General features: G+C 41.3%; 1 protein-coding gene and 3 long non-coding RNA genes across 4 annotated transcripts; 1 reads left to right on the top strand and 3 right to left on the bottom strand.

Moving 5' to 3' along the window:
• The first annotated feature begins 31,596 nt into the window (after positions 1 to 31,596).
• On the top strand, positions 31,597 to 115,773 carry RERG (RAS like estrogen regulated growth inhibitor). Its single transcript, XM_056482483.1, has 5 exons — positions 31,597 to 32,007; positions 33,354 to 33,526; positions 100,320 to 100,376; positions 112,930 to 113,003; positions 113,580 to 115,773. The coding sequence occupies exons 2-5, from the start codon at positions 33,466 to 33,468 to the stop codon at positions 113,985 to 113,987; spliced, it is 600 nt and encodes a 199-aa protein (XP_056338458.1). The 5' UTR covers positions 31,597 to 32,007; positions 33,354 to 33,465; the 3' UTR covers positions 113,988 to 115,773.
• LOC130248605 (uncharacterized) lies at positions 33,625 to 43,958 on the bottom strand. Its single transcript, XR_008839662.1, has 4 exons — positions 43,886 to 43,958; positions 40,321 to 40,578; positions 39,465 to 39,595; positions 33,625 to 33,702 (listed from the first exon to the last, which is right to left on the bottom strand). It is a non-coding gene; the product is annotated as an uncharacterized LOC130248605 (long non-coding RNA).
• Positions 61,195 to 64,232, bottom strand: LOC130248606 (uncharacterized). Its single transcript, XR_008839663.1, has 3 exons — positions 64,146 to 64,232; positions 63,408 to 63,477; positions 61,195 to 61,321 (listed from the first exon to the last, which is right to left on the bottom strand). It is a non-coding gene; the product is annotated as an uncharacterized LOC130248606 (long non-coding RNA).
• Positions 96,595 to 102,373, bottom strand: LOC130248603 (uncharacterized). The gene is made up of 4 exons (XR_008839661.1): positions 102,250 to 102,373; positions 99,117 to 99,359; positions 98,643 to 98,736; positions 96,595 to 97,060 (listed from the first exon to the last, which is right to left on the bottom strand). It is a non-coding gene; the product is annotated as an uncharacterized LOC130248603 (long non-coding RNA).
• Positions 115,774 to 144,179: the final 28,406 nt, after the last annotated feature.

Here is a 144,179-nt window from a genome sequence, read left to right as displayed (position 1 = left end):
AAAAAAAAATTTAAACGGTGTTTTGTTTTCTGCTTAAGATTTTTCTGGGGGTTTTCTGTACTTTACATTGCAGAACCATCCAGGCTTTTTATTATTAAAAAAAAAAAAAAAAAGAAAAAAAGAAAAAAAAATATCCAGAAGAAAAACAGGGCTCCAGTCAGTCACAGCCTTTTAGCACCTTTCACCTCTGAAATGTACTGACTTCCTCTGACCCTCAGAAGATCTATTGATTCCCAGGAATCTGAGTCATAGTTCCAGGAAGCATTTCTCTCCCCAGAAATTCACAGCAGGAGCTGAAATTTTGCACAGATAATATGCTTTTCTTCCCTGGCATCTGGGCTGATATTCTTTCTCTCTCTCCATGGTTTGGGGGTACCATATCCCAATATAAATATCATGCCTTAAACCAGAACCTTTCCACTCTCATTTCCCAAATGGCATCACTAAGCATGATTTTTACTCTGGATATATTTTTATAGTATCAGGAAATCCCAGCTGATCAATCAGGCAATGAGACCTGACCAAAGCAATTGGTCACACAGTTTGATTAATTGTGACAATTACTGGGCACTCAGAGTAAACAAATTTAAAAGCAACTCTGTGTGGAAAGTGGGCCTGCAGCTATGTGAGAATGGGGAAAATGGCTTGAAATCATAAATGTATTCATAAAAAATCCCATTTCATTCACTAACAATTTACTTCCTAGGGGGTGAATTTTATTCAAAGGAGAGAGAGAAAAGTGAAGATTCAGCAAATACATTATTGGCACAGTCAGGTATTCTAATCACCAAGGAAAGTGGGTTGCAGGATTTAAGAGAATTTTACCTATTATATGGAAATAGCAAGAAAATCTGTAGATTTACCAGCTAAGGCAAAAATGTTTGTTATTTAACTTCAATCTTTAGCATTTCAAAATCTCAGGGGTCAAAAAGACAGTTAAACACAAAGAACAGAATGATGCATGCCTTTGGTTTTTTGTTTTTTTCATTTCTGCCTTCCTGTACATTATATGTGGGCTCATTCCAGAGTACTTGAAAGATAGCCAAGAGCAGGAAGGGAAAAAAAAAATATTTTTGAAACTTAAGTGTTAGAACACCTCTATAAAATTCCCCCTCCATTTTTAGGCCCACTACACACCTATTTGCAAGATGTTAATTAAAAATAGCCTGCTCTCCTTTTTCATGATCATCTTCCACAGTTGACCCAGTTTACATAAATTAGCACATTAATATGTCAAATACATCAATTATGAGCTAACACATTCTCACACTAATAGGATTTGTATTTTTTTTTTTACTTCAGCAGACACAGGATGCCTTATTTTTGGAAAGAAGAGAACTCAAAGTTAGAGCTGATAAATACTAACTAACATATTGTCTTCTTCCCTGGCCCACATGGTCCTTACAGAGTGGCATTGAAGTCTGCTGAAAGAGTGTGGGGAAATATTGTATTTCAGATCCACAGTGTCCAAGGTGGGGATGGCAAAAAAAAAAAAAAAAAATCCATCACTTCTAGTAGTGTGCAAAAGGGTGACTACATTTGCTTAGCCAAGGTTATCAAACCCATGGCAAATATGGGGTTCACCTTCTTATGCTTCCAGACAACCCACAAATCTCTAAAGTGCCAAATGAACTAAATTTCCATGAAATTGGAGTCACACAAAACCACAGGCAACAATGAAACCCAGAACAAGCTTCATTTCCATGGCGTTTTCGCCATAATTAAAAATACTCACAGAGCTTTACAAAGCATGAAATTACCTTGGCATTTCCATATCATAGAGCAGAACCTTGGCATTAGCTCGGGGTGAAACTCTGGAGCTGCACATCTCACATCAAACAGCATCAAACACATGCCCAGCACCTGGTAAAGCTTCTGGAAAAGACAGCTCTGACATTCTCTGCCAGCTCAGGAGGAGGATCAATAGCACAGGAAACATCAAAATGACATTATGGGGACTTGGAGAGAGGTGTTCCCAAGCATGATAGCTTCTGCTGAAATAATTAAATGGGGAGATTTCTCAGGCTGCACATGGCAACAGCCCCTCTCTGAAGCTGGCTGGTGTGACCCAAATTCAGCTAAAAAACACCAGAGGAACAGGTACATGAACTCCCAAACTGTGGGTGTAACCAGAAGCAGCTAACCCAGGGTGATACCCATTGATGTACTTTATATTTCTATCTGGAGAAGGAAGAGGAAATGGAGTTCACTGTTGGAAATGTGGGAAGTGCTGTGGCTGCTCCCTGATATTTGTTTGCTCCATCAGAGCATCCCATTCCTGGGACAAATATCTGCTCAAGCCAGTGGATATAGGAGAAAACACCCTTAATTCAGCATAAAAGGCTTCAGAACTCACTCTGTGGAATTCACAGGGTGACACTGAAAATAATTCACATGCATCTCAAGAAATTCAGCTTTGGGATTCACACCCATTTCCAACCCATCCAACACACCCCCACTGTCCCAGTCTCCTCAGACACTTGCTCCCAGGAATTTCACTTAGGTCTGCTTCTAGCTTGAGGAGATTTCTGAAGTTTCTTAAAATTAGGATGGCTCCATAATTCCAGCAGCACACACAAGCAGCAGAAAGGCACAGGGTGCACACTGGGGCTCAGATTACCAAGATTGAAGCAGCTTTGTTGCAGGTGTCTGACCATGAAAGTTAAAAAAAGAAACAAGTCTTCTGTTTCTGTCCCATCACTGAGTGAAAGAGCTACAATTGCAATATCAAGGTGGATTTGAATGCATCAAATTAATTCCATTTGACAGAGATGAGAAATGGGATCCTGTTATATATGGCAACACACTTCATTACAAAAATCAGACTGTGCTAGGGAAAAAACCAACACAGCATATTGAGGTCAACTGAAATTACTGTGGAAAAGAGGATGAAACTAAAATGACAGACAACACCCAGATGAAAACACAGATTTTCAGGATAATTTTCAGTGCATTCTAAGTCTCAGAGACTTATCTGCAAGATTTCTGCCAATCATCCTCAAAGCACTGATCAATCCAACCTGAATCAAGGTATTTTATCATTTTAAGGTGCAATATTGATTCAAGTAGTCACCATGACAGTAATCAGCAAGGTAAAGCTGGTTTCTCTGCTAGGAATAAGCTCATTATTGCAATTACAGGAATAAACATTGCTGGACAAAGGATGAAAATACCTGTTTTCTTCCAAAAGTCTCACCAGCAGAGTAGACATCAAAGAGACACAAGGTAGCCATGTTCTTATCATTGAGATGGAATTAATAAAGTTGGAAAATATATTTTAAGAAAGGAGAGTAATGGAAGTGGAACTCAATTGAAAACTTCCTGCTAAGATCATCATCCATGCAGAACACATACAGGTGGATATGAGCAAGCCCTCATCCAAAAAATCCAGCACACAAATCTCAAATACCCTCTTTTGCATCAAAACTGTTTTGCATCAAAAACATCTCTTTTGTCACTACCTGGGCACACCTCTACAAATATTGTCTTCAATTGATTTAATGCTTTCTATCCATTTATGCTTCTGTTTTCACCTTATTTTTATTCCCTATTCTTTAAGTAAGCTGACCTACTTAATCACTTTTTTTTTTTGGCTCCACTGAGTACCACTTATTAGTGTCTGCTAATGTCAAAACATACTGCAGTTTTTTTAATTTTCTGGCACGTTCTCTGCACTTGTAAAGCAAAATGAAACCATCAAATGAGGACAGGATCAGTAACCAGTTATTCTTAGCCCTTTACATGCAAATCTGTAAACTATTATTGCACTTATTTTTAGTACAAGGTCTCCAGTAACTCTGAAGCATTTGGATGTTAGCATTAATATAATCAAGTTAGTATAATTTTCAGTAAAAATGCATAAAATTAAAGCACTATCAGATTACACTTTGTTTCCATACAATTTAACCTACAGCAAGCAATATTTTGACTTTCATTTTAGTGCAAAGAGCTCCACAATATTAATTAATTAAGCCTTAAAATCCCTCTCCCTAACAGGAAAGTCTCATTATCTCCATTAAACAGATAGGTAAGCTGGACTCAAACTGTGTCTAATGCCTTGCTTGACTCAATGACAAATGCAGGAATAGAGCCAAGAAGTTCACTTTCCCAATTTCTCCTGCTTTATCACTGAAAACCATTCCCTGGCTCTGGGTGAGCTGCCTCAATATGTGTAGTTAGTTAGGCACATAAATAAACTTCTCTGTATTTGTCTTTTGGTCTTCTACAAGGAAAGGCTCCATCAAGTCTTGTTCTAATTAATACAGGAAGATGGTCAATATAATATGTTGACATCAAAGCTCACAATTTGCTGATAGTATAAGCCATCTCATTAAATGGAAAGAATTAATTATAACAGTTTATCAGTGTCAAGCTCTGTACTAGAGGCTCCCAGAGCAGTGAATGCACCATTGCACCTTGTTTGAACTAATTTTTCCTTTGCTGACAAAGTCAAATATGTGAATGTGCCCGTGTTTATGAGCTATAAAGCTTTTCCAAATCCATGCATTATTGTCTGACTCGATTTTGCCATGGTAAAAACCAAATCAAGGGCAGCACACTGAATTAGGCTGGCTATGAGTGTGTAATATCCATGGTAGCCTTCTGAATACATCAGTGCCTGGCAGCAGAATTAATTAAATTGGTATCAAAGATAACTCTATTGCTTCATATCTTCCAGTGAGTAAGGAAAACCCTTCAATGAGTTTAAGATCCCCTCAGGAGCACAAACATCACTGGGAACTCACAGCTGTTAAAGTGGGGCTGTGCAGAGCCCAGTGAGATTTAAAAGGAGCATTGGTGGGACACAGCTATTAATTCCTGGTGCTCAGGTTGTTCCATGTGCTGAGAGGGACATTCAGAGATGCTCCTGAGAAATGAGAGGGATGGGGCAGGGAGATAGATTAGGGATACTGGATAGGGAAGGAACACACACACACAAACCAGGGCATTGATGTGCAACACATCCACGCAAATTGACACCGACAGCAAAACTCCCCTGCAGCAGCAGCAGCCAAAATGTCCCCCAGGACCCTGTTTGTGGGTGAAAATAAAGCTAAACATTGAGCAAAACTCCCACAGCACAGAAAAACAAGTGTGAATGGTTTTACCTGATGGAGTCTGCACAGAGCTGGTGCATTTGCAGAGCTCCAGCTCAAGATTAGGCAAAAGAAGAAGGAAAAGTGAAAAGCTACCTTTGATTTTACACAATTCAAGGGCATAATCTCAAGACATGATTCCAGGGATTATCCAAAACCCAACAAATTAATTTTTCCCTGTCTGAATATTTAAATGTGAATAATTCTCTGAGGAAATATGGACACTGAAAAAATAGAGAGAGAGCTGCCTCAGCTACAAGATTCTGACTAAGCTTGAAGCTAGCTGGATCCAGGGTTTGGGCACTGTCCTATCTCTGGTCCTTGAAAAATATGGCTAATTTGAGAAATTAAATTGACATTCACTCCTTCACAGGCATTTATTGGGATAAATAGGCACAAGTGTTAGTGCATAGAGAGGTTAAAAGAGTATCTGAGTGAACAGGGGTTACTTCACTTGATGGAAAGAACAATAATGTGGAAGATGGTAAACAACCTTATTGCAAGTCAGAACCTTAATGATATGTTGTTTTCACATTGCAGAATATTTGGATACAAGTATGTAGGAAACAGGGAAATATGCCACTCTGCCCATTGTTTAGTTAAAAAAAAAAAAAAAAACACTATTTTGATTTTTCCTACAGAAAAATAAATTAATTGGGTAGGACACAGAGGGGGGGGGAATATCAGGGAGAGAACATGAAGAGCTCAGAGTCCAGCAAAGCCAGTCTCTCCCACCCAAATTAAAAATATGATGAGAAATAAAAAAACATAATTAAATCCCTGTACCTTATCCTCCCCCCAACCACTACAATTCTCTTCCACAGCATCTCAGTCCATTCTTCCTCCCTCTTTCACCCTGGAACTTGTCACTGCCACACAGAATTCTGCAGAGCACAGGGAGGGAAATTCTCCATCCCCAGCCCAGTGCTGGGGCTCACCAACACTGTCAGCAGCCTTGGACAAAATTCTCTGAAACATTGCCACTCTGTGGCAATTCAAAGTATAAGATTTTCAATTCTCTGTTGAGCAGGTAAGTAGTTTTCTATTGCTGTTAAATCTGCTTTTAAGCTTTATGGAAGATAATGTTAAAAAGAGGAAGATTTGTGGCAAAGAAATAGCTCTAGTTATTATATAGGGGGAAAAACCCCAAAAAACCACTGAGAAGCAGCATTACAGCAGTGCACACAACATTAACTTCAGTGATTCCTGGTTGCAGCCTGCATCACCACTCAGTCTTAATATTATTTCAACCTTATTTTCATTTGTCATGTTAAAGATCAGTTTGGAAGCAAGCCTCAATCAGAAGCAGTAAGCAATCCAACAAATACTAGCACCAAGCAAAAACATTTTTATTCCTTTCCCACCTTTTGGGGATTTTTTTCTTAGGAAATTGATAGTTTTATTTGCTTGTGGCTCTAGGTCTCACAAGAAGCTAGTTACATAAATTAAAAATAAAAGGAACTCAGCTGCTCTGAACCTCCTTCATACACAGACTTTTACAAAATTAAGTCCCTGTTGCCACACAGGGCTCTCTCTCCCTGGCACTCCTGACCACACAGCTATTTTCCTGACAGCCTTGGCATTTAGGATTCTCAAAAAATTTCAAGAGGGAATAGAAAAGCTATTTAAGACTTTGGGAATGGGAAAATATATTTTAAAACATACACCACAGCTTTCCTATCTGATGCTTTACAAAAGTACATTCTAAGAAGAAAAAGTCAAAGTCTTCTAACACTTCTGAGTAGAGCATGACTTATTTATGGGTATCCAATATTTATTTCATACAGAGATTGCAATAGTTGGCCTCCATATTATTCTGAAAGTAGCAATTTTCCATTCTCAGTATCTCATTTTCAAAACTAGTGAGTGCTGCTGTTATTAGAAAATTCAATTGGTCCAGTGTCACCCTTCAGAAAACCTATTACAGTTGTGGTTTATTTATTGATCTGTCCCCATGTGTATCTGTAGGACCACAGCCCAGGACTCTCCTGAGGCAGGGTTATTAACCTGAGCACCAAAACTCACAGGAAAGGGCTGGGTGCTGGAAAAACTGATTGTTGTGCTGGAAATTCCTGCTAGTTTGGATATCTCTGTTCCATGCCTGGGCTTTCTGAGCCTTTCCTCTATTCCTGGAATAATTAATGTCTGTCTGCAGCACAGTATTTCATTACATGGCACAAAAACTCTCCTTTGACACAAACCAGTCCATTCCCTGCATTTTGCATTTGTGCAAAGCACTGCTCTGCACAAGGAAAACACAGTGTGACCTTCACCTCACTAGCTGCAACTTTGGATTTCAAACAACTTCTTTAAGACATTGAGGACACAAAGAATTGCTGCTGGGGAAAGTCTGCAGATATAATGCATTTCTCTGAAGCAAAAGGGAGATCCTAGAAAGTTTTATAATCCTGTTTTGATTCCACTGGCTCTTGTACACAATTTCCTGTATACTTGACACTTGTCATTAAAGGATCCCCATTCTTCCTGAGTTTGCATTACAATTAATCCACTTTTAAGCAAATCACCAGAGGCCAGATGTCCTCAGCAAAGCTTAAAAACATCAAAATGCATCCCATCCTTCCTTTCCTTTTTATGAGCTGCATTCATTCTGACAAGGCTGGGGATTTCTGGCCAGCAGAGGTTTACACATCACAAGTCACAGGATGCAGAAGTAGCAAAACTCCAAAGCAGGGGCTGAAGCAACAGCCTGGCCCCATTTGCTTCATCCTTGGGATGGTGTAAAGAGGCTGTGAACACAACCAGGGCCTTCCAAGGGGAAAACAGAGAGAAAATCAAGAGAGAGGAGAAGTTTCAGCCCAAGTCTAAAAAACCCTAAAATCTGATAGGAACATAGGAACACACACTTTCAATAATACAGCCTATGTAGATCTGATGTTTTTGCCCTGAATCTAGACAAGAAATATATCAAGTCCCAGAGAGAATACAAATGTCATGATTGTAAAACAAGCCAGAGAGAATAGAAAGAGGAACACCAAATAATTCTGAGGGTCTCAATTATTTTAGGACTGTTTCAGTAATAATACGTAATATAATAAAATATTAAAAAGTAATGTCATAAAATAATTAAGTAATAATTCGGAGGGTCTCAGTTATTTACAGTTCATTCTTATTTTGCTCCACACAGTTATATTGCAGAACAATTATTTGAAACACATGTTTTCCACAACACACTGCAATGGGTAGTTTAAACAGCAGTAATTTCATTTAGCATAACCTACAAACTCTGTTCTGTGTTACAAAACCCCAACACTCAAGCTGCTGAAGGTGGAGAAACCCACATTAAAACATTAAATTTCTGCTTTCATTTTCCCCAGAAGAGCAATGTGTGTGTGATGCTCCAAGGCCCTTTTGGGGTTGTTTTTGTCGTGCTCCCTGGCAAGGATGGCATCAATTACCTTTCCACCTCACCTCTCCTGCTGCAGCTGACCACTTGTCACCCTCTGCAAGCTTTCCATCTGCTTCATCTGCTCCTTCCAGAAGAAAAACCTGGTCAGGAGAACACTTACTTGCCAAGCAACATGGATTTCTATGCCAGATTCCAGACCTTCAGTTGAAAGTTGTACAATCATAGACTGGCTGGGGATGGAAGGAACCTTAAAGGTCCTGTTGTTCCAACCACTCTTCCCAGGTTGCTCAGGGTCCATCAGACCTTGCCTTGAGCACTTCCAGGGATGGAGAGTCCACAACATCTCAGGGCAACTTGTGCCAGTGCCTCACAGAAAAGAATTTCTTCTCTATATCTAATTTAACACTGCCCCCTCTCACAATTCAAAGCCATTCCTTCTCACCCAGTCCCTGCATGCCCTCTCCTGTATATTTATAAATATATAAATTCCTTATTTCCAATAGGAAGGTGCTGTAAGCTCTCCCCAGAGCCTTCTCTTCTCAGGGCTGAACAGCTCCAGCTCTCAGCCCACCTCCATAGAATGCACAGATCCAGTGAAATCAGCACAATTTTGATTTCTCTGCACTCCCTATGGAGGGAAGGGAACCTTCTGGAAAGTAGCAGGATACTACAGATGGCATCAGCTAGTGCCTCTCTGAATGAACACAGCACCTGCATAAACAGAACCCTGAATAAGCTAATTCAATTATCCCAGTCCTTGGTGAATTTAATGCATCATTATCCTCTTACTTTGGCCTCTTTGTAGGCATGAACACATACACAGCAAGTCTTTTATCTATATATATATATAAATAAATTGTATATACCACTAAAGCACTTTCTTTTGGTTTATAACAATTTTATTTTGCTGTTTGCTGTTGTGTTTCAATTTTAAGAATGAAGGTGTAAAACTAATGTATGTACTACAACCAGAATGTATGATTAGTGAATGAAACTATGAAGAAATGGAAATATTTATTTAAAATTTTCATTAAATGCAATACTACTGAATAAATAAACATATGTAAGCTAAATTCACCCTTTGCTGAACTAAAGGTGCCCCTTGAATACAATTTTTAACAATGGTCAGTGACTGCACTCAACCAGAGACCTGACAGTAATTGATAAATTATTTTCTGGTGTAGCTCACCCGAAGCCAAAATTCCCTGCAAGTATAACCCAGGGAAGCTGATGGAGCTACTGAGAAACTTACATTGCAAAAGAGAGCTATGTGTGACTGCAAATACCCAGTTAAACACATAAAGAAGTTCATCTGGATGGCCAGTGCTGTTATCTGACATAAGGAGAGAAATGAAGAGAAAAGGAGGCTCTGGGAAGATTTTAGTGCTTTCCAAACCACCCTAAAGGATGTTGTAGCCAGGTGAGGGGTCTAGCTCTCTCCCAGTAGCAAGAGGAAACAGCCTGGAGTTGTGCCAGGGGAGATTTAGATTGGGTATGAGGAAAAATTCCTTTATGGAGAAGGTTGTCAAGGCTGGAACAGGCTGCCCAGGGAGGAGGGATTTAAAAGGCACATAGATGTGGCACTTGGGGACATGGTTTGGTGGTGAGCTTGATAGTGCTGGCTATCAAAGAGTCTTTTCCAGTTTAACTGGTGCAGTGATTCCACTCTATGTGGACTCTATGACTAGTGTTTCCCACCTCTTAAATCAGTTTTACAGCAGGAGTGTTCCATTACCAGTGTCACATTCTGCATTTGAAGAAAGAATCGCTCCCCTGTGCTGGCCCACGCCCTTCCCAAAGGCTCATCCCTCCATTCCCACATTCCTCCAGCTCCTGGCCAAAGCCACCCGCAGGTGGCAATGTTGGATCTGTTTTTAAGGGCTGTGTTACACAGAGAGACCCGAGGATGTGGCACAGTTGTCCTCTCCTTGCTCACATTTCCCATTTTACACATCACTTGTTATTTCCATCCTGCACTGTAAGATGCATTCCAGTGCTGAATTCACTTGATGCTTGTGCCTAATCTTCCATCATTTACAGATTTCCTAGAGGAGCAGGTTTCCTTCCTGTGGAGCAATAGAATTTTGGGAGTATGGAAGAATTAGACTTGACTTCTCTACTTGGTGCTTTCTGTAGCCAATACTGGGCTGACCTTGACAAGGCTCAAAGGAGGTGCAAATCTCCACTCCATGCTCAATACATTTAAGACTCCTTTGGGCCAAGGATTTATTCCAGGAGCCTCAGTACTTTAATTACTGCTACAAGGAAGTGAGAGCATAATTTCTCTTCCTTTTATTTTTTCTCCACAGACATGAAGTTGGCAGATGCTAAGTTCCCCCTAGACCTCATTGCCAAGGACTCTGAGGACAGCAGCAAGGGAAGATGACAACAGCAGGAATTCCAGAATGAATTTTGGCAATCTATTGTAATGAGGAATACACAGCCAGGAGGTGAAAAGGAGCTTTTGCTCAGCTGCAGCATCTCTTCTGGAAGCCACAAGGATCATACACATCTCAGATCCCAGCTCTCTTAACTCAGCTAGATGAGAGACAGACATTCTCACCTTCCTCAGTAGAAGCACTAGAGAAAAACCAGTGCTTACATCAACAACTACAGGGAGCAAAAGATTATTTTAAAATCTTAGTCCCTTTTATAGCCCCCTTTAAATCTAATATTACATGTGTGGTGAAGATCATCAGTTTATATTGCTCAATTATCCTGAATGTGTTGTGGGGCTGGTAAAAGGCTGCAACTCCTGCATTTCGGTTATTTTGAATCTATTTTAAACTGTCTGAAGTGTATTCTTTCTTGATAGTGTCCCAGTGTACCACAGTAAGGCCTATATCAGTTCCAAACAGGGTGAGAAAGAAAAAGAAGTAGTTTTATTTCTATCACAGATTTCAAAGCTCTGAGGAACAGAAGCAAGCCCCAGAAGGTGCCAGCAGTTGCAAGGGGAATAATTAAACCCATGCAAATTTAAGTATTGAATTTAAGAACCTAGGCACAGGAGGATTCTCTTTTTGTCATTGGAGAAAATTAGCATTTTTTTGGGGAAATTCAGCTGTTAAACTTTCTACAAAGACTGTATCAGAGCTGAAAAATGACTATGCTTATAATTCAGGTATCTAAGGGAGCAGGAATTCCTGATTTCTTGATTCTTGATACTCTATTTTTATAGAAAAACAATCACATATCTTCTATGATTTTTTCTCTTTTTACATTAATTTGCATGAGCATGGGAAAAGTAGTACAGAAGCATTAATAACTAGACTAGAAATCACTGAATATGCTTCAGCTGGGTGCAGCAGCTAAAAAAAGAAATCATTGGGTAGTTTATTTCAGATATGGAAATTTTCTACTGTATTGCTATCCCACAGGAGAATATGCCAACATTTTAACTTTTGTTTCACACACTACTAGCAGCAGGACTGTGATCAAGAAAGAAAAAAGCCTTAACAATAATCCCACCCTCAGAAACTCTCTGCTGAGAAACCATGTCCAGAAGCTCTAATCAGCTCAGATATCAAAGCTGGAGTGCAGCCTGTCTGCTCCCCTGGTCCCAGCAAGAGTTAAAATAATTCTCATGGGTCAAGCTACAATTCTAAGAATAAGCAAGAAAATATGCATTACTACACTCTGCAAGATTGTGAATGGATGATGGTGATCAAGGCAATGCTTTGATGCTGCATCCAATACATTCCTACATATATTCCAAATCCTGCTTTTCTGTGGATTTAGTGAGCCAGGGGTGAACAGAGGCATGTGGTTTACTTCCATGCTTTATGCCAGGCAGGCACGCTCACATTTTTTTTGCCTCTGCTGGCATTCAAACAGGGTAAACTGTCACTTCAACAAAGCAGTTAATTTATCATGGGCTGAAAGGGTGAACTAGGCTTCTACAGTGGGAGGCATTCCTTCCCTTTTCCACTTCAAGCCTTTAAAAGGTCACACAGTCCCAAGGAGTCAACACCAGCACCAGGCTCCAGGAGCACATGTGACTGTGGCTGTGCAGCTCCTTCCCACTGCTTTCACACAGTTTCTCACATGTGGGGATGGATTAAACTCCTGATTGCACTTTCATCTTCATAAGCCCGTCCGAGCTGACTTTCTCAAAATATGAAGCCCATTCAGCTAACAGCAAAAAGAAACAAAAAAACCCCCAACCAACCAGCAAACTGGACTGGCCCCTGAGATAGCACCTTTATTTTTTGTGGCTTGTGCAGAGTGAGCAGCAGTTTCTAACCTAGACACCCAAGAGGCCACCACAATTCTACTGACAGAGTATGTGATTAATCCCAGCAGTGTATCCCAGTGTTTGCTCAAGGATCTTCCCCATCCTGAACAACAGGTAAAAGTTGTAGGATGATCTATGTGAATCCTTGAGTCTTCTTAAGCCCTATAAAAATCCTCAGATTTTCAGATAAGCATAAATTTGCTTTTTTTAAGGAATGCTGTTGATGATATGGGCTCAAATGGGGGTTTTTGATTATTTTATTTTTTACCAGCTGTAGAATTTCCCTGGCAAGTGTCTTGATCAAGGAAGCAGCATTATCAGAAGTTCAGCTTTGGTACTTTCACACAGTAAACTTGACTTTGCTAAACAAGTAGCCAGCCCTACAAGTTTCACTGGGGCTACTTTTAGAAAATATTATTCCTCAATTGAGATAAATCAACCCTGAAATATCCTGTGTGAGGAAGTGGGACTAGAGGTCAGTAACCTTGGATGTATTTTATTCAACAGATCAAATAGCTGTAAATTATCCCTGAGGTGGGCAAGATTAAGTCAGATAAGAGCTAAACTCTTGTGGTCATGCAGAGTTTCAAGACTCTGTTCCAAGACTAGGCTTTTAGGAAGCCAGTGATTAAATGCTGGGAAGGAAAAAAAAAAAAAGAGAGAAATGTTTCAGATAATTAGAACCATTTACTCAGTGGGAAAGGGCATGAACTGCATTTTTGTGAGGACAAGCAAATGCAGAAGGACCACTACCAGCTTGGTTGAGCTCCAAAAGCACATCTTCCATATAAAGGTTAGATAATTCCCATGTGGGTGGTAGAAAAAGGACTCTTGCTGGCTTTTTGCTATCTAGGGCTTATTTACCACATATAATGAAGTGTGGCATAAAGGAAAATGAGGCAGGATGCTGTAGAAATTTCCTTTGCAGGCATTTGGGTGGTCAAAGCCTTGGTGGGGGGCTTGCAGTAAAAGTTAATTCTGGGGCAACCCTTGCTTTGCATAATGAGAACTTGAACAGCTGGAGGCCTCTGGGAAATCTGGATGTGGCACTCCAGCAGCTTGGGGACCATCTGCAGTCACTTTCATTCCTGTCTTCCTCTTAACCATCCAAATGATTAGCCAGTAAATCATCCAGTGGGAATGGCAAAACACCATAAGCCATAGATTCTGAATCAGGAACTCATGCATCACATCAGTAATTTATAATTGGTTTGTAGCTGCACTTTTTAAAAATATCTGTTTAGAAATAGGTCCAGTTTAGATCAAGATATAAGGAGATGGTCTGTTTAAATAATTTGGAAATTATTTCAAATCTCTGTCTGTGAGAAACGCCGCTCACTTTTAGAATTTCAAGGGTTTATTAAACCTTAACAAAACTACAACAAAAGACTGAATAAGGAGAAAGAGCAGCGCTGGGAGTCCCCATCTCTGGCAACCAGGTGCTCATTTACAAAATGGATGTGCTGCTTTTAATACCTCTATCTCCTCTCAAAGTCTTGTCAGTCAACTCTTTCTCTGCTTGGGGAATATTACCTTTTTATATCTTTATTGGAGGTCAGGTGTCATTATGCTGCACTTCTTAGTGACAAACCAGCCCTCCCCAAATGCCCCAGTTACCAAGGCTATTACAAGGGGAAGGGGAAAGAAGACTATGGGAACACATATTATAATAACATAACTATATATCTACAAGACTTCTCTTAACACACTGCCTTGGTTTGAAAGATAACTGTCTGCTAAGGAAGGCAAGCCTGTCCTGAAATGAAAAATGTAAAGGTCCAGTGATGGTGTACAAGGGTCTGGTTTTCCTCTGGAATCCAGTGGAAAAAGGTTGTCCTGATGTTCCAAATCTCAGTTTTATCTAGGTAGGAAATGTTTGGTTCCTCCCCCTGGGAGGAGCATCTCCCAATGGGATGATGAAATTGTTTCAGTCATACAGTGGAACTCAAGGCCCATTAACAGAAAATATCTTTCTGGAGGAAGGATGAGTTGTGGAAAAGATAAACATCACTACCCCACCTGGTTTTAACATGGTGATAGAATACATCCTTTTGGTTACGTCCTGCATTGCAGCCCAAGACAAATACACATATTATTCATCTCTTACTTGTGAGGGCTAACCACCACATCACACATCTATAACACTGTCCAAACACAAGTGAAACTGAACATGAACACAGAAATTTAGTCATTTTCTTTACTCTCCATTTCTCTTCCTCTACGTGTGTTCATGACTAGAGACAGCTCAGATTAAATCTACATTTAAACTCTATGTCTGGATCTCAGTATCCTCTCTCAAATGGTACAAACCACAGTCCAAAATGAAAATAGCCAAGGAAAAAAAAACAAAAACAACAAACAAACATTGGATGCTAATGCAAATCTAAGTTCTAAACCAGCTTGCCAGCAAGTGTGAGCTCAAAATTGGAGCTGAACTCTCACCCACATATGAGCTGTGGACTCCTGGGTTATTTGCACCAATCACTCCTTATAAAGTAATTTTTTATCGCATTTAGTTTGAAAAGGAACACGCAGAACCCAAAACACAGCAGCCCCACAGCGAGTTCCAGACATAACTGGCCCTGCAGCTGAAAGCACTGAGCCCAGCCCAGGGTCACTCTCCAGCACAGGAGCCTCTGCCAGCACCTCTGTCCCTGGCTGGGGACACAGAGCCTGTCCCCGGGCTGGAACACAGCCTGGCCTCACAGGGGGACAGCCCAGGCAGGGCTGGCCACCCACCTGCAGTGTCCCCAGTGTCACCCTGGCTCAGGCTGCCCTCCCACCTCACTCAGCTCAGGCTCTCACCTCACTGTGTGCCAAGCAGTTATCTGCAATCTATTTCCATCCCCACTGATGTAGCCACAGGCACGCTTGCCTAATGAAAAGAAATTCACCATTTAGGAGCTGCTTTTTTATCCCCCACCACAGCCAAAATGCTGCTCTTTTGTCTGCCTGAAAAAGGTGGGAACCATGGAACAAACACTATTTTAAATGGTTCAGTAAAGATTTTGGCTTAAGGAGCAGCAATTCTGCAAAAATGGGTAATGGTACAGGCTGCATCAGTATGCTGATAGCAAATAATAGAAATATGTTAGCTATACCATTTTTACATGTGTACCACTGGATTATGCAAAAACAAGAGTGGCATCAAATAACCAGATGAAGAGCAGAGGTATTTATTGGAGAAGAAATCCAAGCAACAACCTCTACATCCAGAGAGCAAAGGTGGAGGCATTCTAACATGCATGAATTCTGATTCTCAGTTGTGACCTAACAACTTTGTATAGCAGGTTTGAGGACAAAAAGAAAAAATAATTTTGCCACAACAACAAGAACAAAAAAAAAAAAAAAAAAAAAAAAAAAAAAAAAAAAAGAAACCAGTTCTCAAAAACAGTTGCATTGCTTTAAAACCTACTTAGAAATTATTTTCCTGGGAAAAAGGTTGAAAATATTTAAATATTAGTAAAGCTATTTTTTTCAGTAGGTTTTGCTCCAACTTCCCTACAAATCCTCACTCAGGTTTACAACCCATTGATATGCCTACAGCCAGCTCCTTCCATCTCTCACAAGTTCAGCTCATTACCAGTCCTTATCACTTGACCAAGATCATTTCTTTGAGGGCTTAGCCTTGCAAATTACTGATATTCTGCCCCCAGCCTGCAAAGCCCTTGGACAGACATCAGGCTTCAGTGGAACTGCTGATGGAGTTAGAGTTAAGACTTGAGTACTATTTTGGACCAGGGCCAGAGCAGGATTTTTTTTCAGAGGATTAAATCCTAAATCTCCCTGCAGAAATGGTACTGTTCCATTTTTTTTTAACTCATTGGTTTTTTCTCTGAATTTCTTCATTTGCTTTCATCTTTTAGAGGAAAATCAATGCCTGAGGCCTGGCTCACTCATATATTGTTGCTCTCTTACATGAGCATAATAACTTCAATGGAGTGTCTTAAATCAAATGTGGGAAAATGATTATCTGGGTGAATGGATGTGTTTATGCACTGCTGGTTTCAGACAGCTGGTCACTAGGAAAAAACTCTTCCCCACTGTACAGTTGCATTAAACTGTATCAAAGTACAATTTTTCTCCTCTTTGTGATAAGAATGAAATAAGGACAGGATCTTTGCCAATAAGATAATCACAAGCTCTTCTTGATAACAAGCATAAACCAAGAGGGCCTGAACAAGGAAGAGAGCAAGGGAATTAAAATCCATTATTCCAGAAAGGTTTGGAGGCCTGCGTGGTTAAGGGTGATGATTAATTTTTAGATGTAGCAAGTTTAAAAAACAAATTAATAACATTTCTGGAAAAAAAAAAAATCGCTGAGGCAGAAATCTGTGGCATGCCAGGGAATAAATCCTCATTTTTGTGGACAAGATATTGGAAAATTTTTTGTTTCCTTTGTTCTAATTGATTTCAAAACATATCAAAATGAGCCCTTCACATTGTTCTAGACTTCAACTCCCATGCAATTTCACCATGGTTTTTTTTCAGTTTAAAATTATTTGACAAAATTTTCTGAGTACTATTTTATAATTTCCACAGGGAGCTACACTTGGCACCATTTAATTGCTGCTGATGGGCAAAATCTGCTCTGTCCCTGCATCAATAGGATGCAGAATGAGTGATGCAATCTCTTGACTTCCATGGAGTTTCTCTCCATAGCTCTTACAAAAGCTCAGCCTAAACTTCAGCATGGGAGTGGATTTTCAGCTCACAGCAATTTCTGCAGTTTAATAGAGCAATAGAAAGTAATCACATCTCGTGGCAAAGCTGGTCAAAGCCCATCTCAGACAGGCTGTGTAACAGAAAAACTACATAAGAAGCAAAGCAAATCCTTTCAAAGTCAATCATCTGGTAAAAGCTCCAATTTTTTATTGTCTGAAATGCATCTTGTCTAATCTAGTAAACAACAATACCAGCTCAAGTTCACTTGAAGGAAATCATTCTAAGCAGATTGTTTCAACTTGCATCTCAATAAAAGTGATTTTCAATATTTGGTATTTTTATTAAAGATACACACTGGTTCTACAGTAGTAAACAATTAATGAATCCTGATTTTCTTCAATATTTTGAGCTGTTATTTGACCATCCCAACACAGCCCAGGTGACTATTGAGCAAGTGTATCCAGGCACATATTTCAGTGAGGAAAGAATGCTTCTGGCTAAATTAAATATAATTAAGGGCTGTAACACATGATCCCTCAAACTTAATCTGCTTTGGTAGAAATCAATGATAGGATGTTAATTTTTTATTGTCAATATTAATGCAATCTTGTGCAAGCTGCTCCTTCAGGGCATGCTTTAACTTAGACATGCAGCAAGGCAGCCTTCAGCAAGAAAAGCAGGCTGGGCTGGTCAGAGAATATCTTGAGAGTATCTCATTGCAGATCAGTGATATCCTGAATAATTGGATCAGTTCCACTGCCAGCACAAGTCCCTGCTAGAGCCAGGGCCTGTATAAGCTGCCTGCATTGATACTCCTGGGTGGAGACAGGAGAAGATACCCTGGTGTTGCTGCCAGATGGCTCTCAGATGCCTTTTGGTGGAAAGCAAGGCAGAATTTGACTGCTGGTGCATGCTGGGTTCTTGCCTTCTGCCAAAATACAGCTGGGCCTAAAGACTATTCCTATGATCTGGAGTCTGGATGTAGCCTAATTTAAGCAAAAAGTAAAGAATGGATTAAAAAAATATATAATTAGAAATCTGGAATTCTATTAGTGTGTTCTTAAGTAATTAAAAATCTATTTGTCTGTGTTCCCCTTCCTACAGGTGAATGTTACAGAATATTGTTGTGGCCCCTTTACTGCATACCCCTCCTACAAGGAAAGCTCCCACCTGGCACAGCAGCTGCAGTCCCCAAACCTACTTGAATTATCTCTCTGTTTATAAGGTATTGCAATATTAATGTCTTCTGTGCAGTTTCAGATCAAATATCCACCTTGTGAACTGTTTAAATACATTACAATTAAAAAAATGCAAGAAGAACACATGCAATATGAAATTCCAGATATAATCTATCCAAAAGGCTCCATAATTCACCTTCACTAGGTGTATACCCAGTGATACATTTCTTAATTATATGAAGAAAATTATTATTTTCTCCCTGGAACTCAGCCTTTCCCACCAATCCTCACCCTGAAGGACAAAGTTACACATAATCCACCTTTGGAGCACCTTCCTCCCAAAAAACTGCCTCTTGAAGCCTTTAGGACTAATTAAAGCTATCAGCAATCAGCAAATCTTGCCTATTGGCAAAGAGCACAGCTCCAGGACTACATTTCCCATTCCTTGCCAAAGTGAGCTCTGGCTGGAGCTCTAAGGAGCAGCAGAGCTGTAAAATACCTGAACCCAGGTCAAAATCCAGTTTTGTCTCCAAACTCAACCTCTGTTTGTGCTCACACCTCTTCCTTTCCCAAACCCAGGTCAAAATTCAGTTTTGTCTCCAAACTCAACCTCTGTTTGTGCTCACACCTCTTCCTTTCCCAAATCCAGGTCAAAATCCAGTTTTGTCTCCAAACTCACCCTCTGTGTGTGCTCACACCTCTTCCTTTCCCAAACCCAGGTCAAAATTCCTCACATCTGACTTGAAGCCCAGCCTGTGTGTGCTCCCATCCCTTTTCATAACTGATGTTGATTCTACTCAGTGAAAGTCAAACCAAGAATTATTGGACAGATAAATTCTATTGCTGAATAAAACTGCCTTCCATTTTTTCCACTTTGACATGATTTATGTGTAATCTCAATAAATGTATTATCTCAACCTTCAACACAAATAAAATTAATTTTTGCAGTCGTATTACAAAAAATATTCACTCATATTTAGTCACTGAAAGAGTCTCCCCATCAATGCCATTGTTGAAGAATTTCAAAAGTGCAACACTCATCCCTTTCTGCAATGTAAGAAAATATATTCTTCTAATTTTTGAAAAACATTGGACTCCCCTCATTTTCAAAGCCTTCAACTCTGCCATTCAAGTCTTCAGAACAGCCAAAGGAGCAATGAATTAGTTATTTTTCAACAGTGAGAAATGGACAACTTGGATATATTGGATATATACAATGGATATATTTGAGTAATTACCTGTTTTGAAGGATCAGTGGCCAAAACTAAAAATACATCCTTTAAAATAGCAGTAATTGTTCTTCCATCTGAAAAAAAAAATGAGAATATTGTCACATAAGCAAGAAGCTTTAAGCTCAACATGACTCAACAAGTGGGTGATTATTGGAAAGCAAAACTTGTATGTGATATCTGAATTGTGTGGTTTCTGCTCCAGCCTACTCTTCTTCCATAACAAATATATACCTGGTTTTAGACATTTATACTTCTTAAACAGGATTTCTAAAAAAAAAAAAAAAACTTTAATTCTAAGAAAGTATGCTGCAATTATTTTAATTATTTTTGTGATTTTTTTTTTTTTTTACTCCGTTTATAGGCAATTATCTTAGTCTGTCATTAGAGATTGGTGGAAAATTTTCCTAATATACAAAGTAGGCCTTATGGCAATATGTGCTATCTTTAGGAATCCATAAAAAAAAAATACTTTTGTCTAGTCCTGCCAGAAAGCATGACTTCTTTTTAATGATACAATTATCATAATTATAGAATATTTCCATTACAGTCAACTCATGTAAGCATGCAACTTTACAAAAAAGAATTGCACAAAGGCATTGAAATACACAAAATCCACACTCAGACTGCAGAATCCAGGGTGAGACAAGTTCCAAGTGTTCAAGGGAATGAGGACACCCTATGATGTGGAATAACTCAAAAATTAGGTTGTCATCCTTGCACAGGACCTTGGTTTTAAAAGTGGTGCTTAAAAGTAAATGCTGCTGGCTGAGAACAAAAGCCTCAAGCACAGAGATGTCTTTAGTGAGTATAATTCAAACCCAATCCTTGAAACAAATGTTTCCAACACTTTTTTTCAGATATTCCCAACTAATTCAAGCTTTTCAGAATTCAAGTACTAAACTGGGCAGAGGTAGAGTCTGAAGATACTCCACCCACTTCTTTTTGGAAATGTTCACTCAGACAGTGTCACTGTCCTAAATAACAGAGATAAAACATTTATAATAGTGACTTGGCTGCAGAGCTCCACTGCTATTCTACAGTCTCAACAGTTTGAAACCCAGCACATCACAAAAAAGAAACTAATAGTCTATTTTTTTTTTTTTTTTTTTTTGTTATTGTTTTTTTGGTAAGGTCCCTTTCTAGAAGTTCCCTCCCTGTGCCACATTTCATGCAATGAGCCTTTCCCAATAAATTCAGAGCTTGTGTGCAGCAATGATTTGTGGTTGATGCAGCTATTAATAAATGTTTCTACAAGTCAGCATCCCTACATGACACCTCCTTACCTGGCACATCTCCTCACCTCCCTTGCCTAAGGGAGTGATGAGTCTAAACAGGCAAAGGCATTAATTCCAAGAAATTGCATAAGGAGGTTAAACATCTTTGCTCCCTTTGGAAGCAGAGGTTAGGATTTGCTGCTCTTAAATCAGAAATCAGGCTCTGCAGGTGTCCTGAGTTACCTGCAGGACTCCTTCCTTTTCTCCACTGACAACAGAGCAGCACTCAGATGAGTCTCATTTCCTTAATTAAAAGCTGTCCAAAATCATGAAACCACTGCAGATTTTTTTGATTAATAACACAGCCTTCCAATTAGTCATGTGAAAAATGAAAAAATTCAGGAAAATATGTCAAAATACAGGATGAGTGCTCAACACTTGTACAAATGAAAGAAAATTTGCACCCATTAGGGAAATTTCAGTGCATTAACAGTCTAATCTTAAGACCTCAGTATGTTTCTTTCATAACATTAATCTAAATGCATTTTAATTGCTCAAAGCAGCACCTACACCAGGTTTCTGTAGCTATCATTCAAAAGAAGCTTGCAAGCAATTAGGAGCTTGAAATTTCTTTATACCATCAGTAACCAGCAACTTAATCAGGGTTTTAACACAGTAGAAGGGTTGTAAAGAATAAATTGCTTTTTCACTCGAAGGCAAACATTTTTACACTGGATTATTTTGAGAGGCTATTTTTAGTTTGGCTGGATAGCCAAACTTGTAGGATTGTAGGATTTGTATAAATCATGGAAGAAGGTGGCTTAATGATGCAGATGGCACAGGGCCATGGAATGCACATGCTGCCTGCCTTAAAGAAGACATAAACCACGTTCCTCTCACCATGGCATCCCCAGAAAACCTAAAAGGGTTTTTATCTTTGTTCTATGTGAAAGCCAGCCTAGTCATTCAAATTTCTAAATAGAGCTTGTGCCTTTTAAGAGGTGCCACCCTGTGTGCCTCTGGTCATTTGAGTGAAAGGGCTGTGGTTGTCAGGGGGATGGCAGTGGGGTTCAGCACTTCAGTGGTCCTCCTTAAAGCCATTCAGACTCAAAAGAAAGGGCAATCAAGCCCTTTATGTATCTGCAGGTGATGGTGGTGGTTGCCTCAGATCTTATAATAAAGCCAGACAGACCATAGCTCACAATTAAAGTGGCTGTAAAAGGTCTTGATTGTAAAAGTGGGAGGAAGACAAAAGCAGGAGTTGAGACAAAGTTTGTTGAGTGAAAAGCTCTTAGGTGTGACAATAAGAAGCTGTTCAGAATGATGCTGTTGTGGTCTGGAGAGCAAAAAATTATCCATGGAGCAAAACTGCATACAAGATTATACCATAATATATTTAATTTTAACAGATTTCTCATCTGTAAAAACAAGAATGAAAGCCACAAACTTTCCTGGTAGGTTACATTACAGAGAATAGGAATGCCAAATTTTGAACTCCTGGAGAGGAGTCCCACACCTCCAGCTGCAGGACAGTCCCTTCTTGGGAAATAGGGATTGACCTTGAGAATGAAACCTTCAACACTTCAGGTGGAAATAGGATTTATTTGACCGATATTAAATGGCTCCATCTAACTAAAATCACTTTGCAGCCAATGGGGAACAAAAAAAAAAAAAAAGAAAAAAAAGAAAAAAAAAAAAAAAAGAAAAAAAAAAAAAAAAGAAAAAAAAAAAAAAGGGTGTGCTTAACTCAACAGCAGTTACAAACACTCTGCATTGTGATCCTGTACTCAGGCTGGCCTCAGCCTGATTCCTGACTGAAGCAGGAGAAGAAACCACATCAAGCAGACACACATCCACCCCACGGGCAGGATGGATGGGATGGGGCCCCCAGTCTGGCTGGAAACCCTGAACACAGAACCAGTATTTACAAAATACTGAGCCACCATTCTCTGAACATCAGCCTCATAGGAGAGATGTCAGATTCCACATCCATTAATTGAACCACTCACAAGATGAATACTGATCCAATTAACAGGCATTTTAGGCAAGAGTTGGTGTTGTCAAAAGCAACAGAGAACTCACAAAATATACTTGAGAATTCTTCATTAATATCATGTCCTCTTGAAGATTTCCTAAACACACATAAAAAAATTTGGTATGCAAATACCTTTCAACACTTTTTTACCAAGATTTTTATGGTAGCAACGGATGAATTTTGTCAGTAGTAATACCTAAAACCATTTCTGCTCTGCTCACCAGTGTTACTTCACCAAAAAGAGCTATCCCTTGTCTCCTTGTTTTGCCTCAAGGTCACCAGTGAGCTCTTTTGTTTTGGTTTTTCAGTCTGGAAATGACAGAAAAGTCTTAATATTTCATCCTTCTCTGCAAGGATATTCTTCAGATAAACTCTGTCCTTCACCAGACGGAAACAGAATATATAAACAGAAATCATCTTGACAGTGGAACAGGTACTGGTCTTTTTTTTTGTTCAAGATTTCACAGTTTAGAATAAACTACACCCACACCAGCCAAAATATTATAAAATTCTTATTACAAAGCTATTTCATTTGATATATTCTTTCCCAGTGCCCATTTTCTCTGCACCTGTATGCATTAAGAGGCTGAACTGCAATCTTGTGTGACTGGAGAAAAAGTGATATTTCTTTCCTGAGACAGAACATTCAAGTAACAAATGAAAAAAACAAAGTACCATTGGACAGTGTGTTCTTTAATCATGCAAGAATATTGCAGCTATATTCATTGTTCTAAATTATAAGTTTCCTGTAAAATTTGCATTTCTAACTGAAGCCAAAACAAAAAATAAATTCAACTAATTTAAAGTATTAGCTCTAAGTATTTCAAAATGAAACATTTATTCTTTTAATCTTTCCAACTACATCCCAAAACACTTAATGCATTTTTAAAATACATTTTATTATGGATGATACCATACTAATTAAGTGTATATCACAGGCATTAGAGAATACTGTTTCTTAGGGAGTATGCTCAATTGTGTTCCTGCAATCTTACCATCAGTGGATACTGAAATAATGAACAGTTTATATAAACCAGTGACTGCTTATTTAGTTAATCTCCATAAAAATGTTACATGTTTTCCATGGGATTTGTGTTTATATGAAGATGGGAACCCTGGGTAAAGAATTAGAGACTTAGTCTTAGGGGGTTTTTTTCTGCAGTTTTAATTACTTCTTTTTATTGAATCCTTCAAGCTGTGCCATCCATTGAGCAGAGAGTCCATAGAAATTGAAAATGTGCTTAAAAAATTCTGAAAATCTGGCATTACAAGTTGCTTTCAGAGGTTCTCTACCCCACATCATAACATGCTGGGAAGTTTGGGTTTGTACATCAATTTTTTAACATTTTCTTCCCTTTCATTGAAGGGTATCTCTGACTGCTTCTCTCTTTCTGTCCTAACAAACTTTTATGTTGGTTTATTAATCCCTCATGTACAAATTGTCTTTGTTGATGCCTGAAACTTCCAGTGCACACAGTCTCAGAAACCAGAAACTTTGACAGGGAATGTGATAACAGTAATTAATACCCAAAAGCCAGACTAATTAGCAATAATGATTTCCAGATGAGGATGGAGAATCCACCAGTGCCATCACCTCGTGTCCTGCAGTCACAGAAATCTCAGCATCTGTTAACAGCTACAACTCTTTCCTAATGCTGGAAGAGCTGATTACTTTTACCAGCTCTGCCTGAACAGAGGAGTCTGAGGCTCCCAAATTCCTTGATCACCTTATACATAATGAATTCAAGGATAGCTCTAAAGAAGTATTTAGAGGACACCAACATGTCAAGTATTTCAACAGTTGGTTGGGTTTTTTCTTTTAGAACTTGCACACAAATATTGTGGAGAGAAGTGGCAGTATAAATCCCAGTGTATCATTCTCTAAAACAGCACCAAAATTCCATAGCACACGTGGGAGGAGAGAAGAAATAATATATTCCCCAACAGCCCTGGGTAGGTGTCCTGGTTTGGAGGACAGGCATCTGCCAATAAAGGCAGAAGCTTCTCTTTGAAATGGAGAATGTAAACCCCCTCCCTCCAAATTATTATCATTTTAAAATTAAGGAGCTCTCAGGCAAAGATATGGGAATTAGGAATAACAGTTCTTTACTAGGAAAATTAAAATAGCAATGCAGTATTACACAGAACAATCCCAAACCCTGCCAGAGTCAGAATCCAAGCTGACACCCGTCAGTCAGTCAGGGTGTTGGCACAGTCCCATTCAATGGTGGCTGCATCCTCCTGCAGGGGCAGATGTGGTTCAGCTGGAGCAGTGCTCCTGGAGAAGGTGCAGTTTCCTCTGAAGCTCCAGGGATGATGTGCAAAGGTCTGGTTTTCCTCTGGAATCCAGTGGAAAGAAGGTTCCTTGGTGTCCAAAATCTCAGTTTTTATCTGGGTAGGAAAGGCTTGGCTGCTCCCCTGGCTGGAGCATCTCCCAGTGGGATGATGGAATTTTATCAGTCATGCCCTGGGACTCACTGGCCATTAACAGGAGATATCTCCTGGAGGGAGGATGGGCTGTGGAAAGATAAAGATGATTGCCCCAGCTGGTTTAAAGATCACCCATTAGCAGATAATATGTGCCAGGAGATAAGGAAATCATTACCCCACCTAACAGATGGTGACAGAATCCACATTTCTGGCCACATCCTGTATTGCAACCCAAGAGAGCAGGTGAATCAGATTGAGTTTGCAAGACTCAGGGGCAGCAGATGATCCTTGACTGAAAAGTGTACTTGGTCCTTTTCTCTCAGTATGTTTACAAGAAGTGTCACCATCCCAGTGACATGAATTGCACAGAGGCCATTCCAGCTGTGGAGTGCTTGAGTGCACTAAGGTTGGTTCCCCACCACAACTCACTCCCAGCCCTGGGAGACAAATGGTGGATTTGGATAGAAGGAGCAGGGCAAATATTGTAAAATATTCCTTATCACAATAGGCAGTGGTCATAATATTTTTGCAGACAAACATTTATCAAATTGATGTTAGGTCTCATGGTAAGGAGGAATTTTAAGGGCTAGACTCAAAGGAGGATGATGAATTATCTTTATGTGAGCCCTTCTCAGGTGCAGCAGACAGGACAGGGGAAAGCACATCTCTGGAGAATTTATAAACATCCATGTGTCTCTTGGGCCAAGGTCATACTCCCACAAAGCAGTGTATTGTCACACACTGTAAGGACAGGCAGACACACTCTAACCCAAGGAACACCCCACACTCAAGATTTACCTTGCACTGCATTCCTGAGCAGTTAAAATCTGCCTTTATATCCCCCCTTGATAGAAGTACAGAACTTTTTTACAGAAGATTAAATGGCCCCAGTGAAGGAAACAGGGAATATGCTTGCCAAGACACTCTTCTGTGAAAGGGCATCCCCTGTCAAAGCCACTGCTTGGATTCAGATGGAAAGGTGCCCTCCTGCCTCTGCAGGCCTGCCAGGATGGCTGGCACTGAATTAAGCTGAAAGCAGCTGCTCCTCAGTGTCACCTCCTTGGAAACCCCTTTGTCCCCTCCTTCCCAGGTGTAACCAAACTCCCAGCATTCACTCAGTGTCTTGAAGATATTAACAATGGCAGCAATTTCCCCTTCCCATTCTCTTGATTAAACAGAAGGAAGGAGGTAGAAAAAAGATGAGAGGCATAAAACTCCAGATGTTGTCGACACCAATATCTGGTTCCACCAGGGAATCTGAACACTGAAGCAATGATGAATTGCAGTGGGGTCCCTATGGCAATCCAGATTGCAATCAGAACACCACTGAGGCAGAAGAAGGGCTAGCATTCATTAATGTGAACAGCAAATGAATTTATGACAATTTCCACTGGTCCTTTCAAAGAACGTGAATACATCTGTAAGAAATTAAGATGACACACCAGTGTAACTCATTCATTAATAAAGTCTGGGATTGCACATTTGTTGCAAAATTTGTTGCATTTGTTACCAGTGGGTTTTAATTCTATAAGTGTACTTTATTAAAACCATAACACAAATCTCTCTAGCAGAAGAGTTCTAGCCTGTCTGCAGACTATTCTGCATGTGATTTAATTTTTAGTTTAAATTTACTTTGGTGCAGAAACAGAACTTGTTCAGGTTTACAGTAAGTAGATATTTAATCATCACAAAATATGTGGAAGAGAGTTACAGTCACTCAGCTTTTTTTTTGATAATACAGCAATTAAATTTACATTATCAAAAACCTATTAAATGATCTCTCTGTGATCTAATGTGGAGGGTGAAATAACAACATCAGAAGAGCAAACCCTACAGGAAGAGCAAACCAAATAACAGCACACCAAGCTGTGATGGGATCAGACCTGTGTGGCCATGAGTGTGGACTCTCAGCTTGCCCATTTTAAGGGCAGACTCTCAGGACACAACCTACTCAATGGTGAGAATTTTAATTTGGGCAATATGAAGTGTTATCTGCTGGCTGTGTATTTGTATCTCTGCACAAATGGGCCCAAGGCCTACAGAGACACAAGGTCTGCATTAGGACAGAGGCATTTGCATGTGTGAGATCCACACTGTGATGTGAAGAGCAGCCCATGTTCATCTCCTGCTTTGGCACCTCATGGAGCCAAATGGGACAAAATGTTGAAGATGGGTCCTGCAGGCAAGAACTTCAAGTGGCCACTCCATTAAACCTGTCCATGGAAGGTTTAAACATAAACAAACACTCACAGGATTGTGGTCTTATTTATTCAATTAGAAATAAACACTTCTAAAGAATAAAGCCTGTGTCATGTATTTGATTTTTCTTCTATATACTGCAGAAAAGGTGGAGTGGAAAAGAAGATATAAGTGCTTAGCTTACACTCAAGAAAATCCATCACTATAAAATCAGCATCTCATAAGCTACCAGGGAAAATGAGAAAGTGCAATATTAATTTAAAACAGCAGCATTTCATATTGACTACAAGCCAAACTAACAGCAAAGTTCATCCATAATTTAATGACAAAGTTGCAATATTTTCCACTGTGCTCGATTAGTGTAACCAAGCAGATTTATGCACATTGCTGAGAGCCAACACAAAAACATTTGGAAGATATTCCATGAAAATTAAGAAAACAATCTGAATGCCTCCCTGTGAATCTTCAGTACTAGCTGCAAACACTGTGTTAACATGCTATTTATTTGGTAGTTTTTCTACCAGCTACCAAATATCACCTCAGCTCCCAGCAGAAGGGCTGAAAGGAAGGGTGAAAAAATAAACCTAGTCACTGATTTGCTTTTTAATGCAAGCTCTGACCAGATGTGCTCTGTTCTAGACCAATCCTCATGGCAGCAAAGACAGCAGCCCTGAGCTGAACAGCCCCTTCCTTACTGCAGGAATTGTTCCAGAGGGGTCTCTTCTCTCATCCATCCCACCAGTGGCATGATCTGCTCCACAGTTTGCAGGCACAGAGGTGCTCAGAAGATTAAATTACACTCCACAGCTGCACAGGATTCAGAGACTCCTGAAAAACCTTCTGGAATCTGTGAATTGTTTTTTGTCTCTCGTGAGTCTCAACAAACCTCGTACCCAAACCTCATTTTGGAAGTTGTTGACACCTACAAAGTTGCCATCTATAATGGGATTTCCAGCTTCAAAAGGAAAGCAAAACAAAACAAACAAACAAAAACCCAAACTAAAAACCAGCAACCCACAACTTCAGCTCCTTTCTTGCTCATATGTCTTCTTCACATGTTGTCTGTCAGGCCTGCAGTGTCACACCAGTCCTCTCTCCCACCTTTCAGGAATCAAATGCCATTGGCTTTTATAGAGAAGACACCTCCAGAAAACACACCAGAAGTATCCAGGATGAAAAAATATGCTAGTGGATGTGCTTGACATTAAAAGGTAGCACCTCCAGAACAGGCAGAAAGAACTCTCTGGATTTTGGCAGCACCTTGATATATCTTTTTAAGCCTATAAAGCATTGTTTAGTGATACTTAAAATTGTGAATCTTTCTAAAATACTTCTGTAACTGCTTGGATGAACTTCTGTTAACCAAACCTGAAACAGCATTCTGTTTTGACTTAAGAACATGTGGCTTCATTGGCATTTCCAGCTGTTCACACTCCTATTTCCTTATCTGCTCCTCTGCCATCAAGGTTTCTCATGAAGAAGGGTCATCCAAAGCTTTGACCATAAATTAACCAAAATTCTTGTTGTGGACTACTGGTGGCATCTTCCTGAGTAAAAAGAAAGGTCTGGATGTCAGAGAGCTGAGCCAGATACATCCCACACATCTGTAGGAAAGGAGTGTACCAAGAGGAGTGAGTTTCCCTCAGTTTCAGCCATTAATTCCCATAAGACAGTTATCTTCTGGTGGGATTGTTCTTCCTTCTGGGGAAACAAGAATAATATTTTTAAATACCAAAGTGCTGTTTTCAAAAATTAATTAAGCTGTGAAGCACTATGTGAAACTCACAAAGAGGCAAAAGGGAGAAACCTGGGACACTTTCCTCTGATGGATGGGAAAATAAGAGGGTTGCTGCTGGATGAGACTGAATTTAGACTGACAGCTCATCAGGGATCAGACCCCAGCATTGCTTCCCTTCTCCCAAATGTTCATAAAATGGAAAAGCAGAAAAGATGAATCCCCATCCTCCAGCCACATGATGGACTGCACTCTCTGATCTCACTACTGGTGCTAGGGTCACACATTTTTTGATCAGCACAAATGGCAGAACTATTGAGAGATGCACTATGCCAGCCACAACAGCCAAAAAACCATTGCTTATGACAAAGGTGACCCTTGAACTACAGGATTAAAGACTAAGGCCTTCAAAATCAACTTTGGGTTGGAAAAAATCACCCAAAACCTCATCAACATTATGAAACACAGTGAGTGGACATACAAAAACAGCAACTGGAGCACTCCTGGGCCAGTCTTGGGTCTCAACTCTCTGAAACCTTTGCCTGTGTCCCTGATTAGTGTTTACTGAATTCTTCACCAATAAGAGACTTCAGCACAAGCTGGCTGCACAGCCACTGGGATTTTAATGACCAATAAATTATCTGCTGTTTTGGAAAAGCCAGTTATGGTATTTAATTTGACAGCCCCATGCAGGGTGAATTCCATAGACACAAAACAAATGTCAGGCCTTGAGACTAACACACATTTCCCCAGATGCAAAATACACATCAGTTGCTCTCTTAGGAAGATGGAAAAAGCTAATCCCTCTAAATTATGCAAACCCAGCAGTGGGAGAAGCCTTAAAGCCTTTGCTTTTAAGAAGTAAAGCATAAACCACACTACTGCTTTCATACCTGCCTACTTTTTTTTTTTTTTTTTTTTTTTTTTTTTTTTTTTCCTTTCTGTGATATGCAATGCAACTTTTTTGAGATCTGCTCCTGAGTGCCTGCAACTGGCATTTCTTAGAGGGAATTATGTTCTCATTTCTCCTCAGGACTGCCACCCTGCCCCCCAAACACTTATCTTGCTCCTTTAGAAAGACTTGGACATGGGAAGATCTTTTTCAATCTAACTTCTATTTAATTTTGCATGAAGGAAGACAATGCAGGAAGAGCTTTTTCTTTTCCTCATCTGGTATCTCATTCAGGTCTGAGTTGGAACAGAAACAGAGGATGAACATCCACTGAACTCTAAGTGCTTTCCAGCTCTGCTTCACATCTGTTTCTAATGTATCCTTATATCACTGGATATTTAATAAACAAGGAAGCAAGAGCTGCCGGGTGAATTCGGTCCTACCATCTCAGAACTTGATCCCCGGCTCTGACTCGAACCTCTTGCACAAGCTGATGTATTTACGTGATTCCTTCTGCCCATCTGCAAATTGAAGTAAAAACACTTTCTTCTGCCATAAGCCGAGTGCGGAAGTCGGGAGGAAAAGCTCAGAGTAAAACGGAAAAGCCCAGAGACAAAAGTTGGTGCTGGTGGAAATCAGCCGGACGGGGCAGCAGCGCTGCGGTCACTGTGTGTCACACTGAGAGGGACAGGGCGGCACAGGCACTGCTGAGCAGCACTGTGGGAGCGAGAAAGGAGGGAGATGTTAAAATAAACTGCGGGGCAGCCTGGGCCGGACCCGCTACAAGCGCTTACTCAGAATCCAAGCGAGTGAGCAGCAGCTGCTGTGCCACATAATTAAAGGCTGCAGGGCTGAGTCGCTTCCTCTCGGGCACGGGTTACGCTCCCAGGACGACACCGAGGGGACCTCGGCAGCCCTCTGTGTCCCTTCCTCCCGCTCCCTCTTTGCTGCTCCGCTTCGCATCCCTTCCGCATCCCTCCCGCATCCCGCCCGCATCCCTCCCGCATCCCGCCCGCATCCCTCCCGCATCGCTCCCGCTCCTCTCCGCATCCCTCCCGCATCCCTCCCGCATCCCTCCCGCTCCTCTCCGCATCCCGCCCGCATCCCTCCCGCATCGCTCCCGCTCCTCTCCGCATCCCTCCCGCATCCCTCCCGCATCCCTCCCGCTCCTCTCCGCATCCCTCCCGCATCCCTCCCGCTCCTCTCCGCATCCCTCCCTCTCGTTCTCTCGTTCTCTCGCTCCGGGCTGCCCGCAGAGGGCGCGGCAGCTCCGCGGGCGCTGCGGAGCCGCGGCCGGGCGGAGGGGCGGGCGGCACCGGGCGGCACCGAGAGGCACCGAGCGGCACCGAGAGGCACCGAGCGGCACCGAGCGGCACCGAGAGGCACCGAGCGGCACCGAGAGGCACCGAGCGGCACCGAGCGGCACCGAGCGGCACCGAGCGGCACCGAGAGGCGCCGAGAGGCACCAAGAGGCACCGAGCGGCACCGAGAGGCACCGGGCGGCCCCTCCGCATCGAGCAGCCGCTCCGCAGGGCGAGTGCGGTCCCTCCGCAGTGCGCGGCCGTGCCGCTGTGCCGGCGGGAGCGCCCGCAGCCGCTCCGGGCTGTGCCGTGCCGTGCCGGGCTGGGCTGGGCTGTGCTGTGCCGGGCTGTACCGGGCTGTGCCGGGCTGTGCCGTGCCGGGCTGTGCTGTGCCGGGCTGTGCCGTGCTGGCCAGCAGCGAACAGAGAGGTGAGTCCGGGAGGGCGGTGCGGGAGCGGGCACACGGGAGGAGGAGGATGAGGAGGATGAGGAGGATGAGGAGGATGATGAGGATGAGGATGCGGGGCCGGGCAGCGCCGGTGGCCGCACCTGGCCGGAGCGGTGCGGAGGAATCAATGCCTGCACGGAAATGTGGCAGCAGTTCTGCTGCGAGCGGCCGGGAGCTTTCGCGGGAGGCGAGCGCCGTGTCCCAGTCCCTGAATATCCCGTTCTGCCACGTCCTGAAACAGTCTGTAGCTCTGGCTGACTGTGCAGGCTGAGAGCGGTCTCATACTCACTCTCAGGCAAAAGGAATCAGGAGCATTTAGACCTCAGAGATGAATCGGGAGCGTTCTCTATGTAAGGTGACTTTTTCTTTTTACAAGCGTTTTTGTACAGGAAAAGGCATGGTAGAAATGCATTTTGCTGCAGAGCAAGGAGTGCTGACATGGGAAGCATCCTACACCACTGTTAGAATTGATGGGTAAAGTGGGTACTTAGCTCAGCAGCAAACCCCTAACTGGCTGGATTAACACGTAAAGTTCTACCCTGCTTAAAGGGGAAACCAAGTATTTGATGTTTTAGTCAAGGCTGAGGATCATCATCACCACGACTGCCATGCTTTCACTGAAGATCTTAAAGCATAATAGCAGGTATGGTTATAGATTTTACTGTCCAGATTAGAGAAATCAAGGTCATGCAGCAAAACTGTGAGCACAGATAATTCCCATGCCCAAAGTGCAGTACCAGAAGCTCTGGCATCCTTCTGCTCACCCCATGCTTTGCTGAATGTTTATGTGTGAGCTGAGGCAGCTTAAGAAGGAGCACTAGAGAACTTTCTGGGTATGGATTTGTTTAGGGCAGTGAACAAGCTCCAAGTGCTTAAAGGGTTTTAGGCAACTGCTGCTGAGTAATTGAAACCTTTTTGGAGCTGGAGGCTCTCTGCAGGTATTCCTAGTGAGTGCTCACAGCTATTAAATATATTCTACAAAAAATAATTCCCTGCATATGATTCAAATACAGTAAATATATGCAATTTCAGCTGAAAGAGAAAGGAAGAAAGAAATAATTAGGAGCCTTGCAAGGCAGGTGCTTGGGGTTGTTTTGTACCTTTTGCAGTCTTACAGTGCCAGCGTGGAGCAAAGAGCAGCAGTCAGAAAGCTGAAGGCAGGTTCTGCACAAACAGTGCCCAACGTGTCAGTGGTGTTGCTGCAACGTTTAAAGCAGGAGCACAGCATCAATTATCACGATTTAAAAGGAAGGAAGGAAGGAGGGGGCGGGCAGGGCCGGGGAGAGCCTGGCTCCTCGCAGTTCCATCCCTGTGTGCTCTTCCCCAGGCTCTGCACTGACGTCACAATGACACGGTGAGGCTGAAGAAAGGAGCTGGGAACATTCTTCTGCTTCTCTTGTGGTAGCTGAGCGAGTTTGCCCCACCACCTTCCTGCCAGCATGGCCAAGAGTGCAGAAGTGAAGCTGGCGATCTTCGGTCGGGCTGGCGTGGGCAAGTCAGGTACTTTTGACTTCTGATTCTTTTATTCTGCTTGCCTTTGGGTAACTTTTTTTACTCCCTCTGTGCAGAAAACTCTTCATATAAAAGGACATCTCTGACCTTCTTCTTGTCAGGGAGGTTGGGATCACTCCAGGAATTCTCTCTTCCTTGGCTTTTCATGCTGTTTTCTCTAGGTTCTACCAAATAAAAATACTTTCATCGCTTTTTAAGGAAAAGCTTGACAATAGACAACACCAAAACAAACTTCCCAAACCCAAATCAAACCCACTTCTCATTAAGTGAGTGGCAACATTATTCTTTGAATTATTTGAATATTATTCTAATATTCAATTTGTCCCTTCATAGCTTGTGCTCAATGAAGGCATGGAATATTATGCTCCCTATCCTCTGTTAAATATTAGATGACTTCTGTAACAGTTATAATTCTGGCTGATTTCCACAGGAGATTTTAGACTCAGCAACTCAAATAAGTTTTGTTATCAATGCTCTCCTGGATTTACATGTTTACCAGCAATCTAAAGCAGCACCATGAGTAAAGTTTACATTTATAGAGATCTTTTGTGAAATAAACATAGTCTGGTGAGTTCATATGGTAGAGACACAAGGGGGAGGCATAAATGTTCAAAATCCATTTCTACAGACAGCTTTTCCTCTGGTGAGATGAGGAGCAGAGTGTGAGGGTTGCAATCTCTCTCAGATAGTTCAGGGGTGTTGCATTAACTTGACAGCTCCATGGCCACTCTAACAAGTCCTTGCACCACAGGGATGAGGAAATGAGGAGACTGAGCCTAATCATGCTCCTGTGTCAGTTTGGGAGCTGTAAGATTCTGTTTATTTTAGAAAAAATCCTCACAAGAGAAAGCAGGAGAGAGGATGTGCTGTTAAGAGCATTAAGCCAGACTCAGCTGCCATCAACCAGCTCCAGTTCCCCAAAGTGGCTTTTATATTACACATGCCAAGGTTCTGTCCTATAAATGTATTCCAGTTTCAGTAACTTGGGAATGGGTTGTTTATAAAAGCACATTTACCCTGGAGGTATTTTACCAGAACACTATCAGTGAGGGAGTTCTGTCAGCTATCAGGAAAAAAGGTGTATGTGAGGCACAAGTTCTCAGAGATTATTCTGCTTATTCAAAGGCAATGCAGATTAAATTCCACCTTTTTGAATAGAATGCCTGAGGGAATGCTGATAATATACTGGGATAAGTTAAAACTCTTCCTTCTTCCCTGCTGCCCTTACCCCATCTCCTCCTTTGTATTCATGTTTTACTGCCCTGCCTAAGTTTTGCAACTTCAGTGGTTCCCCGTTTGGTTTATCTTACATTCACTTGGTGGTTTCTGTGGTTGTCCAGTCTTTTGGCTGGATTCAAAATAATGCAAGAGAACATTGAAATATTTGCAGGAAACCAAAACACTAAAAGAGTCATCTCTCCCTGGTATTCTTAATAGTTTGAGAGCTGACTACCTTTTAAGTGCTCTGTTAAATGCTACACCAGCACAGGATCAACAAGAGCCTCTCTTACCTGTTGTGTCCTTTTTGTAGACTTCAATAGGATAGGATAAATAGTAGTCCTGGAACTGGGTGGGAGACAAGAGAAATGAAAAGCCAATAAAAACATCCTCATCTTTCTAAGTCTTCCTCCTCTCTCCTTTTTTTCCCTTTGAGATTCAAGGAAATATTACATTAAATATGAATGACTTTGACTGTGGCCATATTTGTGAATCTGTGAGTGGACAGGAAGGCACAAATCAGTGGGCAGCACAAGAGGGTGAATGTAATGGGGTAGCAGGGCCATAGAGCACCATCAGCTACCTCACCAGAGCAGCAACTGTGCCTTCCAGAGTCTCCAGCTTGCTTATGAAAACCCCTCTTGTACATTCCCATAAAAGGATCCAGTTTCAACAGCTTGGCCAACTGCAGAGAAATAAGTGTGTGTGTGTGTGTGTGTGTGAGGGGGGTGGTGTCTGAAATACCTATTTGCCTGTAGCCAGCACTAGCAGCAGTGGGAGCTCTGCAAGTGCTGTCACACCTTGGCTAAAAACAGAGCTGGACACAAAGCAGCCTCCAGCTGGCTGGGTCTGGGGGCAGCACCCTGCTGGAATAGTGTTGGTAGTGTGTTTTCTGGGTGACCATGCCCTTCCCTGTCCCTGTGACCAGTTTGTCATGGGCTGTGGAGGCAGGATCCTGTGGTCACAGCTTGGCCAGACAGCTGGAAGATAAGCCAGACTCCAGAGTGCTGGAGCACACTTGCAATGAAAAGGAGATGTTGGGTGATAAATAGGGTCACTGTGACTGCCAGAAAGTCATGCCAAAATATGGTCACTGGCTTGCTGTCCTGGCTCATCTTTGTGTGCTGAGGAAGAGGCAGGCATTGGGTTTTAATGTGTGAGTGTCTGGAGCACCTGAGAGCACCTGTGGGGTTACAGACAGGCTGGGTAAGGTCCTGGAGAGGCCTGTTACCATCTCTGAGAGCTGAGGAACATCCCAGTCTCATCCTTAACACCAGGCATCTGTTTTAAGGGGGAAAGACTTACTGTTCAACAAAGCAGTCCCTTCCAAGATTCTCCCAAAGATGAGGTGGGGAGCCAGAGCACTGTTTACAAATCTGGATAGTGATAGCATCTCAAAAGAGTTAAATCCAGGGAAAACAAAATGTTCCTGCACTTTCTTGCTGCTCATCAGGTTTCCATGGTTCAAAGTTTTAAAAAACAAAGAGGAGGCAATAGCTAATGTGAGTGTCAGCTTTTCACTGTTCTCCTTCCTTGCCTGCTGGAGGAGACCAGCAGAGTGGCTAACCAACTCACCTGTCCCTTTTTGCCTTTTCACTTAATGCAGACCTAAACTTTCCAAATAGAAAAAGCAGAGAAATCCAGCACAGAAAGAGGCACACAGGAGTTCCCCCAGGTCAGATTTACACTAATGGGCAAACTCATTGGGTACAAGCATCCCAACCTGGTTTGTGCAGTGATGCTCCTCCATTCACCCTGTTCTCACTGTGTAGAAGCTGCATAAACATTGTTTTAAAACAGCTGAAAAAGGCCAGATGAGGAGCTCTGCCTGAGCCAAGGAGCACTTTGCAGCTGCTTCACTGGGGAAGGGGAGGAAGTGCTCTGTGGGTGGGAAGGGACATTGCTAAGACCTGCTATAGATAACAGGGCTCTACCTCCTAATTTGGGCTGGAGTCAAGCAACACTGGGGAGGGGAGAGAGCTTTGAGAGTCTTTTTCTTCACAGCCAAGAGGAGCTTGGATGGAGCAGGGAATTAATGTTGGAGTGAGCTACTTAAACACTGCTGTTTAAATTGTTCTTTCACTGAATCCTACAGCTTCATTCCTATGGTAACAAAACTGAGGATTTCCTAAATAGCTCCTTTTAAAACTACAGTAGTAGCAATTAATAAAGACTTAAAGGCCTTGTTCTTCCATGTCATCACCAGACACAGTATGTGCCCAGAAACCTAAAGAGGAGCAAAAATGTATGAGCTAGGAGGAGAAAAACTCCTGGATAACAGGATAACACTGCATGGCTGATGCTTTTCCAACTCATAACTCACTTGACTATGAATGCTCCAAATACCTCTGCTTAGGAGCCTTTATATTTTGGCCAAAAAGAGACAATGTCCAGCTGCAGCATGTGCTATCCAACCTGCCTTTTTGCTGTGTGTGTGCCAGGCTGAGCTCCAGATTTCTGTGCTAGCAGGGGGGATTTGCCCAGCCCCTGGCAGATGCAGTTCTGGATGGGCTGTGCTGCTGCAGCCAGGAATGGGACATGGGAATGTGTGTGGGTTCAGCAGTGGGGGAGATAATGAAAATCCCCCTAAAAAAATGTATCAGCTTCTAAATAAATCACTGCTTGTGCACTCAGGTATGTGGGGCAGAGGGCTGTTGTCACTTTTTTCATTCAGCAACAGCTTGGATGCTTCCATTTGGGCAAAAAGGTGACCAGAAAAGAGATTTTAATAATTGTCACAACTGTTCACAACAATTGTTCACAACTGGGAAAGTCCTGAGCAGACATATATTTATATGAGTTGGCTTATGCTATTTTCCCATGTCTAAGCCAGGATGGGGGAACATATCTGGGAGAAACATACCTGGTTTTGAAAGTTCCTACAGAAAAATTCGAGCAGCAGCCAAAACAGAGAGTCCTTCAACGAATCTGTGTTTTGTTTTCATTATTTGGGGATATGTCTGAAACACACTTCCAGGGATCACTTCCCAATTGCAAGGTCTGGGCATGTGGGAAATAGAACTGCCTTCATTGTCACCCCATCCCCCATTCAGAAAACCCTGTGGGTTACTGGGAAAGAAGCCCAAAGTGATTTTTCTACTTCACAAATCCCTGCTCATATATTTTCCCCCACTGGTTGCATTTCAGGGACTTTTGCAGAGGAAACATGAGTTATTAAGGAATGATTAGTTATCAAGCTCACAGCTCTGCTTGTAAGGCAGGGAAAGCTGCCACAAGATCTTCAAAGTCCATGCTATAGCAACTGATGTATGGATTACTGCAATAAGGTACCTCTGAAATCCAGAAATGTGGGTGGAAAGAGACTGGATTTTCTGTTGGTGTTTTTTTTTGTTTTTTTTTTTTTTTTGTACTTACACTAGTATAGTAGATCAGTTGCCTTTTTTTCCCTTTGTTCTTAGGAATGGCAATGACAACCAGATGCTTAAGTGATTATTCAGTGCCCATGTTTAACACCCATTATATTATTGTCCTGTACTATTTTGCTGGTAAAACACCCCCCTTTTTATGTTCTCTGGTTTTACACTTTTCAACCAGCTCCAGCTCCTCTGAAGGGACTGTGCATGTGTGTGTGCACATCATAACAGTAATTAGATCACTAACTTTAAGATTATTTCTTCCCCAACAAGAATACAAATGTGTCCCCTTGAAGCAAGCAATATTGCAAGCAAACAGTTGCATTAAATGACCTTCCCCAGCTCCTGTTCAGTGGATGATGCTGATGCCTCTTTAGAGGGTGAGCCCCAGTTTCATGCACTGGTGAAATAAATTGCATTGTGACTTTAGCACAATCTCTTTAGCCAGCAGCCTTTCTCAAAAGTGCATTTGTTAACCTTGTCATGCTGGAACTAAAGAGAAGGAGCACCAGCAACCTGGGCCCTGCTTGTACCTGTCACCTCCTCCTTTTCCTCTGCTTGTTTGCTATCCCTGGTTCACCATACCTTGCCCTTGGTGTAGTAAAACCATTCATGCCCTGCTCAACATTTGATCCTGCTCCTGGCTAACCATGAAACAATAAACTGCAGAATTTCTCTAACCCAATGCTAACACTGTGCATTCAAGCATAGCTGCCTCCCCTGTTCCATCTCATTTACCTACATCTGACATCAGCTCTACCTGTGTCCCCTCCCAGCAGCTGGTGGCAGCTGTTAGAGCTGAGACTTGTCCTGCTGTTCTTTTTTTTTGTTGTTGTTTAGGTTGGGCTAAATATAGCCTGCTGTTTGATTGCTGAGGAAGGAATGCAGGGTTCAAGGTTTATGTGTGCAGCACAGATTTTTCCCTTGGCCTGTGCCTGGCCACCCCCTGCAGCCCTTGCCTTGATGAGATAGCTGCCCTGCCCACTTGTCTCCTGCAGTTTTGCCAAAGGAACTTCAGAGCTTCCTGGTGGAGTCCCAGGGATGGTCTGTCTGGTTGTGGTAAGGGTTTGCACTCTTTGGGTCAGTCTGCTATTCCCCAGCAGGGAAAAACAGCAAGATTTTTAATCTTCCACACACTTGTTGTTTAGCTCCCTGATATGTGAAGTCCCTTTGCCTTGCATATACTTTTTTTTTTTGCCTTGTTTCTTGTCAGCTGTCACCCTCCCCTTTCCCCCTGCCAGTTCCCTAGACCTGTACATGTTCCCTAGAAACTGCATATGGTGAAATGATTTGTACTTTACAGGAAAACTTTGTACTTACAGTTCCTTGCTCACCTTTCTCACTTTGGGCTTCCTCCCATCTCTGTTCCTCATCCCCAGCTCCTCTTTGCCCACACTGTCAGTGCCTTGTGCCTCATCAAATGCTCAGGGCATGAGATCCAGGTGAGCTAATCCTGGCAGCTGTGCTGTGATGCAGCAAAGAACAGTCACCCTCAAGTGGTTCCAACTCCAGGAAACCATTCCTTAGTGTGGGCTTGGACTGCTCCAGGCTGTCACTGCATGAAGCCAGCCTAGCACAAGTTAAAAAGGAAAGCAGTGTATATCTGTACATAGCTACTCTTGGTCATAGAAGTGGGTGAATTTACTTATTTTGGCTTTGTGGCAGAGCAGGAGAAACAATTTATGTCTGTATTTCTCAAACAAACTTATTTTTTTGCATTTGCTTTTGTGCCAGCCTTGAGCCTTTTACATTTGCAGCACCCAAAACCAAATATATTTGGTGTATGAAAAACTAACACTGCCTTAAAGTAGGAGGATCAGTAAAAAGCTTTAGGCTCCAGCTGAGCCCTGGTTACAGGGCTGTGATTACCTGCTGCTGACTGAAGGTGTTTGAACCCTCTCACCACACACCTGGCAGGCACTCCCAACCCTCTGGTGAGCAGGAGGGACAAAGAATTGCTCTGAGGTAGCAAACCTCATCCACTTGCTGCTTTTATTCCAAGCCTGTGTTTGCTCAGCCTCTTGCAGAGCTCTTTACAGCCCCAGCTTCCCTTCCCTCTGCACAGGCAGCCTGAGGGTGCTGATGGAGCACTCCAGGGTTATGGAACTCCCTCCTCCCCAGATCTCAACCTGCCCTGCTGTTTGAGCCCACATTGCTTTCCATTCCCCTCCTGTTTTCATTCACTCCTACCTGTTCCTGGAGACAGGAAAACAGCTGAGGGAGGTGCATCTGTTTCATAATTCTGAATGGGGAAGGTTCTTTTTCATGGCTGTTTCCCACCAGGTAGAGCATTCACACTGCTGGAGTCAGTGTGCAGCTGTTCCAGCTCCTAATGGATGTGCCATGGAGGTGTTGGGAAGTGCCATAGATCATGGCAGTGACACTGGGGATAACTCACATTCTGTGCATCCAGCATGAAAAGATGAATGGCAAGAGAAGCATGAAGCCCTGGGGAAGGAAACAGTAGATATATTAAACATATGTGCAGCTTTAAAATGTCATAGAGATTGGCTGGGGCCTCCAGCTGCCTTTCCAGAAATGTTAGACAGCAGTCTGCTCTCAGGAAAATGAGGGAATATGTTGAAAACATCCAGCCTGGGTTTGAAAGCACACAGAGCTGGCTTGTTGTGCAGCCACCACGCTGGGGTCAGCAGCACAGGAGCTGCACTGTGACTTTTGTGACACAGACACAATCTCTTTAGCCAAACTGCAGTTGTTAACCTTGTTAAGGAAGCAGAGGCAGCAGTGTGTTACCCCAGGGGAGCTCTCTGGGATAAGTGGCTGGAGGAGTTTCCAGGGTGGAAGGATGCAGTGGACAGTGCACAGGGCACATTCTCCCAGCGTGGCCACTCCTCAAGTGGCCAGTGTGGGAGCTGAGGTGAGGGAAAGGGGAGCCTGTTAGTGGGAATTGTGGCTAATTGCCACAAGCTCCTCTCCATGGCTTCTCTTCAGGGCAGGGATGCTGAGATCCAGCCTGGTGGATGGCATCCCAACCCCTGCCAGCCCTGTGGGATCCTTCTGACCCTTCATGGCTCTTCCACTGACATTAATTATTGACAGCAAAACAAAGCACAGAAGCAACATTTATTTTCATTAAAAACATATTTGGCAATCCTGTCTTTCACTGCTTCCCCAGTAGGGCTTAATTTCATTTTGACCCACAGGACCACAAGCACAAAAGGAGCTTGACTTGACTTCCTTTCTGCCCTTCATGTGGCTGTATTTTCCATCCAACTCTCAGTCTGACTGTAATATTGTCTATCAGAGATTTGCACAACCCTGCTCTGGAGAGCTGCTTTTGTCAGCACCTCCTCTCTGTGCCTGCCCTGGGAACAAAAACCCCACTCCCCACACAGGGGAAGCCAGTTAGAGCTGTCACCATGATCTCTTCCTGACCTACCCAGCATTTGAGCTTTACAAGTGAGACCTTCAAAAGTGTCACTCAACGCAGCAAAGTGTAAGAAGATCAGAGTGAGCTGTTTATTTTTTCACTGCAGAATAAATGGAAAATTATTGAAGAGTCACCACAGAAGAATGCAGTATTAGACCCAGGGGTGGCAGAGAAAACACACAAACAAAAAATCCCCACCAAACCCCAACTCTACAAAACACTGGGCATGGGAGTGTGAGTGCCAAAACAAACACCTTGTTAACCAGCCTCAGTGGCACAATCTGCTGCTTGACCCAGCTGGATTCCTGTGGTCCTGTGCACTGGGCTTGGTTCTCCTCCAGGCTGATTTCCAGCATGAAATAATTGAACAGTGATCCACAATATGTCTTGGTCTGTTAGATCTACTTCCAGGCAAAAGTTTCCAAAAATTTATCTCAAATTAAAGAAAATTTGACCTTTATCTATGTGGAACATTATAGGTCTCAAGATATTACAGTAAACTGTGTCCTTGATAATGAAACATTCATATGCTAATCTTCAGTCTCCCATGGCAATCTCAAATAATTACATCTCATGCAAGAATACTTTTGTTAGTTATCAGTGCAATTAAACCAGTCTAGTTCTCACCTCAGTATCACTTTGGTAATTTCTTGGCAAATTTTATTTGGAGTTTCTGACCTGGCATGTGGAATAACCAAGCCACTCTCATGAAAACAAACTCCCTCTATTTTAAACATCCTCAGTATGACTGTTTTCTTCATTAATTTGAACTATTTGGGATCTAGTATGAAAGAGGCCCCTGAGATTTAGCTGAGTACCAGTGTGGTGGAAATTCACATAGTGTTCAGTGCAGACTGGGAGGAGTTTGGGAGCCTGTGCTGTAAGAAATGCTCCTGTACTTTGGACAGGTCTTATGTATAGTTCTGCAGACTTTTAGGACTCCACAGGAAAGACCACACTCTATTTCTACTCTTTCCTGCTTGAAAAGGCAGATAGATTGTATTCTCAATTAAGAAAGGAGCTTCCTTAGTTCCTACTCTGTTTTCCTGGTCTCCCTCTTCAGCATAAAGCACCAAAATATATAGGATTTTTAAAATTTTATTTTGCTGAAGAGGCCTCATTAAAGTTGCCTTTTTCCTAAGCACCTCTAGCAGCTATGATGTGTATTTAAAATCATATACAGCTTTTAATGTTCATGGTACAATCAACATCAGCTCTGGAGCAGGATGGTTTGGCACACTGGTAAAGGTGAGGTGAGACACAGACCAAGGAACCTGCAGAAAAACCCTTCAGCAGTTTCTTAAGTTCTTACATTTTACAGGCATGAGAAGTATCATGATTTGCCTGCAGGTCTTCACACCCAGCTGGACAAAGTTTCAGTGTTAATAAGATTAACTCCATGCTCAATATCAGATATCTCACCTCACATTAGGTCTGTGCCTAAAAGACTTTTTATTCACCTAGAATAATTTTGCATGGCTCATTTCATCAATTGCTAAATATTTAATAAATGGTGCCTTCTAGTAAGCTGGGAAAATGTTAATATCACCCAGTTTGTTTGCACATCAGAGCACTGAAATATTACTTTCTGTTCCCAGTGCCACAGACAGGGACAGGCAGCAAAGAGAAGTGAGGGACTCCACAGAAGAGAATGACCTTCAGAGCTGAGTTAAAACAGCACATTGCCACCTCAGATCCTACCTCTAGTTTCTGCACAGGGGGTGGCTGGCAGGCATGTTCAATAAGGCAGGGAAATACAATAAAATACAATGACCACCAGCAGGGGTTGGAACAGGAAACATGCTCATGACAAGAGTACCTTGGAGCTTGGTTGTACACTGTTATTTTTCATTCATTCCCATTAATACTGTCACTCTTGGTGAAGGTTAAAATGTTTTTGCTGTGGATAACCTGGCAGAGGACTGAAAAAAGGCTTTAGCTACAAGCATGAGCAATCTGACATAATGTGTTAGAAGTATTTGGTCACCATGCAATTCTGAGACTTCTCTGCTCACTTCAGCAGGTGACTCGTAAGAAGTCAGGGCTCTGCAGTCCTGTGACATTTAAAATGTATATTCAGAACTCTTTAAACCTGCTGATTGCAAAAGTGCTCTCAGATCTCAGGCTGTTCTCAGGAAAAGTTTGCAGGCAAGCCACGAGCAGAGGATGCTCAGGGTGACTCCCAGAGCACCGAACCAGAGAACACAGTTCTGCACCTGGGTCACTCTGTAGGGCCAGTCCAGCTGCACCTCTACACTTTCTGAAGAGTCTTAAGGATGCTTTCAATGGTCTTGCTCTTGTATGTGGAGAACAAAATGAATGTGGTGGGTTTGGTTTGGGTTTTTTCCCACATGGAAAACTTACCTTCCTGGAGCCTGGAGCACAGATTGGCATCCCCTGGTTCCCAGCTGGGTTGCAAGCTTTCTGAGGAGCAAGGAGTGACCCAGTGGAATGCACAGAAAAGCCTAGAAAAGTGCAAGGATGCATGGAGGTGCTGGGTTATGTTGGAGTGGGGACTGTCCCTTGTGTAATTCCACCTTCAGTTTATCCCTGTGCCTCTCAGCACAACGTCACAGCCAGCACTTCTGAAAAAATAAAAACTGCACCATGAAAACAAGTGCTGTTCACCACCCTGTGTCTCCAGAAGCTAAATAAGTCACAGCAGCTCCCTCAGCCCATGCATGTGAAAGAAAACCTAAATATTGTCACACAGGGGGTGCACTTGGCACCCACTTCAGTATCAGACCAGCCCAGTCTGCACTGTCCATTCTGCAGCCAGTGAGTGTTCTGCTCTCAGCAGTGCAGAGCCTGTCCAATTCCAGGTGCCTCACCTGAGGATTTTATTCCTCATTAAATGATTTCCCCATAATGTTTTATGTCCTTCATTGCAAGGAGCCAGAGAAGATGACTGCAATAACCCTTCCTGACTTGAAAAAGATGATCTTGTTGACCATGAGTATATTAAATTAAGAATCTTTCCCTAGTGCTTAGTGGATTTTTATTTCCTCTTGAGCTAAAGCACTGCTATAGTTATGATCCTCTCCCCCTCCTTTTTCTTAGCAGTGTTGGTATTCTATGTATCTGCTTATTTCTACACACTAACCACATGGAGCCCTCTCTTCATCTGACGAGGCAGATGATCTTCATAACCCTGTTATGAAATATTTTTTAAGATTTAATATTAAGTATCTAAAGAAAAAAAAATTATATAACTTTCTGTATTTGTTTTATTTAACATTTAACTTTATGGCACTAGGTTGAAAGCATTCACTGAGTCAGTGTTTGGACTGTGCTGCAGAGATGTTAATGAGAACATCCAAATTTTATGCTTTTGAACTCATTAAAATGAGCAACACAATTTGTGCAGCAGTGGCTTATTTGCCAGAACAGGGATTAACAGGAGCACATAGAAGAGCTGAATACAGATGCAATTTTTTTTTACATGGAGATCAGAATAAAAATGCAGAGGTTTCCAGTGAGCCATGCTAAGATGAATATTTTTACCTCTGAACAAGGTGTAAGGTTTGAAAACACACTGGCAAATAAAGAGCTTGCACAGAGGAGGAAATGGATCAAAGAGGAAATGTAGAAGCAGATTTAGAAAGACAAACCTCAAGCTAACACTTTAGGAAGATGAAAAAGCAAAGTCACAGAAGGTGAGCTTTGGTTATGACTCTTCAAAACTAGATGAAAGTTTCAAGGGATTATTTGCAAAGCTAATAAAGAACATTAGTTATGGAAAATTGAAGATTAATTCAAGGCTCCACAAAGTGCTAGACTAAATAACCTTGTGCTGTGTCCAGAACAAATGCTGTGGCACTCAGGGACAGAGGGAGGCTGATTTATGGAAATAAATGGGAAAGCCTGTGTCAGTCATGCCATGGACTGTGCCCACTCTGCCTCCTCCCAGGGAGGAAGGAGGATGTCTGGGGTGGCCCACACCCACAACCAGACTCCCAGAAAGTAACAGAATGAACTGAAAGACAAAACAGAGTTTAAAAGCAAGAACTGTAAGGGCAAAACCACAGACCCAGGGAGAAGCACACAGTGGAGTGCTGTTTCCTCAGTCACTGCATAGTCTTTTATTCAAAATTTGGAGCACTTCCTACAAATTCTCTGAAAACACATCCTCTGGAAAAGTTACAGTTCACACATTTTTTCCACCCTGCACTAATATACCCTTGCATAGCATGGATTTCACCTACTGAGGACACACTGAATAAAACCACAGAGGAACTGATACCAAGGTGATCTAAGCCAGACCATTCCAGCTCAATCTAGACCCTGGCTCCTTGGCCCAAGGACTCTTCCTGCTCCCTGAATGATTCAGACTGCCCCTATCAGCATGTTTTATTTTTCAATCACATAAATACAGGCTTACCACAACCTTCTCTCTTCATCTGCAAGCTCTTGGTAGAAGGCTTCTTATCACAGGACAGCAGGAAAATGCCCACAGCCAGGAGATTTTCTGTTCAATAGCAATGTGGTACTTCTACATCAGCCTGGCTTGGACTGCTCAGAGGAGTAAAAAGAAAAAAAAATGTGGTTTGCTAAGGAGGAGACAATGGTAATGACTAGCACAGGACTTGTCAGGATCATAGATATAATAACAGGAGCTATTTAGCTGAATAGAAGTTCCAAGCTGTTTGTCACATGCTGGAGGTAGAAGTTAAATTATTATTAAAGAGTTTATCCTTATGGAAGACATTCCAGCCCTAGATACAGGACACTCTCTTTTCAAGAAAGCTGTGTAGGGGAAAAATTGGGCACAGACCCTCTGAAGACAAAAGCTGCAAGAAGTGAAGAGCAAACAGCAATTTAGGATTAAGTTTGCCTTTCCATTAATCTGAAATAGAATTGTCTTGGGAAGCAGCTCTGGAAGCTAAAAAAAATGTACATCACTGTGAAACTTTCCTCCACATTTGGGCTTTGGTGGAGCTTTTTACACTCTGGGTCTTTTCTCCATCCAGTGCAACTAGAAGTAGCATAAGGGTGTAATTTATTTTTCTGTTATATTTCTATTTACTGTCCTACCCAGAAGCCATTCCAGAAGAGTTATTTTTTTCATGCACTTCCATTGCAGATTAGTTGCTTGTGGCTTCTTGATTTTTCTTTTCTTTTCTTTTCTTTTCTTTTCTTTTCTTTTCTTTTCTTTTCTTTTCTTTTCTTTTCTTTTCTTTTCTTTTCTTTTCTTTTCTTTTCTTTTCTTTTCTTTTCTTTTCTTTTCTTTTCTTTTCTTTTCTTTTCTTTTCTTTTCTTTTCTTTTCTTTTCTTTTCCTTTCCTTTCCTTTTCTTTTTCTTTTTTTCTTTTTCTTTGTCTTTGTTTTCTTTTTCTTTTTCTTTTTCTTTTTCTTTTTCTTTTTCTTTTTCTTTTTCTTTTTCTTTTTCTTTTTCTTTTTCTTTTTCTTTTTCTTTTTCTTTTTCTTTTTCTTTTTCTTTTTCTTTTTCTTTTCAGTGCCAGGCTGGAATACCATATTCAAGTAAGGACAGTGAGCAGCTTGGGAAGCAATTATAATACCCTGAGTATAAACCATGCAGCAGGAGCCCCAGAAACCATTGTCAGTGCAACACTTCTAGATGTTTTTCTTAGCTAAATTCTTTTAGGGCTCTTAAAACAATTAGTGACCCAAATGCCTGTCAAGGTTTAGCACTTTGTTTATGGCCAGGCTCCAGTTTGGGCTGCCCCAAGCCATGCTCACAGGGCACTCTGCACTGGCATTTCCATCAGCCCAGCAGGACACTTTGGTGGAATTTTATAGCCTGTTTTATTGCAGCCAGGCCAGCAGTGTGATGAACCTTTTAAATAAATCTCCTCTGATGGATTTGCTGGTGCCTTGCTTAGATTAGGGGTGAAAAGTATGAGCTTGAAAGCTCGACACATTTAGCCCCATTTACCACCATTAATGCAGTTTTAACCAGGAAATTGATATTAAAAATGCATTTACTCTGTGGGGATACAGCATAGAGAGTGACACAACACTGACATGAGTATTTGGTATTGCCCAAAGTCAGAGCCTTAAACACAGCTTGGCAATTTTCTCTTCTGTTGTGTTTTCCCCACAATGCAACAAGTGAATAAATGAGTGCTCTGGAGTTTGTCTGCTGCTGAAACAAGCTCTGGGGGAAATAATTCATTTAAGGGCAACTTCAATTTCATCTTCACTCAAAAAGTGAGTTTAATGCAATTTTTCTTTATAAACTAACTTCCTCTGCCCTTCCCTCCAGTTCCCTCCACTTTCTGCTTCAGTGCTGCAATACTGAAGCAAACTGTTTGAATGGCAAATTTTTCACCTTGCCCAAAATTGCCATCATGAAAAATTTGTTATCCCAGTGAGAATAAGAATTTTAATTTTGCAGAATCTAAAACCCTAAAACATTTGGACTCTTGTTTGTGTATTACTAAGAGAAAAGCAAGAATTAAAAAAAAAAAGGGCCTGGGTTGGTATGTAGTTGTTGATCTTATATGTCATGATATTCCCATTAAACTGTACCTTGTTTGCTTAAGCCCTAATTCTGTGGAACTGAAAAAACCTATTTTTTAAAACCTATTTATAGGGAGCATCAGCAGCCTCTGTGAGTGTTAAGTTAATTATTCTGTTGCCTGCTGCATCTGCTGGGTGGAACAAAACACCCCTTCAGCATTTGTCCCTTATTTTGTCATTTATATTAATCTGAGGCATATTAATTTCAAACCTATTGCAAGTGATAGAAGTCTGATCTTCAGCAAATATACAGGAGATGTCTCCAAATTTAGAATGTCACATTATTTTTCTCTTTCCTTATGGAAGCTTTTTTTCCCTTGACATATTTCCATATTTTTGAATATGAAAAAGATACAGGTGGTTTGGAGAAGAGCTTGAGCCTTTTTGAGCAGCAGGCTTAAAATCTGTTTACAAAGGACAAAAGTTAACTGCTTTACTAGTTTGATGCAGAGTATTTAGTAATTTTCATCCTATGGTACAGGCAGAGAGCACCACCCTGCAATTTTGAATCTCCTAGGGAATCATAATCTGATTTGTGGTGTCACTCAGACCAATTTGCCTGAATTTTCCAAGCTACTCCCAGTGAATTTTAAGTGCCAAAGAGAAGTTTTAAAATGAATACAAGTGCAAGGATTGTGTTCATGTGCACAGAGCAAATGAATGACAGATCTGAAGTCCATGTGTGCCTACACCTACAGTTAATTGGCAGCCAGAGAAAATGCATACATTTCAATATTTAACCTTGAAGTCAGGCTGGTGGAAAGGTCTGAAATAACATTACAATGTTCTCCAGTAATTGAGTCTCAAAATGAATCACAGTGAGCTGCTGTTGACAGCAAGAGACTTTGGTCCTAATTTTCCAGCATCTCTTCTTAATTCTGCTGTTTTTATTATATTAACTTGAAAAATCTTTGATCAATTTGGAGTTATTTACCATCTCATGCTGAGACACACGGAGAAGTTTTATTAATTTCAGAGAAATGCTTAAAGTCATTGTCTTGGGCAGCTCTACAGGTGCAAAGTGTGGGTGACAGAGAAAATCTCCTGGGAATAAAGCAAAAATGGGGAAGGTGGAAAGGAATTCCTGCACTCCTATTTCAGCTATCAAGAATCTTCTATTTGTGTGTGATGTTTTAGAACACACTTGCATGACATCTGCAAACTTCTCTGCATAATCACAGTGGCTAAATAAACATCTCCACGGGCTTTAAAACAAAGCTGAGATTCTCACAGTGTCTGCTGCCACCAGTCAGGGCTGCAGAAAAGGCAGAAAATGTCAAAAAACCATTGCAGTTAGGTCATGAGAATGACAATACTTTTGTGGCTAAAAAGGATTGCATCTCACTCCCAGCCATCCAGATGATTTTATATGCACTCAGCTCCACAAATCAAAAAGCTTCTTGAGTTAACCTATTTCAAAGGTCTCCATTCAAAGCAAACCAGCCAAGTGGCACTTGGTATTAAAACAAACAAACAAACAAACAAAATTGGCACTGAAATTACTGTTTTTTCTGATACAGTACTCATTCCACCACAATCACAGCACTATGGGGTAGCTCTTCCTGAGGCTAAACTCATAAATTGTCTCTTAAAGTCTGTAATCTGGAAACCTCTGCAGCCAGTGAAATGGAGACCAAAATCTGGGCAGCTGCATTTTGTTTTACTGTGATTCTTAAATTAGTGGCTTATGTTTCATTCTGCCTCTGCCTGGCTGCTTTCTTTTGCAAGGGCACTTTATCTGGCAGGCACAGTTCTGTGCTGGCTGGGCCATCCATGAGGTGCTCTTTTCCTTTGGAAGCAAGGGTATTCAGCCCTTCTAAGAAACACAAAACATTCTTTTTCAGATAATATTTCTAGCTAGAGCTATTCAAACTGTTGCAGGTTTGTGCTTTGGGTTTTTTTGTTTGTTCGTTTTTTGGTTTGTGGTTTTTTTTTTTTCTTTTGTTCATTGTAGAGGTTTTTTTGATTTTATTTATCTTTTTCAACCACCCAGATTCCTAGGCACAAAAAAACCCTTATCTGTCTGTAGCCAAGCAGCAGAAAGATTTGTCTCACTGCAAACAAATTCTCCAGCTACACCACTGTGCTTTAAAACATCCTTATCAAAACCCCTGCAGGACCACAGACCAGTGTTCTTAAAGGAGCTCTACCAACCTGAGCACTCAGGATTGATAATTTCAAGTCCCTCAGTTAAAAGGGACATAAAGTCACTGAGGAAGAAGGTGTGCTGAGGAGCTGTAACCATCCTGTGTCCCTGTGTGCCAGAGGGACACAGGACATGATCCAGGCTGAGTGCAATAATCCACTTGCCAAGTTTCATGATGCTTTCTGTAGAACAATCTTAGTTTTAGTGCAAGAAGTCCCATGTCTCCCAGTGGGAAACTGGGAAATAGAAATCTGAGGGTTCTCCCACTCCTTGTGTGGTCCTGGCGAGTCACAATCCTTCTCTACCTCAGTTTATCCCTGTCCCTGGAGAGCACAGTACCTTTTAATTTCCTGCTTCTTCTCCTTTGTGGCAGGACCCAGCAAGCCCCAGCATGAGAGGATTTTTGCTAGAAGGCAAAGAGAGATGTGCAAAAATCAGCTGATGTTTGTACAGCAATGAGTGCCTTGTTTGCAGTGCACCATATGATGCAAAGTTTTACAGAGTCTGGCATAATCCTACAAGCAGATGCCTGAAGAAGCAACTGCTCATCTGAGGTTTTCACTGGGGGAACCTCCCATTTCCTTTGTGCCACAACCTCCTCCTTCTCTAACATATGGAAGTTAAATGTAGTTATGACTCAGGGGAAATGTTTCTCCTTAAATTCACAGAGCTTTCCCTGAATGCTCTATCTGTGAGGAGTTTTCTTTGTCACATTTCTTAGAAACCACTTGCAGAGTTTTCTGTATTTTATATGTAGCAGGAAGCATTTGCTTGTGCTAATGGTACAATTTTTGGGGACAGGTTTGCTGATCATCAGGCTTCAAATAAAATCTTCAACAGCCCAGCAGAACAGTTTTGTTCTCCCAGTTTTCTGTCTGCAAGAAACACTGTGGAAGATGCAGGGCACTCCTCATGGGAGGCAAACTTCTTTCTTTATTTGGGAAAATCTACTCAAAGTAAATGATGTAGTGCCTCCCTGAATTAGTTTGGGGTACCTGTGTTTTATGATGTAGTTGTCATTAAGGACTAGATGTTTTTGAAAACCAACAACTTGAATTAAAATTCTGGATCTGTCAGAGATTTCTTGTACAACCTTAGGTCAGTCACTTCAATTCTAGTGTAATTATTAAACCAGAAGTTTACTTCAAGAAAGCCTGGGAGCAATAAACACATTTAGACTTTAAATAGTTGAATACCACATCAGTGGGAGGCTCCACACATAAGCATGTCAGTTGGTGTTGTAATTGTGTAGAAATGGTTGGGAGTAGATGAGATTTTTTTCTGTGGCAATCTCCTTGGCCTCTACATTTCATTTTGTCTCCATCTATTTTAATGTCAAAATAAACTTCTTGTAAAAGAAAGAGACCATAAAGATCAAGTCTAAGTAAAACATTTGGGGGTGAATGTGTGAAATGCCCATTCCCAGGGGAGAAAAACCATAAATCAGAATTCTTTAGGCTTCACTTGTACCTTCCCCATTTTGTCCTTCCATCTCCAGCAGTATCTTCAATTCCAGTGTCTTGCCCACTCACTGAGCATCCAGCAGAACATATTCTCTGTGTGGAATGTCAAGGACATGAGGATTCAAGGAGCTTTCAACTCTGGGTGCCCCTGTTTGGATCAAGCAGAGCCCACTCCTTATGTGCCCCCACTCTGTCCTACAGAACATCCCTGTGCTCCTGCATTCCCTCCTGTCCCACTGAGATGAGGCATTTAAACACCATCCCCAGCTCCCCAGACTTTGTACCTGTCCCAGGAATGCACCAGGACCCTTCTGAACACCAAAAAGCACATTGTCTTCCAAGAGAAGTGGAAGAAAATTCTGCTCTTTTTGTGGCTAGGGGCAGGCTCATAGTCTTGCTTTAAAAAGACTGGAGGTTATAAAATGTTTCTTAATGGAATGCAGGAGACTCAGCAAGTTGGTTTAAAGAAAATGTTTTTCCTCTCAGTCCATTTTAAACTCTCTCCCTATGTTTTTCCCATTGGCACTGAAGCATTCATCTGAAATAGCTCTCCCCTTAGAAAGTTCTGTCCCAGAGAACATCTTCATGCAATATCCCAGTGGTGCTTATTAGCCCTCAAATGTGTACCTGAGACCCTTTTCCTGTGGAAACCAGGAGGGCTGGGACACTAAAGCTGCCTGCAAGCATCACAGTGCAGAGAGAAACAAGGATGCAGAGAGAAATAAGGATACAGAGAGAATTAAGGATGTTCCCTCTCAAGAACCAAGACTATAGACACACACTTACAAGTCAGTCCAAAGCATCCTACTTTTCCTCTAAGTGTGAAAATTTACTATTAACACATGCAGACACTCTGCTTCACACAGTTTAGTTAGGACAGCTTAAACCAGATGAGAAATATAAATATGCTGCCCATGCCAAAGGACCTTCCTGCAGTATTTCTGCCTGCATGCAAAGGGACTTTGCAGCTACAGGTGTGTCAGAGAAGGTGTGCAGAATTTGTTCTGCTTGTGGGCAAAGATGAGCAAGCAGAGCCTTAGAAGTGCTTTAAACTTAATTCATCTTCAGCACACTGCAGTGACAGGCAGCTCTGAGGTGAGCACATCCTGCAAGGACTGTCCTGCAAAGAGCATTCCCAGAGCACAAGGAAATTGCTCTGAAATAAGGAGAGATAGTGTTAAATAGAAGCATATTGACTATTCTAGAACACTCTGCATAGCTCTCCTGATTTCAAGCCTAGTATTTTATGATTTAGTTGAATTCCTTTTCAGGTATTTATCCTTCTCAAAAATGCAGCTCCAAGAGCTCAAACTGTCTATTTTTCATTTCCCACCTCAGGGATTCAGAAATAAGACACAAGTTTACAGTATTGCTTGTGTGGTATCAAATGGCTTTTGGAGCTGTCTAATTGAAGTTTCACATCCTGGTTTATAAACCACCATGATCACATTCCCTGTCTGAAGGGGCTTCAGTGCCTTACACAACTTTTCTTACAGGTTCTGCAACAAGATTTGCAGAGTCAAGATAATGAGGCAAAGTTTTTGGTAGCTGGGGTTCAGGAATATAGAATTACACATTTAATTACTGCTTCAGGTAATGTCACCAAGATTTTAATGGCTGACACTGAAATGTGCAGAACCTGCACTCAGGAAAAGGGGCAGTTCCTTCCCTGCAGCTGTGGGAGATGGTTCTGTGTCAGGAACAAGGCAGAGGAACATGGATCCTTCAGACCTCTCACACCAACCTGCATCTTGTGCAGTCCCTCAGCTCTTCATGCTCTGCCACGAATATTGAATTTGCATGTGGGACAGGCTTTGTGCCTTCAGGGAATTCATTTGCTGCTGAACTCCACAGGTTGTCCCTTTTTCCTGTTGTTTATGTGCAGGGATCAGAATGCAGTCCCAAATGTCAGGATACAGCTAGAGGCAGTTATAGATCACACAGGGCATACAAGGAAAGCAGGATTATCAGATCCTGAAAAAACCTGGACTTGTTGTGTATCCCATAGAAACAGCATAACATTTTTCTTGGAGAAAGGCCACTCATGAATGAGTCAAGCCAAAAGTCTTGGAAAACAGGAAAGAAATCACTGACTGCTTCAGGCCCAAATGCTAAACCTTCAGTGTAGAGCATTTTCTACCCAGGAAGGTTTCTCATTGACTGCAGCCACCTTTCTTTTCATGGTACCAAGCCATTCACATCCCTTTAAAACACAGTTTTCCCTAGGACCTGCATGTTTTTAAGGTCAGACAAGCCAAGGCAAATCTCTGGTAAGGACAACCAAGAAAGTGCTGCATCTCTGATGCCTGGTGAAGCACAGGCCAAAAATCTCATTCTCATTGGGGCTCCTAGTAAGAAGCTGATTATTTAAATGTGTTTTGCAACACAGCTCATGATTTCCTGGACAAGTGTTTTTTCAAAGCAAGGAGCCCTAAGGGAGAAACATTCTCACAAAGCATTTGGGGTGTGCAGGTGATCCACAGCATGTGGATCTCCAGTACAGGAAATAAAGTAACCTCTTTTCCATCAGCTGAACCAAAGTTTAAAAAAATAATCAAGGAAATTAGGGAAAAAAAAAGCTGCCTAAGGCCCACACTTCTGCCCTCACACAGTTTTTTGCATGTAGGAAGCAGTCAATGTATAGCTCTGTTACAAAATTGACACTTTCTGCATAAAAGCCATATTTCAGGAGCAGGCTTTTTATTCAATGGAGTTCAAATGGGATCCTTTGCTTCATTTAGACTAAATACAGGAAAATAAATACTTCTAGCCCAGAAGCTGAGCATGAATCTCTGAATTTTAAAAAAGAACTTTATTGTCTACAAGTATTTTATGTTCACCTATATTTTGATCTCCAGGACAAGCATATCTTCTAAAACTTATTGCAAATGTAAAAACCAAACATTCAACCCCTTTAACACCACTCACTCCTGCTCCACGACACAAAAACCCACCCCAATGCCCTCCAAGAAATCAAAATCATTGTCCTAATAAAAGGAAAAACACAGGAGCAGCTAGAGAACCTTAACTTGCTTAGTCTTGTTCTTGAGGAGAGATCACTAATTAAAAACAAAATTGGTGGTGTTTTATATCTTACCAGATAGGATGAACACAGGACTGCTCACAGAAATGGGCTGGGAGCCTCACTGGCCAAGCTGAGGGTTTATTGGAGTCACACTCCTACAGGACAAAATGGGACAGGTAATCCAGTGAAAGGGATAGGTGTGAATTAAATTAAATTAAATTAAAGCCAGGCAAAGCATCTAATCCCAGGGTTTGGATAACACAGCTGTGTGCAGGGCATTAGCAAGGAGCTGCAGCTCCATGCCTGGGCTACACAATGATCTGATGTCCTCCTCTAAACTCATAATTAGCAGCAGCATCCTGGTTCCTCAAGTGGGCATTCACAGCTCTACCCTCTCCCATTTCAAGCTCCTTGACCCAGGATAAAAATCCCTAGTGAGACCAACAGCAGGACAAAAGTCCTGTTATTTTCAGCACACCCTGTTTCCAGCTCCACAAGTTAACCATAAACTGATTTTCTTACTTAAATAAGCCATGGCTCATTTTTGCCTCTGTTTAAAATTTTATGCAGGATGAAATGTTAAAGCTGACAAGCTTGAAATGAAATATCAGAACATTCCTTGACCTTGTCATCACCATTTGCTTTTTGCTCTTCTGTGCAGTGAAAATATTTTGTTTTAAAAAACAGCATATTCCCATGAAACTTGTTGATTTTCATGAATTGGCATTTTCCAGAAAAGGGGGAAAAAAAAAAGTTAGCTGGAATTTTTTCAAGTAGCTCTCTACACAAGAAATGCAATGTCAGTCCAGCCAGTCCAGTTTGAATTCCCCAAAAGTTTCTGATTTGCTCCTTTGGCTGTGGCAGAAGACAGAGCCTTCCCTGAATTCCCTCCTGCTGGATTGTGTATTGGGAAATGGCTCTCACTGCTTTCTGGGTTGCTTTGCAGTATGAAAAACCCACAGGTGTGTCACATCAGTGATGTAAGTGGGAAATCCCTGTTTGGTACCCAGACACAAAATCAGTGTTTGCTGCAGGAACTCTCACAAACTGGTTTCTGTGCAGGACTTACCTTGTTTGTGGCTCCTTCCCATCTTTCTGTCCCACTCCCCAGGAGCATCCTTGCCAAGCTCAGACTGCCCCTCACCTGTTCTGTGAGAAATACAAATAATTTTGATATGTGCAGCAGCCTGTTTCCAGCTATTGAAATTAAGACACCTGCAGGGTACTACACCCCTACACCCCAAGAAAATCAGCAAGCCCTGAAAGCTACTGTGGTGCTGAAATACAGTTATTAAAGCCATGGTTTAATTATTCACTCTTGATGAGGAAAGTTGTTTGTCTAAGCATAAATTTTCAATATTACAAGCTATGAGGTATAAAAAAAAGCTTTCTTTTCATGATTTACAGCTACATTTGATACTGGCCTTGCTAATGATGTGATGTTTATGTCTGTGTGACTTACAAGTTATCCAGAAAAAGCACAATATTTCATTTCTTAATAGCTGAAGGGGAGTTTATTGGGAGAGTTTATCAAACTGTGCACTTCATCAGAGTGAAAAGGAATCCTTTCTTCATAACACTACACAAGTTATACCAGGACATGGGCACTGTCAGCCTATTCTGCAGTATTCCCAGGGGGCTGCAGATTTGAGAAGTATAGATATAAATATAAATATAAATAATATAAATATAATATAAATATAAATATAAATATAAATATAAATATAAATATAAATATAAATATAAATATAAATATAAATATAAATATAAATATAAATATAAATATAAATATAAATCTGGCCAGTATTCAGCTTCAGTTTTTCATAAATCTTCATGGTTTCATTCTTGTTTTCCCTTTGTGCAGATGGGAATGGTGGAGCATTTCCAAGATGGGGATGAAGTAGTCTTCCCATCACTATGGCTTTTTTTTTTTTTTTTTTTTTTTTTTTTTAATAAGATTTGGTGTCCCAATGCCCAGCCTTGTACAAAGGGTCAGCAAATGCCCTCTGCAGTGTTTTTGTCCTGCATCATTACACCAGGAATTGTGCTGAAGTGAGGCCACAAACACTGCTCCACTCTATGCAAGCATATTTCACCTTTTGAAATGCTGAGGAAGGAGATGGCTTATAAATCTCAGGTTGTTCCTTCAAAACTAAAGAAATAAAAAGTTTTTTTATTTTAAAACTATTCTCTTGTGTAAGAGCTTTTGCTGTTAGAATGGTATCTCAAGCTTTCACACAACCTGGTTAGGAAGGAACACAAAAAATCTGTTTTGATTGTATTTCTTGAAGGTTTCAGAACATCCTAAAATAGTTTGGAAGTCTTGCAGAAATAAATTTTATAATGGGATTTGTGGGATTCTTTGCTTCTGCTTAAACTGGAGTGTAGAGGAAAAAAACCCACAACAATGTTTAAGAAGAGTTTGCTAAGTCTGACATAAGCCTGATTTGAGATGGGAATATAGTTCTGTTTATCTGTACTGCCATGGTATATATTAGTGAGAAAGTATCTTAAATGTGCTTTGTGTTTACTCTTCTAATCTCACATTAACTTAATGTAGTTCACTATTTTTTACACTGTAATTCTGTCTCTGGGAAATTGGGAGGCTCAGATTTAATTACACAAGAAACACAAGTCTAAGGGGAAAGCAGTAAGGGGAGGTACTTCTGGAAAAGTGTGAGCTGTCACCAGAACAAAATGTGGAATGAGAAAATACCTGAATTCACTGTTGTCTTTGTGATTCTGGTTTCCTAAGCATTTTTTTCTCCCCATCATTCCATCTTGCTCTATTTAGGCATCTGTCTCTTATTTTAATTATCTGCTGACCAAACTCCATCCAAATTTGACAGACAGACACAGTTACCTGATGCACATTGTGTCCTGATAGTGCATGTAAAGCCCTAGTTGTAGAAATTATTCATTGTAAGCTCTCCTCTTCAGACATCTGAGCTTAATCTTGGGAGTCACATCTGAAAAAAAAACAAAACAAACCTGGACTCTGTCAGTCTTGCTGCTCCCAGACTGAATTTCTTCCACAGTTGTAGCACTGGCCAGGTTGTGTTACGTGCTGTGCAAACACAAGAGCAAAGATTATCATGGGGGGGTCTCACAGGGCAGAATAATTCCTAAAAAGTAGCTCTGGAGTAAAATACATCCATTCCATACATCCATTCCCATATTGATTCATATTTGTAATGCAAGAAGTGACCAAGAACTTCAGGTGCAGCTGTTCATCACTTGTCATATTCCCAAAGTGAACCAAAGAGAGAGTGGGAGGACTCCATCTGAAATGACTCTCAAGTGCTGAATTCAGCTGCAGCTCCAGCCCCAAATGTCTCTGCCAGGGCAGATGCCTCTGTTGCAGAACTGAAGTTAATTATTCATGGCCTGTGAGCTGCAGTGAAAACAGACCTGGAGCTGCAAGGGTCATTTAATGCTTGCAAGTCAAATTCTCCAGCACTGAGTAAGCAGGTGCAGCCTCAGCAGTTTGAGAGAAATGAGTTCTCCAGGAAATCTGGGCCTGTGTTGTGGGTGCAGGTGGCAGGAGGTTTTGGAAGAAAAGGATGTGGCTGATTTGCTTTCTGTGGCACTTCTAGTGCAGTGTGCAGCTTTATGCTGTCTATTTACTCCATCTTTCACTTTACTACAGCTGTTCTTTCTGGAAATGAGCACTTGCAGGCCATGGTGACAGATGCTGTACAGAAAGTGTGTTCCACTGGCTCTAAAAATGCTCTAAGTGCTAACAGCCCAGAATGCTGAAGTTCTCTGCACCCTCTAAGATGAATGCCATGGCACATACCAAGCTCCTGAGGAAACACTAGAGTCCTTTCTGCAGGAGAAATGGAATATTTAGTCCCTAAATCCCTGTGGGGCACAGCAGGAGCACAAAGGGATGTGGAGCTCTGCTGTCAGCATGGTTGTCAGCAAGTTGTTTCACTTTCTCCTCAAACACACCCAGCTTTGGGGGAAAGTGTGGGGGGTTTTTGACAGCACAGAGTGGCTGTGACTGTTCTGGACAGGAATGATGGGCTCCTGCAGCCATCCCAGCTTCCAGAGTGGAGTGTGCCAGGCATCACTCAGCTCCCCTCTCCTGCAGGGCTGGCCATTTGTCCTGCCTCCCTGCCACCACACTGTGCTGCTTCCTCCACCTCCCAGGCCTGCTGCAAAGCTCTAAGATGCTAGAGAGGTGTGAAAATATCATGGCTGCTGAAATTTGGAGAGCATTTGGATCAGAAAAGCCAGTGAGAAGCACCTGGAGTCTATCCCAGATCCAACAAGGTTCATTCCTTTCAGTCAGACTTTGTCACCTGGGTGGCAATGAATCAATGGGGGGAGAACTGTTTCATGTGTGCTCTAGCATGACACTGCTTTATTGTTTGTAATACAAGTAGGTGCTGGATAATATTCTAAATAGCACTGCTTTGTACTGCTGTGCCTCTGGCAGTGGTGTTAAGTGCATAAATATTGCATTTCTGCATTGAAAGGTGATGCTGCTTAACAGAAAATTTAGATGGTTTGAATTTTGGTAATATTCTGATGAGAGCCATATTTTAAAATCCTCTATAGAAATAAAAAGTCATGCTGCTTGGGCTCTGAAGCAGACATCCTGGCTCTCTTCCCCACAGGCAGTACAATGCCAAGAGCCCTAAGAAACCCAGCCCTGTGCTGACTGATCCCAAAACTTCCTGGGCTGTGAAGAAAAACTGTCAAAACCAAACCATCTCTTCAAAACTTTGACAAATAAGCAAATGTTAATGAAAAAAAAAAAAAAAAAAAAAAAAAGAAAATGAAAAGGTAGAAAAAGTCTCAAACCAAACCCTCCTGGAATTTTTCTCAACCATGCTAGCAAACACTGAAGTGCAAGGGCTCCAGCTAAGCAAACAGGAGAAGCATGCCCTGCTGTCTGACTGTGCAATCTGGCAGTGGCAAAATAAAGACTAGATTAAAGGTGTGTTGGACCACAGCAACCAAGAGAGGTCTGGATCTCTAAATAACACAAAAATAGTGCCTGTTTCTGAGCTGAACCCTGTTTCACTGAGGCTGATGTGGTGGTGAAGCCATCCAGGAGGGCAAACTGGAACCTGCTGGAATAATAACTTCAGGAAAAACACACTTCTATTCCCTCCTTTTGGTTGGCAAAAACATCCCTGGTATTCCAGTGACCAGATTAGCCCTGGGGATAATTCTGGCTGTGCTGAAGGGCTGAGTTACTCAGGTGCTGCTCTATCCATGAGGTGTTATTCCAGCCCTGTTGCTGGGATACCATTCCATTATGGGAGTACTCATGGTGGTGATGCTAAAAAAACCCTAGAAATATCTTCCCCACCCACCCTTGGTTTTTAGTGTGATTTTGTAGGTAATTGCTGTTCCCTCTTTCTAGGCTGGGTAAACATCCTGGCTGGCTGTGCAGAAGGCACTGCACTCCTCCATCCATCCCTCCCTGCAGGACTGGGAGTACAAACTGTGGTCCATCAGTACAGCTCCACCAGGTCACCTGCAATGATTCACCTTCCTCTGTGGCTAAAACAGCTCCTCAGCCCAATTCCCTGGGTGTTTTGCAAGCAAAACACCATCCAGGTCTGCAGGGATTAACAGCATTGTTTGCTCTGTCTGCCTAATCTATATTTCTCCTCTTCCCATTTCGTTATTTGCTTTGGGACTCATGTTTGAAGAGCTATGACTCACTCTACTTGTGCTCCTACTGCTTAAAATTAAAATAGGAAAGCTTCTCCCTCTATCCCCTCCACCTCCCAGTTTTCTAATATGTTGCCTTCTGAAGCCATACAACATCTTATAAATGTTTCACCAGAAGGGAGCTGACAGAGAATTCCCATCTGTCACATTAACACAGCCTGCTTGGGAGGATTTTTAAAAATTAAGATACTGTACAAAGGGAGGGAGTGGACAAGGAGCTGCCTACGTGACTGGGAAAAGGAGAGAAACTGTGAAGAACTGCTGCTGTGGGTTTGAGGATCCAGGCTGGCCTGGAAAGTGGCTTTAGCTGTGTTTACAGAGGGTGAGCAGCCACCACTCTTGGTGGCCAGCACATCTGTGACTGTGGCCTTTGCCATCCTGCTCTGGACTCTAAAACTGAGACACTTTTGTTAGAAGTAAAAAAACATGGTGCCTAACAATTGCCAGAGGAGTTAAATAGGAATATTTGAAAATGAGCTCTGCCCACATTTTCAGGCTGGGGGAGGATTCTGTATCCTAACAGTAAGGTTTTTTTGGACAGTCTCACCTTTGAGCCCAGCCCCTGTGCCACCAAAACCTTTGTTTTGGGCATGGCTGTGGTGGGTTCTCAGCCTTAGGTGTGGCTGCTCCATGTAAACAGTAAGTTCAGATCTCACCAAGCCAGCACTGAATATGGAACACAGGAAAGAGAAGGGGCCCAGCTGAGATGTGTGCATGTAATGAACCTTTCCTGTTGGCAAGGCTTTATGGCTTTGCACTGTCCAAAACAAAATGGGCAGCCTGATGAGTGAGCAGTGTGATTGATTGGGGCTATTTCCCACTCTTGCTCTCTTCCCCTGTGTCATATTTGTGCTTACCACTTCAGTCTGACCTGTGGGCTGCCTTCTTCCTGGGGCTGTCCTGAGCAGGAGCCCTTGGTGACCTGCCCTCACTTCATGGGCTCACACAGTTGCAGGAGATGAATCTACATCACAGGGCATTGTATTCAAGCTGTAAGCCAGAGACAGTAAAAGACAGTAATTAGTACAGGTAAAAAAACAATAAAAAACCCCCAAAAACTCATCAACTGACAAACCAGCTTTTTCCTTTGTAGATTGCTTTAATTCTGAGACCTAAGCACAGACAGCACATCTGTATTTCTCAGTCCCACTGAGTGGGAGGAGGGCAGAGTATTCCACTGCAGCTTTCCAGGAACTTGCTTCACTCTGCCTCATCCCTGTGTCTCATGCAGCAGCTCTGCCATCCTGCAGGATGCTCTTGGGCTCGTGTTTCAGCCCAGCTCTGAGCACAGAAATGGGTGAATCCTGATCCCATCCCCACCTGCCACACAAATGTCCCTCTGCTCCTCACTCTAGCTGTCAGTTTGTCTCCTGCAAAGCTGTAATTCCCTCACAATACAACTCCAGGTTTTCAAAAGAGCTCAGCCTCCCACTCTGACAGCCATACTTCACAAGGGAATTACCTCTGCTTTACCAAAATGTTCTCAGGTAGGAAAGAAGTTTAGCACATGGGTCCTCACACAATCTGGGCAGCAGACTGCTGCTAGGGTTGTTGGAAACTTGGAAAAATTTGCACCTTCTTTAAGAAACTAAAAGAGGACTCCTTTTTTTCAGAAAATCCGGCTCCAATTTAGGTGTCGAGCACTCAAAAGTTTGAGTCTGAGCTCTCTGAAAAACCTGGCATCTAACAAAGGATGGATTAATTAATGTGAGATCCTGGGGCAACGGTGTTGACAGGCCTGCTAAACTTTGCAAAGAAGGGAGGAAGAGTTGCATGTGTTGAAATTTCAGGGAAAATAACTAGTGGGTGAGGAATTATGACCTGCTGTGGATCTCCCACAACATAAGGAAAACCACAGCAAGTTCTCCCATAGCTGAATTCTGCCAGGGCCAGAATGAATACTATAGCCAGTGACAGATATGATACTGTTGGCACACAACTTTAAAAACATTGAAGTACAGGCTTTTAGTGAAGCAGAGAAACACAGTATATCTTTAGTCCTGGCTCCCTAACCAAGCTGTGCAAAGAATGTTTGGAAGTTGCTGCTGTGTTGCTATTAGTCTCAACCAGAAAATTGACTGTGAGGTGGATTTCAATTTTCCAGATGACTGTGATATCCCTGCAGGAAATGAGAAGGAGATGAAGCAGCATCTTTGAAACTGCTAAGGGACAAGTTTTGAAAAGGAATTATGCAAATTGGAGAACTGTGTGTTTTCCTTTTTAACTGTGTGGAAGGGAATGCCTGTTTGTTCTGCATGCTCTCTGCTGTAACACCTGCTTGGTGAAAAGTGTTTGTGGCTGTCAAGGGGCTTCACTGTTCCTCTCAGGGACAGCCAGATAACTGGTTTGGAGGAAGAACAAAGTTCTTTCATTTCTGGTAGCTTCTCCAGCCAGAGTAAGGCTGCACCTGGCACATCCCACCTTCAGCAGGTTAGCAACATTTATCTACAGCTTCATGTTCCAAGGACCTTCTGTCTCAGTTTTGTAGTGAGCTCAGCATGCACAAAGACAGAATTCTAATGAGTTCAACAGAGCTGCTCTAGGTCCAGTCAGCAGAGAGAGCAGTCAAGTGAATAATCTTTTTGCATTTGGTTATTTGTTCACACATATCTGCATGGACAGCACAGTGTTCCAAGGGCAGTGGAAACAAGCAGGTTGGGCATTTCTGCCCTTTGTTAGCTATCTTGCCTCTCTTCTCAACATTTCTTTCATAAGATTTCTCTTTTGCCCTTGGGACACTTAAATCTCTTGCCTGCTTCTGGCAATTAAAAAAAAATAAATAATAAAAAAAGAGGTGGGAAAATTAAATGATTTCTGGAATGTGTCAGCGACAAGTAGAATCTCTTGGGACCACCTTTGACATACAGGAACAATAAGTCTGAGAGAGGAAATTGGTTTCCCCACAGCTGATGGTTTTCCTGGATTGGTTTACCCCACTCCCACAGTGTTGAACTGTTGAGGGCTCAATTAGTATTCCCCAAAGTTTCAAATGAATTGAACCAACTCCAGAAATTCTTCACTGCAGTTGATGTATCATTTTTCAGGCTCTGAGAAAAGGACCTAGTGTTTCACTCACTGCAGCAAACAAGTCCTCCCCTTCTCAACCCTGGGCTGTTCTGCTTTTTCCAAACATGGTTCAAGGACACCTGCAAAAATAAACAGGAATGGCAAGTTACTGCCTCCAGAATGTGTGGAGAACCTCAGCAAACTAGTTTATAAATAGATAGGCAGATGGATATAATGACTGTAGTATCTTGAAGTATTTTGGTTTGGTTTTGTTTGGCTTTGGGCAGTTGCTATAATACCCTGTGTGATTCTGACAGTGGTAATGGATTCCCAAAGTGCAGATGGCAGCTCCATTTTGAGCTACAGGCCAAAAATCATGCTGCCAAGCCCAAGGACTCAGGAATTATGACCTATATTTCACCTCAAATGAAGGGATTTCTTCACAACCTGACAGAACTGGGCTTGTAATGTAAAAAAAATAAAATAAAAAGCCTTGCTTGTATTTCATATTTATATTTTTGAGTCTTTGTAATGTGTTTGGTTACATTTTCGTCTCATCTTTATATCCAAGAGTCATAAATTTCTTGCTTAGTAATAAAAACAGGGACCATAGTGTGGCTCCAAGTTTCAAAGCAAAAGCTTTCACAAGAGTAGAAAAAATAACAGAAGTTAGAAATTAACGTGTCAGGCTCAAGGGGGGCCCAAGGATAACTGGTTCTGGTTCAGCCCAGTGCACATTCCCAGAAAGTTTCATCTCAGCTTGAATCACTCCCTGAGGTACTCAGTGCCATACACTCTGCAAATCTACCTGCATTAACTTTGTTAGGTTTGCTTATTCTAGTCATCATCCCCAGCCTTTGCTAGGGATCTTGGCCTCCTTTCTGTTGGCCAGGCTTGTTTTTGTGGTCAGAAGAAGCTGATAAATAAAAATAAGATATAGCTATGCCAGTGCATTATGCATCAAAATGCTCAGAGGAATGAAAAAGCAGAAGTTGTCTGAACTTTAAACCTCAAATCACAGCTGGATTTGAACCTGAAGTACCAAAGAATTTTGCAGCAATTTTGCTATTTATTCTGAAGTGATTTTTAGTATTCTGGTGCTTTGCAGTGAGATAGAGAATGGTTTTTTGAGAAGTGAAACACTCAGCCTTGAGTAAATAATAAAGAGCCAGTCTTCCCAGCTCAGCTGAGAGCTGTTTATGAGAAAATTGCATGCACAGGAAAGTATCCAAGAGGATCTACTTGGAAAATGATTCAGAGAAGAGAGACAGGGGCAGAGAGACAATGGCTCAAAATGCAAATACCCTTTGTTAGTCCCTGAGCTCTGACTGGCATGGGGCAGCTAAATAATTGATAATGTCCATGATGGGATGCAAAATATGAAATAATGCTGGGATGAGAGCAGAATAAGAATTCAAAATGATCCTGGTGATTTGGAGAAGTGGTGTAAGATGACAATTCTTTCAAGAAAAGGACCACTTCAGTTTAGGAAAAGGTTGTCATACAGCATTGGCTGGTGGAATTTGTGGCAATGAGGCAGAAGTTATTAATGGCATGAGCACAGCCTGGGGGTTGTCTGGCTGAGAATCACTTTGTCCAGCAAGGACTTGAGGGTTAGAATGAATCAGAAGCTGTGACCATGAGTCAAATCAGCCTGTGGCAAGTAGGGAAAATATGATACCACTGTGTTTAAAACCAAGTGTCATCTGTAGTAATCACTCCACTCTACTTGGAGCTCCTTAAGGCAGCAAGCAGCATTCCCCCAACGTTTAAAATGTAGTTGTGCTTACAACAAAAGCAAAGCAAAGCTCTTAAAATTGCAGCAAGGAGCATCCAGTTAGACCAAACATCCAACAGCAAGGGTGGCAGAGCCCTGGAGCAGATTGCTGTGGGGAGGTGGAAGGATCCCAGGAGGCTCACAGCTGCCAAGAGCAGCTACAGCTGAATTGGGTCACCTCAGCTCCTTGTTTCCCATGGTTTGTAGGTGAAGCCCATACAAAAGAGGAAAACACTGTCACCATTTCTATAACATTCTGGGCTCCTTTGGTAGTGAGGGATGTGAGCTGCTCAGAGCAGGAGGCAGCTGGCACAGCAGTGCAAGGGCGAGGGGAGGGTGGGATGAGGTTGACTCAGCCTGTGATGAGCCTCTTGTCATCACAGGATGCTCAGGAAGAGAGGCAGGGGTGGCATCACTGCCCACCTCCTGCTTCCAGCACGAGGGTGGTGCAGCCACAATCCAAGAGGATTCAGAGCTCAACTTTTTGGGTGTTACAGCACACGGGGAGATGCAGCTCCCTGGCCCAGAGAAAAGCCTCCCCTTTATTTACCCCCAAATGGTGTAACAGGCTGCTGCAGGAAACCTTGCTGTTGTTTGGCTTTCTAGCAGGATTCCTGTTGAATATCAGTGAGAGAAGTTGTGTCCCACCTGCCTCACCTGCTCCTGGAGCCCCTACAGAAGCCAGCATGGTTACCTGGAGCTTCAGTCCTCACAGGCTGCAGACCTTATTCTAGCTTGGCTCCTTATCAAATGTTACAGGTGGAAGAAAACACTAAAAATACACTTGAACAAGCCAAAAGAAAGAGATAATGAGAGTCAAAAATAGAGTGTTTTCAGGCACAGCGTGTGTACAACCCCAGGAACTCTACCTTCATTTTAGTTTTCAGCTTTCTAAGAGGGACAGAAAGTTCTAGGAGAGTGGGAGTGTGCTTTGACAAGCACACAAAGACTTGTTCCTTGGCAGAAAAAAATGTTACTGGATTTGCTACTATATTGAGAGCTTTACTACACTGGCCTCAGCACATACACAGTGTTTTGTAAAGTAATATCTCTCTTCTGATTTCCCTCCTTTCTTATTCTCATTTGGAAGCTATATAGTCAATAAATAAAACATTAGATAAGATCCTAAACAGAAATAGGCATCAAATCAAAGAAGAGGGGGTGAACAAAACAGTGGCAATAAAAAAAAAAGGGGAAAACTGGGATTAAGGCTACACAGAAATTTCTTCTATTTAAAATAATGTTCATAGCATTTTCTCAGCCTGTGTTGAGTTTAGCTATGCAGCTAGAAGAAAGGTCATGTAAACCAGAGCATCTGAAACAATCAAGCATACAATAGATCATTTGTAGTCTCACAGCAATGAAAGGAAGTTTCCATAAATAAATCCCTAACAAGCCTGAATTGCTGTTAGGACGTGACAACGATCTAACTAAATATGGAGTGTAAATCTGGGGACTTTAATTGAAGGGATCACCCAAAACATTTAGTTGAGTTAATGAAAGGATCAATTACCATCTCTGTTTTCTCATCCTTGCAGAGTTTAAACAGTGTTGAGGGTACTTGAACACATGCTGTTTAAGTTGAATTTGCCCAATTTGAAGTTGAATTTTGAGCATCCTAGACTATAGCTACCCATAAGGGAAAAAAGTTGAAATGGAGATTTCAGCCTGTTTCTAATGTCTCCATGGAACTTGCCCTGCAGAAGCCACCAAGAAGCAGCCAGACAGTGGAGACTCATGTTTTCCACACACTGTGGAGCTGCAGGGATTAAAGACTTCTGGTGAAAAGCTTTAGTAGCACCTCAGCTTTTGTGTGCTGGTGACAGAAGGACTACCTGCTGTGAGGAATTGCATTCCCACACAAAATTCTAGACCTGAAATCTTAATTCTATTTTATTTTTCCTTTAGGAGTTTCTTATTGTTTCAGGACTTGTGGTGTAATTTATGCCCTGTTATTTGATTTTATTACACGAGATGCCAAGATTTATGCTAACAGAGGAAAATGCATTTAAAATGTCTCCTAATATATTTCCCTTGAAACACAGGAAGATTACAGCTGCTGCAATAAACTCATAATCTCTGAATGCTAGAATGGAAATGTTTGACATTAACAGGCTGCTTTTAGAAATGAAGTATCTGCAGCAAGGACATGGAGAACTTAAAACTGACGTCTGGTTGTGCCTGCATTTGAACTTTGTGGGCTATTTGAGATTCAGAGGAGGGAAATGTTAACTTTTTACACATACCTCAACACTTCTTGATGTCAGCCAGAACCAGAGGCAGCAGAATTCCTCAGGAGAGACTGCTCCCATGTCAGTTTGGAGCTGGCAGGAGCCAAGGAGAATGTGAAATCTCATGAAAAAGTCTGAGTGCTCCTATTTTCCAGTCTCGATGACTTCCATGGAAAAATGACTGCTGGAAAAAAAAAAAAATGAAAAATGGGAATGCACACAGAGATTTATATCTCAACTGCAGCACAAGGTTGAAAAATCTGGGATGGTGTGGGACAGCTTTGGGAATAGCTGGGCTTGAACCAGCCCTGAGTTTGTGATGTCCCCTGGTTAAACATGTGCCTGGGAGACCTTGAACGTGGCAAACCCTCCTGCACAAAATTTAGTGCACAAAAAAATGTCACCACTTCTAGAGCCTGGCTGTTCCTGTTGCTGTCAAGCAGCAGATGACAGGGAAGTGCAGAGGGGTCTCTGACCAGGCTCTCCACTCTGCCATGGCACTTTTGTGCCAACTAAGGATTTAAAAGCTTTTATCACTGTAAATCTGATGCAGTGCAGCAGAGAATAAGGGTGGGTTTAGAAAATCTGAGCACACTTTAAATTATTAGGGTGGAACTGTAGTTCTTGCTTCTGTTGGAAATCCTTTGGGCTTAAATAAGATGAAGCCCATTTTTGTACCCATGAAACTCCTGCTGAACTCTGCTGGCATTGACAGGCCAGTGACTAATTACTCAAAATAAATGACCATTGCCTGCTCTGCATTCCTTTTGCTGATAATCTAGATCTTTTTGATATACACAGGGTTATTTAAATCATCCTTTGAAAAATGAACGTCAGAGGGTGGGTCTGAGCACGACCTGTGCTTTTGGACTGGGGAGACCTTGTCATAACAGACATTTCTCTGATGAAATTAAATGTTTTAATTTGCATCCTAGGCATCCATTGCACTCTGTATTGCACAAAAAAATGGTGCCTTTCCCTTGGTGTTTCCTCTACCAGGAGGAAATGGACCTCAGAGTGGTTATAAAGCCTGAAGGAACACAATGGATTTTGTGCAGGAAAATCACAGATACAGCCCTGCCTATGTCAAGAGGAACAAACAAAAATAAAACCCAAACCAACCCCCAATCTGCTTTAATAATATCAATAACTTGCTGTTTTTAAATAAAGGAATAATTTTAGTGCTTAGCTTATAAATATATTCCATCCCAGAAACACAGATATCAAAACCCAATTAAAAGAAAAATCATACATTCTTATCTTCACATTTCCATCCAATTAGAATAACAATATTAGGCTAGCCTCTAGTTGAAAAAAGGTCAAAGGGTTTCAAAGAAATCAATAAAATTCATGTGCAGGTTTCTATATAACTGAAAGCAGAATTTCATCCATTGAGTATTAAATGGGCACACTTCAAATAGGAAATATCAGACTCCAAGCACATATATCATCAGTTCAAATTAGATTTTACCTCCTGGAGTCTCCCAGCACAGTGAAGAAGCAAACAGGCATGGAAAGGAATTTCACAGTCAGTGAGAACAGCAACTCTTTTACTATTTAATATTTATTATTGCCTTTTCTATATAGAACCACAGAATGTTTGCTTATGTTCATCAGAAATATTTTATGATTTTAATGTAAATTCTTTTTGTGTTTGCTTTGGGCATTTTGTGTGTCTCATTCTATAAAATCTAGAGTGATTTTTTTTCCCCTTTCTAATCATTATGCATTACCACCATTATTTTGTTTATTCTCTAAAGGGCTTGGAACTGCTTCTGTGCTGTATACAAATATAAAAGAAATCACAGTCCCATCCCTCAAAAGCTTAGGAGAAAAATACTAATATCTTTGGGTCCCTTTTCTGGAAACTAAAAATAGCCTTTAATGTCTTTTAGAGAGAAATCACAACATTTTGGTAAAATATTTCTTCAGGCCAGAAAAGGTACTCAGATTCTTAGTTGGGGGTTTTATCTGACTTGCTAAGACTTCTGAAAATGTCTTGTTTTCCACTTTGAAGGGATAAACTGAAAAGCATTTTGCTGGGAATTACAATTCTTTGCTCCTGAGTTTAAAACAATGCCCAGAGTAAAGCATCTATTAGCACAATTTATCCAGTAGAGCCTGAAGGCAAAGATGCCAAGGTTAATCAGGTCAGCAAAGCTGCTATGTTATTACATCAGTAAAGATCTTCATAATAATAGTAATATTAGTAATATAGTAATATAGCACAGAATATGATATTTGGATGAGTTTTGCACTTACACTTTCTTTTTTGGGGAGTCATGTTCAATTTGGTTTCTTTTTTAAGAAACATGGGATCTGAATATTGAAGTGTTTCATTTGGAAGCTCATTAGATGAAGTGGAATAGAGAAAAACTGAAATAACCAATTTTTTAGTGTTCATACCTGTGAATGTCCTGGTCTTGGCTGCAGTGAGAGTTGAAGCTCATTCTCTCAGATGAAGCTGAAAGATTGTTTTACTGTGTAATTTTCTCTCATCATATGAACCTGGTTATACACAGGAATAATTAATTCAAAATATGGCTAATCAAAAGTCAGTTTGCTTTCGATTACTGTAGTCCACAACAAAAAAGAATTCCCAGGTGGGAAGCAAAGACCTTCCTTTTACTAAACATTTTCACTGCCATGGCACCAAAGGTATTAAGGCCATTTTTCTCAGGTGGAGCTTCACTGAATCAGATCCAGAACTGAATTTCGTGGTGTCCACCTTCTGCAACCAATGAAAGTGATCTCTGATACACAAAATTATTCATTATCAAGAATCTGTGCTCCACCCTCCATGGAGTAAAGTACTGGGGTCTGGGATAAATAATACATGATCATGTACATAAAGATTATATAACAGACTCAAATTAATGAAATTAAGATATAATGGACAACCTGAATGCTAAATACTTAAAGGTTGTTTTCTTACCAACTTAACAAGCATATTAGTAACAAAGATTAATTGGGTGTCTATTACAACTAATATTTCAAAAATGCTTGTCCCATTAATTTCATGCACCTAAACATTTACATTATATTTCATGTGAATAAAGCTTTTATATGCAAAAGGTGTGAAGACACAGGCACAGAGAGTTAGAAGATAGCTTGGTTGGTCATTGAGCCTAATCTTTCATGTCCTTAGTGCCCTAGCAGGTGTTTGCCTTCTATGTGAATAATGTATTAAAAGAAAAATTGCCTCATCCATAAGTTGTTTTCTATTTTAGATTAATGTATAGTCTTTCAAGAAGGCATTGCACTGTAGAAATCAATAGCAGACTGCTTTGATAGAATTAAAATAAAAGAGATTAGGAACATGAAAAACCTCAGGAAACGCCAAAGCTGCTTCTTCAGTCAAAAATTGCTCCCTTGTTGAAGTTAAAAAGGAAGATGAAGATTGCCTCAACTCTTCCCACGTGTGCCATAGGTATAACAGTGTATATTAAATAAAACATAAGGATTTTAGGAGTACTGTCATACCTTGGACACCTGTGTGTTGTCTGATGAACACTGAACCAAGCTGGCTTTGCAGAAGAACATTCTCTCTGTCTCAGCCTTGCTGGGTTTTCAGGGGTGCTTTGCCTGGAAAGAATGGATGGAAGCATTGAGGATATGGCCATCATGGACATGAAAAGGACTGACAAAGGGACTTGCCATGGCACATTCATCCTCACCAGTCTGACAAGCAGATAATGTAAATATGCTGTGGCATTCATCCACAGCTGAATGCCTGAAATGCCCATCCTAACCCCAATTTACTCCAATTGATTAGTTCTTCTATTTGTAATTTGAGAAAATCACTCTCTTTTCAGCAATGTCAGCTGAAAACCAGGAGAATGATACCAGTGATATTTAGATTGACTAAAGGGCTCTTGTGATGGCCTGTGAGGCAAGATCATGAACCTGCTGTTTCAGGGGGTGCTGGAGGATGTGAATTGCAATTGCTGCTGTCAGAGGAAGCAGGCAGCTCTGCTCATGGGCTGCCACTCAGCCATGCAGCTTTTGCAGCAGCAGATAAATTGCTGTGCAGCACAGCTCTGGAGGTTAGTTCTCCACCAGGATAATTATTCAGACTGAATTATGTGTTCAGCCCTTGGTGCATCTGAATGTCAGCTCCATGTGTCAGCTCTGCACATCCATATTCCCACACAGCCCAGAACTAGGTGGGATAATTTAGTTATGGCTGCAAAACACTCTCCATCCAAAACCCAGCAGTTTGGGGGTGATCCACAATGACCAGAACCTCTGGGATGTTCTCTAGCTTTTCTGAAACATGTTGCTCCTTTCTTTCAGAGAAGACTGCTTGCTGTTTTGACAAATGGTTTCAGCCTCCCTAAAGCTGAATTTTCATTTTATTACTATTTTGTTTACAAACCTTTGGTATCTACCTCCCCTCCTGTCCCTGGAGTGATACTGCAGCAAATTGTTTCATCCAGTCCATCCCCATCCAGCTGTGGGAAGTGTCTCAGCTCCACTTACTCCCCACTGTCCATTCCAAACAAATCCCAGCTGAGCTGTCAGCACAGGTGAGAAGAGGCTTCCTGTCCTTCCCCTCCACCTTGTAAATCCTAATTAGGAATATTTATTTCACCCTTGATTAAGGGAGGTTTTTCTGATCCCTGTTGGGTTTCCAGGATGGCCACAGCAATACATCCATTACATTATTGTCTGGAAAGGCTGACTTGGAACAGAGACTAGACAGAGAAAAAGGAATAAAATAGGAATTTGTTGAAAGGATCCACTTTGGGCAGTGCAAGAGCCCAGCCAGGGCTGCACCAAAATCAAATCCCAGATGGATCCTGGTCATGAGTTTTTACACTTTTATAAGTTTTGGTTCATCTACATATTGGGGCCAGTTATCCAAGCACAGCCCCAGGCTGTGAAGTCTCAGCCCCCTGGCTTGCCCCCCTTTATTTTGCCATTGTTTCTGTTTTTTGGGTACCAGTTGTCCTTGGTTCTCTGGCTAGAAAGGAATTGTTTTGTCCAACCACCCTGTGAAGAGACATTACTAGCACCTAAAATGAAGTTTCAGAGTCACACACTAAGCAGCAGAGATTCTGAAAAATACAAAAGCTAAAGCCCAAGGCATCATCTGTGCCCTGACCACCAGGAGAAGAACCCTGGACTCAAACGGTTTTTGATGCAGCCCACACAGAGCATGGAGATGCAGGATGATCTCTCACCTCCCTCTGAGCCAGACTTGAGATGGCTGGAGGGGAATGCTGGGGGGATCTCCAGGCACTCCTGGCTGTGCTGAGAGCACATCCAGCATGGTCTGGGACAGCTCTGAGTCAGAGGGAATGCCAAAGGCATTCCAGGGCAGCAGCCACATCCCAGCACACTGCTCACTCCAGGCTGCTCCTTCAGGGAGCAAAATGACACCAGAAAACTTCAGTTTTCTGAATTCAGAAAAGTTCAGTTCCAACTGAACTGATGAGGGGAGTAAAAATGAAAAGGGAAACAAAATATTTGCAGCTGTTTGAATAGGAAATTTCTGTGTCATTCAGACCTCAAAATCAGGTTTTGTTCAGGCATCAGCACATGTTGCTGCACTGGTTTTTACAAGACACCAGATGCTGATCTGATTTGCTTCACAGAAGCCATTAACAATCCAGGAGATTTAGGAGGCTGCTGATAAGAGAAGGAACAGCAGCTCTGTAAAATTGCCTCATTAAGTGTCAATAAGGTTGAAGTGGGAGTTTCATCTACATTTGATCTCTTCCCAAATATGTGGAGTTGTTGAACCTGCCCATTTTCCTGAATTATGAAACTATTAAATTAAACCTTTCAGAAAGTAGTAGATTAATTCACTATCCTTCACTGAAGAGGCAGCTGTAGAGATTTTTTTTAAACTGCTTTTTTTTCTTTTTTTTTAAATATCAAAGCTTTGGAGGCTACCACTGACATTTACTTACTTGGTTTTAATTATTATTTTCAATGCACCTGAAGCTGTTGTCAGAAGATTTTTTTGATGTATGCTGCATCAGCAAAGCTAAGCAGTAATTCCACCTGAAGCTGATAAGTTATAAATAAAAGTTTGGAGAGCAGTTACAGTTAAGTGTAAATATTTTCCACTTGATCTTTTAGTTTTTCAGTCCTGCCTAACAAATCCTTTCTAAGCTGGATTCTCCCTTAGGAACCAGTTCCTTTGCTGGAGCTGCTCTGGGCTCCCTTGGAATGGAAGCAGTAGAGTTTGCTGTCATTTAATGAAAACAACAGAATTCAGATCAGAAATACTCTTAAAAGGAGGTTTTACAATTAAGAGCAGCCTTTTCCAAGGAAGTTACAACCAGTGGACTCATTTCCTGCTCCTGTGGTTAAAATTTGTAGTTTGCTGAAATTTTAGAAGTGGGGAGCTGATGCTGTTCTGAGTTTTTATTAAAGTTGTGGTGGGTTTAGTATTTGCCACAAGGCTTTTCTAAGTGACATTGTCAGCACCATGGCAAAAACCAACATCCACAGCTTGCAATAACAGAAATGTTTCAGTACACTCAAGTGATTTAAGTGCTTTGAGGATTTCTACCCTGATTCCTTGAAAGCAGAACTTGAAATGTCACTTACAGCAGAAGAAATTACAAATACACATATGAATAACATCATTTACAATTAAAGGATAACTAAACATTCCTAGGGATGGATATAAACCAGAACAATTGGATCCAAACATAAGCAGCCCTTCAGACAGACTGAGATCTGGTTACAATCTTTAGAGCTGAAGCATCTCTCTAAATATCCCTGAAAGGAAAATATAACAACTTGCACTGAAATTTCTGTTACCTTTCAGCTAAGGAGGTGTGAAGACACCACCTTAGGAGGTGTAAAATAAACAGCCAGTTTGGGGATAAGTAAGGGAAAAAGTCAATAAAAAGCTCAAATTTCTCATGTTTGCTTCTGAAGCTACAAAGCTGTTGAATTGTGGGCAAATAAAATGAAACATTTCCCTAGCACAAATGGCAAAAGAGACTGAGTTAACCACATGAGAATTCACATTATGTTTTTGTAGGTAAAGTCCAAAAAACCCCCTAAACTGTTCAGAGTATATGCAGATTAAAAAAGTATATTAAAGTATATTATAAAAGTATATAATATAAAGTATAGAAAATAATGACTATATAAAATATAAGTAAAAATATAAAAAATATAAATATAAATATAAATATATATAAATATAAATATATAAATATAAATATAAATATAAATATAAATATAAATATAAATATAAATATAAATATAAATATAAATATAAATATAAATATAAATATAAATATAATATGGGAGGGGTTGGGATGTGACCCACCCTAAACTGCTCTGGGCACTTCCCTAGGGAATGCCACAAGCAGGGCATGTGGTCTTGCAGGGACACCCAAACTGGGCTGTGTAAAACTGCTGATAAAAATAAATAACCTTTTATATAGGGCTGATTGATGCCATGGGCTGAGGAGCACAGAAAATCAAGGAAACTGCAACAGAATTTTATGGAATTGTTATTTCTGTTGATAAACTGAAAGAAGTAGGCAGACTTGGTTTAAGAAGAAGGCAGACTTAGTTTCTACACACTAAAAGGCTTGCTGGGCAGACTGGATAAAGCTGATGATTGCAGATAGCAGAGATGAGCTTTTGTACAAGGACAGTCAGACCTGTCTAGAGTAGAGATGAGATAATTACATTTATCTATTTTATTTCTCACCATGTATAACCTGATCAGTAATTAAACTGGGGCTGTACTATGAATTTGTGCTGGTTTGCTTTAAACAGGCTCAACCATCTTTTGCTGCCTGTTCATTTAGGTCTCTCTTCACATCACTGTGCCAAGTAAATAATAAAATTAACTTTTTGGGAGACCAAGTGTGAGCACTTATCACATCCAGCATTGGTTCAGTGGTTACAGGTCACCAGGGCTCATTCCAGAGACCTTTTGTCTCCATCAGTGGTGCAGATGTTGAAGAGACAAGCTGCACCTTGTGGCTGTGCACAGAACAAAGGCCACACAGGGCTCTCAAAAATAAAGCACTTAGTTTGTAATGGCAATTAATGTAATCATCAGTGCTTAACAATAAAATAATAGTAAATAACAAAATAATAAAATGCATAATGATCACACATCAGGGGAAGACAAGGCTCTTAACTGCAATTTTATCCTAATTTGGCTGAGTGTGAAAGGATAAATCAGTGAGATTTTAGGACAGGATGATATGCTTTATGTGAGTGCTCCTCTGAAAGAAATAGGAAATAGTATTGCCAAAAGCAGTAGCTTATCCTGTTGAAATTGGGAAAATTTCAAGATATCTTAGAGGGTATTATTAGTAGAGGGTGTTTAAGAAAATAATAATTTGGTCCTGGGAAAAATGTCAGAAAATACAGGACTGTTCATGTTTTTAATATTTTTTTCTGGATTTTAAATTATTTTTTGGTGTTTAGTAATGGAAAATGAAAATATTTCATTTGATAATGGAAAAGAAATATGCTCCTGTTAGGAAAAAGTTTAGACTATTCTGCAAGCTAGTTAAAATTGTCAGTGAAAGAAGAGCAACTAAAAACCAACAGGTTTCCCCTGTGTTGATACAGAAATAGACAAAAATCATCAGATCATTTAAGCTGGGAAAGACCTTTGAGATCATTAAATCCAACCATTAACCCAGCACAGCCAAGGCCACCACTAAACCAGGTCCTCAAGTGCCACATCCCCACATTTTTAAATAAATCCAGGGATGGTGACCCAAGCACTGCCCTGGGCAGCTGGTGCAGGGACCAGCAACCTTTTCTCAGCATTTTTCTCATATCCATTTTAAAGTTCTGTGGTGAAATTTGAAGCCCTTTTTGTCTTTTTCTGTCTGAGCCTGACCCTCAGCTGGCTGCCCCTCCTTCCAGGCAAAAGGTCCTCCCTGACCCTCTCTTTTTCCAGGTTAAACAAATCCAGCTCCTTCAGCTGCTCCTCCTAAGATCTGTGCTCTGCCATCCTTCCTTGGGCACATCTCAACACACAAATCAATTCTCAGCTTAAACAGAGCATTGGACTGCCTCAGAAACTCACCCTTATTCCACTATATTGGAGCAAAACCAGCATTTCTCATTTCTCTCTGAATTAGCTTTCACTCTTGTAAAGGTTCTGCACAACTTCCAAGTGCATTATTTTTCTTAAATGAAAGGCTGGTAATAATATATGGCATTAAAAGATAGGGGAAAAAGAACAATTCCATGAATCAGAGTCTGTCATGGCTTAAAAAACAAAACACAAAGTCCATCTTCTCTGAGTTAGGAAGTTTTTCCTAAAACAATAAAGCCATGGAAGACAAATGAGCCACTGGCTGAAAGGAAGAATAACTGTATAATAACAAATATCACAGCAGACAGACAGACAGCTTTTCCCTGAACATTTCAGAAGTTTCAGATACATCACCCCTGCCATGACATTTAGCTGGGGCAGAAGAACCCACTCCCACTTGTAGATCTGGGAAACCTCATTGAGCCAAATTCTGCTCCTTGACACCTTTCCAGGAGCTGTTCAAGGACCATGTGGAGCCCTGTATGCAGCTCACAAAGCCCAAAGCTCTGCAGGTGCTTTGCCAGAGTGAAATGGAGATCTTGCCTTTTGCAAATGGGGAGATGGAGACACAGAGACACCAGGGTCTCCTCCCACACTGTTTCAAGGCAGAGATAAAACATGCTGCACACCAGAGGCCCTTTCCATCCTTAGATTGTGCTGCTGCTGCTTGTAAATATTTATCCATCTCATATCCCAAACATGGCTGATAGTGAAGGCTGTAGTGACACAAATACCTTTCCATTTGTATTTTACTACACACCAGTGGTGGCAAAATCTTTGCACTCTAGAGGCATCTTGAAGAGTAATGATCACTCTGGAATGGAGAAACCATTGAAGACAGGCATCACAGAGAGAATAGAGTATGTTTTAACTTGTACATGTGTCTGAGTGCTCACTTCCACACTGGGAGGAATTCCTCTATATGGAAAACATTCATAATCTGACACAAAATTGAGCAGAACACTGAACTGACTTGTTACAAGGAATTAAAAATTGTGAGGGAGGTTTGCTGAACACTAGCAGACACCATAAGCCAGATTCCATCCTCATTCTGTATAATAAATGTTTGGTAACAAAGCAGAATAGAAGTGAAACATATGCCTGTATAATTGTAGGTAAGAAAGAGATGCAGCAAAAAGAAAAAAGTATTTTTAGGGGAGAGCCAGTGTGGAGGAAAAAAAATATATCATCAAAGTTGGGACACACTATTGTAGAACTGAAGGAACCTAAAGATGAAGCAGCTTCATGAAAACTGAAAATACAGAAAATAATTTTTCATAAAAACCCATTTCCACTGTCTATCTCATTATGCCCTTGGGAGTTGCTTATGTATTTTGTCTGCATGAAACAGACTGAAATTCATCTTTGGAGTATTTTGCTGCTGGCTGTGAAATCAAGAAGATGCTCATAAAGAGAAGCTAATAAGTGCATTTCCAACTCGCTGGGCTCAGCATTTCTGGTGGGAACGACCAGCTAACAAATGGTGTGTGGGAAAGCAGCAGCAAGATTATGCTGCTTTTCATCCTTGTTTCAGATCCATCCCACATGGCTGTTGGTCAAAAGCCTTTTCCCATCCAAATGCATCTGGAGATAAGCCAGGACACTGGAGAGTCACTGCAGCTTGTGGCTGCCTGCATCACATCCTGACTGGGATTTGTGCTGTTGGCTTGAGCTCAGAGTCACACATGCTCTCCAGTTTGCCCCATGCAGTCAGGGTGTTCAGGCAAATATATCTTTTAAATATATATATTTATATAAATAGCTATAGTAGCTACAGAGCAATGGGGTTATCACTGAGACCTTGCCCAGCAGAGCTGTCTCTGTGTCCCAGCTCCAGCCCCATCATCAGCCCAGCAGCAAGCCATTATTTCCCAGCCTGGAGCCTCACCTGAGCCCTTGCAGAGCTGCCTGGAAGGTGTGTGATGAGCAGGGCACCCCTGATGGGGCTGCAGGGTGAAACTGTGGCTGTGACTGTGAGCTGGGCTGTGCATGGCCTCAGGTCCTTGGGAACACATCCCCACCAGCACCTTCAGGCAGGGAAAGGTCCCCTGCTGGTTTGTGAGAGTCAGAGGGAGATGCACTACACAGGGATTTTAAACTGTTTGTGTTCTCTGTGTTATAACAAACTCTGAGGCAATAATTACTTCCCTGAGGTAATATAACTGCACTAACACCATGAGAAATTTGATCTGCCCATTTCCTGGTTTTGGCCACAGCTCATGAAATCACAACTGGATAAAAGGGCCATTCTCCTCTACCTACACAGCTATTTTTGGTTCTTCACAGCTTATAAATAAAATAATCTCTGAAAGTGAAATTGGTCAGGAGTTCTTTTCCAACCAAATGGCAAGTGCCTTTCAAGCTCTTGGGGAGACAAGAAAAGTCAAAATAATGTTTGAATCACAATTGTATGTTTGAAGTATTCAAAAATGAAGCCATGTTCCTACAAAAACAGATACACAAATACTCTGATCCTGTCCCTGGAGAAGCATTCATGGCCTCAGTGATTTCCATGGGGTTAGGATAACCAAGTTATGTGAGCTGGATATTTGCTCCAGGCCATTTTGCTATCACAAACAGCAGCTACATGATAAGGATCACAAGATATTTCTGACAGGAGGACAAGTGTCACTGATAGACTGGTTGCAAAAACTTCATCCATTAATAAAAAGGCCACGAGCGAGTGCAAGGGATACAAATGAAGTATTTCACTTTTTTGGGGCTTCATTTTGAAATCCTGTTGAGCTGTACCTATCAAACATTTTCCTGACCTTTTCAAAGGCCTGTCTTCCTGCAATTTAAGGTGTGTGTTTGGGAGCCCAGGTTAAAAGGAGCCTCCCCTCTCATCCCCTAAGCCTGAGCACACACTGGGAAGGGGAAGTGACAAGGTGAGAGGGAACCTGGGCACTGAAAGGCACCTCAGACCCAAGACCAGTGTGTACAAAACACAGCTCTGATACTGCAGCAACACTGCTGCTCTGAAAAGCAGGGAATTACCAGTTCAGGTAATTACAGACTTCATTTTGAGCCAGCACACTCCCAGCAGTGTGAGCACGCAGAGACTAAAAGCATCAAGTGCTTCCCAACCCAAGCAGCATCTTAGAGAAAAGGGCTCCAAAAATTAAATCAAGAGATGCAATCTCACAGCATCAAGCATAAAATAACTGAATATTTGATTTCCTCAACCATTCCTACCTGAGGCAATGAAAGCAAGATTACACTACAGGGTGAGAAGGAAAATTTATGAGAATAGTGGAAGTAAATCACAGTGTCTTATTTGTCCATGGTGTGCAGAAATTTCTCAGAATCCAGAAAATTTTTTTGTTCTTGTTGTGTTTCAAACACAAACAAGGAATGTGTCCTGAATCAGTGCAAGCTTTTGAGTTTTTTTTTTCCAAGATAAAGAGCTGTAGCATAAGTAAGAACACTCTAAAGTCCTATTTTAGGGGACACAAAAACTAACTCCTTAATTAGGTGAAGGCCTCCAATTCTTACACAGTACATAATCCAAACAAAATTAAATTGTAAATCAATTGCAAAACACTGAAGATTTTATACCATGTAACTTTACCCCCTTTTTTCCCCACTCAGCTGATGTTAATGAGCAAGTATGAATGGGTTGTATTAGAATCAAGTAATGGTAGGGATAACCCCCAAGTATTTGTACAGTTTTTCCTGTTCCCTGCCTGACCTGCTCTGCTTCATGTCAGTGTCTAATTGAAGGGGCAGGGTTTGTCTTTCTGTGCTGTGGTTTATGTAGTGTCACAAATGCTGATATTGATCTCTTGCAGTGGAGGTTTCTGTTTGATCTCCCCAGTGTGTTATTTTCATCAGGTCCTTTCCACCCACTTGATTCATTTGTTTTGCACAAAGCAGGATTGTAACTGGGCAGTGAGAAGGGGGAAGTTGTATGTGCAGAGTAAGACTTAGTAATTCCTATATTTCCTGTAAGACAGAGGTTATTTTGAGTTTGGGGTTTTTATGCTTTCTTTGGGGAAAAAAAGGACCTTGCCAAAGCAAATGGCATCTAATTTTCCCATCCACTGCTTGTAAAATATTGACTAAATAAACTTTTACCTTCTCCCTTCTTAATTCTCACACTGTTCTGGGATAGAGTAATCTTGTTCTGAGTGCAAATGTCATTCCTCTCCCAGTCAACAACTGCCTTTGACAAAACAGCACATCTTCATTTTTCCCACTGGTTGTTTAAAAGGCAAAACAAATGTTTTGCCTGTGGGAGTATTTAAGATGAGATAAACTGTGGGTATTGGCTTCTCAAAGGTCATCCCAAGCTGATGCTATAACCTTGTTCTGGTGGTTTGTGAACTTGCCCCTAGCAATATCCACAGAAATGGTTTAGTTTTGGATCATCCAGCAGCATTATGAACCTGCACTGTCACTGTCACAGGTGGGCATTCTCCTAAGTGGGCTCTGACTCACTTGCCATTGACAGTCTTGGAAGGAGGAAAATCCTTGGAGATGCAAATTAAAGGTGTTAGTAGGAAACAACTCATGTTCTTCTGCAAGAAGCAGGAAAAAAAGTAGAAATCCCAATGTTTTGGGATTACATCCTCATAGGATCAGCTGAGCATTGTTATAGCACATGTTCTCTTAATCAAAACCTTTTCCAAGGCAGAAATTTCTCTGGCAGAAAATAATTCCCTCCCTGCAATTGAGCTAAAGCAGAGTGAGAACAGGGCTTCTCTTCTCTTTCTCTTCTCTTCTCTTCTCTTCTCTTCTCTTCTCTTCTCTTCTCTTCTCTTCTCTTCTCTTCTCTTCTCTTCTCTTCTCTTCTCTTCTCTTCTCTTCTCTTCTCTTCTCTTCTCTTCTCTTCTCTTCTCTTCTCTTCTCTTCTCTTCTCTTCTCTTCTCTTCTCTTCTCTTCTCTTCTCTTCTCTTCTCTTCTCTTCTCTTCTTTCTCAACTTTTAGACCTTCTCTGACACTGGGAAACCAGGAAAACTTTGAAGTTCTCTATGGGGAGAGTGAGCCCAGCTCAAGGTCTAGGAAACAATTTGATATCCTGAAATGTTGAGCTGTGACAACCAGCCATCCTACCTGCCTGCCAGCTCCTGTCCTGTTCCCTTTATCTCCCTCAGATATTCTCCCAGATACCATTGGAGGCTGCATTTAAGACATTTTTGACATTACTCAGGAGGACCAGCATGGTTATTCCAGTGCTTTACAGCCCCCAAGTGCTGCAGAGCCTCCAGGAGTGGTTTTTGCTGTGCAGCAGGTCCCTGGTGCCCAATCCTGCAAGTAAATATGTGACTCATTCATCCTACAGCAGTGTGGGACCATAAATATCAGGCATTTATTTGCTCAACAGAAGGCCATATTCATGTCTCTGGGTAGTAAACACTCAGGCCTGAGACAACCCCAGCGTGGAACTAAAAGCCAGAAATTAAAAGTTTTGCTGTTCTGTAGAATTTCATGTTCCAAGGTGCACTGTGTAAGTAAATCAAGAGTGGTCCCTGCTGAGAATTGTGCTGACTTTCCTAACAAAAATATATAACAAGTTTGTTGTTGTTCATGTCTTAGTAATCTTTTAAGGCAAAAAAAATCATTGTGTCATGAGCTGCTTCCAGTCAAAACATGCTTGACAGATTCTAATTAGCACATTCAAAGGGGCACTTTTAGCACAGTTTCCCACATTCACTTCTGCAGCAATAGTGTTCCAAGGGGGCAATAAAACCAAAGGGGGATTTTGTACTGTAAGAACATTTGATTGTTTATCTGTGCTTACCTGGGTGTTACATGCTCTTTCCTGGCAGAGAAGAATGAATTTAAATGGGAAAAAATACTAAGAATCTTTCAGGTAGATGGGCTGCATCATCCTGGAGATATTTCCATAGCAAATCAAATTCAGTGACCTTAGCCCTAGCAGAGCTAGAAAGAGCTCAAGAACACATACATGCTTCTTTGAACTGATTTAATTTCCACCTGAAATATCCACAGTGTGATGCAAGTAAAACACAGGCTGGAGATACCTCTAAAGAAGTACCACTAGAGACTCCAGCATTACAGGTACATTGACAACTGCAGCATAAAAATCCTGCTAGCTCACAAATTAATGGTAGCTTTGGAAACCAAATTCTGACACAATAGCTCTTCAGGGGACAGTCTGGAGGAGGAAAAGCATTTTAATTTGGTTTTGACAAGCTGACTTGGTTCCTCCAGCCCCTTTAAGGCAGCATCCCCTTCAAACCCAGCACTCTGAGAGTGCTCTCACTCTGTTATCTGAGGATATAAGGCACATTTCAAACCTTTAATCACAGCCACTGAACAGCCTTCTTCAACACCAGATTTAATTCTGCAAACAAGACAATTAAAATGTGCAGCTGAGTTGCACTGGTTTTCTAGAACAGCCTCACACTCAGCTTGGACAGGGATGTGTCCTCACAGTGTTTGCTCTTCCCTTTTCCTATTCAGATACTAGGAGCAATCTCCAGAAGCAAAATCTCTCAGCCTGAAGGACTTAACACAGTTCTCTATTATAGGAACTGCAGCTTCTCCCTGTGATGAATTTCCTGCAGTGCAGCAACTTTCCAAGATTTAGTTTCTAACTAGAGTATAAAATTTAAGCAGGAGAAGCAGCATCAAGCAAGATGGGCAGAGAGTTCATCCTCCTCAAACCTTCCTATACTGGAAGAGAAATAGGCACTTATGTTTTGATTCCAGGGTGAATGTTGTCCAGTGGGTACATTAAACAGGTTTAGGGTCTAATATAAAAGCTCTAATAAAATTGTACTGCACAATAATTTGTTCTCATCATAATTCCTACTGAACTCAGAGCTGAGCTTTAAAAAAGAATCAGTGGGGCACTACAGAAAATTAGAGTTCACACCAGAGTCTAGAGTGCAGGATAAATACTCATCATGAATGGGAAATAAGAGAACATGTAATTGTGAAGGGAAAGGTGCAATCTAGCCACTTCTTCATGTTTCTCTAAAGTTACAATCTGAGAATATTGCTCTCTGAAAAGATTAATAACTACCAGCATGTAGTTTATGTCAGTGAGGGTTGACTGACCATTTTCTCCTCTGCTCAGAGCCTGTGAGATCTCTGACCTGCTCTCCCCAGGGCTCTCAAAACCCAGGCATGAAGCAGCCAGAGTGGTCACTCCCTCCTTGAAACCTCTTTGTAGGAAAGCACAGAAAGGCACCCAGAGTGCTCCCAGGTCCTGTCACTGCTCTTCTGGGACTCATCACTGAGAACAATCCCATTAAATGTGTGTTTTCTCTGGCACCTGGGAGCAGTGTCCTTTGCAGCTCATAGCTTACAAACCAGGAGTCAGTTTGTGACTTGGTGACCATTTCATTGCATGTGGTTTTTCTGTGTTATCCACATGCACAGATAGGAACCATGCACATGACCCCAATTTTGCTAAATACATATAGCCAGACATAGATCAGAAATACATGAGTACATTTTTAGGCAAGGTACAACAATAGAAAAAATATTCTTACAGCATCTAGGCAGATCACTGCAGGCACTACTATGAGCCAGCTATTTTCACCCCACCTGCCCTCTGAGTTTTTGGCATGCCCTGCACCTTGCACTGCTTGTTGCTTTCAGTGCATGCTGTTGCTGAGAGAGAGTGATTTGAAGGCAGATTGCAGGAAGGTTTAATCTAATCAATTCTTGCTCTGAGCACTCTAAACCTGCCAGATTACAGTGCTCACCCAGTGCAGCTGCCCCTCCTGAGCCTGCACCTTGCATTTTGCCCAGGGCTGCCTGGGGGTGCCAGGGGAGCCTGGGGCTGCAGAAATATTTGGGTGCTTTGCTATAACTCATCTCTGCTTGCTCAAGAGCCCTAAGAGAACCTGCTGTGAGGAAAGTTCAGGATTTTCCTCCTGGTCTCACTCAAAGCCAGCCAGAACAGAAGCATGTGGAAGAATTAAGGGAAAAGTAAGCAAGAGGAACTTCCCAACTTCAAAGGAAGTGCTGAGCAATTTTGGCTTACAGAGAAGCTTCAAGTAACAGAAACAAATGGATAGATTGGTCTGAATGAAATCAGAATGGCATTCATAACTCTGAATGCTCTTTTTCCTCATAGACCTGTAATTAGTGAATGCAATATGCTCTGTATTTTATGAAAAAAAATAATGCAGGCAATAAAATCTTAACTTTACTAAAAAATTTAGCCTATGCAGTAAAATGTCACAAAGGAGCATTACCTGATGGAGTCCAGAACTTTTTATGTCACCTCTGCAGGGGAGCTGCCAGCAAATTAATCCATATAACTCGTGTTTATCATGAAATGGTAAAACATATTCTTCTAGTTAATAAATCATCTTGCAGACCTGTGTAGATAAACAAAATTATCTCACAGCTCATGCCAAATATTTATATCAGCATGCTTATATAGCTGAAAACATTACATGGAGAAAAGCTACGTGCAATTAACTGGAAAGCAGGAAAGATCAATTGCTTATCAGCAATAAACTGGCAAAATATTTTGGGAGCTCTTGCAGGATTTAAGAACCCAGCATTCAGTTTATATAAAATCAAGGTCACAGCAGAAGAAAAGCAGCACACTCCCTAGGTAAGAAACTCAGAAAATCAAATCAAAAAAGTTATAACATTATATGATTGTAAAACACAGCAGCATGCACTTGGGTTTTTTGTGAATGGAAGTTTACAATGATATAGAAAGAATGTAAAAGAAATATAAAACATAAATGTTGTTTCAGTACTTAAAATATAAATGCATTTATGCCAGGCTTTCTTTTATTAATCTCATGGATGGCTATAGGCAAAATGGGTATAGTGGAAGAAAAAGGACAATAAACAAGAAAAAAAAATAAAGGATATGAAAAATCAGAAAAACAGTAATACTAAGAAAAACTAAAGCTATTCCCTAAGTCTTACTCTTACAAAACCTTGTTTTTATAAAGGGAAGACACCAAGAATTTTATTTATTTATTTACTTACTTTAGACTGTTCTAAATGCTATTAACTATAGAACAAACATCCCTGTGTTGTTTGTGGAAACCAAGTGAAAGAATGCAAAGCAAATATGCAAGTAAACTAATAAGCAGTGTTTATTCAATTACTGTTTTGTGCAAACAAGCAGAGTGATTTAATATCAGTTTGTAAACATCTTACCCAAACTGCATTTCCAGTTGATCAAACAACAAATCAGTTTAAAATAAGCACATGGAAAAACAGGCCAAAATTCAAAGGAAAAAGCCCCTCCAGAAATCAATAAGAAAGGATGAAAAAGGATGAAGAAAATAATGGAAAAGATAAAAGCAATTGTTCAAACTTTTTCTCGTTAAACAATGTTAGAAAACTGTCAACCAAAGAAAGACAAACACAAAAAATCCACTCATCTTGTATAAACTCAGCTGTGAATTGATAGTGAAAGATTTTAAACAAGACTGTCTGCCAAGAAGAGAAGTGGAAGTCCCAGCTGTAATTAAATATATTGACTGCTCTTCCTCTGGAAGCAGCAGAGCCAAAACTCCTCTATGATGTTTCTCTCAACTTCTCCTTTTCTGTGGCTCTTCCAGTGAAGACCACCTGGGTTTGGAAATGGGCACTGGAGGCTTTCAGGGCTTGCAGCTGTTTCATCCAGGTGTTTGTGAGAGGGGAAAGGATCTGCTTGAGGACAGAAGGAGTGTCCCAGCTGAGGATCTCTTTTCCTGCCTGCCAAGGGGATTCAGGGAAGGAAAAAGGGCAACAATTGCCCTCAGCTGCCTCATCTCCTGTACCAAGAGAGAGTCTTGCAGTGCCCATTGCTCCTGTGAAGGGGGTGAAACAGAAGAGAATCTGCTTTTCAAATATAGGGGTTGTTATCTTTGATGAATAAACCATGTGAACTGTAGACTGTAGTCAGCTATCCCCAGCAGCACATCTGCTTTCCTCACAGATAGAGGATGCATAAAACTGAGGACATCATTCTTTACTGACATGTTGGGATTGTTCCCTAGGCAGTTTTCAGGTCTCTGAGTTTCTCTACCCAACAGCTTTCCTGTTAGGGTACTCCAAGGATGGAGAACTTCTGGGATATGAGTGATTTGTTATTACCAGTTCCTTTCAGACTCACTTATCCTGCCCCTTATTCTGTCCTCTCTCTCTGAGGTGCACAGTCCCAGAATCTGGTGCCATTCCCCAAATCCCAGGGGAAGCTGCTGCCCCTGAAGATGCCCTTTGCCATGTGGCCATCTGCTGTGCTGAGGGATGCTCAGGGTGCTGCCTTCATCCCACAGCTCAACAGGCAGCACCTCCTGGGAGGATTCCAGGCTCTTCCTCCCAGTCTACCTTAGGCTGGAAATCTTCCCAGCATTATTAGATTCTGCAAGAGCTGACCTTTAAAAGCCCAATTAGCCAATCTTTGGGCCAGCTCTACAGCAGCAGCTCAGCTGGCCTGGAGAGGCAGGAACCAGACAGTTCACTTCTGACTAATGTCATTACAGGGGGACAGGAGGTGCACCCAGACACTCTAATTAAACTGCTCAGCAGGCTGTCATGATTGAGTGCACAGCTCAGAGACTGCAGGGCATGACAGAACCCCTGGGCTTGGGCCAGTTATGTGTCACAGACATTTCTGAGGGCTTTGCTGGCAGTAGTTTCTCACAGAGCTGGCAAAAGGGAGGGAAGGTTTCCAAAGAAATGGGGATCCATCACTACCAGTGCTCTGGCCTCTGTCCTAACTCACCTTATCAAAATTAATGCATTAAAGCACTTGCAGAGTGGAAGAAAATGCTTTCACTTGCAAGTTAGAAACAATCCTTCATGCAGTAGAGCCCCTGAAATAGAGTCAGCTGCTCAAGTCTGACCCTCTGCTCCTTTGCTACAGGTCAAGAGCCTCTGGCCAGTGTTAATGGTCATTCTCTGTCTCCCTGACCCATCTACTTCAGATATGGGATTAAACAGACAACCAGGAATCCTGCAGAGAGGAGAACTTTGCAACTCTGCTGGAGTTTTTTGCTTTTTCTGGTGTGTCAGATGGAATTGTGGACTGGCTGCATTTGTCTGTGTCAGTGTTTGCTGTCCCTTTCACTGGGGTTCTACTGACATTTCTTGCTTCTTTCTCTCTCTCCTGCTCACAGTAAATTGCTTCTGGTTCCATGCAGGCCTTTTCTGTTAACAAATGGAAAAGCTCAGAGTTAAAATTAACTACTTGTGTCAAATAGGGCCTCCCACAGAAGACACTGGAGAGATGAGAAGCTCTCTCTTTAGGAGAACACTCAGGAACTTAAGCTAAGCCTCCTTGGTTTCAGCTATTGCAGGCACTGGGATTTCAGTCTTACCTTCTTTCTTGTGTGGTTGGGTCTGCTGCCCATGTCAATTTGAGAAGATCACTCCTCTCATTGCACCTAAACAATTCCCTGGGGCAGGAGCTTCATCCTGCACAAAGAAAAGCTTTGGTGACTCCAGCAGGTTGCACTCGGGCTGCATTAAAGGAAAGAAGAATTCAGCACAAAAATCACCCCAGAAATATATGAGCAATGGCAGGGCACTTCCCAGCTACTGAACAATCTAACTCCCAATCCAGAATAGCCTCCTGATGTCTGTTTCTCTAAGAATAATTTCAGTGGCATATGAGTTTTCTTCCTTTTCACTGTCAGCTTAATTTCCAGGAATGTTTTTCTTTTTTCCAGCCTATGCTCTCTGTCTCAGTGGCTTATCTGATAATAGCTTGCACTGGGCTCTCTCTGCTTTCCAAAACTCTCAGTCCTGGTCTTATCTGCTCTAGCAATGCATGACATCTCTCTGTATGCTGTGCTTTATCTGTTAAAATGAGAGTAGTTGTTTGCCCCTTTTCTGGCCATGCCCATTGCTTCAGAGAAGTGAATTATTCAGCTCTTCTTGGGCTAAACCCTGAAGGATGGGAGGGAAGGGAGTTCAGAGGATGGGTGGGAATAACAAAATTCCTGCTTGAGCTCTGGTGTTGATAACAGTGGGGAGAGAGGAGTTGCTGCCTTGACTTCTGATGCTCCAGGACAGCAGGTGGAGCAGACAGAGAGGGGCAGAGCAATTAACAGAGCAATAGAGAGATAGGAGTGCAGAGCAATGCTGCTGGGGGGCACAGGAGCAGCATTGCTGGGTTTTACTGGGTTTTACTGGGTTTTACTGTCCCCCCAGGGCTCCAGTCACTGAGGCTTCATCACATCTACCCTGGGTGGATGAGCAGGAGCTGCCTCAGCCCTCCCATCTAAAGATAAAACCTCCCAGGGCAGGACACTACCTGTAAGTGGAGTTTAAAGACCATATCTCTTCTTCTAAATGAAACCAAAGCAGTACAGAAGGGATTTATGACTACTTCAAAAAATAACCCTTGCTTCTGTAAAAAAGGTCAGCCAAGCTTTCAGCTTTGGCTGAACCCAGCTGGAGCTGAAGTTCCCCACCCTACAGCAGAGTCATTTGTTAGAGCACAAGGCTCATCTTTTTCTCCTGGGGAGGCTATGCCAGGATACATCAGGAAAGTTTAAAATGCCATCTAAATTTGCTTCCTCTTTTAAAAGCAGTAGAGAACCAAAAGTTACAGATTAGTCTTGCAGTCTGTGTACAGCTTCTAAAGGTACATTTGTGGAAGCATTGCTTCAGCATCCAAGTGCTATTTATATTTCTAAACCACTTCTGCTTTGTCAGCATCAGTCTATCTGCAGTGATAATCCATTTATCCCAGCAATAGCATTACACACAAGTTCCAGATGAAGCTGAGGAATGGCCAGGGAAACTAAAGACCAAAATTTTCAACAGCTGCTTAGAGACTAAAAGAGCAAGACAGGATGCAAAAAAAATTCTAGAAATGCCCTAGTGTGAGAGAAATCTCCAGGTGTAGCAACAACATACCAAGTAACAACAAAACCAATTAAAACAAACAAACAAGAACAAAGCAAACAAAAAAGCCACAACACACCAGTTTTGGGGAAAGAGCATCTTTTGAATCATGAGAATGTAATTAATTCTCACAAGTGAATCAGGGTGGATGCACTTGGAGAGCTGCAGACTGGGGAGTGACAAGAGGCAGGAATGGATGGAATTACACAGGGAAAGGGCATCCCTTCAGCCCAACACTGTTTCAACACTACTGGCTGTCCCTCTGTTCTGCCAGGTACACTAGAAGTGCTGAAAAGGGAATCACCCATTACTCTGGGCAAACAAAATGGAAAGCATGGTGAAAGCACCTCTTGGGCAGGTTCCCCAGTCACAGCATCAGCTTTCAAATGAGCAGCTGGAGGTTTTTTACCTTGTTAGATTGTAGAGTCTCAGGGCTGTGTTCCTTCATGTCTCCTGCAGTGTCATGGTGAGCAGCTAAGCACACACAGATTGCTGCAGGCAGTACAGGGCACTCTGCAGGGCAGGACCAGGAGAAACAAACCTATCCTCTTCTCTTCAACCACAATAAAAGTATTCTGTTCTATTCTGCAGCCAGAGAAGGTGGAATTGTTTATGTGCTCTCTGCTCACTCTGAAAAGAGCACAGGGTGAAACTGAGGAAGTGTCCTTAAAACAAAGCATTAGAAAGAAAACTTAGAGATTTAAACTTAGAGAGACTTATCATACTGGCCCAAGAAAATAGTATAAACTTATATCATCATAATATCATAATATCATCATAATTGCAAACTTCCCTAGAGCTGAATGGTCTTTGAGCCCCTGACATAGTGGTATGTGCCTACCAGGCTTGAGGAGGGAGGGGAGGATCCTTGATGGGAAAGATTCCTTGCAGAACTGCTGTGGGATCTTTAAAGTCCCCCTAGAACAAACAGGAACTTGGAGTTTTCAGCCTCATGTAAAAGGAATGAAGAAAATCCCATCACTAAGGTCACTTCAAAGTGGATAAACCACTGAATGAGATAAAGACTGGAAGAGCCCTGAATATCTGACTTGTTACATATATCTGTGTAATTCCTACAGACAAGAGAATCTCACACAGACAGCACCTCGGACTTTTGGTGAATAACTCATTATTCAGCATGGATAAATGTAGAAAAGCTCCCCCTTAATGCAGACTTTTAACTAAATACAGCTAATTACTCAGCAGAGAGCAGAGGAGCACTCCCTGGAGCTCCTGCACTCTGGGGAGGCAGGGCCAGGTCTCCTGGCAGCTGTGATGAGCATCATAAACTAAGTTATGCTAATCCTCCAAGTTTCAGCCTTGAGATAAGTCAGAGGTTTTACAGCATCCATTATCTACTACTGTGTCTTTTATTTTGTTTGAAGGCATGCAATGTTTATTAGCTGAATGCCCTTAAGCATTGAAAATGAAAGCAGAAATTTACCATTTAAATTTAGATCATGATTCCCCCTGTCACACACACGCACACATAATTTTAAAGTCTACTCTGAACAGTTCCCAGGATTGTGTGTCCAGATTCCAAGCAGAAGGCTAATAATAACCCCTACATTATTGCAGGCACCAAATGGGTGCTCATAAAACTGTAGTTGCAGCCAGAGATAGGAGATGATAGTTGTTTATCAACACAATTAATTAGTTTAAATGCATTTAGTGCTGTCACCAGCACTGGGAACAAAGCACAGCCCTCTGTAGTGTACTGACTGCACTTAGCAGTATTTATTTTTGCCCATCATAATATGGCCTCATAGGAAATCACTGCTTCCAGGATCTGGGATTAATTAATCTCCCTCCTGACAGGGGTTGGATGGGATGAGCAGTGATGTGAGCCCAGGCAGATCACCAGTTACTTGTTCAGACTGAGCTTTTGTCTTCAGCTGTTCCCTTCTACACTTGGCAACAGGTTTTTTTTTTTTTTTTTACTGTGATAAAGATGTGGTCCATGGTGTTTACCTTCCACACCTTCCATTTCACTTCAGTTGTTGATCACAGTGTTTCTATCATTCACTTTTATCCTCCTGCACCATTGCAAACCCTACTGTGGAAATACCTTTTAAAAGAGCTTCTCTGCTCCTCCTGCTGTGTCTCTGAAGCCTCCAAGTGTAATTGCAAAGCTGTTTGTTCAAAAAAAAAAAAAAAAAGAAAGAATTATTAAATTGTACAAACAGAAGAACAAAAGTTCAAGATTCCAGGTGGCAAGCATATAACAAGAGCAGGTGTCTTGACAACACAGAAAAGGAAGGAGGTTAAAAAAAAAGGCATAGCTAAAATATGAATTTGAAAAATATGTGTTCCCCTAAATATTGTGTTGTGCACTGTGTTAAAAAGATGTAGCATTCATCAAGGCTTATGTCATCAGGATCATAAAAAAAAAGGATCATTAAAAATTCATTAATCAGTTTTCAATGTATTTTGTTACCTTAATTCCTCATCTTCCTGGGACACAGGCACCTTCTAGGCATTCATCCACCAACTGATTCAGTTGTCAATCATCAATCAATGGGGCTGGTGCAAACTTCTGGTGTTCACCTTTGACATCTTCCATTGTCAAAGAAAAATGGAAATTGCACAGGACATGTGATCTTTCAAGATCCTCCAGAATATCTTGGATTGTAATCACAATGAAAAGCTTTTCCAGGTTGTCTGAGATTTCCATGGGGGCAAATCCAGAAAGCCAAGGTGTGCATGCCAAAAAAAAAAAAAAAAAAAAAAAAAAAAAAAAAGTTTATCACAGAAAAAGCCAGGGAACAGTTTGTTTTTAGTTTGAGGCAAGCTGTAGTCTCATTTGATATAGTATACATAACTTAAAATCAGACAAGAAAATTATTATAGCCAGGCTGAGGAGGAGAGAGTGGCAGCTGGTCTGTTCAGACTGACCACAGAGAAACAGCCAGTGCTGTCCAGCAATGTGAAGCATGGAGCCCAGCATCCCTTTGTGCCATTTCTTGTCACCATTTGTGTGAGGCAGCAGCAGGGCAAGGCACTCTGACAAAGGTGCATTTTCTGCACAGGCAGTGATCCAGCATTAATGCCAGTGGCTTTACTCACCCAGTGTGCTGACTGCCCTCCCATTCAAGCTGACTCACTGGGAGCCTGATAAAACTGGTTTTTTAAGCATTTTGAATTACTCTAAGCCTTCAGCCTAGCAGCAGAGTAAGCTGTGCCTTTCCAGAATGGCTTTGTCATTACCAGAAGGTACCACAAATAAAATGCCTTTTGGGCAGAGCAGCAGTGAGGAAGGTGCTGAAACTCCAGAGGGAGGTGGATTGGATCCTTGGGTTCCTCAGGAACAGCTGGGATTTGTGGCCAGGCTGCTGCTGGCAGAGGATGCTCTCACAGAGCAGCTGGGCCCTGCTGCCCAAGGCTGACACAAAACTCTCTTTAAACTTTGTTGGAAAAGTTTCTGCATGTCTTGGTGCATGAGACCCCTGGGTCTGCACCCCTCCCCAGGTGTGAGGGCTGATAAAGCAACTTCACTTCTCTCCCCTTTCTTCCAGTTCTTCCTGTTCATCTCCTGGCTTTGGAGCATGGGAGAGGGAAGGGAGCAGACCAAAAACCAGAGGAGATCCTAAAAACAAACTCCAAAATCCTATTCTCCCACAAGAAACCAAAACAAAAACAAACCCAAACAACAGCAGCATCACCACCAATACCAAAAAATCCCAACAAAACCAAATCCCCCACTTCAGCACTGGCCTTGTGTTTAAGGCCTCTGTTTCTGATCCTCCCTTTTCACCTTTGCAGGGGATGAGGCTGCAGCTCCACACCATCCCAGGAGCAGTTCAAGGCATCTCCAAAACACCCAAAATTACTTTTTCCTTCAGTAGTGCCATTCATGTTGCCTGCACCTTGTTCCAGGCTCAGCTCTGACAGAGTAAAATCAGGTTTGAGCCCTTTTGGCACACAGGGATCAGCTGAAGCCAGGAGCTGGTGCAGGCTGAAGCAAAGGAAGTGCTTTTGTACCAGTGATAGCTGGAAAAAAGGATCCAATTAATCCCCCAGAATTCTCCAGTGTGATACAAAACAGCAGTGGATAAAAGAATAATCAGAGGCTAGTAAAGCTGGGCTTGTTTGTTTTAAAAATGAAATTCCTAAATTGAAAGTTCTTTGAAAACAAACTGGGAGGTGTTGAGTCATTTCCTTTGAAAATCAAAAAACTTAACTTCCTTGCAAAAAATGGCCTTTCTGTTCAAAATACATTCCCCAACAAAAAAACATTCATGTAAAAATGCTTTGACAATAGCCAGATCATCCTGCCATTGAAAGCATTATAGAATTCCCTCCTGTACCTCTTTTTTTTTTTTTCTTTTTCCTCCTTAAAGATTACAAACTAATTTGACCATAAAAAGAGAGTGGGATGTTTTCTAAATTCAGCACTGAAAGAGATGTAAGGGAAAGAAAATACAAAAAAGTTACAGCCACTGAAAATTTTGACATCTTGCCATTTTCTTATTGAAGTGCTGGATTTCTAAAGAAAAAAATTTCCACCCCTTCTTCCTCTTTTTTCTTTTTCCTCTCAGATAAATCTAACTTTTTAAACTTTCATCTTGAGAGGGAGGGTTGGGTTAGCATCAGAGTTTTGTACTGAGATCCCTGTTCTACTTTCCTCTACCCAGTGTCTTTCAAAAGAACATGGAGATCCAAACCTTGCCTGTGTCAGTTATCCAGAAAAGCCAAAAAGTTATTTGTGTGTGATTTCATCCCCAAGATTTGCCACCACAAACATCCTCTGTGTCAGACACCTGGAGGTGTTACCACTGACCAGGATTTGGAAAACCATGTTTTAATAATAGCACACCAGAAAGTTGCTATTGGGCAACAGAACAAGTTACAGAATGAAGTCAGGAGAGAGAAATGGTAAAAAATGTGGATATTACCCTAAAATAATCAAAACCATTAGACAGACCAGTCTGATAATTTATCTCTCACATGGAAGGCAACTGGTGGAATAAATAGCCTTATATTGAAATTATATATTATGGAAGGGGGAAATTTAATGTAAATTAAGCCTCTTGCTTGAGTTCCATATGAAGCAACCTTTGCAAAAAATTCCAAGCACTAAAAGCAGTGGGGAGAACATTACAACAAAAATCCACCTGTTCAGTGAGGATGGGATGAGTGACTACTAATCAATAAAAAAATCAGGGTGAACTATCTAGAGGAGCATGCAAAGAAGTCCAGTCTCCTAGTAAGACAGTTGAGATGAATATATAAATATAACATGCCCTGGATTTCCAGGATTTCACATGAGCTCCTTGAAACTGGTTACTTTTCCCCAGGCTCTTTCCCCTCACAAGTTCCTAAAATCACATCTTTCCCACAGAAGCAAAGTGCAATTACATCTGAAACAGATGGAAATTGCCACTAACAAAAGAAATGCTCCCCAAAACCTTTTAGCAGAAATTGCAAAGTGACAGTGACATGAAATACAGTGACATTTATTCAGGCTGGAGTGTGGATAACCTGATGGAGACTGCTAAAAACCAGAGCTGAGCAGGACTGTGGTCTTTGTCTCTTCCACAGCCTCTTCCATTCTTTCCAAACTTGCAAAAAGAAGGTTGGTTATTGACACCTAATTGAACAACCCACTGAATTATTATCTGAAACAGCCTTTGGATCCCTGCTGCATTCACATTCTGCATGTAAAATGCTATTCACTGTAAAGATAAATCCAAAATACAGCACTTAATATTGTACATTTGAGAGCTTAGTAGTGGTGTTGGAACATTTGACCATGGAATGGTGGTTTCAACCATGAATCTGCTGTGGGAATTGAGACAGATATTTGAGACAGGTATTCCAGTCCCTTCGTATTCCACCAGAACAAAAAGACATTTGAGCTGTTGCTGGTGCTGAGATTTGAATGCACAGAACTGAAGCCCTTACATTAGCACTGAAGGAAAAGAATTGCATTACACACTGAAAGCTCCTGAAAGGCAAAAGCAACACATTTCATAACACAGCTGTTCCATCCTGCTCTGTATTTACTATAGCTCAGTATATATACACCTGGATATACACACACCCTGTTGTATATAAATTGCTCTGTGGCATATGTAAGAATATATACACTTGGTATTTATATTGAATTGATCTTTATGTATTAAAGAATACATACTTTTTAACTTGTATTGGCAGTCAGTGGAAGACCTCCCTGTGCTGTTAAGGAAAATGATCATAAACAGGAACTTTCTGAACAGCTCAGTGCTTAAGACAGTGACTCAAATGTGCCTAAAACATGCAGAGTTTGAAACAGCAAGGCAGTGTAAAACAAAAAGTTTTTTTTCATTGAGTTCTCCCTTATTTTTCTCACTGATCTTGCTTTGCTCCATGATTTACTGCAGGAAAAGTCTAGCTGGCTGCATCAGAAGTGAACCTGAGTGAGCAAGCCAAGAGAGGAGGCAGAGGCAGAGGATCCTGCTGTCCATGTCTCACTCAGCTCTCACATCCCCACGTCCCTGAATTGCCAGAGATCCCATCAGAGCTGAGTCACACTCAGGCCCACGGATGCAGAGCATCCAGTGAGTGCAGGTTTGCATCCCTGCTGGATCAGAAAAGGTCTCTGCATTACAAGTTCACACTTTCCCCACACACAGACACCCCCTGTACTTTCAGAAGCAAAGGAAATTCTCATGGTTTTGTCTTTAAACCAAACTATTATTTCCCAAAGGTGGATATAGAGTTTTTTTAGGAGGCAGAACATCACCTGTCAGAACCCAGCAGCTTTGCCTGCTGCAGGCTGGAACTCACCCCATCTTCCAGGGTTCCAATTTCAATACATAAAGGACCTCTGAGAAGGTGAATGGGGGATGAACTCTCTGGAAAAATAAAAAAAAATTAGGAAAAAGTGAAATACTTCATTTCTGAAAGTGCCTTTTGATCATTAAAACCTTTGGTTTGAACCACTCTGGTGTCTCCTGCCAAGTGTGGTTTACTGATGACACATCATCAGGGCACCAGGAATGGACTTGTTGATAAGTTAAATAATGGGACTGCTTTCAGAGCATTTTTATAGCTGAAAATTCTCATGGCATAAAAGAGTCATCATACAGTTATTTCACTGTGGAAAACTGTTATTTTTCTTAGAATAACTTTGAACTCCATAACTTTTTTGGGAAAGGGATTGTTTTTCAAATAAAACCCTGCTTCCTTTCTTCCCCAAAACTCAGCTTGTATTAGCTGGAATGATGCCAAATCCACAAAGATATGTATTCAGACAGATTGTAAATTTAGCTAGAGCATTTATATGTCACTAAATCTAAACAAAGATCTAAAGCAAGATGCAAAATATCACACACACAAATTTACAAAATATATGGATTGGGATTTTAAAAGCTGCGTAAGGGACTCAGCCACACAAATTCAAAATAAATTGATTAATTATGTGGTTGACAGTCTTGGTTCATATGCCAAGTTAAATCCTGGTATAACTTCAATATCTTCAGTGGAGTTGCACTGCAAATGGATCTGACAGCTAGTCATGATTCTTCTCCAAGAATAACTTCTAGGGCAGAAGTTTTCAACATGAGTGAATGAAAGCCCTGTGCCAAGTTCTACCCTAATTTATACCCTGTACAAAACAGCTGACTTGGAAGAGAGGGTGTCAGGAAAGGCAGAGAGAGACATGAGTCTGTTCTTCCTTTGCTGGGACATTACATCAATTCCCTCTGGTGATGGTCATGTCTCCAAAAATCACAGCAGGAGTCCACAGCATGGTCTGCTGGAGATTTTTCCTTCCAAGCCTGCAAGTTCTTGTATTTCACAAGCTGGAAGTGCTCAGGGAAGAGCCTGGACTGGTCTCAGTGGAGGGCCATGAAATTCCCTCCTATTCACTGCTGCATCCATCTGAACCTTGGCTGCTGCAAAAGGAATGGGGGGATGAGCACTGGAAATGGCCATTTTAATATGAACAGTGGAACTGGTCACTTAATTTAATCAGAAAATAATGTGTTTCAGACAGCCTCAGTCTCAATGGTGTTTAGAATCAAACCCCAGCATTTGGACTGGTTCTCTTTAGTCTGTCAGGCTATTTTGGCTCATTATTAGCATTAAACATGTCTAAGTAAAGCTGACTGGTCAAACAGTACCCACACCTTTGCTCAGGTGAGAGGGAAGTCATGCCCATCCCAGCTCATTTTTTATGCAGCATTTGCTTTGCCCAGAGCCTCATTTAAGCCAGCAGCAGAAATCTGACTGCTCCAGCTTGAAGCCTAGTGAATTGTCCTCACTCCTGGTTCTTCTGCTGGCAGAGTTACTTCACAGAAAAGTGATGTAATCTGGCAGCAGTGAGCTCAGCATAAGCAGTGTGGCTCCACAGTGCTATTGCTGCTCCAGGGGATCACTGCTGGGGCAGGAGGCTCAATCCAGCAGGTTTGGTCTCCAGACTGACAGCCCAAGCACTTGGATGCCCTCCCTGGCTCTTCCCTCACTGTCTATTTTCAGTCAAATCAGGCAGCAGAGTCACATACATTGTTTTAATCCTCCACTGGATGTCAGGGGCCCATCTGCTAAGCACTCCTAATGAGGCAGGAGTGAGGACATTTCCCATCCAACATGGTCTGCAATCCTTACACCAGAACAGACTCTGCACCAGGAGCCTCTCACCTTCCCCATCTGCTAGCTGCTAATCTCCAGCCCCATGAAAACGTGTGGAAGTGAAAAGCTTTGTAGCAAGTGCTGTGATCACTGCCATGGAAGAGAGCAGGAGCATTTTGAAGGAATGGGCTGGGTCAGAGGCAGGGAGGCTGAGCAGAGCCAGCCAGGGGAGCAGCAGTCCTGCCCAGCCCAGAAGTGACACAGAGCACAGGCTCTGGAGCTGGGGTTGTGCTAAGGGGGTGTTTTCTGCTCTTCACTGGGCCCAAAGGAAAGGAAAATGCTTATAAAAATACTTTGCTGGCAGCAGTGCCTAGCAAGTGGCTCACTGTGCTTTCTGAGCTCAGCACTGAGGCTGATTGCCATCTGGCTGTGCATGGCAGCCACCTCCAACCCTTCTTTCTTTAGCTCAGCTCCCTCCTAAACAAGTAATTATTCATGTTTCTGCATGTGCTGGGGATAAACCCAGCCTAGCTCCCCCTTCTCACCAGAGCTCACACCTCTGATCTCTCATTCTTCACCTCTGCAGCACTGCACATTTCATCCTGGGTACACAACTCTGGTTTCTCCTTCCAGGCTCATCCCAGCACCTCCAGCCAGTTCTGCTTCAACTTCTTATGGCTTGTCACCTTCTAATGTCTTGTATTTGGGCACCTCCCAAATCAGCTCTTCTCCCTCTTTCCCTTCAGAGCTCCTGCTCTCTGACCTGTCTTAGTTGTGCTTTACAGACTTCCAGTCCCCTCCATCACTTCTACTCTTCTCTCCAGCAATTTCCATCTACAAGGACAAGGTTATCATAAATTGGTGGACCATGTGTAAATATGAAAATAGTTGGACAGGTTCTTCTACCTTTTCTCTCTCTTCATTGGCTTCTCCAGGTCCAGGCTCAGGCTCAGGCTCTTCCACACAGGTGGAAGATCACTGCTTCTCCTTCAGGGTATGGCTGTCAAAGAACAAATTTTTTTAAATGTCAGAAGTAATTTTAAATCTGTTTAAATTCTTTAAATCTGTTTTTAAATCTGTCCTTGGCAAAGAGGATAGTAAGAGAGAGTTTGTGATGGTTGAACTATTCCAACTGTGATAAAAGGTGCAGAAAGAAAGTCCTGGTGCAACATCACCATGGATGGGAAATCAGCTAGAAAGGTCATCTTGTTTTGTTATGACTTTCAGATTTAGGACCATGAAAAGTTACTTTGATTAAGAATTCCCACATCTACTCTCTCTGAGGAACAAGGACAACATTTCAGCAAGGCCTAAGCAAAAATAAAATAAAAAAAAAAATATATAGAATTTCCTAAGGAAAATAGAAACTTAAAATAATACCAACTTCAAATTGCTTCTCATCTCCTTAGGATCAACTTCTTATTACCCCTCCAAGTATGAGGCATAGTTAATCTTCTTAAAACTAATATTCTGATTGTCTGATTAGCAAATCTTAATTCATTAGATGTATTCTGCAGACTCTTGCCTTATCCTACTGTTGGACAGAAATCTGGGATGTTGGGCATTCTCCTGGCTTCAGTTTTGAAAAAGATCTGGGTTTAGCTGTCACCTTTTCCTGTCCACCTGCAAAAGAAGAATGGAACAATCATCCAGGTCTGATGACAAGGAAAAGTTTTCCTGTAGCTATTGCTGGACTTATAGCTAGTGCAGTGGTATCTCTGGTTTCATTTGCAGAAAGGATTTTGGATGGTTTGCAGTGGCAAATAGCTCATTTACATAGCTAGAAATTCAAAGCACTGCTTAGTTTTAAATTCAAGAATAATCAAAGTCAATATACGTTGTTTTTAAAGGGTTTGGAGGGATAGAAGAAATGCAATACAAGAGCATAATTAGCAAGATCTTAGCCTATAAACTGAAACTAAGAGCTACCTGTCCAGTGCCCCAAATTCTAAACTTTTTTTTTCAATTTCTACAAATGGATTAATAGCATTTGTTGACCATTGCTTTAAAAGATTTTATCTGTTTTCTTCAAGTAGGCAAAATGTGGAAGTTCACCTGTTACAAGGAAGGCATGCCAAAATAGAGAGGGAAGCTATTTAGCCAATTATTTCTGCCTTGCAATCCAAAGGCAAGTTTTCAAGAATAGAATCATTTTGATCAACCCTCACTTTGAAGCATCCAAGCTGGTTCCAAAACTGCCAACACTTTTTCTTATCACATTGGCTATAGGATACCTAAAGCACCCAAAGCTTTAATACTGCAAAAAGTTTTGGGGTTTGTTGTTGTTTGTTTTGGGTTTTGTTTGGGGTTTTTTTTGGTGGTTTTCTTTTTTTGGGGGGTTTTTGTTTGTTTGTTTTTTTGGTTTGTCTTTTTGGTTTTTTTTCTGTTTTCTTTACTGTGTTGTCCCCATCCAAAATTGTGGAGTGTGCCACAAACAGTTCAACAGTGCAACACCAACTCCTGCTCACAGTTCAGGGCAGTGCCAGCTGTCCACACCCATGGAAAACTTTGCTGGGGAAGCTTTAAAGAGTCTGTTGAGCTGATGTTTTGCCCTTCTCACCCGAAATCTCTCTGTCCCTGCAGCTCTCGTGGTGCGTTTCCTGACCAAGAGGTTCATCTGGGAGTACGACCCCACGCTGGGTAGGTGCTGGTGTCCCGTGGCTGAAGCCATGGAAATTCCAAAATAAAAATTCCAAGCCTCAGCCAGCCTTGAAATTTGCTGCAAAATGCTTCTCTGGGGTCGTTTTGAGCTGGAACAAATTGTTAGCTGAGATGGCAGAGCAGAGAAGTAACACCCAGAAAAACTCAGGTGCATTTCTGCCCACTCAGGAATCCACAGCAGCTCTGCCCCTGAAAGAAATTGCTTCATTATTTTGCTCTTCAAATCATTTAGTGTGAGATCAATTTTCTGCTTTTGAGTAAATCAAGTGTCTTCTGCTTGAGAATAAGATGACTGGAACACAGATCTATATTCTGGGATGGGGATTGTAAAAATTCCTGACCATAAAAAGGTTTTTACACCCAGCTTACCTAGACTTAGGTAATTTTTTTATCCTCATTTTCAAACATGTGCTGTCTCTTATTTTTTGGGTGACCAGATAGGGGCACTAATTATCTAAAGGGCATCCACATGTCCCTTCCACAGCTCTGTTGGGCAATTTGAAGAAGCTGTCTCAGATATCCCAAAAAACCTGTCAAGCTGTTGCCCTGAATTAGAGGCTTCACTTAAAGTTTGTGCCAAGGTCAATTTTCTTAGCATTTCTTAAATTGGCATATATTTAAATGTTCTGCAAATCCAGGCCAAGAAGTCCAAGACAAGGCACTCAGCTTTTAGAAGGTGCCTTCAATCCCTCAGGACTAAGGAATTCACATACAAAGTAAAGGGCTGGAAAATTCTCTTTGCTCCAACAATGTGTTCCTCTCTCCTTCCTAACACTTCTTTGCAGGCTCCAACACAGACCATACAGTTAAATACCAATTTCTTTATCAATGCTCTCTCCTTAAGAGGTCTCATCAAGGAAATAAAAAATTTCACAGCAGAAATGAAGTTTAATATATTCCATTACAGAACCCAGGTAGCCTTCTGTAAATAGTAAGTATCCAAGATCACACCAATTATTTTTGTTTGGCAAAATGGAGAGATAACAGATATCGAAACTCCCATCTTGGTGAAATAAATCTCAGCACAACCTGAGCTCAAATACATTCTTTTATCTGCTACAATTAATATATTCCTCAGCAAATTGTGTGTCACCTTGTGCTGGACAGTGGAGTGCTCAATAGAATGTTCCTTTAGTATTACTAGTGTTAGAAGTTCACATTTCTATCACTAGTCCATCATTCTAAGAACTTTACAAGAGGTGTACAAAATCTTCTCTACCATGGCAGTGCAAGCTTATCAATTCCTTACAGGAAAGTGTCATTTTTGCCTTGTTTAAGCACACAAATGAAGTTATTAGCAAACTACAAGGTTTATTATTTTTTGCCCCATTATGAAGGTCCCAGGCCCTTTTTTGCTCTACAAGGCCTGACATTTGTTTCTGCTCTGCAAATGAATAGGATTGCAAATTGCTGTGCCCCTCAGGAATCTAATTGTCTTCTCTTTGCAGCACAGAAAGCTTTCATGCAGGCAGCAGTTCTTATCTCAATAAACTAAAAAATTAAATCTCTTCTGGCTTGCTGAATTCTACATCCCCATTCAGTTTAGAGAATAATAGTTTAAATTATGTATTACAGTCATTGTAATGCTCAGCACCCCAGGTTGCTCTGAGGAAAAGGTTTGAGAAATTCAAAATCTAATAAACTCTTGTCAAGGAGTTATTTCTTAATCACAGTAATCTCTGGTAGAAGCTGCTCACCAAGAGATGGTTTTGTAAAGGATTATTTTGTCAAACTATACATCACAATGGGATTCAAAAAAGGTTTTAACATCTGAAGTGTTAGAGATGAAAAATTATCTTGAAATCGTGACCACTATTTAGGCCTTCAGAAATCAATCAGAAAGAAACTGTACCTTGAAAAGCTTTGAAAAATGCATTTCTGTCTTTAAGCATCATCATCCTGCAGTGATTTGGTGTCCAGTTAAACATCTGAATTCACTGGGAAGTTTCAGCAGAATAGATTCATTTCTTCTCAGCAGTAGCAGTTCTGTGGAAAGAGAGATATCTACTTGCTCCATCAATATAAAAAATTAAAGTTGTGTCAGTGAAAATTATTTCCTCTATAGGGAGAAATGAGCAGCTTTGTCAAGTTATTCTAAAAGGACAGGAGTGAAACAGATGCAAACCATCCAGCTACTAAGCAATGGGAGGCTTTGCCAAAAATCACTGGGGCTGTGACAAAACCATCAAACTTATGGTTTATTTCTTATGTCAAGTTTTCAACCACCCATTAGCCCTCTGATGCAAGGAATCCCCAGATAATTCCTATTTTTAGGAAAGCTTTCACCAGGCTGTTCAAGGCCTGATGGAAATTCAACATTAACCTAAACTAAGCATCATATTAAAAAAAAACAAAAAAACAACTATTCCTCTTCTTATTCAAGGGTGGCACACACACCCTATAAATATTCCTTACTATTCTAACCTGCCAGAAGAAAATGAAGGGCCATATTTTTAGCAGCACCTGGATAGAATGCCAAATGACCAACCCCAAAATAACATTTTCTGGCAGGAGGAGCCTGACTGAACCCTGCAGGCTTTTGGAAAGCAGAGCTGCTGCTGAAGTCAGGGCTTTGCAGCTCTGCCACCCCTGTGCAGAGGTTGGATCTGTGAAAACACTGTAGGACAAAATGACATCTCTGCTTTTGATTTAACTGTTCTCAGCCAAAGGGCAACAGCCACAGCAAAAGTCATTTTCTGGGGAGTGTTTAACCTTGGCTTGTCCAATATATCTGTTTAACTGGCAAGTCACTGTCACCATCTTGGCTTGGGGTTTTTGTTTGGTTTTCCAAAAAATGCTGAATCCCTCAAGGTAAATTCCTACCTGGCATTATCAAGGTGGATGGGTTTCCACATCCATCTTCATTTAAAGCAAATTGCAGCCATCTCACATTTTCAACAGAATTAGATGAAAGAGCTCTATGTAGAAACAGGCTGGAATTGCACATTTTAAAAAACACATACAGCTATTTCCTAAAATACAAAATACATGAAGAATTCAGCACTAAACTCTAGTCTTCTTTAGATAGTTAAATATGCACTGAGAAAGGGGACTGGATTCCCACATGGGTTTCACCAAAATTCATTAATGTTTACATGCTCTTAAATGGAACATAATTTGGAAAACATAAAAACTCAATGTGATGTTAGAAGATCTCAAAGTGTTTGGCTGGGGTGGGGCAGCAGTGGATCCACACTCTCCTCATGGATGTCAGACTCCTGTGGACCTCAGGGCTTGGCACCATCATTTTCAGGGAATTCAGCAGGGAATTCAGCTGCTCTCCCCATTCCCAGTAAAATGCAATAACAGCAATTCTGCATCTCAGCAATCCCCCCCAGCAGCTCCTGGCAGTGCCCAGAATTTTGGGTGCCTTCACCTGAGCTCAAAGATGGAGAGATGTTGTGGCTCACTTTGATATTTAATTGATTTTAAAATTGGAGATGCTGAATAAGAGTAATCAAGGGGACTGCTAAATTTATTTTTTTTTTTTCCTGGAAGGCAGAAAGGTAGGAGGGAGCCCAAAGAGCCATCAGAGCAGCAGACAGAGCCTGCAGAGAACTTCATGGGTAGCAGCAAATTTCCTGCCTCCATGAGCCCTGACATGCAGGGAGAATCTCCTGGATCAAATGATGAAAGCAGAAAATTCACCATTGCTGTGGCTGAGCACTTTTAAAAATAATTTTGCATTGTTTCTCTGAGAACACATTTGTTGTTCCAACCAAAATTGAACAATTTGCTTTACTAGAAACAGAGCTGGGGTATCTAAGAATTAAAAACAAAACAAAACCACCACAAAAAACTCTCCAAAAACAAAAGAGGGGTATTATGAACTATGTTTTGTCATTTCTTTTGGAGTAGCATTTTTATCTATAGTTGGGAGAATCAGGGGGTTCCTGAGGCTCAAGGAATTAAACATCAATTTTTGCTATGTAGGAAAAAATCCCAAACAAATCAAACCCCAGGTAAATGCAGGAGACAGGCTCCTCAGTTCTTTCCTTGTTTCTGTAACTGATTTGTTGTCTGCAGTCTCTCTGCCTCTGTGTCTCACCTATAAAATCCTTCATCTTACAGGAGGATTTTAAATCCTTAGAGTAAATGACACTCAGATTTAAGAGGCTCATCAAAGGCTGGATTTGAAACAAAAATCCACTTATACCAGCAAACAAGGAGATGGTATTTTTGTTGACCTTTCTAAAAGTGTCTTGGCTTTCTCACACTGCCCCTGGATGTCTTTCTCCAGCTACTCACACATTTCATATGACCTTGCCAGTCCCCTGAAAAGAAAACTCTCTCTTAGCAGATAATCAGAACAGGACATACCAGACTGCCCTGTGTATGAAGGCAAAGAAAGACAGAAAGAAAAGGAGTTCATTTAATTTGAAGGGGATAGAGAGAAAACTCTCCACTACTTTAAAGGAGTAGAAGAAAATTTAAGAACTAGAAGTCTCAAGAGAAATTATAATTTTGCCAGGACTACTGGATTAATAGTGATATTTTTGAAGAGTATTTCTTCTGGCTACATCACAATTTCTTTACAGTTTTTTTTCACTCTTTTTTTCTCCTGGCAGAATAAAATACTTGACCATAAGTTTCTATTAAGTCTTATCTAGTGCAACATACAGATAGCCCATAAGAGAGCCTCAAATATGGGTAAGAGCTGTAAAAACTTGCTTGAAAGAAGGAGACAGAAACCTCTCTCATAGGCCTGAATTCTCCCACAGCAGAAAACTAAATCTCCTACAGACGAGCTCAAGACTTGCAAATTACATCACTGTGGCAAGAAAAGCAGAAAGGACTTTGTGAAGGTATTTACACTGGCAAGAAGGCTTTTCCCACTGGAAAACTTCTTGCAAGGGTGATTATTTTTACATTAGAAGGGCAGTTTTGCCTACATCTGTGGCTGGGGGGTTCTGTTAGCAAAACAGCATCATTCAGAAATCACAAGGAAAGTTTGGAGGTCCCATATGTGATATTAAAAATATGGCAAAGCTAGTAAATAATGCTGGCCTGAGTTTGTTTTCTGCACTGGATAAATGCAGGTCTGTATGAACAACATGAACAGAGCAAAGTAGGAATATATCAGGGATATAGCAGGGATATATCCAAACTGGTTTCATCAAAATGCTTGAGAACCAGAAACAGCTTAGCTGTGGCAATAAAGATCTCACTGGAGTAGAAACATTTAATATCATTTATTTTATATTGCAGTTCATCCTAGCATGAGGAGATGCAAGAACTGTTTTTTGGGATGCCTTTGTGCCACTGAGGCCATGATAAAGAGCTCAGGTCCAAATAGAGCTGTCCAGGTTTGTCTTTGCTATCTGGTTTATTCAGCTGACACATTGTCTGGACAGCTGGAATACCATGAGAACACAAACTCCTGATCCCTGGGATTGCCATCCCTGCTGCAGATCCCAAGTTAAAGAAACATTGCCTTAGTGCACTGTGGGTTTTTGGTTTTCGTGACCTGTGGCTTGCTCAGCAAGTTTGCCTTAACACTCCTCAAGGTTTAACTGCCTGTCCCCAGCATGAAAACCCTACAGCAGCCCAGACAGCAAACAGAGCTTGTAGCAGAGCAGCCCACAGTAAAATAGGTATTTAGAAATCATTAACAGATGAACCTTCACCCTTGGGTGTAAGGGTTCAGCCTGGAAGGAAGGCAGCCCCTCCTGCTACTGCAGGATAGTGCAGTCTGCAAGGAGCTCAGGGTGGAAAAGATTCATTTTCTACAGAGAGCAGAAAAGCAGGGAGTTCTGCCATCACCTTGCAGAACTGTGCCTTCTGCACATTTCCTCTGCACACCCCTGTTGACAGCTCCAGCCTGTCCAAGACGTAATGGCAACCAAAAATTTGGGGCTGGGAGGGCTGGCTGCCAGCCTGTGCCTCAGGGACTGCCATAAATCACTGGGAACAGCCAGACTCCAGCTATTCCTATCCTTGGTTTTTATTGACAGAATTACTCATTCCTTCTGCCTCCCTGCTTAAGGGATTCAGTTCTCAGCAGTCTAGGTTGTGCCTTCCTAGGCATCTTCCTGTGATCCTATTTTTCCTACACCAAAACTGCAGAAATATGATTTAACTTGATATACATTTAATATGTTTCACCATTTTTACTGTGCTCTTCATAGGAGGAATTTATACTGAATGTGTTACAGCAATGAGCCATGAAAGCATTCCCAGTTTCTCTGAGGTGTTCCAGAGGAAATGGACTCATATAGCCCAAAGCACCTTAAAACACCAACCCTGGCTTCTAAAATCCTCAACAAAGGCTTGAAATGATGAAATTGTAATTGAGAGCAGCAACAGAAGATGCTTACAATAACATGGGAAGCACTTATTTGAAAATGTGGTTTGTTTTCTTTCATATGAGTTTTAAGATGAAGATATTCCTGATGCCAGCAATAAAAACACTGCTTTTCTTTTTTACAGTAGCTCAACAGACAGCAAAACTCAGGAATGGCAGGGGCTGCTCTTGCTATAGCTACAGCTGCAAAATATTTTGCCCCTACTTTTGTTGCTCATTGTGTTCTGAAATGTTTCCCAGATGAGCAGAACTTTCCATTTCTTGCCTCTGCACCTTCAGGAGACAAGGCTTTTGTTTTACTTGTTTTGGATGTGAGAAAAGTCTCACTGGTTAGTTTTCAGTGAGGTGAAACTCAGCTTCACCAACACAGGCTTACTGCAATCAGACAAAAAGGCATAGCAAAATATGATTTATTTAGGCTTAACTTTATCAGTGATGTAATTCCCATCAAGAACCAGCACCCCTACCGAGGGGTTGGCAAGAAAATTAAATTAAAATCAAAAACCAGCAAACCAAAACAACCAAAAAATGTTTAAACCATTGAGCTTACTCCCTACCTGTCAGCAGTGCTCTGCCTTCATTGGTTTGGTTTTAGCATGCCTTCATGAATTCAGTTCCCAGGTACCTGCCCACATTTTCTTTGTTTATCCCAGTAAAAGCTGAATGAGAGCAAAACCTGGAGGAAAGGAAAAACAACACCACTTCTCAAAAGAAACCCATTCCTCACATACAACAGAAGAATCATATTTGCAGGAAGTAACAAAGACATTTTTCATTGTTTTTAAAGTCCTCTTTGAGAACATTATCGTACAATTTTTGTTAGCAGCCTTATTTATTGAAAATACCAACACATCAAGAAAAAAATGTTTTTCCCTAGACCAGGTTTATATTACCCATGTGTTCTACCTAAAAAGAGGAAATTTTAGGGATGCAGCAGATTTTCTCATTCTAAGATGAGAACTTTATAGTCTATTGGGGCTGTGCAAACACTCACCACCTACTACCTTCCCACTTAATTAAAAATAGGAAGTTGTGATAAAAAACAAACTGCTCAATAAGCAGCAACCTAACCAAGCCTAATTTCTCCTGGATTTGTCTCCATTTTTCACACTACAGTAGCTGTTTTTTGGTTTTTTTTGCATGTATCCTTGTGCTCCACGGGGCATTTTTTTTCCTCCTTGAGTCACCACAGCACCTGAATCTTCTGCCAAGGTCACCCACAAACAATCTCTGCCCATCTGCATGGACAGGGACAGCCCCAAATATTTCCTGTGCCTCCTTAGGGATATGAATGGGGTTGTTGTGCCTCACCCAGCCTCAATTTACAAGGAGCAGAAACCTCTGAGAGCTTCACCCTGCAGAGAAAAGGCAGCTAAAAGCAGCTCAGCAAGCATCAGTGCCTCCTTTTGTGCTCAGCTTTGACCTGACAGGTTTGGGAACACCTGCAGCACTGCAGCCACAACTCTGATTACAACAAATGTGGCCTGGGAGAGGGCAGCCAAAAGGGAAGTTCAAAAAGAAAGCTGTTTGCAGGTTTTCACATCACCCTGTGAATTCCAGGAGCAGGCTGGAGACTCCAGACTTGGGTTAAAGATCTCTGCAAACAAGCATCTTCTTTCAGGCATATTCTGGATGAAATGTTTGTGCAGCATGTCATCTGCACATTGAGAGCACACAACACCTGTGGTGAGGGGACAACCTCCTGGAATTCTCCTTCCCTTTTTCCTGACTCTTGGGGCTACACGTGCACAGCATTGAAGGGTCTGAGTCCAGTCATCAGTCACAAAATTTCCTTTAGAAACATTATTTTTACTGGTTTTTCTCCTTTTACACGTGATAAAAATGATGCAATGGTCATTCATGGCATCTTGTTTGATGGCATTATTAATAAATAACTCAACTTTGCTCATTTGGGGCTGTTAATGAATAGGTTATGCTGCATTAGCACTAGAAATGTGTTCTAAATACACAATTACTGTGCCATATTGTGCTTACTGTAAAACCACTGGAGGTGGCAAAATAAAAACCCTCCTGTAAGGTAAATAACAGAGGGAGCAGCCAGAGGCAAGCAGGAAAAATAAATTCTGCTGTGGTTTGAGAAAAGCTGAGCTTGAGGAAGGAGGAAGGCAGAAGAGACTTTCTGAGTCAGGAGAATATTCAAAGGGGTTTTCTAAAATGTGAAAAGTTCCTGAGGCAGCAAAGAAATGCAGAAGGGTACAGACCTCACCAGGGCTGGGAGAACAACACCAGGGTTAGTAATAATTTTAATTTTTTCTCCCCAGTGGGCTGCCAAAGTCACTGTTCTCAGATGTGGCAGACAGGTGCACATGGTGGGTGCCAGAGATTGCAGGAGTCTAAATGAGTAAGGGACCAAAAAACCACCCCAAGCAATAAACAACTTATGTTAACAGAACTAATTATGGGAAGTTTTAGTCTTTTAGATATTGTCACCAACAGGACTTTAACCATGGCTTGAAAGTTCATGTCTATTAATTGAGATTTTTGGTCTGAAAAAAAACCAAACAAAAAAATAAATAAAAAAAAGAATCTTTCTCCAAATCTTTTCCATTTCTCAGATCTATCTGGCTGAAAACGACCATTAGACCCAAGATTCTTAAAGCATTTTTATATGTCCTTGTTTTAGTAACCCTTCTTGACAAAAAAAAAAAAAAATCAACTAATTATGGAAAGAGAGGTTGGCTCCCTTTGTATTTAAAAGCAACCAAGAGACCAAGCTGGCTTAAGTTTGTCTTATTACTCCATCTCAGCTGATTTGCCTTCTCCTAAAACCAAGAAACACCTCCATGCAAATATTTTATTTTAGGGCTGTGACATATCCCAATATATATTGCTGGTAAAAAGTAAACAAGTATTGAAAACAGCTTTTTACATCACTAAAACTTTTTACATCACTCTAAATATAACCTGAAAACTAGAAATTAATTTCCAAATAATAGTTTTTTCTCTACAAAATACAATATTCTGGAACAAATATACTCAGAAAAATGGGATAGTCCTGGAGAAAAGAAAGGTTGGAAAGATGATCAGCCAAGACTTATAGGCCAAAACTTTTAAAAATATCACACTAAGCACAGTGCAAGGATGAGATGTGATGTGATGAAGCTGTGATGAATATTTCATCCATAGACAGTCTGTGGATAATGGGCTTCAAAGTTTTCCCTACCTAAGCAGTTTTTTTCCTGTATTTTTTTAATCATACTGCTCAGAAGAATAGAGATATTTGTAATATGCTTATCAACACCAAGCACCCTAAGAGAAATTGTTTGGGTTTTTTTTTCCTCCTGCAAAATATTTTTGCCATAATTATTCGGCATACATGGAGATTTGATTATTCATTAATAATGAATTATTGTGAAATTGATGAATGAATTATTAATGAATTTATTAATTAATTATTGTGGCTCAAAACCAAACCAACTGCTGCCACTTTCCAACATGTTTCTCAGGCCTTTTGACAGCTCTACATATATTTGAAATAAACCTTAATTTTTCAAACAATGGAACCATGAGGACAGTTCTCTGCAGAGCAGGAGTGCAGGGGGATTTCAGTTTCATTGTGACCAGGAGCACCAGCCTTCCCAGCCACACTCAGCAGCTCCTTGAGCCCCTTGCTGGGAATGTGGAAGCTCAGCACACCCCCAGACCTGCAAGAACAGGTCAGATTCACTTATTTAGATTGAAGCAGAGCAAATCAATCTATTCCCACAGATTCAGAGCATGGCTCAGTGTGCTCAGCAGCCTGGATTCATCTGGCCAATTTTGGACTTTGAAGTACTTTTGAGGTGCAATTTAAAGAGCTCAGACAAGCTGTATCCACCAGCACCCATTTTATTTCATCAACTGTAATAGGAGTCAAGGATGCTTAGCTGAAACACAGCTGTGTTGTCAGTGGTTTGTTTCAGTCGGGGGTCCAGAAGTTATCTCAAGCCCTGTAATTACTCTTAAAAAAAAAAAAAAAAAAAAAAAAAAAAAAAGAAAAGGAGTGCCACAAGGAAAATGATACTAATAAATCCCAAAGCAAGGCAGTGTTTTAGTGAGGTACCATGTGAGCAGACTGGAACTCACCTCTTCAGGGCTCATGATTTACAAGACAACCAGATTCTTCAGATTTTTCTGTTCCCTAGAAGGAGAGGAGCCATGTCTGTGATTACACCAAAAATGCTTTCAACATCCAGCTGTTTTACACTCCTCATTAAAATTCACACAGCTACCACACATTCCAGAGCACAGGAACAGACACACATTTCACAGGATTTATTTACACCAGTCTGACCTAAATTGGTGCTACTCATCCAAGACCAAATTCCTTTCCAACCTGAGCAGCCAAAGCAAGTTAAACTTGCAACATAAAAATCCTATTTTGAGAGGTCAAGAATTTAAGATTCTTGCAGCATGGTGAGCACAAGTCTGTTCCTTGAGATTTATTCTATTTCATAGGGAAGCTGGGTATGGTCTACCCCACCCTGAGGACATTTCACAGATGTCCTGCAGCCATAAAGCTGCTGGGTGAGCACTTTCTCAGGTTCTGTGGACAAATTCTCAGCAGCCACTTGCCAAGCAGGGCCAGATGGTTGCAGGGATATGAGCAAAGCCTTAGCAAGTGAGGAGCTGAAGTCACACTCCTTGCTGAGAGAGCCATCCCTCCCCCAAGGAAACAGAGCAGGAGTTCCTAAATAACCTGGAGCTTGGAGACCTGCACAGGGAATCCCAGCCTAGCACTGAAATAACTCATTGAAGGTGCAGCTCTGACACCAAACTAGAGTTTCCTGCTTTTTCTGCATTCCCTGAGGGATTTGCTGCAGCTAGGAGGGATTTGTGGAAGGCACAGGTAAGACATAACACCAAGGGACTTTACATACCTCACTCTGCTGTGTAGGTACAGCCTCAGGATCTCAAAGGGAGCCTCCAGCTCCTTCAACAGCCTGGAAATGCTATCCAGCCTTTAAAAAAACCCAGTCTTCATGGCCTGAAACCCTACAGCAAGCTTGCCATCTGCCCAAGTAAAGTGACCATTTGTCCTATTGGAGACAGCTGGGCTGTTACAGCAGCTGAGGTGGCACAGGGAGGGAGTGACATTTTTGGTTTGGGAAGAGACTCTTTGCAGCACTGGCAGCATTGAAACATTCCTGATTGTGAAGAGGTGACATCCTTAAGTGAAAAATGAAAACACGAAACACGAGCCCTTCCAGAAGTTAAAGTTCAAGAAATGGGTTTCCTAAAGAGATACCCTTGGTTCCTATTGAAGAGATTTGCACCAAATGAAAGAATTGTGTCTCTGACAATGCAAAACATTCCCAGTCACTGGCCAGACTTTTACAGCCTACATATTTGCCTTTTGATATAGGACATCTGTGAGCTAGCAACAGTAATAAATCTGAATGTTAGCACAGATAGTTTTCCACATTTTAGGTCAAATGCTATCAAATTCAGCTTATCAGCTTATTAAGATAAAACAAGCTCCTTTGTCATTAGTTTCCTGATTAGTTGCTTGCTTCCAGGACCTGGGACAGTATATAGGGTTGTTGTTGGTTTTTTTTTTCCATAGTGTAAATGCTTAATGCCCACTGGTTATCCTTATAAATCATAAACAGGGAATCTCTGCTTGATCCCTTGCTGGAAGAGGGGAATGTGATGATTTCAGCATGTTTAAAGCACACATTCCTAAAATACCTAACTGCTCTGTAATTTTTTCACAGTATAAGGCCTGAGCTTAGTGGTTAGGTTCCTTGATCTGCAACCATACTGGTTTTGATCAACAAGCCATGCAGTGAGAGTCTGTTGAGATGGATACTTTGAGAGTTGTGGTATTGTTTTCCAAAGGTAGCAGTCTTTCCTGGGAGCAAACACAAAAAAAGAGATACAGCTTTGCAGAGCTCTGCCCCAGCAAACTGTCCTTTGATGGGTGCAGAGTGCAGCATCCACCAGGCTTTTGCTGGTCTGACACAGGGGAAAGAAAATGCTGTGCCCTGTGGAGAGAGGTAAAAGTGTTGCTGTTTTAGAAAAGAGGACTTGAGAGTGCTCAGGATGGCTGGAAGAGCTCCAGCAAAGAAAATTGAGTCAAACTGTGCATCACATCTCTGCTTTTGTGCTGGGAGATCTGTGGGGAAGATTTAAAAATATATTAAAAAAAAAAAAAAAAAAAAGGAAAAAAATGAAAAGAAAATGACGTTCTTTTAATACCTCTCACAACATGTGTTCTTATTTTAGAGTCGACATACCGTCACCAAGCTACCATTGATGATGAGGTGGTTTCCATGGAGATACTAGACACAGCTGGCCAGGTGCGTGGGTGTGTGTGCTGCTCCCCAGCTCCTCGGCTCGGGCGTGCAGCAGGGAGGAAACGGTGGTGGTGGCAGTGTCCCTGCTCTGGGGACACAGATTTGTTCTGGGCAGAGCCCCTTCTCTCCTCCCCCATGCTGGAACCACACCCTTCTGCAAAGTTTCCTACTTGGGAGACCAAACAAGTCAAGTGGCTTACCTTGGGGGTAAATTATTTTGTTGCCATCCCTTTTTATTCAGGGCCAGCCCCATGGGTAGGCACAAAGTCTCAGTCTATTTCTACAGTCGAGTGGTGAGGCCTGACAACTGCAGCCAAAGATTCCCACTAGAGTGAAGAGCAGATTTGTCACAGTCAGGCCTCCCTTTTAAACTATGCCAGGTGTACATGCTGCACAGGACGTGGCACTGGGTGGAATAAATCTCCTTGACCATGGGATAGACAAGGCAATGTGTGCAAAGTATAAAGCACAGCAGATGCAGCCAGCTTTGTAGGCTTTGGAGGGCCAGAACCTCTCTGAAGATCTGCTGTCCTCTTCACAAACCAAACCCCTGAGGCATTCTGCTGTCTTGTCCCACAGGAGGATGCCATTCAGAAGGAAGGACACGTGCGGTGGGGCGAGGGCTTCGTGCTGGTGTACGACATCACGGACAGGGGCAGCTTCGAGGAGATGCTGCCGCTCAAGAACCTGCTGGACGAAGTCAAGAAGCCCAAAAACGTCACCCTGATCCTGGTGGGGAACAAAGCAGACCTGGATCACTCCAGGCAAGTCAGCACGGAGGAAGGTGAAAAGCTGGCCACGGAACTTGCCTGCGCCTTCTACGAGTGCTCGGCTTGCACGGGAGAGGGGAACATCGTGGAGGCGTTCTACGAGCTGTGCCGCGAGGTGCGGCGCCGCAAGATGGTGCAGGGCAAGACCAGGAGGAGAAGCTCCACCACCCACGTCAAGCAGGCCATCAATAAGATGCTCACCAAAATCAGCAGCTAAAAAAAAAAAGGGCTGTCCCGAGGCAGGGAAGCGTTTTGGAGCGTGTTAGCTTGGAGTGGGGATGGGGCAACGGTCAAATCTTCGCAACGAGGCAAGAAACCAAAAAGACAAACTTTTTTGAGTGCTGTTTTCCTGTTTTGAAATGTATTTAGCCACAGTGCTTCTGACTAATGTGGGATAAAAAAAAAAGCCACCAAGAAAAGAAAATAAACACCAAATGAACTCCAAAGGACTAGACAATTGTGGGGATTGGCAACCAAGAGAGAATCTTCTGCTTCTACGTGGCTAGCTCCAATCCCCTGCAAGTCAGTAGTGCCTAAACACCATTTCCAGCCAGACAGCTGCTCAGTAGCCATTGGAGAGTAAGATTCAGCCCTCAGTCCATCAACAACCAGCACACCTGGTGTTCTCCAGGACTGAATATGTGTAGAGGCTGCTGTGTTGAATCAGAAAGTTCACCTGACACCTTCACCAGCTCTAAGTTGGCTCATTGTATGCCTGCACTCCTTCCTTGTTATTTTTGTCAAATCCATAACTGTTGATGTTCTTAGCAAGGTATGCAAAAAATACAGGAAAGGTCTATTACCTGGGGTGTTTAGCCAGACACACATTTCAAGAGAGATGAAGTTCAGCTGCTCTTCCAGCTCCTCTGAAACTGCAGAATTCTCCAGAAATAATCATCTAGTCCAGCAGCATTTCAGCATTTCCTCCTGAAAATGTAGTACTGTGCTTGGGGAAATGGGAGTATGGAAATTCAAACTGAAAAAAAGAGAACCATATTACTAATGGTTGAGCTATGGGTAGTTTTTAGCTTTTTTGTTTTTTTTCTTTTTCTTTCTTTTTTTTTTTTTTTTTAATTCAAGTAGTTCCTCTTAGTCTATTTTATACCTAAAAAGAACTGAATCCTTGGGAAGGCAAGTACTTAAAGTCTAAGCCCAAATGTAAATCACTCTGAATGGCCTCTACCATATCAAAAGACCATAATTTTCAGCTGTTTAAGCTTCCAGACGCTGCTTGGAGCACTCTGGGGCTTAAAGCAGTGCAGGTTTTTTGTGACTTTTATTTGGCACATTGAAGCAGAAACGCATTTTGTCAGATTTTGGTGCCTGGGATAAAACACCTTTTTTCCTTCTCCCTCATCATTTCATTTAAGCCAGCTATCAAGTTGGCAGCTCATGGGCTGGGATGATAAATTAGCAGTATTCTCCTTTGAGCAACAGCCCCCTTGTATTCTCCTCTGCCTTGTACTTCATTGGTTGTTTGTGAGGAAGTAACTCCAAAGGCTATCAAATGCAAATTGCCACAGATGTAGGAAAGTGAGTAAATCCAACTGGCTGGCACTTTGTGGAGTTATACATGGCCATGCAGGTGGAACAGGCAGATCTGTATATCCCAGTGAACACAGAAAAGTTCCAAATTAACACTTCTATTAAAAGTATCCACTTAAAGATATTTTACCAAATTAAATTTTTTTTTGAACTTTCACTTTTACCCAACCAGCAAAGAACATCACATTCAGATGTGTATTTTATTTGGGCTGTTGTTTGTTTTCTCTGTTTTCTAGGTGGTAAAAACTCATTTCACTGTCCTGGAGTCAATGTCTGTGTTTTTGTCCTCACATGTGTTCACATGTGTTGCTGCACATCAGCTGGACACACTGCAGTGGAAACTTCACTGTGTGCTTCTGGGCAGGGGGTTCCTGCAACAGGCCTCTGTGACACACTTGTTCCCAAACTTCTCATTATATCATTAACTTAAAAAAATACATTAAAAAAAAAAAAATAGAGATTTTGCCATTTTTAGTAGAATCAATCCAAGTGTAAAAGAGGGAGCTACTGCCTGCTCACAAACCAGAATTTTTTAGCTGAGGGGCTGAACTTGTAAACAATTTAGTTACATCAGGAGGCAGAGGGAGCATTTGCAAGTTGAAGCTCTAAGGTTGTGTTATCTTTCACATCAGTGCTGCTGCACGTATCTGAGGTAAACAAAATCCTTACCTGCAGTCCCATGGCAACACAGCTTTGGTGTGCTGAGCAATTGATTCATCCCTCTCAGGAAACTTCAACAGCTCTTTTATCTGAAAAACCTTTCTTGGGGTTCAGACTGGAGCTGCATTCAAAATGCAAAAAGATTATACATTAATGACAAGAGAAAATAATTAATCATACTCATACTAGAGGAGTTGAAAGGAAGGAGAGGCTGAGTTACAGCCCTCATATTTTCCAAAAGATTTCCAGCAAATTGTATCTTCTTTTATAACGTCTGTGTGGACAAATAATAAAATCCTGGTGAAAGTAAAATGTTCCACTGTGCAAACATCCCTTGTTACACAAAGAACCTGCAATAAAAATAGTAACATTCCTTTGCAAAGACTGAATCTGAAAAATGCCAAACAAGATAAACACTTGGTCAAAAAGAAGGCTGAATTTTGTGACCTGTCATACAAAACAAACACAAACTTCTTTACTTAACTGTTCATTAATTTTTTCCCTCAAAGCCTGTTCTACTATGGTGTATTATAATCTGTTGATGTGCATTGCATAGTGTCAAATACATTTGATTTCCTGTTGCTCACAATGTTGCAACATATTACTGGATATAAGTCTGTCATATTTCCACAATGTGCAAACTGAGCCCAAAATTGCCCAAAGCATTGAAAGGGCTGAGTGCAGCATGAACCCACATTCTGCAGCAGACATCAACAGATTAAATTCTGTTTCTCCTGCTGCTGTTTGAGTGTATGTATGTGACACAAACATTAAATTTCTCTCCTCTGCTCGCTGCCATTTCTGCAGAGAGAGGATGGGAAGGACAGTGAACAAAAAAGGGGAGGAAAGGTGAAAGGGATACTTGTTACCTGCAACAAGTTGATTGTCACTTATGAAGTTTTTTTAATATTTATCTTCAATTGATGAAGAGTTAGTCATGCCCGTGCTGCAAGACCTGGATCAGGACCCAAAACTTCCCTAGAACTTTGAGAATCTTCACATCTGGGGGTTTGGTGCAACTACAGGTGGAAGTGAGGATCAGCCACTGGGTTTGCACCTGGATCCAGACAGGTTGTCCCCAACCTGGGGATGGTTGGATCTGGCAGTTTGCTACAAGGCTAGTTGATTTTTATATATATAATGATCTGTATGCATTTTTACATTAAAAATATGAAAGCTTGTGCTTGTAGATAATATATAAGAAAGAAAAATAAAAAAGGAAAAGAAAACATAGTGTTTTCTGGAGTGTACTCTTCACATATTGATCTTCCATTAGATGTCTCCAGTGTTCCTTCCAGCTGTTAAATGGCCAGTTCCAACGGCCCTGATTTGGTTTTCATTTAATCTTTATCTGAGGAAGACAAACGGTGAATGTTACCAGAATAAGCACTGTAAAATTTGGATCATTTTATTTGAACTTATTTGGCTGCTACTCCTGGAACAGAGAAGTCAAACAGCACCTGCAGTGAGACACTGCTCCAAATGTCCTTGCAAACTATCTCAAGGCTGATGAAAAAGTTACAGGGTTATTGGCTAACCTCAGTGAAACCCACCAAGAGCTGTCCTGCCAACTAAACACAGACCTTGATCCTGATGCTGGGCTAAGAAATTTAGGATTGGGATAGAAGCAGCTTTTCACCTGCTGCCCACTCTGCCCATGCTGCAAAGATAATGCACTGTTAGTCTGAAGGGGAGGTACATAATGTATTCCTTATGAAAGGTACATTACATGAATGGTAAATAATCAAACAGCATGGGCATTAAGCTGTAGCAGGGGATGCTTCAGCACTGAAGAGGGGAACTGTAATCCATTCTTTTCCCTCAAAGCATGGTGAACAGTGGTGGGGGCAGAAGAATGTCACACCTGGCAGAGCACTGCATAAAATCTGAGTGCAGGGTCTGTGCTGGGGGGTGAAACCTCCCAACACCAGTCACTGTCTGCCTCTGGAGCACTGCAAAGCAGCCTTGAGCTCTGTCAAGCCACACTATAACTTGCTCCAGTCAAAATAATGTCTCCTGCAAAGTCAGGAGCTGCAGTCATACAGGCTGTGTACCAACAGTGATCGGGGTTCCTTTTATCTTTCCCTCTAATGGCTCAATACATATGCAAATCTTAAGAGGAAAGAGAAAAAGAGGCTTTAATTAAAAGAGGCTTCTTGGCATTTTGATGTACCTGCCTCTATGCTCTTTGCAAAATTGAGCCTGCAATGAAAACAGTGTCATCCTAGAAACTCCAGTGTTATGCATTTGATTTCTGCTGCAGATGCCAGGCACTAATTGCCTTATTTTTGTATGAAAATAGAAAGGGGCTTGTCCAGTGCTCTGCAGGGTTTCCAGGAGGTGATAATGGCTTGTGTGGGGCCAGCTCACCTGTTTCTGCAGGGCTGTAAATGCAGCTGGCAGCAGGAGGGGATGGCAAACAGCTGGGCCAGGACCCTGCTGAACCTGGTGGGGTTTGGGTTTGGGTTTGGGTTTGGGATGTCCCAAGCCCCTGGCCCACAGCCCTGGCAGCCCAGCTGGCAGAAAACTCTCCAGTGGCCAATTCCCCCCACCCACCTGAAGGATTTCTGTTTTCAGTGTGCAGTAGGCTGGCAGGAAATCACGAGCTAGGTCCACACTTACCTGCTGCCTGTCCAATAAATCTGAGAGTTTGAGGGGAGTTTGGCCTTCTGCCTTTTTGGACTGGTCTCTTTCATCTCCAGCTTGATTCCTCTTTTGCTGCTTCTATCACATCAAATAAAGCTGTTTTGAGTTTGGGTTGGTTGGGTTTTTTTTTTAAATGGTAGTTGTCAATAGACTCTGCTACCCAAGAGCAAAGAGGCTGTGTCACTTCTACAAGTACTCTGGATATAAATTATTAACATTGAACACAGCAGCTCTGAAGAGTTGGAAATATATTTTTTTTTTAAGGGAACCTCTCATCATTGTAGCACAGATGCTGTGTCAAGTACCAGTCCTAAACCAGACTGAAATATTCAGCATCACTAGGAGCAGCCATGGCCTGTCATGAAATATTAATATGCAGAATAGCAAAAAAAATTGAAAACTATTTACAGGCAGACTTCAAATTATACCTCACAGGAAAAAAACCTACATATTCTTTCTTTTTAAATTTTATGTGATATCAGGAATTTACAGAACCTTGTTTCAAAGTTCAGCAAGTTCTGGTGACTAAGAATGTATCAATAATGTAAATAATGAGGGTTTTATCAAACTCCTTTGTCAGTCCATGTGATTCAACTCTCCATTCTGTTTCCTCTAGCTTGGTCAAAGCTGTCATTACTAAAAGGAATATCAAGGAGATCCAGATGGAAATTTTGGCATGAAGCAAATTCAAATTAAAAAAAAACCAACCAACCAACCAACCAACCAACCAACCAACCAACTAACCAACCAAAACAAAATAAAATAAAAAAAAAACCAAAACAAAACAACAACAACAAAAACCCCACAAAAGCCAAAAAAACCCAACAACAAAACATAACAAACCAAAAAACCCAAGACAAAAAAAAAAAACAAAAAAAAAAACAAAACCCAAAAAAACCCAAAAAAAAACAAAAACAAAGGGACACAACCCAAATAAAAGTTGAATTCCCATTTTCCTGAAAAACAATTGTAAGATTTCATACACCAGGGCTGGTGCACAGGTGATCTGACCAAACTAAGTAATCAGAAACAGTGGAATATTGTGAGGTTTTAACTTGGATTTGTTTTTTCAAATCTAATTGTAAAGAAATAAAATTATTATTGTGCAATAGACATTAGGTCTGGAATTTGTAATTGATTCCAGGTTTTTGATATCCAGCTTTCAAAAAATCCAGAGGAGAGAGGGGAAAAAAAAAAAAGAAAAAAAAAGGCAAAAAAGAGAAAAAAAAAGAGAGAGAAAGAAAAGGAGAAAAACTGAGTTTTAAAAAGTCCAAATAATTTTCTCTTTGTTCTCAGGGTTTCTCTGTGCAGAGCTTTCTGCAGTTCTGCAGTTTCTCACCAAAGCCAATGCTAAAACATGAACTTGGAACAGGAACTGACACTTGGTATCCAAAATTCTTGTCTCTCTTAAGGACAGATACAATCTAAACCACACTCAGCTCAATTCAAATGTGGGGAAGAAGTTTACATCTACTCCAATCCAAATTATTTCACTTTTGATTCAGGATATATTTCCCCTCCTTAGAATAGAATTCAATTCTAAAGCTGAGAGTGTTATTAACAATATAAAATGCACATAGTTTTAAAGAAATCCATAAACAAAAGAATTCTTTGTCTGTGTGAACTGAATAAACCAAAAGGAGTTTAGATAGTTCTGTAAATATTAAACCTCTTGTAATAGACCAGTAAGTTGCCTGTAGCTTATTTTCTTTGTTTTTTTCAATATTTGAAATAACCATAATAAATGCAAAAAGCTTGCAACTTCCTCTAGGGGATTTCTGTGAAGGATGGTATTCCCTTATATCAGAGATAAAATATTAAAGTGTATAACTCAATAAAAAATATAGCAGGAATGACAAAGTTATTTTAGAAGAGTGATACCCTCAGACTTCCTAGACAAGAGTTTAATTAAAGCTCTGTGAAGGACTCTGACATTTTCATATAGTGATGAGCTGTTACCTGAAGTTTGAACTCAGATTTTTAAAAAATAATTATAATTATTACTGCAGGGAACAAAGTGATTCGATTTTCTCCAGCAGAACCTACCACCACTCCAATTTTCACAGACAGACGTCAGCAGGAAAAAAAAAAAAAAAAAAAAAAAAAAAGAAGGAAAAAGAAAAAAGACTGGAAGAGACTGAAAGATTAGTGTTTAATTTACCTGTGTAGCCTGTGAACATTTCCTGGGGTTTTAGAAATGGCTTCAGACAGAAATTCATAAGTTACTGAGAACATCCATAAAATGAGACACAAATTCTCCCAGGGCTGGCCCTAAGTTTTCTCCACCAAATTCTGGTCTGTTTTAATGCCTTTGTCGTCTTCAAGGAAACACCTAAAAATTGCTGGTGCAAAATTTAGGGATATGAAGTCAGTTTGGTTTTAGTTTTATACTGAAACATTTAGAAAATATTCCCAAAAAAACCAGCCATGGTCTCACAGCTCATGTCAGCAGGTGAGATGTTTCCAACCATGGGTGAAATAATTTCCTGTATTCAGTGATGAGCAAAGGGAACAATAATTATCACATTGATGTCCTTGGCTCCAGCTCCAGATGATGCCCCTTAACCTGTCCCTGAGGTGGATTTACAGCCTCAGCATGCATTTCCTGCACCCTTCCCACAGGGTTTGCATTCCTCTCTCCATGGTTTTGCATTCTTCTTCGTGGGTTTGATCCAGTGGCTTCTGTGACCCAGCCTGAACTGTGAGCACAGAGAAGCACAAAAGGCATGGTGATTATTGTGCACACTGAGCTTCAGGAGGGGAATTAGCTGCTTGTAATTACATGAAGTAAAAGTGCACCAAGGGCAAACTCCAGCAGAAGGCAGGGAAAGTTTTCAGAAACTCCCAAAGACTGGAGACTGTTTCAGTGAGGCTGCTGAGAGGCACTTTGCTGAACTGATTATTTTTTTTCCAATGCAAAAACATATAGCAGGACAGGACTAGAATGCAAAATAATTCACTACTTAAACACCTGCATCAAGACTAAATTCAGTTTTCAGGCTGCCTCAGACTTACCTGCTTTGACCCTGAATTAGAGCTGTTTCACAGTTTACAGATGTTAATAAAAATAATTCCCAGTATGTTTCCAGGAACTTTGGGACCTGAATTTTTACCCTCACATTTCTAAATTCTGCTCCCTTAACCACACACAAGGCACAATATTTTATTAACCCTCAGCCCCTCTAAAATGCCTCAGTGAAACCACCCCAAGCCTAATTGTCCAACTGTCTTAAAAGGATTACTGGCTTTATTCTGCTGGGGAGTAATTTGTAAAACTCTGGCTGCAGTTATTGTGAGACCATCCTCCTCTCAGTTCCATGGCAGAAATTTAAACTGATTCCTCTCTCTTTTACATGAGTATTGCATTCTTTAAAGAAGCATGGCTTGTTGCAGCACAAGAGAGAATCTAATATTAGCTCACCCTCCTCTGGGAGCCTCACTGAGTGATTCTCCCATGGGAAAGAGGGGTGACCCTCTGGTAGCACCTGTAATATAAAAAGTAATTAAAAATCAAGAAAAATCTCCTATCAAAATGTTCCCTTCCTCTGGAATAAATTGAGAGAAATTGAGTGTTCCTACCAGAATGATTAAACTGCATCAAGATGTTTCTTCAAACCAACTACTATTTTTTTTCTCTGCTTTTGATGATTAAAAAATGTCAGGAACATTATAAGTACTAGAGTTAGATATTGGGGAGAGTTTTTTTTATCATAAAAAGTTCTTTGCTGTAAATCTTCCAGTTGTTCCTCCTTGTCCAAATATCTAAAAGCAGAGCTACCCTTCAGTCATCTCCATTTTCCACTCTGTAAATCCTGCAGTGCTGTTTTCTTCCTGCCTACTTCCACATCCAGCTAAACATGAACTCAAAAATTCCACACTCAGTCATTCCTTCAGATCAATGGCATCCCTGGCAAAAATTAGAGGTTTATAATTTTCCCAATAGAAATAACAACAAAATGTTGTCAATGTTGGCTTCAAAGGCTTTGGGAATTCCTACTGAGCTACTTTTCCCCATGTCTCACCCACCTTGTAAACCAATAACACCTTCTTAAAAGCCTGTGTATTTTCTTTTTCTACCCTTATTTGCAGGTATATTCTCCCTCCAATTCAGTCAAAAAAATGCTTGACAGGTAAAAAACCATACTTTTCAAAAACTTAACAGGAGAGCTCCTAAATCAAGTTCTTTGCAATTGAGAGATTTATTTTTTTTCCCCCATATATTCCACCCAGTGTTTAGCAAATAACTTTCACCACAGCAGCAGCACACCTCAAATGTTGACCTCTAAGCAGAAAAAAATCTGAAAGAAAATCTCACTGTTGCCTGCTACTTCTCTTTTTATCTAAAGAGTTTTCTGGGATGGCATTAGAAAGGGTGATTCCTTTTTCCTGCTCACAATAATAATAATAATATAACAATAAGTTATATTAGAAAGGGCTGCAGAAAAGGGTAACTGCATAATTAGCATTTCTTAGCACTTTGTGTTGAAAGGTAAGGCAATGAAAACAGAGAAAACAAATTATGTTCTTAGTTTTAATGCTTCTGGTTATTTCTGGTAGAAATGAGAGCAAAAAGCACATTAACCCTTTCATTTCCAACCCCTAGCTTTGTTTCTTCTCCTCTAACTTGGAGAAGAGAAAGCCACTTCACCACCCTGGAAAGATCACCTTGTCCAAGGCCTGGCACAATTTCATATTTCAGGAGCTCAAGGCACATGAAATTTTGAATACAGGATATTGAATCTAAGCTTTGTAGCTGTTTCACTGAGATCACAGTTCCTCCAATGTTCTTTTCCTTACCTCAGTGGATGTTTGCCCCAAGAAAAATCTTCCCCCAGATACAATGCTACAAATGGAAAATAGGAAATCCAACCAAGAACTGCTGTCATTTCCCTGTCCTAGTTGGCAGTGCTGGAAATCACACAGAATTAGAGGCACAGGTTCATTGTAATAACAAGAATAGTGGTTGCTTCACTGTGCCCTAAGGAATGACTGTGTTGGTTTATTTTTTAATTTACATACATAAAATTATTTAATACATTAAGTACTGCACTGATGGTTTACAGCTGAAGGGAACAGTTCTCTTTCCAAGCCCCACTAAGAAACATTGAGAACTGTATCTAGGAAATGGAAGATCAGCAGTTTGGTTTGGCTCTGCTACAAAACTTCTGTGTCTGAGTGCTCATTTGCAAAGACAGCAACCCTTACCCACCCCATTCCTGAGCCTTCATTTATTAATGGGGCTGCCTTGCTGGCTTCAAGCACACCTCAGCCTCTTTTTTTGGGCAGAGAACTTTCTGCATTGTGACAGAGCCCGGGGAACCTCACCCTGTTGGGCTGCCTGGGTACCAGGGGCTGGGCAGGGACTATCAGAGAGAGGAGAGCAGAACAGGAGAGTTTATGGTGTGCTGCCCCACTCCCAGCCACAGATCTGGGGCACCAGAGGTGAAGGTAAATGGGAGATGTGTCTGCTGTAGCTCCCCTGGCAGCTCCTTTCAGTGCACAAGTCCTTGAACGCTTCACTAGGCAATAAAAGAATGTTAAACTCCCCTCCCCTCCCTCCTCAAGGCCAGCTGCTGGTTTCACCACCCCTTGAATCCCACATAAAACTGCATTTTATCCACCATTCCCATGTATTTAACCTGCTATAAGTGTGAAAATAGTGAAATGTTTAAATGGCTAATAAAGGTTATCCAAGCTTTGGGGGGAAAATGAGACCCAAGACATTGTGGTGTACAGCACAAGAGCCCTGGCCTCATTTTCTGTGAGATTTTGGTAAAATCAGCCCTCTGAGCCTGGTTTTTATTTATAAATGGAGCAAAGGACATTTGCCCTTATTTGAAATACACATGGGAAATGGCAGGTTGGAGGTATTGGGCAGAGACACTCAGCAAAGATAAGAACTTCAAAGAGAAATGGTAGATTATAATTGGAAGAGTGACAGACATCTATAAATTTCAAACTTTTATCTGTGACAAGTCTTGTTTGCCAGATATATTTCCAGACAATAACAATTTTAGTTTTAGAATGCCATTAGAATAACAACAGCAAAAAAAAAGTAGAAAATTTTGAACTTAAGATACTCACTCCCAAGGTTCTTAATTAACTTGGAAGTTGTTTTTTTTTCCTCAAGATTTTCTCACCGAGATAACTATGCAGCCATGGTTGCATTTTTTAAAGCAGAATATCATGGCCAATTCTTTGATGCATGATGAAATAGAATTTACAAGAATTCCTGTCATCTTGAATATTTTCTAAAGGAAACAGCAGGAAGAATAACAACTTCAAGAAGATGCTGACATAATCAGCTTTCTCCCTCTTTTGGATTTCACAACAACAATGAACAGACACTCTGGGGCCAACATATAACTCCAGAGAGTCCCAGAGTGCTGAGCACACAGAATTTGGCCAGGAACATTTATTGGGCAATGCATGGTGGGTTGGTGTGAGTTTCAGCTACCAATGCAAGGTTTACATGTTTCTTTTCCAATGTCTCTTTGCTGGAATTGTATTCTTGTCAGAATACAAAACTTGTATTTGTCAAACTTTGCTGCTGGAATGTGTGTCTGCCATGAGCTAACCCAAAACCCTAGATCTGAATATCCCTCAGATCTGAATCCTTTCCAGATTTAAACCTTGTAGCAAGGTCCAGTGTGGGAAATAGAACAGGTACAAAACTTTCTGTAAAATGAGAGTGATGACTGTAATGGAATAAAGGCTTTGAGCATTCCCATTCCATTTTTTTTTTTGTGTACAGAGATATTTGTAAATATAATCTAAGAGAAAAAATGTATCCCAGGAAAAACCAACAGTCAGGTTGAGCAATACCAATATCCCACTGGGTTTGGGTCATGGAGCTGGGAAACAACAGCTGGAGCCAGAGAGGAGGGTGAACCACAGGGAGGAAGAAGGACCTAAACATCCTGCTGGCAAAGTTGGCAGAGGGAGACAAGGCAGAGCAGCTCAGCAGAACACAAAAGTTCAGATGGCACTTTCAGAGAACAGCATGTCAGAGCAGATTGATTAAGGAAATGAGTTTGACTCTATGTGTTACCAGGGAAAAGAGAGAATGGAGCACTACATGGGGGGACTGGATGAAAAGGGGATGGAGAAGAGAACAGTCAAATATTTATGGCAGTTCTTAGAAAAATGGGAAGAAAACTCACAGTTCTTGATAAACAGTCTCAGGACTGAGGATGCCTCTTACCTCCACAATGACAATTTTTTAAAAATGCAGAAAACCCTGTTCACATTCCCATGTGCCCTTATGCTGAATGATTTCAGAGCCAGGTCTCAGCAAAGAGTACATTGGAACAATCTCTCTGGTATGCACCCAAAGAAGTTAATAAAGCAGTACAAAAGAGACTTTTTCCATTTGATGTAATCTGAAATATATAAAATAACCAGTTGGAGAAAATGATAAGTGAGGAAAGATCACCCTTCACTTTAGATAGTCCATTTAGAATCCCTGAACAAATATTTGAATAATTGCCAGTGTAGCTTCTGGATATATTAAGTTAGAAAAAGTAATAAAATAAAATTGAGGGAAAAAATATAATTTGTGTATAATTTTCTATTTTAGATTATGTTACTTGATAAAGCAAACTTACAGGTATATTCACTAACATTTGACCAGCCAATGCATTTTGAAGATTCAGAATATCACTTCCAAATTTAATAGGGTTTTCAAATTGTGAAGTGAAAAAATATATTTGCATCTTCCTGAGGCACAGTATATTGCTGGTGTATTGAAAAGAATATAAAATAATCTTTAAAAGGTGTGACACAAAAGTATGGTGCAAACTTTATGACCCTCCCAATCACAGCTGATTTTGCCTGGACTCATTTCCAGAGTCCAACAAGAAGACAACTGACATTGTTTGACATCATCAGCTCAGACAGCAGTGGAGAAATGTTCATGAACTTTGAATTTCCACTCACTCTGGGCTGCTCCTGCCATCAGCTGTCCCCATCAGCTGGTGGCTCTGACCAGCACTACCATCCAAAAACCCTGCAGAGCACCCATGCCCAAACTGCAGGTGTGCAGCAGACCCTTCCCTCTGCCATGAGCATCCCTTCCAGCACATTCTAGGAATAAGCAGGTGGCCATCTCCCCAGAAGGAACTGCAGGTGATATTTTTATTAGAGTCCAAAATGGTAATATATGGTATCTATACAGCCTGTGGTCCTCTAGCAACCTTTTAACACTCTGTGTAGGGAAACCACAGCCCTCAACACACAAAGTATTCAATGCTGGAGAGCACAGACTGTGTGAAAATAAAAGGGAGGAAATGGCATGAGGAAATTGCATCACCCTCCAATAAATAAGCAAATAAATAAAATTGGCAAGATGCAAAAGAAATAATTGATTTAAAAGTAAACCAAGTGAGGTCCTGCAAGGGTTCATTAAACATCAAAATCCTACTCAGTTAAGATTGGGAGGATAGAAGCTTGAGAACAAAATCTGAGCCAGAAACAAGGATTTTTGCAGCTCCAAATAAAAACCCCTCTAGCCAAGTGAGGAAATCCATATGTGGGAGCCTGGAAAAAATGTTGAATACAGGTACATGTCTAAGATCCACAAACTCTTCACAGCACAAGCACAAAAATCTGTCTCCAAGTGTTCCTTAACAGATACTGGTTCCAGGCAGGAGAAATGCAGAGTTCAGAGCCCTCTCTTACTCCCCATGTAAACCATACTCCTTTCTAAACAGGCTCTGAGCCTCAGAAATATGGGATTTAGATTAACAGATCCACAAGGAAGGAGTCCAACCTGCAAAAGAATGAGAGATAAAGGTCACAATACTCCATACACACTGTGATTGTGACTGGGTGCATGAGCAAGGAAACAACCCCAGTGGCTGAGAAAGGAGCCAGGAACAGAAAAAATAACTGCTGGTCAATCCCATCAGCCTTTTGCTGCCATTCCCACTTCCTTTCCTCAGACCCAGCTCTAGGGATGCAAGCCCTCCCTCTGGACAGGATTTTTGTTCATCACACTTCCCAGCAGATCTTCAGTGAGATGGCACAGCCAGCCTGAGCTCATGGCAGGCCAGAGAAGCTGTTTCCAAAGGCACCATAGACACATTTAACAGAGTTGTTTGGCTGGATTTAGTCAGCTCACCAATCTGCATCACAATTCATTTTCATAATTAGAGCCAGGCACCCATTTTTCTAAGATTACAGCAAAATGTCACAGGGCCAGTCATGTATGATGAGTTAGATAAGAGCCCTACACACATTTCAAAAGGCATTCAAGAGGATGTGAGGGTCACAAAGATAATTTGCTCCACAGCTGGGAACAAGAGCTGGTTATCTCAACTTGTAACAAACTCCACAAATCAGGTTAAGTAAGGGCAGCATTAAAAATAATCTGAGATAATTCCAGCTGAGCAGTAGGCCATAAACTAAGCTTGCCATGACCTCTTGCTTTTCAAAAGAAGAGTATGCAAATAGAAGATAAAACAAAGCAAATTAAGTTACAAAACACATCCCTGAACATCTGGGCTGGTTTAACTGTGTACTGAAAACAGCTGGACTTTATGTAGGTACATTTTGGGCATCAAAAGAAGAAACATTTTCTCTGGAGACAGAGTCAGAAAAGGAGATAAGTTTCCACAACAGGCAGTGTTTGGAAGAGGAATGTGAAGGATTTAGTGATAGCAAAAGGCTACTGGTTGTTATTTTACCAGTTTGCAAGGGTCATGTGTGTGAATAACAAGCCAGTACCACCAGTGCTCTCTACCTGAGGCAGTGCTCTCCTCGGTGAGGGGAGTGGCAGGGGCTGTTCCCTTGTCCAATCCCAAAAACAGAGGGCTGGTAATTGGGGTTAAAGGTGTAGATTACTGAGAAAAACTGCCTTTTTCTCCTGGCAGCTTCAAAAAATGGCCTTAACAGGGTCGTGTTCTCCACATACACAATTTATCAACAATCTCACTCTTCCAAGACACTTTACTCTGTGGTTTCTACAGCACAAAGAGCCCAGAAAACACTCCTGCTGAGGAGATCTAGTGAGACAGTGTGCAGAGTTCTCTGGAGAGCTGGGAAATGGTGACAAACCATTTGAAATGAGGGGTTGCCACACGTCTACCAAGGAAGTCAGGCTCATCAATCTCTTGCCATCAAAACAGCCTCTCAGACATGAACATCTCTTTGCATATTTTTGTGAAGCTGTTTCAGTGAAGTGTGACAAATGCCAGAGAGGGTTTCAGGATGACAGCAGGGACTAGGTGGTGAATTCAGACAGTTCAAAGCATCTACAGCTCACAGAGCCCCCCTGGAACTACCTGGCAGGCATTTGGCTGGAGCAGAGCTCAGTAGCTACCCTGAGAGATCAACAGCACCACTGCAGTAGTGGTTATAGAGCTGCTGGAGATTTTTTTGGTCTCATTTTGCCTCCCTAGGATCAAGGAACACCTTATGGTGCTGCAGGCAGTACAGATAGAAGCCCTTACAAAGTACACATTTCTATGTCATAGTGTCCTTAAATCTCAGCCTGGCCTGGGTTGGAGGAGCCCTTAAGGCCATAATTTCCAGCCCTTGCCATGGGTAGGGACACCCACCCTTAGACCATCCAGCCTGACCTTGAACATCCCAGGGATGGAGCATCCACAGCTTCTCTGGGCAGTCTGCTCCAGATTTTTTGTCCTAATATCTGATCTAAACCTACACTCTTTCAGCCATTCCTCTTCCTCCTGTCACTCTGTGCTCTTGCAGTTCCTCTCTGTTTTTCCTGTAGGCTCCCTTGATAAACTGGAAGGCCACAATTAAGTCATCACCCATTTATTTTGCTTTGGTTGGGGTTTGCCTTCAGCTAACCAAAATTTTTCTGTCTGGAAGGATGCAGCCAGCTGTTGATGTCATAAAAAACCCCTCAGTTTAGCATTTGCTAAGGTTTAACATTTACTAAGCAGCAGCAGCTCCAGCACATTCAGCAGCATCAACTCTCCTCTCATGAAACCATCAGCACCTGGGTGTTCCTTGGGAGTTTTAGCATCCAGCTGAGGATCAAACCTTCACCTTTAAGCTGTGAGGAATTCCCCTGAAATGCAGCCTGGCTTCTGGGCAGAAATGAGCTGCAGTTCTACAATTTAATTGCACCCCTGCAGTGTTTGGGGATCAGACACTGGAGAGATAATTACAAACAGGTCAACTGAGGGGATTGCAGTGCATTCCCATTCAGAAGGGAGAGAGGAAAAAATAAAGAGCTAAATAACTGAAATGCAGAGAAACAAGAGAGACTGAGGAATGGTGATATTCAAGTGCTTTACACAGCATTTAGCAATACATATCATTTTTACACATAAATCTGTATCAATATAGAGTATTCAAATTATGAACTTATGCACACATACTTACATTTAAATTGTTAGAAAGAGAATATTGGGAACATTTCCCACTCATCCTCTCCCCACACAAAGCTTAATCTAATTCTTACACATTTTTCACATATTTAATGAAGATTGAAGTACCATTGTGTATGTTTGAATAGCTCTGGAAAAAAGATTGCTGGGGAATCAGGTATTTTCTAATCTTGGGAAAAACTATTTTATACAAGCTCTCCAATACTGTGTCTACAACTGCATCAAAGAAGATGCAATTTAAGCCTCTGTTTGTTTATTTATGCATTTATAACTCGTGGCTCTTAAAACAGATGGAGTAACCACGAAGAGCTAGAAGCACATTATTGCACAAAGCAAAACTTTGTTAATTCAGCACTACAGGATACAGAATAACTCCTGTCCCTCTGGGTCCTGACACCGGGTCCCTCTTGAGTGGTTAAAGAAACACGAGGAGGAAAACACAGAGCCAAGAGTTCCCCAGCAATTCTCCCATGCATCAGCAGCTCCAGCCAAGCCAGAGCAGGAAATTCCAAATTCCTGTGTTGTTTTATGGCTGAGAGGTGGGAACACTTGACAGCATCCCCAGGGTGGTGCTGAAGGACCCATGTGAGCTGGGGTGAGAGAACTCAGAGTGCAGGACTCTTTCCAGACCCAAAGGGGCAGAATCCTCCTCCCCTCAAACCTGCTGCTCTGCTCATGGAGGGCAGGACAAGGGATGGAGAGATGGGCAGTGCCTTTGGTGCTGTATGGCTTCCATGACCTTCAGAACACTTAAAATTTAATGTGACATAGACTTTCAAAGTCATGTTTACTCGCCATGCATCCTAGGCTCTTCTGGAATAACATCCTTAGAAGGAAGAGACTGAAGCTACATAAAACCTGCAATTATTTCTTTTCAAGTACACCCTAATGAGTTGTTGAGCCAATCAAGCATCCCTGATTCCCATCCATAGACACACACCAAGTTCCTGCCTCCACAAAAAAAAATAAAAAATAGGGGCAGCAGAACACTCAGTCATTAAATCAGTAGAGCAAAAAGCATTTCCTCAATTGCCATTTGGAATCTAATTCTTGAATTCAGTCTCTATTCTCCTTTTCCCCTGCTTCATCCCATCCTGTGGAGGCTCTTTCAGACCACATCAGTCTCCACTTCATTGCTGCTCTCAGATATTTTTGTCTCAATCACCACCTCTGCCAGATGGTTGAGAACAGTCCTGATCACACAGAGCTCCCACTCCATTTCCCAACCACTGTGGAGAAGGCAGGTTGCCTTTTCTAACAAAACTCCTCTATAATTTTAGCCTGAATATGGGCAGACTTAATTTTCTGCTCCTACAACTGAGGACTCCCTGGAAAGAGAAAAGCAATTTTTTCTTTCTGAGTCAGCATGTAATTACATATGACATATTACATACAGACATGGCCTGCAGCATCTTCACAGCTATTTTTGTCCCAGAGAAGGATTAGGCTGGATGCAGCATCATATATTCTAAGAGAGAGAAAGGGGCAGAGCCAAAAGAGCACTCAAATAGAGACCTGTGACTACCCTGAGCCCTAACTCTCCATAAAACTGAATATTAATTCCTTAATGAGCCATAAGCCCAAGTGCTTCCACCACTGCACTGGAACCAGAGTCCTGAACACTTAAATCTTGTTTTTTCATGGGTGCTGCAATAAAACAAACCATCCACTCCCCTCTCCCTCACACTGGAATGATTAACCAGAGAGAAGAATGCTTGTGGGCAAAGCAAAGTACATTTGGTGCTGCTCTTTGATTTGAGCACAGATTTCAAGCAGTTCAAACTGGGAATGGGGTCTCAAAAGTAAATACAAATATAAACTCTAAAGCTGTAACAAGAGTTTTCTAAAAGCAAATTGATAAGTGAGAGAAAGTATTTATGAATTGCTTGAATTATGAGAATTTCTATGCTTCCTTTATTCTCTTTTGTTTTGAAACTCTCCCATCTCCCACTTCTTCAGTTTTTCAATTTATAATCACTCCTGAAACGTTATCCAAACTTTTCAATAAATGTGGAATACTAAACCCAAAACACTGTGCCATCCCACTCACTGTAATTTAATTCTTATTTCCACATTCCTAGACCTACTACAGCCAGAACTGCCACATCACTTTTACTTTTTTTATGCATTTTCTGCATGAAATGTAACACAAGCCTTCTCACACTCAAAAGTATTTATTAGTGATGCCAAGCTAAGGAGCTAAAATATTTGATCTTGTGCAGAAAGCCAAGCATGTTCATGGCTAGGAACTTGCAGGAGTTTGACTTGCCACAATTTTCACTATCAGCATAACTATCAGACAGTTTTTCTTTTGATGCCAAATGTTGCCACCATTTTCAAAACAAGGCTAAGATCTATCATTCCTCCTTAGAATTTCCAACCAGATGTTTGGCTTGGCTCCTTTCATTCAATTGAATGTACTGTTTCAGTCTGTCCAAAACAGAAATATCAGAGATATCAGAAATATAAGAGATATCATCTCTAGTGTACAGTCAGGGCAGCTCTTCCCCAGCTCCTCTGGATAAGAAAGGGTTGAGGAGCAAAACATTCAGCACTTCCAGAATAAAACTCCCAAAACAAAAGTTGTCTGACTTCAAAACTAGTTAAGAAATTTCCATTCTGACCACCTCTGTAGCCTCTGACATATTGAGGTAGCACCAGGGAACCTCTGATTATTTTCTAGGTGTTTTCTACCTAAGGTTTGTCACAGAAAGAGCCACCTCTGGGCAGACTGAGATGTGTGAAGTTACCAAGTGGATTTAACATCTGAATTGAAGGAATTTGGGAAAGATCCCTGAAGTCAAAGTGGAGAGTCTCAGAAATATGGGCATTTACTCTGGTGGTTTTCAAGGCAGAGGAATCTCTTGCAATGGATTTCAGCTCTTCTTAGTTCCTTAAGCAGCTACAGATCATGTGCTTTAGGAAGATGCACTGAAAAATGACAAAATTTGTTTAAACCACCTTTCAAAGGATGGTGGCATACCTGTGACTTCACATTAATCCCCAAAAATCCTCCTAACATCTTCAAGGAGTACATTGCAAAACTACAATTTTAATTTATCTGTAAACTTTCTGAAGGGAGTTTCTGAAAAGATAAGTGCAACTTTAAAAGCTGGTTGATGAGGAGAAAAATTAATGCCTTCCAATTATTTGCAAAGAAATCTTTGTCCTCTGGGTACAGCAGGTGCTAAGCAGGGACAGGAATTTGTTTTTCCTGTGTGCACCCACACCATCTGCCCAGCACACACTGGAACATTTCCATTAATTTCCCACTAGCAGCTTTACTACTACCACTGACATTGAAGCCACAAAAAGAATTTTTAGTACATTTGATGCAGAAGTGGTAGAAATCAGGTGTTTATTTTATAGCTTAACTAACTGGAGCAATGAAAATAGTCAGAGAGAGCAACTGAAGAAATAATGTTGTGGATGGAGGAGGAAGGAGGAGTTGTTTTAATAAGAGATGGAAAGATCACTGCCAGACTTTGTCATTACATAATCAGAGGTAGAAAAACTGTCAAATGTAAAATAATCTCTGGCCTAACAAATTTAATAGGCATTTAGAAAATGTCATCTTTGATGACCCACTTCAGTGACACCTAAGTCAGCATCAGCTGTGCCCAGACTAAGCCCAGAATGAAGCAGTTTCACCACACCACCCTGTGAAATCTATGCTTTGTATTTCCATTATGGTCAAGAGATTATGGTGCATTTTGCTCTTCATGAGATATGCCACTCACATCTCATTTCAGATCCTGCAGCTAAATATGTCAGTGGCTTACAACTACTAACTGAAGTTTTATAAATGGTTTATTCTGTGGGTTCCTCCTTTCCTTCAGGAATGTTGCTTCCTCCACTGCAGCTGCTGCCAGGACCCAGCCTAAGCCCTGCAACCAACAATCTCACTTATCCTGTAACCAACAGAATAAAAACCTCCAAAAACCACCCACCACCTCACTGGCAACACAGAGGAAATAAACCAGTTTTCATGCCATGCATTATTCCATGGCAGAAATAAAACACCTGAGCAGGCTGACAATACATTCTGCCAGGCAGGCACAGATGCCAGATTGAAGAGGCAGAGAAAAGCAGCTTTAAATATATAAATGATATAAAGAAAACTGTCTCTGAATAGTAGATATTAATGCAAACACTATTTGGCTTCTTTCATTGACTGGCACCTCTTTAAAATGTGCTGGTGCAAGCAGGACACATCCATCCTGCCCCTGGAGGAAGGGCAGGAAGGTCTCTGAGGCTCTTTCCTGGCATTGCAGATTGCTGCAGGGATGACATTAATGAAGAATCTGCTCTGTCCATCCTCCTCCCCTCTCATCTCACTAACTTTGCACCCACAATCACTCTGGCTGCAAGGCATAAGGGTGGATACAAGACAAAGTGAATAACAGTCACTGGATAAAAAATAACTAAAATTATAAATGCTAACAAGCAGCAGATAGTTGAGTTTGAGTAGATGGGGAAATGTCCAAAACTGAATTTCTGAGCTCTCTGACAGAAGCCTGATATTCTTCAGCCTGGCTGCAGCAAGTGCAGGCTCTTGTAGATTACCAGGACTAAGCAAAAGGGACACATCCCAAATCCTTTTAAAGAAAGGGATGTGAGACAGAACCACCAATTAGGATGCTGACAACACATTGTGCTTCTTCACACACGGTATTTTGGGTTGGAACAGTCAGGATTTGTGGTTTCAGAAAGGAGTCCAAAGAGAGGAGTTCCCACAGAAGAACCACGATCTTGGAGAGAAGAGAGCCCAGAAACAGGAAGGTGGAGAAGATCCCAGAAGAGGTGGAAGTGCTGGGGAGAGCCAGGGGAGCTGCCCAGCTGAACCATGGACCAGCAGCACACCATGAGACACCAGGAGCTCCTACCAGCCTTCCCTGACCTACAAAAACCTCACTGCTGAGATTTCCAGGACAGCACATGCAGAGGGGAGAGGTGAACCTACAGCCAGTGGAATGAGAAACCAAAATCCTGTGCACAGCCCCATCTTCTCTGGGATCAGGACAAGGAAAGAGCAGATCTCCAGGTGGAATTGTGAATTTTGCTAGCAGTGTGGCTGAGGAACTTGAAACAGAAAATACAACCCCATTCTGTCTTTCCCTCCTACTCCCCAGTCAATCTGCAGCCTGTAATGGTCATTGTCATTATAAATCTGGGGAAGGTGACATGTCAGAGGAATGTGTCACAACACAACCATGAGAGGACAGTAATACAAATGTGGGCAGCTCTCAGTGTTGGAATGGCTGACCTCCAGCTCCAGTGTTAAGGAAAGAGTAGACATGACCCAAAATCTCTCAGATGGGACCAATTCCCAGACTCCTACAATAAGCCCTCTGTCAGCTCAGACAGAAAAAAATAATAGAAAACACCAGAACTAAAAATGCATCTGCAGTGAATCACCTGGTCCCTTTTGGATGACACAATCTACCTGCTATCCATAAACTGCTCTGTCACGTTCCAAGGCACCAAACTCACCACAAACAGAAATTTCTGACTTCCATGGAAAGCCTGCAAGGAGAAGGGCTGCAGGACTGTGCCTCAGCTGTCTGGTTAGGCTGCATGGGGGTCACCAGAGAGCACCAGGAGCTTCTGGAATCCCTCATTTCCCAGGGAAGGAGCTTCCCAAATCCCTCACACCATCAAAGAGAACATGAGGCAGTGAATGAGAAGATCTCACTTGCTGAATTAAATTATCACTGCCCAATCTCCCAAGATCCATTCCCAGTGTCCATCCACTGCAGGTTGGTCCTTAGTCACAGCTTGGACACCTTCTGAGCCTCCCTGGGCTTGCTTTGTGACACAAATAAAATGTTCATCCCCAGAATAAAAGCACATTAGGTTATCTGGAGTTCTAAACAAACTGAGCTACTGTGTATGTGCTATATTCTCTTTGCATAAGTTACCAGGGGGACAACAATAATGCTGAGTAATGAGACAGGCTGGGAAGCAGGTCAGTAAAAAACTCACTCCATGTTTTTTCATGGGTGCAAGGTCACCTATTTAAAGAAAATATCATTTGAACATTAAAAGATTATGTGTTGATGTGACCTTAGGATTGCAGGCAATATACCAAGCTTGTATAACACAGTTTTATAGATTCATTAGATTTTTTTCACTAAAATTCTATTTTAAAAACATTCTGAAGAAATAAGGTTAGACTTGAAATTTAACGATGTTCTACAACTCTGGATGCTTGAGAACTGAACTTGGGTATCATAACTAGTTATTTATCAAAAAGCAAAAATGAAATATGGTCAGCTGAATTTCTTAATAAGTCAGAACATTTTTTTATGTTCTGGATTAATAAATTAATAATTTCACAGGAGATGGCAACATGTTTGCAGGCAGTCTTGCTGTAATGGAGACAGAAATCTCTTTTCATTGTTTTTATTCTTGTTTCTTTAGGGAAGCTGTAACAGTCAGCAGGGAATTTAAATCCATCTGAATTCTTACCTAGAGCAAATTCTGGAGAACCAGAGTCAATTCTTGGGACATCAGCTATAAATAAACTGCTAAATAGAGTACTGTCATGGATTGACTCAAGACAAAGAGGCACTTTCTGATTTCCTCCCACCCAACTCATTGCATCACAGTGAGAGGGAGAGGGAGTAAAAAAGTATTGTTGGAAATCAAAGGTTTGCAGCCAGAGCTCTCACTTGTTTAACAGCACACACATCCCCAAGTCCTGGGACTCTCATGCTGATGCTTAAGAAGAGAACACTCTAAAGAGGTTGTTTATCTCTATTTCACCAATAATTCCCATGCTGGCAATAGTGTAAAAAGCAAGAAAAACTTCTTCCAATAAATGCCCAGGTTACACTAACACAAATTTTCAGGAGACAGAAATTTGCTGCTCAGCAGAATGCTGAATCAATATATTAAATTTCCCAGGGCATTTATATCATGTGGGCTGAAGTATTAACAGAATAATAAATTTTGCAGAATGCCTTCAAGGGACAAGCTGCAATTTGATCACTGTTGCAAATAAAGGAATTGGCACTAGGACTTTAAGCCTGAATACTTGCAGCTAAGCCAACCAAGTCTGTAGTGTTGATTACAGCACCAGCTCCTGTTTATCTCACTCTTTTGTGTGAGACATCATTCAAGAGCATATCCATGTCTTTATAATTTCTTCATTTCTTGCCCTCAAAATGTTTAGGGTATATAGTAGTTTTTGGGAGAGAGCAAAAGAAGGTGGGAGGTACATACTCTTTATATCTTTAAATATTAAGATAAGAGAGAGAGATAAAAATCTAGGCAGAGAAGCAGAATTTCTGCTATGGCTTAGAGGATGTGTTAATTCCCCATCAGACATCAAAGCATCACAGACACCTTCCCCCTGAAAGGCATCTCTGTAAAATAGACTCCTCCAGATCCAAGCTCTCAGAAATCATGTTTGATTTATAAATGCAGTACTCAGTTTATAACAAAACAGCATTTCCTATCTATAAGTAAGTATATTTCAAATTTTGCAATGTAAATACCAAGTAGTTTGATCTATTCTCCCCTGATATACTCTGTCCCCTCAACTTTCAGATGGCAGCCTTTTCTAAAAACACACCACTCTTTCTGGATGTCTTTCTAAGATATAATCCAACCAGCAGCTACAAGCTGGATGCAGCTATTAGTGGCTGAATTCTTTACTTTGGGTTATGCAGAATATCTCATTAAATTATTAAAATGGCCACTTTTGGTTTTAAAACAAAAATAATACAAAACAAGACAACATATAAAATTCAATTCTCCTTTTCCCCTTCCTAAGACCTCAGGACTCAAATTTTTTCTACAGAACAAAACCTAACAGTAAATGCTGTGGTTGCATCAACCCACTGCAGGGAAGTAATCCTATTTGTTTCATCCCTGTAGTGATTGCAGAGTATTTCTTGGAAGCAGAGCTCTTGGCTTACAGATCAGGCCCACAAATGTCATTTTTCCTGTTCCATGAATCCCTGTGCAGCCTGTGGTGCTCAGAGTGTGCAGGACCTGATGCTGCAGGATGGTTTTCCTGAGGTACCTCCTTCTACAGGGAGACAGGAGCTGCTTTTTCTGCTTTGAAATTCAGCTGCTTACAAGGCTAAGCTCAGTCACAACACAGCCAGGTTTTCAGGGAGGAGAGCACAGAGCCTAAAACTTGGGAAGGGGACAGGAGAAAGGGCAGCTCTCCCCTGACAGCCCTCCTGAAATGATGTGTCAAAGGCTTCTCCCTTCACCTGCTCTCCTCTCTGTATTTTCTTGGTTTAGGTTTCATCCAGTCTGCTCACAGACTCAGAAACTTGCTCTGCCTGCCATTATTTATCATCAATATCTTCCTGGCAGGAGTTTTGCTACCTAGAGATTAAACTGGAATATTGTGCCTTAGTCTCTGTGCACATTGCACCCCAGCCATAAGCAGCAAGTTTACAGAGCAAGGCAAAATTTAGCACTTGTGCAATGCAGCTGGATTTCTTAATTCAAATAGCCAGGTTTGGATTGGGCAGAAATCAGTTCAAATCCACTTTCAGGCCCAAAGCTTCCTAAACACAAAATCTCTTTGCTGAGTTTGTCTCCTGATAGATGAAAAATGCACCAAGATAATGCAGTGCTGGAATAAGACTAAAAAAACCAACAAACTCTATTTTCTCTGAGTCCAGCTCCTCACTTACTCCAGACACTGCAGTTACTGACCAATGCCAGCTGATTTCACAATAATATCCCAGTTAATCCTCATGATTTTGGTTGCTGTAGACTCATTATAAATCTCTGGTGTGCACACAGAGGCTGCAGAGACACAAGATTAATTACAGTGTAGGATGAAGTCAGAGGTGCCCATTTATTCTAATTTGTCTTGCCATGTGGGTAATAAAACACTTGTTGCCAAAAGTAAATCTGCACAGAAGTGTGTTTTACATATCTTGCAGTTAAATTTTCCCTTGCTAAATCTTATGATCAAAACCAACCCACAAGAGATCACATTTATTACTAACATGTAAACCTCAGGATGAATTTCCTTCCTGAAACTGGGTGTTGACTAAAGGAATTGCAGGGGAAGGTTAGGAGTTGAAATGCTACTTTTTGAAGCACCTTTGGAGCCAACATAACCATTGGACTGACAAACACAGACAATTTTTAACTCATTTTGGTCCTTGGCACTGAGAGAAAAAAAAAAAAAAAAAGCTGATTTATGTGGTCAGGATTTACATTACAACTGCACATAAAGGAACTTTCATTTCTCTTGGAGAAAAAGAGTGATGCCCAATAGAGCATCCAGACTGATAGGAAAATTGAGTTGTGAGAGAATTAAAAAAGGGAACAGTTAACCATTTCTTCTGTTAGCTATTCACATGGAAAGAAAGGAAAAATTATAGCTTGGATATAAAGTTCTTCAGAGTTTGGGAGCAGCAGATCAAGTTGCCCCTTTCCATCAAGCTTGTTTGCTCAGCTCTGACACACAGGATCAGTTCTGTGCCAGAATGTGAAATGGTTGAGCTCCCTTTCATCTGAAGTTTCCCAGTTTATTTGAAGTACATTCATTAGGTTAAGTCTCTGCTTGCAGATCATCTGCCTGGTTGCAGATCTCTGGTGGTTGGATGGCCCCTATGGAATATGCTGATAATTTGTTTATTTGCCCCTTCCAAATAGTTTTGATACACTGAGAGCAGCCTAACCCCAGGTCTCTGTATTTAATCTCTGTTTACTGATGCAGTTGCCAACATAGCAACTAGAAAGAGAAGCCAGCTGCTGCCAAGGAGGCTAAAAAGTTTAACTTTTTCCAAAGTCACTGATGAGAAAAAAGCCTGACTGGTGCTGAACCTGTTGATGTTAGCAAAGTCAGGGATGCCTGAAGCTAAGCAGAGAGTTCAGGACTGGTTGATCCTTCTCCTCATCTTTCATGAAATCCAAGGCAAGAAAGACTTTGTTGTTCTTCCCCACACCCATTTCATTTTCACATGCTTCTCTGTTTCTTGGCTCTGGCTGGGACCAGGAGCAAGGGCAGGATGCTCTCATCTTTTTGGTCTGACTAGAAAAGGGAAATATCAGAAATCTAATGAAAAGCATATCCTCTGGAGATATCCAGCCCAGTTTGGCAGATGCAGCTGTAAGTTCAGATAACCAGCAAGATTTCTGGGTTCTTACTCAATGGGAAATATTTGGTTGCTCTGCAACACCACTTAAAGCATGCATGGAATAGTGTTGTAGCTGTGGATTAATGGAATCTGTCAACCTAAAATCTGTATTTTCAGCTCAGTTTTACGAGGTGTTGGTATCCAACATACCAATGTCCTCACCACTCACCAGCATCACTTATTCTCCAAACTATCTGACCCGTGGAGAAGTGCACTCAGTTAGTTAGTTAGGGGAAATCAATGCAAAGTATTTCTAAACAGATCCTGATGGGTGATCCATGATTATTTAAATGGATTTTCTAACAGATCCTTGCTTGACATAATTAACTGTTCTTTCTATTCTGTTATGCTACAGTAGCCAGCCATATGGTAGCTCACACATTTTTGGAATGGGATTTTTAAATTACTATTATTTTCAATCCTTTTTAAATCTAGTACAGAACATACATTACATGATAAATTACCAATATAGTGCCTTAATAAATTGACATTTAGATCCAGCCAACACAGAGTAATTTTCCTAATTAAATGTCAATATGTGCCCAAGAGTACAGCTCTTCAGCATTGCAAATGTCACAAATTAGCAAACAGGCAGAACCATCTACAGCTCTGTTTCTCCAAGGAGAAATTCTGCTGTTCATCTCCCATGACAAAACTGGGAGAGAGAGGGGAGAGGGTGGAGGCAGCAGCTGTGTGACCCACCAGAGGAACAGCAGCCACTCTGGGGCCCCATTCCTTTAAAACTCCACAAACACTCATTTCTCCTTCCTTACTCCCTGTGGAAAGCTGTCCTGTCTACCACAGCACACACTGAGGGCAGTTAAACTTGAACAGGAAAATTTTGTTAGAGGATGTCACCTCTGAGCTCAGCACAATCAGCCCAGCACTAAAGTGGTCCTGTAGCCACCAATCTTAATCCTGGAGGGTTTGAAAAAATCCTTTGGTAATGTGTTGAGTTGTTTGGACAATGCAAGGTTTGTAAAAAAAAAAAAAAAAATTAAAAAAAAAACAACCAACAAAAACTTCTCTTCAGTGTCTCCCTCCCCAGAAAAAGAACTTTGCTAACAGGGTTCAGTCACCTTGTAGATGGGAATCCATAAAGCACTGTGCAGATAAACCTGCTATTCCTATTACCCACTTTGTGGAAGCAGTTCTAGCTCCTCATCTTCTCAAGATGACCTGATCTCTGTCCCCCTGTGGCCATTCAGCCACTGCAGTTTCCCAGCTTGTCTGTTTGGAACTCCTGGTCTTGAGCCCCTTGAATCCCATGATGATAAATCCCAGCCTTTTACTGCCAGTTCAAGATGACTTATCAGCCCCACAGGAATTAATCAATAAAGATGCATTCTGTTGACAGCCCAAATCAAGCAAATTGATACAGTGACTTATTGCTTATGGTGTTGAGATGTTGGACACATTTTTCACTGCCATGACTGCTGAGCTTCTGCTAGTTTGGGGTTTCTTACTGTCTTCATCATACCTGTAAGACCCTTCCAACTGTAATTTTTAATTCAATAGACTTGCATAAGAATAATTTCAAGAAAATGTGATTCCATGCTGTGACTGCAGGTAGTTTGCAAGTTGCCCACGTTTCCAGGCCAATTTGTGAGAAAAACCAAATACCTGAAGTCATGCAGAAATCACAAACTCATCCAGGGGCAATTTGCCCTGGAAGGAATAATTTCAAGCCCACCCTGCAGTGCCACCTCGTGACACTCAAGGGCTGCTCTGAGCTGAAGCAAGTCCAACCCCTTGGGCTCAAACCCAGCAGAGCTGTGGCTGTGTGGAGCCACGCAGGGATATTCACTGGGAGCACTTCTAAAAAACCTTTCTTTGCATATTTGCCTCTTTTGAAGAGACAGGGCTTAAAGAGCTGCAAGGAAAGGTTCATTTTCTCATAGCAGCATCCTCTCAGGGCATTCAGAGTTATCCTGGCCTCTCTTTCTACATGATTATTGGATGTCATTAATTAACAAAATGCCCCCAGAGCAGACGCCCCTTCAGGAGCTTTCCCCAGCTGCTGCCTAGTCCTGTACAATCCTCCAGCCTCAGTTTCTTTGTTCTTCCAAAGGCACTTCAGCTGCTCACCATGAGCCCAAGACACATCAGTATATAGAAAACAGCTTTTCATATTTTCCAGGACCCTGCAGAGCACACAAAACAACGAGCTTCACTCCAGATAGTTTTGAGAAAGAGTCAGAAGAAAATGTTATTCCCTTTTCCCCATGCAAATCCTGATTTGTCTCTGTTGTCTCTTTAAATATTTTTCCTCTGCACAATTTAGTTATTTGCTGACATAAAGGAGAGAATGAGCATGGCTTTGACCCAGTGTTTAGAGAACTCACTTGGTGCATAGGAGGGTTCTGATGTAGTTTCACTAAATAATTAGCTCAGAACAGTGACAGCAGAAGTCTAAGAGAACCACCCACACGAGGCAGGATTTCAATCATTTTCCACAGATCTAATTCAGGCTGTATATGAGAAATTCACTTCTCTAGCCCTCAAGTAGAAGCAATTTGTCTCCATTTTTTAAATAAAGCTATTCAAATCCATCAATGACTAAAACTAAAGAACAAGCCAATTCACCAGTGAGGGAGAAAAAAACCACCTAATCTTCCCAAATATCCATTAGCACAACCACCCAATTTCTTGTACTAAATAATTAGTGTTCTGCTGTTAGCATTTATTCTTATTTTTGTACTAAGCTAAAATGTCTACTTCTGATTTCTCATAAGCTGCATTCCTAATTCTGCATTTCAAATTCTGTTAGACAGCCCAGATGATTAAGCAGTGACCATCACAATGCTTCACCATTTTTGTTACATTTGTTCTCCAGCTATAGAGATGATCTAGAAATATTTTCTAACCACACAGGGGTACAATGAAACTCACATTCTTGCTCTAGCAATAAAAAGGCCTTGAAGACTTCATTGCAAGATACTGTTTAAAACCAAGTTAATCTGCAATGTAGGAAACCAAAATTAGATTTTATTAGGAATGATCTCTGGTGGGAAAAAAGCATATGAGAGAAAGGCTTTAGTGACTATCTGGAATAAAAAGGCAGCAAAATAATTAAGGTTTGGCCATTGGAAGGTCTTTCTTGGTACAATCATGCTACACAATGAGATGGAATATTAAATATATTTTGGGATAAATACTCATTTCCTCATTAGGATTTCAGTAGCTCCAGGAAATACAACAATTACTTATTAAATAGACTGAAATAGTTTAATAACTTCTCTTTTCAAGAACAACATTCATCTAACTCTTCCTTTGTCATAATACTTTTAATAAATGTTAGCCATCTGTACTCTGGAGAGAGGGAGATTCATGACTGTGATTAAAACACTCTTAGAATACAATAAAATAAAAACTGCAAGCCTGACACTGTTGCTGCTGGAAGTAGAAAATTTCTACTGAAAACCTTAATCCATGTCAAGACCCTTAGTGCAAGTCATCAGTGCAAATTATTTCTGGCCCAGCCTTACAAACAAGTAGCCTGCTTTTGGACAGGACAAAAATAAACCTAAATAAAATAAAATAAACCTTTTTAGTCCTAAAAAACATGAAGGGGGACCACACAAAAGGAAAAAAAAAAAATTGTTCAGCCAATGATATTTTGAAGATAAGAGATGCTTCTATACAGCAATTCAGGAAATAGAAGAGTTTCCCTTGGCAGAAGAGAAATGGAGGTGCAGGTGAAAATGAGAAAGTTGTGGGGCCTGCTTTGCAGATTTTATATTTAGTGCCCTTGAACGTAAAACATGACTTACTCCCTAGATTTATGTCCAGCTGTTCTGGCATTTTAAATTCAACACATCATGCAAATGTGGTGGCATTAAACAAGCACAACCTCAGAGAAGAGTGGAGTTGGATAAAGCAGCCACAACCAGCCAAAACCATTGCTGAGCACCATTGTACAAACAACCTTTAAATCTTTACTGCTTATAATAAGTGGGAAAGGGCAAAGCTGTGCAAAATCTGCCTTTTTATTGGTTTATAGGGAAAGAAAACTCAACCCACACTCTGGGCAATGTTGGTAATCTTAAAACTGCATGTATAAACAATCAGAGCCAT

This window comes from Oenanthe melanoleuca, chromosome 1A (assembly GCF_029582105.1).
Source record: "Oenanthe melanoleuca isolate GR-GAL-2019-014 chromosome 1A, OMel1.0, whole genome shotgun sequence".
NCBI classification, from domain to species: Eukaryota; Metazoa; Chordata; class Aves; order Passeriformes; family Muscicapidae; genus Oenanthe; species Oenanthe melanoleuca.
The sequence above is the reverse complement of the archived record's forward strand: the minus strand, read 5'-3'. Positions and strand labels throughout refer to the sequence as shown.

Coding starts and splice junctions, on each gene's coding strand:
- RERG (XM_056482483.1), top strand. CDS start 33,466: ATGGCCAAGAGTGCAGAAGTGAAGCTGGCGATCTTCGGTCGGGCTGGC. Junction 33,527..100,319: donor GGCTGGCGTGGGCAAGTCAG/GTACTTTTGACT, acceptor CTGTCCCTGCAG/CTCTCGTGGTGCGTTTCCTG. Junction 100,377..112,929: donor GGAGTACGACCCCACGCTGG/GTAGGTGCTGGT, acceptor TTCTTATTTTAG/AGTCGACATACCGTCACCAA.